Source organism: Monodelphis domestica, chromosome 2 (genome assembly GCF_027887165.1).
Source record: "Monodelphis domestica isolate mMonDom1 chromosome 2, mMonDom1.pri, whole genome shotgun sequence".
NCBI lineage: Eukaryota > Metazoa > Chordata > Mammalia > Didelphimorphia > Didelphidae > Monodelphis > Monodelphis domestica.
The window spans coordinates 103,457,032-103,582,737 of NC_077228.1; the positions used below are offsets into that span (position 1 = coordinate 103,457,032).

The window sequence follows — 125,706 nt, forward strand, 5'->3', positions numbered from 1 at the left end:
ATGGCCTAAACTGGTTCAATTTAATAAGTACTCAACTATTTGCTATGATTAATTCCCCTTTAGAGACATTGAAAAAGAAATTAAAAAAATTTTAAAACATTGATGTGACAGTAACCATTTTATGCTGGGATACATGCTCATTCTTTTCAAAGTTCTTTTGTATCCAACAACTCTAATGTTAACGAATGTATCTATGGTAAAAATCTAAATATTTTTTTGATACATTGTTATAATCTTGTTGGGATTTTGTTTCAAATGTTGAAATTGTATTTATTGCCAACATTGGTCTCTTGTTTTCTTTTTTTTACTTTCTCCTACCCTGGTTAGTGTATTAGGACTATGTCGGCCTCTTAAAAGAAGTTCAGTAGAGTGTGTTCTTCCTGATTTTTTCAAAAGAATAATTTGAATAGTAATTATTCTTTAAAAGTTTGTTCGTATTCTCTTGGAATCCTTCCCAGATTCCTATATCTCATTTAGATGGCAAACCTGAGAGGAAAGGCATTTGTGTTTTACATATAAGGATACTAAGGCAGAGAGAGGGAGAGTTGGAGAATGTCCAGAGGAGGGCAAATCTCAATTATGGATTTGGATCTAGTGATATCCTTAGTCTGTTGTTGGAGACCAATTTAGAAGGTCAAAGAATCCCAAAGGTTGACCTTTAAGTCATTGAAATTTTTGGTCATAGGAAAGCATGAAATAGTCTACTAAGGGATGGAGGTATTATAATCTGTGTTTGTGGACAGAGAAAGCATCCATTCTCGTGAGATCATGGCTCTTGAAAGTGCTTTGCTACTTAGTAACCTAGAGGATCAGGAGGGTGTTGGCTTCCTTGCAGTCCACAAGCAAAGTGACTGAACTACATTTCTTTCCTAGATGTCCAGTGGCATGAGCCAGTTGATTGGGCTGAAGGAAAAAGGTTTGCCTCACATTGCCCGCCTTCTCCAATCAAGCAACTCTGATGTCGTCAGGTCTGGAGCCTCCCTCCTGAGCAACATGTCCCGACATCCTGTGTTGCACAGGGCAATGGGTAAGAGGGGTTCTCCATGGGGCTTCCCCCTGCATCTCTTTTCAGCATAGGGCTCTCCAAAATTCCTGCTAAAAGGGTAGATAGGTAGATAGCCATCAGTTCTCAGGGGCAGGAATCTCTGGGGTCTGCAATGGTCTAGGTAATCATTTGGGGATAGAAATTCATTCAACAATCATTTATTAAGCACCTTCTATGCTTTTATGCATGTGTATTGCGGAATGAAATAACAAAGAGAATATAAGAGGAAAGGAAAGGTCCTCAGGATGTGGTGATAATGAGAAAGTTGGTCAGAGTGGTGAGTCCAAACTAGGAAATCAGTGTAGAGTAGACAGGGATTGGGACTGGAATGAAAGAGGGTGTTAGTGATAGATGTGGAGTTTGATGGATTCCAATGAAGTCTAATGGGAATGGGAAGAGATGTTAGAGACCTTCTAGTCTATCATTTTATAAATGAAAATATTAAGACCACAGAGGTTAAGTGACTTGCCTAAGGTCACACAAGTTTTAAGTGGCACAACTAAGACTCAAATATGGATCTTTTAGCTTTAAGTTGAGCCTCTTCCAAAGGAAGTACTGTGCTTCCTGATACCCTAAGTAATGGAAGACCAGGGCCTTACTGTTGAAGTTAAGATCTTATCCTGTCACTTGTCAATTTTCCTGGACCCTGAACTTGTCCTCCTTCTATTATAGGGAACCAAATATTCCCAGAGATGACCCGTCTCCTCTCCAGCCAGACGGGCAACACCAGCAACTCAGGGGACATCATGTCTTCTGCTTGCTACACCATGAGGAACCTGATGACTTCATTGCCCCAGATGGCAAAGCAGCACTTCACCAGCAGCATGCTGAACAATGTGGTCAACATGTGCAGGAGCGGGTAAGGGGGATGTGGGCAGGAAGAGGGGTAGGTCAGTCTCATGGAGCAGAAAGCAGGGAGATGTAAATGTGGCGATTTCATGCCTTTCCTCTAAGAAGAACAGACACTCATCAGTGATAGTTGAGAAGATACTGTTCTAGACTCTACTTCCCTCTCCCTGTGAGATCTTGCCACTTAAGGGGAATACTTCTGGATCAAGCTGTATCAGGGGGTTTGAGACTGAGCTAACATAGATTAGCAAAAGACAGTTAGATGGCAGAGTGGTCCTGGAATCAGGAAGACTTGAGTTCAGATCTGACCTCAGATACCTACTTGCCATGTGGCCCTGGACAAGTTACTTACCCTCTGTCTGCCTCAGTTTACTCATCTATAAAATGGAAAATATTGGCACCTCCAAACATTGCTGTGAGGATCAAATGAGACAATATTTATAAATACTTTGCAAACCTTAAAGTGCTATGTAAATGTTAGCTAGTATTAGAAAGCTTTTTTTTTTTTGGTAGAGAGGTTTGGATGAGAGAAAAATGAAGACTATTTTTTCTCTTCATGAATAAAGGATAGCCTGTGCTTGCCTGTTTCCTCTTCTGTAAAATGAACTGGAGGAGGAAATGGCAAATCATTCCAGTATCTTTGCCAAGAAAACCCCAAGTGAGGTCATGAAGAGTCAGACAGGGCTGGAATAACTGAACAATAAAAATGTGTCTGGCACCTATGTGTTAAGCATTGAGTATACAGAAAAAAATAAAAGCAAGATAGGCCCTGCTCTCAAGGAGCTCCCACATTAGTCTAATGGTGGAGGCAAAAGACAAATAACTATGTACAAACAAGATCTGGACAGGGAGAATAGGAGGCAATCTCCAAAGGAAGGCACCGGGGGGGGGGGGGAGTATGTCACATTTATTGTGGGCTTTTTCCAAGCATTATCTTATTCTATAACTAGCATTAAATAGGATGAGGAAGGGCCTCTTGAGGAAGGTGGAATTTGGTTTGAGACTTCAGGGAAGCCAGGAGGCAGAGATGAGAAGAGAAAGCTGGGCTGCTCATCTACTCCACTCTCTCTGCCAGCAAACCCCAAATGGGGGTCACGAAGTCAGATGTGACTGAAAAATGACTGAACAATGATTACTGAAAGGAGATGGAGCAACTTGCTTGAGGAATAGCAAGGGGGGTCACTCTCACTGGATCACAGCATACTTGGAGGGAAGTAAAGGAGAAGACTGGGAAGTTGGAGAGAGGCCAGGTTGTAAAGGACTTTAAAAGCCAAACAGATTTTATATTTGACCCTGGAGGTAATAGGGAGCCACTGAAGTTTACTAAAAAAAGCAGTGACAAGGCAAGAACTTCATTTTATGAAGATCACTTGAGTTGACAGGGTAGAGAATGACCTGGGATGGGGAAAGACTCAATACAGGGAAACCAGCCAGAAAGCTCCTATAGTGGTTCATGAAAGAGGCAATAAGGAGCTTTCCTAGAGTGGCATTTATATCTGAGGAAGAATGCAGATATGCATGAGAGATGTCAAAAAGGTAGAAATGATAGTACTTGACACCAGATTGGATATAAGGAGTGAGAAAGAGTGAGAAGTCTAGGATGACAACTAGGCTGACAAGCCTGGATGACCAACAGCATGATGTCATTCACTACAGTAATTGGGAAGTTAGAAAAAAGGGAGAAAGACCTGAGATTAGAGGTCAGCAGAGAGGTTAGAGCTGGAGAATAGATCTGGCAGTAATCCACATAGAGTTGACTATTGGATCGATGGGAGATAATGAGATCACCAAGGGAGATCATAGAGAGTGGGGATAAAGGAGAGGCACAAGCCAGACCTTTGGAGAATAACCACTGAGAGTGGGCATGACTTAGGTGAAGATACAGCAAAGGAGATTGAGAAGCATCAGTCAAACCAATACGAGGAGAACTAGGGAAAAAGAGAGAATCATGTACAGCCTTCAAAAGTCTAGGTCCACTATGGAGTTTGAGTACTTAAGAGAGAACACTAACCACTGTAAGAGCAATTGGTAAGGTAAAAACAAAACAGTGACAGATGACATCATGCACTACTATAAGGTTTGCAGAGCCTTTATATATACTCTCATTTGATCTTATCAGCAGTTGAAGATATTATATAAATATTTTATAGATGAGGACCAGTGAAGTTAAATGACTTGCCTAAGGTCACACAGCTAGTAAGTATTAGTTGGGTTATATAAACCTGAGTCTCTCCTGATGCTAATCCTGGTATGCTTTCTACTACAACTCACTGCCTCCCAGAAAGAATTGGGTAAATGTTTTGTTTCTTGGGATTTCCAAGCTTAGAAGTAGGAGCCTGCTGGGGTAACATGGAACACTGTTAGGAATGGAAAAACTATTTCCACTACCCAAGGTTGGGCATGTATGGATCTAAAAGGCTGGAATGCAGGGATTCTGCTAAATTTAGACTCATTAGTGGAATGGAAAATGTGCTGGTGACTCTCATTGTCAAAGCTTATTCTTTTGGCATACTTAAGAAACTCTTCAGGTTTTCTAGGACCAGCATCTGGGCTATTAATGTGTATTGGGGGAAAGGAAAGGAGAAAGGATGAATGTTCATTCCATGGCTCAATGGCTCGGTCCCTTCACTTCTTTTCTCCTCTGCCCAATAGTTCACCAAAAGCTGCAGAAGCTGCCCGACTCCTCCTCTCTGACATGTGGTCAAACAAGGAGCTACAGGGTGTCCTCAGACAGGTAAGGACAAGGTCATTAATCCCTTCTATGTTAATTACTTCAGGTTGAATGCCTCACCACTTTTAGCCATTATCATAGTCTATCTTGATCTCAGTAAAGTAATTGACAAAGTCTCTTGTGATACCTCTGTGGACAAGATAGAAGATAGACAGATTAAGATTCATAATATCCTGTGTACTGCGTCAGTGTAGACTAATGGATCTGTGCATTAATAGATCTTAAGTGGTATGCCGCTTGGGTCTGGTCTTTTGACTTTAAGTTAACTATATGAAACAACAAATCCAAAAAAGACAGATATCATGGGATGGATAACCAATACAGTGGATGAAAGAATTCAGAATGATTATTACAACAGGCAAAAATTATGGGCAGAAAGTAACTAAAATAAATGCAAAGTGTTTTGTACTTGGGATCAAGAAATCATCTGTACATTTCCAATCTTGTCTTTCCCCCTTTCATCCTAGATGCTTTGGGGCAATCCATCCCACTTATAGCCATTATCAGTCTATCTCTGCAAAGCAGGAAGATCTGTCTACTTAAATAATAGACTAAGCATTTTTAGAAAGAAGTCAGCAAATCTACTGAAGAAAGAAAGAATGCACTACATTCCAAAATCTGAATTAATACAATTAATTACAATTACACATACAATTAATACAAAAAATTCCATTGTATTTTTTATCTATACATTCATTTCCCTTATGTTATATGGAGAATAGAAAGTAAACTTTTCGCTTAATGCATATTAGGTCGGGGTAGCATTAATATCTGCAAAGCACCTTACCATTATTATCTCAATCACTCATAATGGCCCTGTAATATAGATTCTATATGTATTATCATTCCCATTATACAGATATAGAAGTTGAGGTTCAAGGGGTTAAAAGTAACTTGAAAGGTGTGTGGTAAAGTAGAAAGAATGGTAGATATAGAGTTATAGAACTGAGATTCAGATCCTGATTCTTTTACTTATTATCTTTCTGATCCTGGACAAGTCATTTACCCAATCTGGAGGGCTTCAGTTACTTCATCTATAAAAGGAGGAGGTTGGATGAGATAGATGAACCTTCTAAAATCCTCTTAGTTCTAAATCTATGACTTTTCCATGACCTAGCTAGTGAATGCCAGAGGTGGGTTTTGAATACAAGTCTTTCTGACTCCAAATTTTGCAAAGATAGCCCAAATTCAAGAGATGCATGGAACACTTTTTGTATCCCTCTCCCTGATGCTTTATAGATGTAGAGAGGTGAGGCTATTTATTTCTGTTGTAAAAGGGTTTTTAAATTATTAACTATTTATTATTAATAATAATTATCATATTATAAATATTCATGTTAAATGTTATCATTATATTATTACTATAACATAAGTATATTATAGTATTAACATAATATAAGTATATAATATTATAAATATTATTATTAATATTAACTATTTGCTAGCCTAAGGTCCTATGTCTTGGTGCTATAATTTAGGATGTACATGTGAAATCTAAACATATCTGGGGAAATTAAATATATCTTCATATATATATATATATACAATCATATATAAATGTACTATCTATTTGTTATTCCTGATACATATATATATCAGATTGGATATATGGAGTGAGAAGCCTAGGAAGAAAACCAAGTTGTCAGCCTGGATGACTGAAAGGATGATATTATTCACTACAGTAATAGGGTAGTTAGAAAGAAGGGAAATTTTAGGTTGGATGGGGAGAGAGATAATAAGTTCAGTTTTGGATATGTTGAGCTAGGATATCTATGGAACATTCCATATCTAAGTGCTAAAACCCTGATTAATCTCTCTCTCTCTCTCTCTCTCTCTCTCTCTCTCTCTCTCTCTCTCTCTCTCTCTCTCTCTCTCTCCCCTCTTTCCCTCCCTCCCCCATCTTTCCTCAGTCTCTCTTTTTCTTCTCTCCCTTTCTCTTTCTCTCTCTCTATTTTTTATATGTGTAAATAAACTAATCAGAATCAAAATCTTAAAGCAAATGACTCTTTGATTCTTGGTCCTAACCCACATCATCATAATAACCCATTTTAAATGGTACCTTTTCAGATTCTTCTGGTAGCTAGGGGGCCAGATGGGGTGCTTTTAGAGGTATAGAATTGGAAATGATCTCCCTAAAAAAAGTGAGACCTCTGACAAGATAGCTTGTCATGCTAGTACAAAGCCGTTGATCATCCATTCTCGGTGTTCCATCATGCTTTACATTCTTCATATTTCTTCCCCTGCAGCAAGGTTTCGATAGGAATATGCTGGGATCCTTAACTGGGACCAATGTCCTAAGGAACTTCAGCTCTCGGTTCTAAGAAGAGAACATCATCACATGTTCAACTTGCAGGTGAGAATCCTCTGATCCCTGGCTAAGAGGGACCCTTCTCTAGGAGATTATAATCATCCTTCTTTGTTCCAGTAGGGGTACTCAGCTGAATCATCCAGGAGAGGCTTTGAACTATCTAGCTTCAGGTTAAAGAATGAGAGACAGTCATTCCTGGAAGTGCCAAATGTCATAAACAATGGCCCTGCCAACTCAACCTTTACCCACAATTATGCACTTTCCCAATATGTAATATCTTTAATGTCACCAAGATGGTGGAATTCCTGGCACAGATTTCTTTAGGGCCCAGAGTATGTTCTGAGAAACTCAGATCAGGCTGAAATTAATTGGCCTCATTGCCAAATATGGGGCTCCAAGGTACTCCTTCACTGAGATGGATTGACAGGTTAAATTGAGCACCCACTGCCCTGCATGGAGGTTAGAGACTAGAGAATTGAAAGTAGAGAAAGGGGTGAAGACACAAAAAAATAAAAGCCTACATTTTTAAAAGTTTATAGTCTAATAAGGGCCTAGGACCCATAAAGACATAAGAACACATTTACAAAATGAACCTTTACTTGAGAAAGGGTATTGTGTATTTGGAAACTGAGAACTGAAGGACTGAGGACATTCAGCTTGCCACACCCAGAGCAAAGGAGCCGTCATGGTCAAGTAGGGGCTGATTGGGAAGACTGCCTAGAAGATGGGGTGCTGAGCAAAGCCTGGAAGGAAGTAAATTATCAGACAGAGGGGGAGTGGCTGTGTTCAAAGACTACTTATTCCCAAATTGATCTTGCTCTGGAATCAGTAAGACTTCAACCACTCCTTGCTTTTAGCTTGGCTTTAACAGAGAGAAGGAAAGGGATTGAGGATGCAATTACATTTAGTTCAGCATGTAGACCTTTTGAGTGTCTACAACACATCTAGAATTGTTTACATAGTAGAGGGGATGCAAGGAATTGTATGTGGTACTGCCTTGTCCCTAGGGAGCTTACTTTCTTGCTGGGGAGGCAATGAAATACCCACAGAATAGTAAAAGTGTTGAGTATGTGTGTGACAGACATAGAGAGACAGAGAAAGAGAAACCGAGGGAGGGAGGGAAAGAGGGGGAGAGAAAAGGGAAGGATGGAGGGAGAGGAAGAGATAGAGCTATAGAAAAAAAGAGAGAAATGGAAGGAAATATGGAGGGAGGGAGAAAGATGGAGAAATAAATAGAGATGGGGAAAGAGAAGTGGAAGGAGAGGGGAAAAGATGGAGGGAGACAGAAAGATAGAGAAAGAGAAAGCTGGAAGGGTAAAGAGAGAAATAGAGAGGGAGAAAGATGGAAGGAGGAAGAGAGAAATAGAGGGAGAGAAAGATGGAGGAAGAGGAAGAAATTTGAAGGGAGGGAGAAATGGAGAAGGAGAAAGATGAGAGACAGAGAGGGAAAGAAGAGACAGAGACAGAGAAGTCAAGAAACATTTAAGTGACTGCTACATGCCAGGAACAGTGCTAAGCAGTGGGCACACAATGGTCTGCTCTTAAGAGCTCATAGTCTAATGAGAGAGAAAACAAGCAAACTTCTATGCAAAGCAAAACACAGACAAGATAAATTGGAGTTAATCATAGAAGAAAGGCTTTTTGTAGAAGGTAAAACTTTCGCTGGGTCTTGAAGAAAACTAAGGAAGCCTGGAGGCAGAGATGAGAGAAAGAATACAAGGCATGGGAGTGGAAATGTCTGGAGTTGGGAAATAGAATGTTTTCTGTGAGAAATTACAAGGAGACTGGTATACTGGATCACAGATTATAGGGGGGAGAGTAAAGAGTTAGAAGACAGGGAGAATGTGTGTGCATGATCAAGTGAACACATGTACTAAAGTTAAAAAACAAACAAACTAAGGAACCCAGAATGATCCTATTGGGATGTGCGGTGGTGGGCAGGAAAGGAAGAGATCAGACTTGGTGGGGAGGGCAAGGAATTCTTGACTTTATAAATGCTCATTTTTGGACTTCTCTTTATCTTACAGAATTCAGTGACACAGCCAAGAAGACTGTAGATCTTGCCTGATGGCTTGGTCTGTCCACCCTTTGCAGTATTTGGAAAAGTTAAAACTCATTGAGAACAAAATTTGAAAACTGTGGACAATGGAGATATTTTTAAACAACTTTTTTCCCCCACCTTGGGATTATAGGCAAGGGGATTGTGGGGTGGGGTGGGGTAGAAGCGGGAGGGAACTTTCCTGAGTTAAAGGGGCTTTTATCTGATGTCAATAATTCCTTCTCCAAAAGATGGTATATATATATAAATATAAATATATATGTAATGTATGCTTGAATGTGTGCATGTGTGTGTGCATGTGGATGTATGCCTGAAAGTGTGAGCAGAAAGAGAAGATAGGTACCCATTTTTATTACTGTATGTAAAAGATGGTGGAAAGGATGCTTCTCTGTCTCTCACTTATAGACAGATATGCAATGTAATGCTTTTGTGTTAGCTGTCTGTTACCTTCTAAAATGCTTTAGTGTTGGGCAGAAAATTCATTCTACTTTTACCTGCCTCCATCATAATCAAGTCTGCAGGCCTCTGACGTGAGCTGTGGGGAGGAAAAGGAGATCCAGAGCAGAGTCCCATGTCTGGCCAGGCAATCCATTGCTTGATTTTGGCCCAGAAGGCTAAGCGAAGTTGGCTGCCACCTTGAGAGGACACTTTGAATGGAGGGAGTTTAGCATCAGCCATTATTATGAAAAAGACCAGACCGTGAACTATTTCCTGAAATTCTCTTTGCATGACATCCCCATGCCTTCTGTATTTTTCTGTTCTTTTCTGTTCTCCAAGGGCCAGCTTTCAACAGGCTGTGGGACTCTCTGTAACACTCACTAAGGGGATTGCTTTGGCTCATGTTGTTTGATGTTAGTGCTGGGGGTATCGGGAGCTGAAGAGATAGTTATTACCATCATCCTATGTATAGGGCTGGGCTAGGTTGGGTGTCATACAGAGAACAAAGCCAATGGATATGGTCCTTGTCTTTGAGAAGTTTGAAATCTATGAATTGCTGAATGGAGATGGAGAAAAATACTGCTAAAAGGTCAGACAAGATACTGATCAGGCAAGAGCAGGTTTTTTTTTTTTTTAATTTCCTCAGCAAAAGAAGTTCCAGCCTGAATGTCATAATAGGAGGCAGCTTTCCAAATAGAATGAGTGGGGAAAGGTAGGGGTGGCTCTCAACAGAACTTACGGCTGTCCAGATGAGTTGGGCTGTGAGAATGTTTGGGGTAAAGGCTTCATCGGCATAGCACTACTGACTCCAAGAGCCAGGAACCCTTGAAATGGTATTCCAAAAAGGAGGAAAAGGAGCCTGGCCATACTAGAAGAAAAGAACAATGCAGCCCAAAGGGCAAAGAATTCCAGCCCCGTTCAGAAGTCATTTCATCCACTTACTTCCAGTTAGCACTGAGCCCTCCATAAAGACTGGTATCTCATAAATTCTGAGAGCCAACTCACCTACCTGCCAAGGATGAATGTCTGCCAAGGAATCTCTTCCAAACACCTCTCTTTACCAGCCAATCTTTGTGTCCTATCCAAAAATGGACTGGACTCCCTTGGCAAATAGTGATTTCTCCATCACTGATGGTCTTCAGGCAGGAACTTCCCATTTGGGGAGGAATATGGTTCAAATGGGGAGGCGAACTAAACTTTGAAGTTCATCCTGAATTCTACATTTCTATGTCATAGATTTCCCAGGACAAATACCTTTGGTTAGGTGGTAGATCACGTGAAAGACCATTTCCTTCCTTCCTTTCCCTTTCTCTGAGGCCTTTCTCCCCAAGCAACCAGGGCCAGGTATTGGTTTCAGAGTATTGAATATTTGGGATGATCATAATAATCATTATTTCAGACTGATGAGATGTTGGGGAAAGACAATGAGGAGAATAAAACCAGACTTAGCCAATATAATTTTTTAAAAATTCTTACCTTCCATCTTAGAATCAATACTGATTCCAAGGCAGAAGAGCAGTAAGGTCTAGGCAATTGGCATTAAGTGACTTGCCCTGCGTCACACAGCTAGGAAGTGTCTGAGGTCAAATCTGAACCCAGGACCTTCCATCTCTAGGCCTGGCTCTCTATCCACTGAGCCACCCAGATGTCCCTCCCATATAATTTGGCATTGAATTTTCACATTAATTTGGTATCCTTTAGCACTAATCAATTACTAACCTGCAGATTAGTCTTCCTTGAGCACCCCCTCTTGTACCCCTCCTTAGTTACAATCCTGGCCTGGTGTGTTCTTAAATATAGATATCAGGATGACACCTTTTACACGCACTCAGGACCAAAATCAACGTCTTGTGCTGGGCAGTCGTGGGAGCATCTAAAGGAGAGCAAAGATGATTATTACCCTCATAAACCTCCCAGTCTGATAAAATGAAACATACACTCATATACACATACACAAACACGAACACAGATGCAGAGACTGAGAAATATAGGAACAATTTAAAATAAGCAGATTGTACATCTAAGACAGACATTTCCATCCTCTAGGGCCATGTTGGTGAACTGCACACATGCAGAGAAGGCTGATCCCTTCCCTCTCTCCACATGCCTCTGAAGACATTTCTCACATCACTGCCCCTCTGCCCAGTAGCCCAATGGGATCACTTCCTCCCTTCTTTGTTTGGAGTAAGGTGGGGGGCACCCATGAAGTGTAAGGGTTGCAATTTGGGCACTCGGTCTCTAAAAAGTTCACCATCACTGCTGTAGGAAGTTCTACTTTTCCTATCATTGCCCTGGGAGAAATAGCAACCACAAGGCCCATTTAGCTTTTCCCCGAGTTGAGAGTGTAGTATGATTTCTGGCTCCTTCTCCCTTTGTCCTGTTTAACATTGCCTCATATAAGACAAAAAAGAGTTTCTTCTCAGAAAGCAACTAGCACCTTTCCCTCTGATATATTATTGGCAATCCAGAGTGGACAATGGGTCAAAATCAAAATAGTTCCCCTGAGTTATTTTTCTTGTTGTTTGAGGGAGGGGAAAGAAAAAATGGCAGCCTAAAGAGGCCTGACTGTATGATGGCTGTCGCTTTGATTGAGAGCATATCTGGGGAAAGGAGCTCATAATGAGCTAGTCACTTGTCTTCTATGGGACTTGCTTTTCTCCTCTCTAAAATGGCAGCTATGGAGGAGTAGAATGGAGAAGTAAATGACAAGAATGGCCCAGTTCTAAATTATATGAGTTCAAGAGTTTCCAAAATTGCCTTCTAGAAAGGAATGTACCCAGTCTTTTCATTCTAGGTCTTTGGCATTTTGAGGTGAAATTATCCCCATATCTACGACACTTTTATTAAGCAAGATTTTCTAGATGATACTCTTTCTTTGAGGCAAGCTCTTGGATAGAAACCTTCATTAACTTCTCCTTCCCCACCTCTACACCTCCTGCCCAACTCCCACATTGGCATCCCTTGGGAATTTAGATTATAGCCTGGATGAGGGACTGATTCCATGCATGGGGCAGTGAGATTGCCTACATTTCCATTTTTCCCCATTAAAGACTTGATAAGTCAACAACACACTTCCTACTGTAGATGTGTGTAGTGATAGGAAGAAGGGATATATGTGACTGGAGGTATCCTTGGGTGTTCTGTGGGAAACTTTGAGGCAGCTTTTGTTCTCCTGCTTCTGGACATAGCTAGTTATGGCTGTCCCCTATTCCCAAAATAAACCATGTGAATTTCTTGTGTGAGGATCCTGTGGTTTCTCTGTATGGCGCTCTATGTATTTGCTTTTTTAAAAAATAGTAAATCAATAAACTGCTGGAGTTTCTTTGAACTTTTTTTGGAGAGGTGGATTATTTGGAGGGGGATGAATTTGTGTAGCATCAACAAAGGGACTACAGTCTCATTCTGGGAAAGATTTCTTCTTATCAGTCACTTGCAGGTAAGTAGGCACTAGAAGTTCTGTCCAAGGAAATAGAAGGCTCTAAATTTATGTTATGACAGACAATGTGAACATAAAGCCCCCTCTCCCAATATGCCCCAGCAACACCTGGTAGAACCCCAGGACTTTGTTCCTTAGCCTGTCCTGCATGGCTGAGCATCAGTCCCCACCCTCAAGAGACCAGGGCTCCCCACCCTCCTCAGGAACATCCAATGAAGTTAACCCAAGTAGCTCACCTTCCCCAGAGACAATGAATGAGATTAATCCAAGTTGCCTTTTTCCCTATGCCCCCTTCTTTCCCCAATCCTATAAGACCCTATATCTCCCCCATTCAAAGGGGGGTCTGTAGACATCTGCTGGCATTAGGTCCCCGCTTTCTGCTCCTTTCCTCTGTCCCACCTCCAGAGGACTCCGTAGCCATAATTAGTAAAAATAATAGCCCTTTTCAAGTATCCAAAGGATTGGCCTAGGAAGAGGAATTAAATTTGTTCTACTTGGTTATAGAGAAGAACAAGGAGCAATGGATAGGAGTTGAAAAGAGACAGGGTCAAATGGAATATAAAAGAAAATGTCTTAAGAATTAGAGCTTTACTTCCTAGCTGTGTGACCCTGGGCAAGTCACTTAACCCCTATTGTCTATCCCCTAGCACTTCTAAGACAGAAAGTAAGGGTTTGAAAATAAAAAAAGAATTAGAGCTCTACAGAAGTTAAATGTGTGGCCTCCTGAGTTGGACTGTTCCCCTCACTAGATTTTCAAACAGAAGCTGGACAATCTCTTGTCAGGCATGTTATTTGTAAGTGAAGGAAGGAGAAGAGAATCCTAGAGGAGATTCTTATTCAGATATAGTTTAGACTCTGGTCAGATCCCTTCTGACACTGATATTCTGAGATTCTTCATAATAAATAGCAATAAATTGTGGGAGGAGCTTCATTGTTCCCTGCTTTTCATCCTTATTAAGATTACTTTTTTCAAAGTAGGTTGACCTCTAAATTATACTGTGTACCATTTCCTCCTCCAATATTTGTATTCAAGTGAAATACAGTTAAAATTTTATTAGGGGGTGGCATCTGGGTAGCTCAGTGGATTGAGAGTCAGGTCTAGAGATGGGAGGTGAGGTCCTAGGTTCAAATTTGGCCTCAGACACTTCCCATCTGTGTGATCCTGGGCAAGTCACTTGACCCCCATTGCCAAGCCCTTACCACTCTTCTGCCTTGGAACCAATACACAGTATTGACTCCAAGATGGAAAGTAAATGTTTAAAAATTTTTTATTAGGCAAGCGTTTATTAATCATCTACTATATGTCAACTCCTGAGGTAGGTCCTGGGGTTACAAAAGCAAAGATGAAACTGACCTTGCCCTCAAGGAGCTTACATTCTAATGGAGAAGACAACATGTACACATACATAGATACAAAATATATACAAATAATTTCTGATGGAAGGATATGGGTCTAGCAACTGGAAAAACACAACACAAATTGTTGATTCCAAGACATAAGGTAAGGGTTTAAAAAAAATAACTGAATGAGGGATTACTAATAGCAAAAAAGGACTGGGAAGAATGAGATAAGGACATCAAAGGGATGTGACTGATATGGATGTGTATGAGCAATGAACTGGAGTTAGGAAAGCAAACCTAGGCAGTTTACAGTTCAGAATCATGGGGTCCCATGGGGCAATAGGTTGCCATGCCCTTTACAATAAAAAAAAGTAATGTTGATTTGATGTCTATAAATATAAAAGGGAAAAACAGGTGAGGTTGGATGATAAATGATCATAAACAGCTACTGAAAGGTAGAACTTTTAGAAGCATTTTTGCCAGATCTTGATCCCCTCCCCAAATTTTTCATAGTATTTATATGGTAAGAATAATATTCATATCATAATAGATTCAGAGCTAGAGGAGATGTTAAAGGTCATATATTGCAAATCCTTCATTTTGCAGATGAGGAAACTGAGGCATAGATGAGAAAATAACTCAAAGACCCACAAATAGTACATACGACTCTCCATGTGTGCATGCCCACATGTATCTTGTCTCTCCTACAATTTAGGCAAAGATCCTATTTCTCTTCCCTCTGCCAGTATTTGAACTTAAGTCTGTGATTCAAAGTTCAGTTCTCTTAGCTTGCCTGCTCTTGCCAGAGCTTGCCCAGTAAACTTTTCTGGTCTCCCAGGGCAGCCATTACATCATGCTCCAGGCACTGTCTCTGGCCACCAAGTTCATCTAATCCATGTTTATCACCTAATCAAGATTCTGGTAACTACTGTTCTTCCTTCCTCATTGAGTTCCTGGCTCAGTCTGTCCTCATTTCCTCTTACTAGGGAACTTCAAAATATGTAGTGATACTCTTGCTTTTTTTAAACCTTTACCTTCATCTTAGAATCAATACTGTATATTGGTTCCAAGGCAGAAGAGTGGTAAGGGCTAGGCAATGGGGGTTAAGTGACTTGCCCAGGGTCATATAGTAAGGATGTGTCTGAGGCCAGATTTGAACTCAGGATCTCCTGACTCAAGACCTGGATCTCAATCCACTGAGCCACCTGGCTTCCCCCATGATACTCTTTCAAACACTTAACCTCAACTTGTTCATTTCTTATGACCACCTCCTGCATAAGACCACTTCTTCCAATGACACAAAGATGGTCATACCCTTGATCTTGCCATCACCAACAAATGCATCACTTCTTTGTTCACAAACTTTGAAATTCTCTTATTTGTTCACAATCTGTTAAAATCACAAATCATAAAACAATGTTAATTAGATCAGCTACAAATTTATTTAACATCATTTCACCTGGGCCCTCACTCTTGTATGGTATTCTTTTTATACTTATTTGATGGACTCACCTTTCCATTTAACAAAGAGGCATTTCTAAACATTCTCTTTTTCTTTTTGGACATTTTCATCCCTATTCAAATTTCTCATATCTTTCCTGCCCTCTACTTCCTCACTTGACAGCCTTATCTCGTATAACTGAAAAAACTGAGGCCATTTCATTGAAGTGAATGATGAGACAATATAACCAAAATTTATGGGATAAGACCAAAGTAGTTCATGGGGGAATATTTATGTCTCTAAATATTTATATCAACAAATTAGAGAAAGAACAGATAAATGAATTAGGCATGCAATGAAAAAAAAGTTAGGAAAGGAAAAAAAACTGGGGGTAACTGAAAGGCTCAGTGGATTGAGAGCCAGGCCTAGAGACTACAGGTCCTAAATTAAAATCTGGCCTTAGAGATTTCCTAGCTGTTTGATCCTGGTCAAGTTGCTTAACCCCCATTGCCTAGCCCTTATCACTCTTCTGCCTTGGAAATCAATACACAGAATTGATTCTAAGATGAAAGGTAAGAGTTTAAAAATTTTTTTAACAAATTAAAATACCCAAGTAAATACCAAATTGAAAGTTTTGAAAATCAAACATAAGATTAGTAAAATTAAAAATAAAGAAAATTCTAGAACCAATAAATATAGCTAAATGCTGGTTTCATGGGTGGGAAACACACTAAAATAGATAAACCTGTGGTTAATTTGATTTATAAAAGGAAAGAAGAGAATCAAATTACCGATCTCAAAATACAAAAGGGTAAACTCACCACCAATGAAGAAAAAATGAAAGAAATTATTGTTTTACTTAATTATATGCCAATAAACTATACAATCCAAGTGAAATGGATGAATATTTACAAAAATGTAAACTGCCCAGATTAGCAATAGAGGAAATATGATACTTAAACAATCCCATTTTAGAAAAAGAAATTAAAGAATCAAAGAACTTCCCAAGAAAATTCCCAGGTCCAGATGGATTCACAAGTACATTCTACCAAACATTTATAGAATAATTATATATAAATTATTTGGAAAAATAGGAAAAGGAGTCCTACTGAATTCTTTTTATGACACAAATTTGGTGCTGATACCTAAACCAGGAAGAGCAAAAACAGGGAAAGAAAATTGGACCAATCTCCATAATGAATAATTGATGCAAAATTTTTAGATAAAATACTTAACAAGGATATTAAAGTGATATATCACCAAGATCATTTACTCTGACTAGGTGCGTTTTATACCAGGAATGCAGTGATGGTTCAATTTAGGAAAACTTTCAGTATGATTGACTATATCAATTACAAAACCAACAGAAATCATATCTCAATAGATGTAGGGAAATCTTTTAACAAAATGTAACAACCATTCTATTAAAAACACTAGGTAATATAGAAATAGTTTTCTTTAAAATGGTAAGTTGTGTCCTTCTAGCACCATCAATAGCAAGCATTGTCTCCAATGGGTATAAGCAACAAGCTTTTCCCAAAAGATCAGGAGTAAAGCAAGGATGCTCAATATTACCACTATTAATCAATATTGGCAGCTTTAGTAACTCAAAGAAAAGAAAATTGCCAAAATTAAAATAAGCAATAAAAAAAACAAAATTAGCATCCTTTGCAGATAATATGATGGTATAATTAGAGAACCACTTAAAATTTTACTTGAAATAATTAACAACTTTCTCAAAGTTGAAGGATATAAAAAGTGGAATAAAAGTGGATTTAGCACTTAACAACAAAATTGATCAGTAGAAAAGATTAGGTACACAGAAGTAATCAAACAATAGCTATTCTGGAAAACAATATGATTCTATATTTTCCAAACCATAAAACTGGACATACCTTTTGACCCAAGAGTAGCAGTATTATGAAGATAGTCCAAAGAAATAAGTAAAAGGCACATGTGAACAAAAATAAACATAGCAACTTTTTTTTATTTAGCATATAACTGGAAACATAATGAGTGTCTATTAATTGATGAGTGACTGAACAAATTATAGTAGTGGAATGACATGGAGTATTATTGTGCTATGAGTAATAACAAAAGGTTTTGGATTCAGCTAAACCTTAAATAACTTAGCTGAACTAATAGCAGAGTGAAGTGAGCAGAACCAGGAGGACAATTTGTATGATGTCAACATCATAAAAGAAAACAATTAAAGATTTAAGAACTGTACACATTCCAATGATGAATTATGGCTTCAGGAGCCTGATGCTAAAGCTTGCCTCCTACCTTTAAGTAGAAATGTGATGTGTGATAAGGGCACAATAAGGCACATGTTTTAAGACATAGTCTATATATATATACATTTGTTTTTCTTGACTGTGCTTACTTTTTAAAAAAACACTTCATTTTCTGTCTTAGAATTGATAGTAAGTATCAGTTCCAAGGTAGAAGAACCCTAAGGTCTAGAAAATTGGGGTTAAATGATTTGTCCATGGCCACACAGCAAGGAAGTGTCTGAGATCAGATTTGAACACAGGATCTCCTGTCTCAAGGCCTGGTTCATTATCCACTGGGTCACCTCACTGCCCCAACTGTGCTTACTTTTTTTAAAAAGGAAAATGGGGTGGAGGGAGAAATTTTGGATGGAATAGTGAAGGAGTGATTGTAATATTCTCCCAAAAAAAAGAAGAAAAGAAAGAAAGAAAAGATTGCTAATTAAACACTAAAAAATGCACAGAAGAGAGGTTAGAAGTTCAGATGAGGACACAGACAAGCAGGGAAGTGTTGGAATTATCATATTAAATGTAACATATATTCTTTTAAATATTTTTATTTTTAATTTTAAATATTTTAATTTAGAAATTTAAATGTTAAAAAACAAATTAAATATAATACAAATTCAAAGCATCATATACGTTTTTTCTATTCTTTGTACATGTTTGTTGAGTTAATATTTTTTAAACCTTTTTTAAGATTTTTTAAAAGGGTACTCAAGGTTTGTATATTTATTAAGGATCTGGGGGCTTGTTGCCTCCCATTCCAGGAAAATATCTACTTTTTCTCAGAAGAGCCCATTGGGTGTTCTTGGGCATTACGGGCTAAAAACCCCAGAAGATGGGTTAGAGGAGGAGGGTCCAAATTCAGGTGGAGATGTGTTTTTGAGATGACACATCATGGGTGAAATTGAGGATACCAAAAAAGTAAAAAGGAGCATGTGCAAGTTAGGGGAAGCATCCCCCTGTACTGCCAGAGCCCTTAGTGCCCATATCCCACGTTCCCTCCATTGTTCCACCTGCCATGATTTGTTAACGTGGGAGAGATCTTGCTACTCTTCCGGAATGCCTTCATCAAAGATGGGAACAGAGAGAGGTTATAATGTAGAAGACAACCACTATAGATAATTAGTAACACCTAATGGTTCAGAACTAAAGTAAATATAGAACAATATAAGCATTCAACAATACAGAACAGCACAAATCTGGTACCTAGAGATGATCAATATAGAGCCAATACGGGTGATTAATGATAAAAAGTGATTAACTGATTAATAATGTAGATTCTGCAATTTATGCTTGACTAATGCTAAAACTACAAATTTGGCAACTGATGCCTAACTAGTGCTAAGTGTTGAGAAACACCAGATTAAAGAATAGGCCCTGCTCATTGCCCACCTCCATCAATACTAGTGAAAGATGGGATCTGTTACCTAAAGGCAGCTATAGAAAAATAAGCACTGCCTTGACAAAGGTGGGGACAGAGTGAAGAAGAGAATTGATAGGTATCTTAGACATACAATAAACAGGTAAAAAACTTAAAGAAATTCTTTTGGAATAATCCAATATTACTTTAGCAGGCAATGATAAAGGATGATAACATGTGCACAATACAATAATTACTGAATATAATAAAAAATGATTTACTTCTGAATGTTGACTATGTAACAACTCAGAATCCAAATGTGAATCAAAAGGCTCTCCATGCGTAACATCTATATGAACTCAGCCCAAAATATTCCAACAAAAAAGGCATTAAAAGAATGGATGGGTTGTATGGATTTGTTTATGGAAATAGAACACTTCATGACAGCAATTCAGGACCAGATCATTGTCATCTGAAATTAAAAAGAATTATCCTTAAGGATCTTGGGCTTTGTGGTCAATGTAAATTATACAAATGATAATAAAAAGTAAGCAATACATTACTGTAGGCAATATTTAGCATCTACCAAATGCCTAGCAATAAAAATAACCAGGTGACTTGAATTATGTAACAGAAACTTGATGATGAAATACAGACCTCAAAATATCCTGGATATAATAGAATCAAACCATGCTTGCTGGCTCAACTTTGCCCACAATCACCCAGACATAATACTGATCCATAAAATCTCTAGAACAACATCATAAATAGATATCTTCACACCAGATACTCATTAGTTTCCAAGCCACTTGGAACAAAAAGCTTTCAAAATATAGAGGCATGACAGAGATCTCTTGTCCTAGTTGCTAGTGGAATTGCACCAAGGATACTACCACCAAATCTATAGAAGATGACCTTACATCTTAATACTTTTCTTCAGCTAGAACAAACCACCATTTTATCCATTTGTATAATACTCCATAGAATATTAAATATAAAAAGTTAGTAAGAGGATAGTGACTTGTCACAGTATCATTACTAACTAAACCCCCTAAAAAGAAGAGATCAAAAGAGTAATGATGCATTACATTTTTAATTTCTCAAAAGTGCTTTCACATATAATAACTTAGTTACTCCTTAAAACAACTCTGAGGAAAAAGGGGGAGATATTTCATTATTCCCATTTTATATATAGGGAAACTAAGACACAGAGAAATTAAATTTAAAGTGTTGAAGATCACAAAGGTCACAAGGAAAGTTAGTGGAATATCTGGAACTAGAACCCAAGTCGCTGCAGTATACTCATACATTGATCACCAATTTCATAGAAAAATAATAAAATATACTTTATACTAAAAGCACATTGATTTATCCTTTGGTGGCTTTGAATTCCAAAGGACCTTGAGGCTTCATAATGAGTATCAATTGCAGTTTTACTGTAGATGCAAAAAAATCAACTGAAGTTTTCTTTTGCCATGTCTGTATCTGGTTGCCTAGGGCCATGATGCTAATGAGGGCAAAGTACCTCCCATCTGCTAACTTGATATCCAAAGAAAAACTCTCCTACACCCATGGACTAGCCACTAGTCACAGTCAGACACTTTTCAAATGCAGGTCATTGGTCCAGATGAGAGTGTGAATGACGCAACCCAATCCATCACTCCTTCTTGAGCAATAATTCAAAGCAGATCCCCAAATAATTGATGGTGGGTCAGCAGTGTCATCTTACTAAATGAAGGACAATATTTACATACTTCCAGAACTCACATGCTTACAAACTTCATTCATCTTCAGTCTGTCATAAAAAGTCTCATGGTCAGTATGCTAATTGAACAAAGCTACTTTGTTGTTCATTACGTATATATCCAAATACCTGACTCTCTGGGCAATAAAATGCCAACTCTTTGGTGAGGCTGACATAACACTGAAGTACTATTCTCGAGGCTGACTACTTATGAATATTTTCCAGCCTTTGTCTACAGCTACAAGTTCTGGGAAACTCAGGTGCTCACATGTATTCTCTGAACCAGAAACTCAGTAAAGAAAACTGTCTGGAAGAAGATAAACACATAACTGAAAGACAGATGTTTATTGTGTTTCTAGTTCTCTGTGTCATTAGGAATAGAGTAAACATGGCTATTTTCAACTTGTCTCTTCCCCTGAGCTTCTTTCAAGTTCAACAACTCAATACCCATTATCACATCTTGCATATTCCTCTGAACTGTCTGCCTGGCAGAGCTTGAAGGCTAGGATGCCTACTTCTCGAGTTTTTTCTATCCCACTTTTCTTTTTTTTAAACCCTCACATTCTGTCCTAGAATCAATACTAAGTATTAGTTCCAAGGCAGATGAGAGATAAGAGCTAGGAAATTGTGGTTAAGTGACTTGCCCAGGGTCACACAGCTAGGAATTATCTGAAATGAGATTTGAACTCAGGACCTCCCATCTCCAGGCCTGGCTCTCTATCCACTGAATTACCTAGCTGTCCCTCTTCCCCATTTTTCAATTCAAATTCAACTCATAGTTACTAAGCACCTCCTGGTACAAGCCATTGTACTAGTTACTGGGACTATAACGACAAAAAATAAAGCATTCCTGCCCATCTCGTTTAATTTTTCTGTGATTTAGTTTCCTAATTCATAAAATGGAATTGTCTTCCCTCCTTACTTCAGAGAGTTGTCTTAAGAAGCAATTAAATAAATATATGTAAAAGGATTTTGAGAAATTAAAAATGTAAAACATCATTATTCTTTTCTCTTTGAGTCACTTACATTCTATTGAGGAGATAAAAGATATAGATAGATAAATAAAAGGTACAATGATGGGGAGGCTCAGGAAAGACTTCCTGTGGGGAAGTGGGTTATGAGCTGAGCGTAGAAGGAAGGTAAGGATTCTAAAGTGGGCAGTTGGATGGTACAGTGGATAGATTTGGGAAGATTCATCTTCCTGAGTTCAAATCTAACCTCATACACTTCCTAGCTATGTGATGCTAGGTAAATTGCTTAACCCTATTGGCCTTAGTTTCCTCATCTGAAAATGAGCTGGAGAAGGAAAATGGCAAACTACTGTAGGACCAAGAAAACCTCAAATGGTGTCACGAAGAACCAGACTCGACTGAAATAACTGAACAAGGGTTCTAAAAGGAAATGTGAGAAGAAAAAAGCATTCCTAGCATTGGGGCCAGTCTGTGCAAGGGCACCAAGATGGGAGATTGAATGCCATGTTAGAAGAGCAGCTAGAAGTAACTTTTGGCTAGAATGTAGACATAATGGAGGAAAATAAATGGGAAGAGCAAATTGAATCCAGATTGAGGAATATTTGAAATATAGACTGAAGAGTTAGTGTTTTATCATAGAGATGAGGGTGAACCACTGAAGAATTTTTGATCTTGGGAAAGGCATGGTCAGACGTATACTAAGAAAGATGACTTTGGCAGAAGTTTTGAGGATATATGGGAGAGGAGATAGACTGGAAGCAGGGGATCAAGCAGAAGGCTATTACAGTCAGTTACATTAGGCATTATGAGGCTCTGAACTAGAGGGGTGGACTTCTGGGGCTAGAGATGAATGATGTGAAAGATGTAATAGAGTCAGGTTGAGTTCAACAAACCAATGAGCATTTATTACTGACCTCTTCTGTATTGGACACTGTTTTAGGCACAAGGGACATATACAAAAAATGAAACAGAGGAATAAGTCAAGAGTGATTTGGAAGTTGAGAATGAGGATGACTCACAGAATGGTGGGATGTTCACAACAGAAACTGGATGTTTGGATGAGTGATAGTTTAAGAGGGGGTAAGAAAAACAATTCCTCTTTGGAAATGTTGAGTATAATAAGAGTCCAATGGGGCATCCACATGGATATAACCAGATGGCAATTATGATTGGAGGTTAGGACAGAGATTAAGGCTGATTTTTAACAGACCTATAATTTTATTAATGTAAAGAACTCCTGATGAGGAAAACTTTCTTTTCCAATGCAGATAAGCTCCTTCTCTGCAACTTGGAGAGTTGTTGAAGACCCTGGTAGGTTAAATGACTAGCACATAGCTAATATGTGTAAGAGGAAGGACTTGAAAGCAAATTTTCCTGGTTGAGGATGGCTCTCTCCCCCATTCCATATTACCTTTGAAAACTGAATAAACAGATTGTATTTAAAGAAAATACTCCTGAAAATTTTCTCATATCGTCCTTCTCCAACACTAATATAACCTTCTCTAGAAAACTTTCACAGACTAACAGAGACCTAAATGGCTCCCTTACTGCCCCCAAAAGGAATTCATAATTCCCTCCTCCATTACATGTGAAAGATTCATTTGGCACAAGAGAAGAGCATCTTCTATATACATGGGACCACCAGCTCTTTGGGCAGAAGACATAGATAAGAACTGACATTATGTGGATCTGGGGGTGGTGTAGACAAGGGGAGGACCTGGAGGTAGCAGACATAGATGGGGAGCGATATTCTGTAAACCTAGAGGCAGTGGCTAATTGAGATGAAGATGGGAACCAGTACCAGATAGGAATGGGATTGTCTAAATGCCCAAGGACTTCAGGAGAAACTTGTCATCAAAGTTTCTGATCCCTTGGAGAAAGAAAGCCTTGATGAGAGAAAGGAATAAGAAAGCAGTGCCTCAGGGAAAACAATATAGGTTAGAGTTGGAGGGGTGGAGAATGATAGAGAGAAGGTGAAGGAAGGAGGACGGAGGAGGAGGAGGGAAGAGGAAGGAGGAGCAAGGAGGAAGAAGGGAGGAAGGAGAAGAGAGGAGGGAGGAGGAGGGAGGAGGAGGAGAAAAAGAGGAAAGAAGAGGAAGGAAGAGGGAAGAGGGAGGAGGAAGGAGGAAGGAAAAGGGAGGAGGGGGAGGAAGGAGGAAGGGGAAGAGGAAGGAAGAAAGAGGATGGAGGAGGGAGGGAGGATGAGGAATGAGGAAGGAGGGAGGAGGAGGAGGAAGAGGAGGAGGAAGGAATAAGGGGGAGGAGGAGGAAGGAGGAAAAGGTAGAAAGAAATGTGAAAGACTCTTAAAATTTTGCCCAAGTCCATCACACTAGGTCCCAGGGTCCAAATGATAAATAGATTTAGGTATTTTTCTCATTTCATTCCCTCCCTGCCTCTTCAGATTATAATCTCTTTGAGTATGGGGTCTTCATATTAGATACGTTTGTACATAAATAAACAAATTCCTCCAAGGACAACTCAACAAACATTTGTTGTGTGCCCACTATGCAGAAGGCACTATACTAGGTGCTGAGAGGCACAGAGGTAGTATAGTGCATAGGGTGTGAGATAGAAGACTTGAGTTTGAATCCTGCCTCAGACCCTCACAAGCTGTGTAATCCTGGGCAAGTGTCTCTTCATCTGTAAAGTAGCACCTACCTCCCCAAGTTGTTGTGAGGATCAAATGAGATCACACACACTAACTTTAAAGCACATATCAATGCTAGCTTTATTATTATTAATACTAGGAAAGTGTGATGGGTCCTTAGCCCTCGAAAAGTCTATAATCCACAGATAGAAAATGAAGGAAATCTTTGTCTGGAGGGAGAACTCTGTGACTGTGGTGGTTTTTAGGTTCTCACTAGAGAGGCCACAATGATCTGCTTTCCCTGGAGCCCTGTAAGAGAGAAATTACCCATCCAGTACTCAGGATGATAAAAACTAGAACTTGCCTGGAGGTAGAGGATGAATGTAATAGCCAGAAGTCCTTAGGACTAGAAATGTCTTTTTCTTGGGAGCCTAGAATGGTCATTCCTTTCCCACCATCTCTCATTTGAATGAGGATGATGAGAGAATGTCTGGGTCCCAGTTCTCGAGCTGCCTGGAATAAAGAACCTCAGAGGCCCTGCACAAAGTACCATTCTTAGCCTCATGCCCAGTGGGCAGAGAGCATTGGGCAGATCTGCCAAATGGCACTGACTCAGTGGGGAGCTGTGGGTGCTGCTTGTGTCTAGTTATTATGGAAAAGTGTTTATCTTGATGGAGAGCTCCTTGGAGAAGGGCAGAAGACTATGAGCAAAGGTAAAAGAAGACAGACCTGGTCTTGGAAGAATCGGAAGAAACTGTGATTTGGACTTTCCAGGTTGTGCTCACACATCTGCTTGTTTTTTCAAGCTCATGGCTGTGGTTAGGTTATCCTTTTTCTCACCAGCCCTGGGAGACTTGCTGTCTCTCTCTCAAGACAATGAAGCTTAGAAAGGGTTAGAGGCCTGGGTAACATCACACAGCCAATGAGGGACTGGGCTGCATGACCTGTGGGAAGAGATCTCCGAAAGAAATATCTCAGCCCAACATGGCTTTCTCCTATTTCCCAACACGCTTACTCTTAGGCTCCCTGTCTTTCACCTTCACTGATCCAGGAAGGCAGACTCAATTTGAAAACCAGCCTGAGCCAAACCAAGTTTATTTGTATGTTTGTTTTGGCTTTAAGAAAAATGTTTCTGGGTGTTTGAGTTCAGGCCCTCCAGCTGGCATCATCAGTGTGCTAGGGAAGATCTCATCCTTCTGAGAGAATGTATGTAAAGTTCCTTTTAGCTGTGAACCACCGTGTAAATGCAGGATATTACTAGGAGTATTTTTTCTCCATCACTGGTCATGGGGTAGAGGTCACCTGAACTCCCAAAGGCTATGTGCATAGTCCCCAACAATACCTCCCAAGCTGGATATACTGAATAAGCTAAATACAATATAAATAGGTAATAATTAACAGAGTTTGGAAGGCAATGGTATTAAGAGAGGTCGGGGAAGACTTCCTATAGAAAGTGAGATTTTAGTTGGAACGTAAAGGAAGCTAGAAATGTCTATAATCAGAGCAGAAAAGAGATTGTTCCTAGCATGGAAGATGGTCAGAGAGAATACCCAGAGCAAAGAGAATGAGCATCTTGTTTATGAAGGGATATCCAGGAGGCCAGGGTCATTACACTGAAAAACAAGTGTCATGTATTTATAGAAGCTCTTTTTGAAGTGGTGAAGAATGGGACATTGAAGGGATGTCCATCAATTGGGGAATGGCTGGATAAATTGTGGTACAGGTTAGTAATGAATGCTATTGTGCTATAAGAAATGATAAACAAGGAGCAGCTGGGTGGCCCAGTGGATTGAGAGCCAGGCCCAGATATGAGTGGTCCTGGGTTCAAATTTGACCTCAGACACTTCCTAGCTGAGTGACCCTGAGCAAGTCACTTAACCCCCAGTGCCTAGCCCTTACTGCTCACTCTTCTGCTTTGGAACCAATGCACAGTCTAAGATGGAAGGTAAGGGTTTAGAAAAAAGAAAAGAAATGACAAATAAGATGATTTCAGAAAAGGTTGGATGAACCAATGCAGAGTGAAATGAGCAGAACTGGAAGAACATTGTACACAATAACAGCAATGTTGGACAATGATTATCTGCAAAAACTCAGCTACTCTCAGCAATCCTAGAGACTTACAATGGGGAATGCTATCCACCTCCAGAGAAAAAAAACTGTTGAAGTCAGATGGATGAGAATCAAGCAGACTCTTCTTCACATCCATGTATTTAAGGTTTTATCTGGAGATTTTGGTTATGTATGAGAGTGCTCGTACAACAATGGCCAATTTGGAAGTGATTACATGATAATAATTTTTTTTTAAAGAAAAGAATGTGTCAGGAAGTAAAATGTAAGAAGACTAGAAATTAGAAGGGGCCAGGTTATAAAGGCTTTGAACACCAAATGGAACATTTTGTATCTGATCTTGGAGGCAACAGGGAGCTATTGGAGTTTATTGACTAGGGGAATGATGTGGGCATACAAACACAGAGACAATCCTTGCTCTCAAGGAGTTTACATTCTAATAGGGGAAGACAATCCATTAAAGGGTACTGGAAAATGGAGGTGGGAGGAGTAATCCCCACCTCAAACTTCAATAAATGCCACAAGTAGCCTGGTTCCCAGATAGATGAGGCAAAAGGTTCATCTATGATGGAAAGGAGGGGTGATGAGAGGGAAGCTGGGAGTGCGAGTAGTTCCTTTGATCTGTACTGGACTCATTGATCCTTAAAGTGTTGAAATCTTCTTAATGATGTATTATTATTATTATTATTAGTGCTTCAGATAGCCCCCTTTCCCTGGAGAGCCTGAGACAGGCTTCTCTGGCATGGATAAGCTCCCTATTTTTCTCTCCTCTCCTCTCCTCTCCTCTCCTCTCCTCTCCTCTCCTCTCCTCTCCTCTCCTCTCCTCTCCTCTCCTCTCCTCTCCTCTCCTCTCCTCTCCTCTCCTCTCCTCTCCTCTCCTCTCCTCTCCTCTCCTCTCCTCTCCTCTCCTCTCCTCTCCTCTCCTCTCCTCTCCTCTCCTCTCCTCTCCTCTCCTCTCCTCTCCTCTTCTCTTCTCTCCTCTCCTCTCCTCTTCTCTTTCCCCCCTCCATCCTTTCCCCTTCTCTCTTATCCTCTTCTTTCTTTTTTTCCATTGCACAACCAAAGCACCATATGAGCCTACAGTTATTCTTTGCTGTGATTTCCAACAAGGAGATAAATGGATGATCTTGATAACTGAGGAGACTATGTGTGTCTGTGTTTGTAGGGGGTGAGGTAGGAGAGGGAAGATGATGATTTGTGGAAGCAATTCATCCTCAGACACTTCTTTGCCACCTAGTGAAGAGTCACAGAAGCCACTCAAAATAGATGCATCGTTATGGGAACAAGAATCCCTGGGTTCTAGTTCTGCCTCTTCAATTGAATTAGCTGTGCAACCCTCAACATGTCAATTTAGGCTCTTGGCTTCCTCATTTGTAAAATCACTAGACTTTGTCCTCAGTGGGGGCCCTAGGCCTGATTCCTGCCTCTGATACTACTTGTGTGACCCTGGGGAAGTCACCTAATATCTGAGTCTTAGTTTCCTTAAGGGTAAAAAGGGGATAAAAATCAATATAAATGTTTGTACCACTGTTTGAGAAAGCTCTTTGTAAACCTCAAATCAATATAAGTATGATTTGCTATTATTACTCTGATGATTCTCTAAATCTTCTTGCCCATAACCATTCATCAGCCACATATGTCTCCTTTTCCCTTGGGTGGGTACTTCCTAGGGCCACCATTTTGGGGAGGCAACCAAACTGGCCAAACTTCATTCTTTTCTTGGCTCTGCTTCTGACTTTTCCAGACTTTGATACTCTACTATACCCTGTCCTCTCTTTTGTCTTCCCCCCTTAGAATGTAAACCTCTTGAAGGCAAGGGCTATCTTTCTTTTGCCGGTATTTGTAGCCACAGAGCAGGCTTTCTCTCTCTTAAAAAACAAAACAAAACAAACTCTTAGCTTCTGTCTTGGAATGGATACTAAGTATTGGTTCCAAGGCAGAAGAGCAGTAGGAGCTAGGCAATGGGAATTAAGTGACTCATCCAGGGTCACACAGCTATGAAATGTCTAAGGGCAGATTTGAACCAGCACTCAGATTAGAACACAGTACTACCTAGCTGCCCCATAAGTTCCTAATGAATGCTTTTATCCGTGCCTTGCTTTGTATGTGCAGATCTCATACATGTGCCCGCCTCCATGTGTTCCCTGAACCTTGCACATCCCATTTCCACCAGCCAGAGAGTCTGCATTCCAGCATTCCTGCACCAGATTCTCCCACCCATCCTTGCTAAGTCTCCCCTAACCACACATAGCTGATGGGGATGGGGGAGAGGTGGGGAGCTGGTTAAAGGGGAGGAGAGTGACTCAGGCCATCAGAACTGGCCCAGCCGGTTCCATCCTCCCTCTAACGATAGTGTCAGCAAAAGGCTTGGTCAGGGTTTGTCTTGGAAAACATCACTAGTCACCTCCCCTCACACTCCAGGATGAGTTAGGCAAAAACATTTCCCCCATAAACCCAGACAGATTGTCAGATATGTCGATGTCTTGTCCCTCCCTCCTGTGGGGATCACACCTTCTTTTATAATGGTTTTCCCCCTGTCCCCATCCACCCTGCCCTCCCTCTGAGGAGCTTAGAACCTACCGGTCTCATGGGAAAGGGCCAGCCCTTCTCTCAGGAGACTGGTACCAGAGCCAAACTGGCAGACTAGGGGGAAACAAATGGATGTTTCCAACTAAAAGACCAAACCATCCCATTTTGCAGGAGAGAACAAGATGCAGGGCCTATTCCATGTGTCTAAGATGGAGCTGGTTCTTGCCCTGCAAACTTTTTTTGCAAACTTTGCCCTGCCCAAACAAACGTGATACTACTATAGTATCACGTCAGTCTGGACAGTGAAAGCCTGGGCTTATTTATTCTGCCTTACTTTTTTAGTGTTGACCAGTTGTATCTACCCCTTCATGACCCCACTTGGGGTTTTCTTGGCAAAGATACTGGAGTGGTTTGCCATTTCCTTCTCCAGCTCATTTGACAGAGGAGGAAACTGAGGCAAACAGGGTAAAGTGACTTAACCAGAGTCATACAACTAGAAAGTGGCTATGGTCATATTTGAACTAAGGTCCTCCCAATGAGAACTTGGGAATTCTCATTCCCATAACAACCCACCTTTTATGTGCTGGCTTCTATGAATGACTCTTTGCTAGCTGGCAAAGAAGTGTCTAAGGATGAATTGCTTCAAAAATAGGATAGCACTCTATCCACCATACCTCTTGGCTGCCCCCTATATATAGTTCATATAATTTCTGTGTGATCCTGGGGAAGTCACTTAACCCCATTTGCTTAGCCTTTACTGTTCTTCAGTCTTGGAACTGATATTTAGTACTAATTCTAAGAGTTTAATAAACAAATAAAACTTCTTTCTGGTAACTTTAGGATCACTTTATCCCTCCTGGCAAGTAAGCACAGGAGTAGTGAGTCAAGCAGCATTATGCCATGGTGAATTTGGAATCAAGAAGTCCTGGTTTCGAATCCCACCTCAGACCCTTACTACCTTCTGTGACCATGAGCAAATTGGGCAACCTCCCTGTGCCTCAGTTCCTCATCCACAAAATGAGTGGATTTAGCCTGATGACCTCTAAGTTCCTTTCTAGCTCTAACTACATGATCTTATGAGCCAGAAAAGGAATTGTAGTCCTAAGAAAAAGACACTGGGACTATAATCAGAACAAGTGGACTCACGTTGAAGCTCTGTTGCTTCTTTGTCAGTGGGAACCTAACTTCTCTGTGCCTTAGTTTCCTTATCTGTAAAATGAAAGTGTTAGACACACTCATGTCTAAGTTTAAATCCTGTGATTGCAAAAAGCTCAATGGACAATGAGAGAACCTCAGATAAAAGAGTTTTCTAGAATCGGTGATGGTAGCATAGAGAAATTATAATTATGGAGGGAACTGGCTGTGGCTCTATGGGATCAGAAGAGTCCTGAATCCAAGGTAAAGGTCCTCTTGGCATATGGTGACAGGCAGATTCCCAGATTGGCCTTGACTTGAGGAAGATGGCCATCCCATAGGGCATGTTGAACTGATGAGACACCTAGTGGGATATTTCTGAAGTTTCTTCTAATCTCGAGGCAGGTAGAGAAACTAATCTGTTGGCCAGTGGATCCTAAACTCCAGACCACCAATCAGAGTTGCTTCTGCAAGAGGTCTCCAAACAATATTGCACCAAACAGTGATATTTTCATTTTTATTTAACTCCAACAAAAGATATTCCATGCATAATAAAGTTTGTTTCCAACCAATAGAGGACTGGACTTGAAGTTGGGAAGACCTGAATTTTAATCCAGCCTCATACACTTATTAGTTTTGTGTCCCTGAATAAATAATTTAACTTCTCTGCCAAAGTTTTCCATTTTGGAATCTTAAAAAAACAAACAAATGAAAAAAAAAACCCTTACCTTCCATCTTAGACACAATACAGTGCATTGGCTCTAAGGCAGAAGAGTGGTAAGAGCTATGCAATGGGGGTTAAGTGACTTGCTTAGGGTCACACCACTAGGAAGTGTCTTAGGCCAGATTTAAACCTCCCATCTCAGGGCCTGGCTCTCAATCCACTGAGTCATCTAATTGCCCCCAGTTTGGCATCTTGATGACCATATCATCACCTACTTCTCAGGGTTATTGGGAGGATCAAAAAAAGCACTGTTCAAACCTTAAAGCGCTATGAAATGCTATTATTGTTATTGTTGTTGTTGTTGTTACTGATGCTTCATTTCTTAATGAGAAAAAAATATTAAGATGTTCTGAACAAAAAGTAGTGTCACATATATGTCTTGCTATTTTTGCATGTATGTAGATGCTCTTGGGATTAACAAAATACAAATTAATTTTACTGTTTCATTGAATTCATAGCAGATTGTTGCAATTTCTTTTTCATCAACAGATGCTGATAGCACAGCTTCAGTCAATAGAGTTGAGGAGGGTTTGTGTGTCAGTTTAACTGAGAGGGGGTCCAACCTGAGATGAATGAGGGTAGAGTGAAGTAATACAGCAAAACTTTATTTAGAGGAAAAGAGGGGGCAAAGGGGGATGGGAGATGGATGGCAATGGAAGTGGCAGTGGAGGTGGTGCAGTTGGGGGAGGAAGAGTTATTGAGGAGAAACCCTAAACCAGTGGATGGCTCTGGGTCTCCACCTGAGTGGAGAAGGGGGCAATCTCTTATCCGGTGGTTGTCTGTGATGAGGTAACCTGGATTGTCTCTGTTGGTCAAAGTGGGCTACTTGGGTGAAGTTCATTGGATGACCCTGAGGGGGTTGACTTTGGGAGTGGGGGCTTTTGGTTCCCATGCTTGTGCCCAGTGATGCAATACAGAAAAGGTTTTGGAGTTCTGCCAGGTGTTGCTATTGTGGCAGTTTATGTCCCAGGCTTGGACAGATGCTGTAGGGAAGGGGGCGGGGGGGACTTTGGCCACATGATTTATCATTGTAGAGTTCACTTGGCATTAAAAAGAGGCCATCAAGCTTGAAAAGAAGTCACATAGCATAGGTGTTAGAGAGCTGCCTTTATGGTCAGAAGCATCACAATGTAAGCCCCACTTGTATTGCAGACTGACTGTGTGATCCTGCACAAAAGATTAAACCTTGAAGTCTTCTGGCCAACTCTCTGAGATTATAAATTGCAGAAAAGGTGCTGACCTACCATGGTAGAAGGAGTTTCCAATCTTGGGAGTTCCCTATAAGAAGGAAATCATACATCTAGTCCCAAGCCAATTGTGCTCAAAAGGCTGGGAACCTGTAGATCATTCCAAAGCTGGGTTGCTGATCCTTCAATGGGTCTAATTCCATTTCCATTTAAGGATGATCATATCCCCACTAGCCCTCATTCTCTGCCCTACCCTTGTCAATCTGATACATAAATGAATAGCCTAATAGATCATGATGTTCTACATTTTTTAAGACATTGTGAATGAGTGGGTGGGTAAAGGTGAGCCAGATTGGAATGTCCTAGATGATCTGGGGTCATCTTTCTGGAAAAGAGAGTCTGAAAGAAGATAATAGAATGTAGAGGAAAGTACATGAGAAAAGAGAGAATTAAGAAATGGGAAGAGGAAAAAGGTTGAAGAATCATAGGATCATAGTTCTTTTCCTGGAAGGGACTCTAGAGATCATGAAATCCAATGCCCTCATTTTACAGATAAGGAAACTGAGGCTCAGAGATGTTAAATGACCTTCCAAGGATCACACACCTAATAAGTGTTTTTAAGCAGAATTTGAAGTCAGATCTTTTTTAAGAGTAGAAAGAGGAGATGAAAATAAAGGAAATCAGGACAGGGTGAGAGCTGTAGAGGTCCAGAAGACCAAAGTTTAGACTTGAAGTTGGCCAAAGAGAATCCAGAAGCCAGGGGGAAAGAAGGTGATGGCAAACAGATGACAAAGGCAAGAGCTAACAGTGCTTAAATTAAATGGGTTAAAAGTGATGCTGGTAAAGGCTCTAGACCACACCCAAAGTGAGCTCTAATCCATGAAAGGAAGGGGTGTGGAAACTTGGGGCTCAGCATATGTCTTACTCAAAAGAGATTTTAGCCATCCTTCCAGAGCCATTAAGGACTTCCCTGCTCAGCTGGTCTCTGGGAGTAGAGTCCTAGGGAGAGGGAGGGGAAAGAAGGGTGAGTAAAAAGGCTAGGTTGAGTCAGAGTCCTAGGACTATCTTCCCATGACTGACTAGGCAAAGGCTCTCTCATGGAGGAAGGTAGGAAGGAAGGAAGAAGGAAGGAGGAAGGAAGGAAGGAAGGAAGGAAGGAAGGAAGGAAGGAAGGAAGGAAGGAAGGAAGGAAGGAAGGAAGGAAGGAAGGAGGAAGGAAGGAAGGAAGGAAGGAAGAAGGAAGGAAGGAAGGAAGGAAGGAAGGAAGGAAGAGAAGGAAGAAGAAGGAAGAAGGAAGGAAGGAAGGAAGGAAGGAAGGAAGGAAGGAAGGAAGAAGGAAGGAAGGAAGAAGGAAGAGAAGGAGAAGGAAGGAAGAAGAAGAAGGGAAGAAGAAGGAAAGGAAAGAAAGAGAAAGAAAGAAAGAAAGAAAGAAAGAAAGAAAGAAAGAAAGAAAGAAAGAAGAAAGAAAGAAAGAAAGAGAAGAAAGAAAGAAAGAAAGAAAGAAGAAAGAAAGAAAGAAAGAAAGAAAGAAAGAAAGAAAGAAAGAAAGAAAGAAAAGAAAGAAAGAAGAAGAAAGAAAGAAAGAAAGAAAGAAAGAAAGAAAGAAAGAAAGAAAGAAAGAAAGAAAGAAAGAAAGAAGAAAGAAAGAAAGAAAGAAAGAAAGAAAGAAAGAAAGAAAGAAAGAAGAAAGAAGACTCTCAAGAGGGCACAGCCCCATGCCAAGGACACAGGAGGGGCAGGAGAACTGAAACTTCTAGGGAAAGAAATAGAAGACATGCCTCATCCTTGAGAGAGGGAAGAAACAGAGATAAAGACTAGGAAAGGAAGAAACAAGTGGAGCATATGGAAAGACAAAGGAACATTTTTCTCCCTTCCCCACCCCTGACCCAAACTCCTCTAGAGAATGAGGATCCCCAAAACTAAGATTCAAAAATTTAATTCTTTTACAGTTGAATCTTTCTCCACTACATGTCTCTCACCTGGTTGGCCATCGTATCATCTACAGAATTAAGTATTTTAGCCTAATTGTCCCATCTCCAACCCTAATTTCAGATCCAGGACAGGAAGCCTCCACCTTCAGCCCCCTCCCCTTCTCAGAGTCAACCAAAATAACCTTCATGATGGTCTAGTCCTTGGGTTTTTAAACTGGGATCCAAGGGCTCTCAAGGAATCTATGTGTAGATTTAAGGGGTCATTGAATTTGAATGGAAAAAAAAATTACATCATTACTTTCTCTAATCTTGAAGTGAAATGCAACAATTCCTCCATTTGCTTTACAAGTTTAAAAATGATTCTCAGAAGGGGCCCAAAAGTTTCATCAAACTGCCAAAGGGTCAAGAGTCTATGTTCTAACCCAATTTTAGAGGTAAGGGGGCAAAGAATATCAGAGATGTGGGGGATAAAGATGGGGTTTCTTCCTAGGTATTTGATGCCCAAATATTCCTTCTCCCACACTTCTTCTTAATTTCACATCAATCAAAATGTCAGACCCAGAACTGCTGTCATGAAATTTCCCCCAATAAATAAAGGATTCCTAATGATTTCCCCTAACATGTCTGATTTCTTTTATTCTTTAGGGATCTATCAAAGGATTTTCTTTTGGGCTTGGACTTGTTTACTCAAACATTCCTTCCAGCTTTAAATCTGTCATTCTATGATCCTATCATCTATGCTGATTTTGCATTCTCTGCCTCAACAAAGTTAGGCATTGCTCATACAGCTGAAAATAATTGGCTGTTAGCTTGCCTTTGTCTATTCCGAGATACTTTGGAAACTCTAAGTTTCTGAGTTTCCATTGTCTATAGAATAAGAATATTGTGTATAGATTCCTAAAGAAAATGCTATTTATCTTCCTAAGGCATAGGTCAGACAATGTCACCTATTCAATAAATACCAGTGCCTTCCCATTACCACTAGGATCAAATACAAAACCCACTGTTTGGTTTTTAAAGCCTATTATAACCCAAATCCTCATAATTTTCCAATCTTCTTACTCGTTCTTGTTGTTCAATCTTGTCAGTCATATCTGACTCTTCATGACCCCATTTAGAGTTTTCTTGGCAAATATACTAGAGTGATTTGCCATTTCCTTTTCTAGCTCATTTTACAGATGAAGAAAGTGAGGCAAACAGGTTTAGGTGACTTGTCCAGCCCTCCATGTACTCTGTGATCCAATAACATTGTCATCCTTGTTGTTCCTCTAACTAGACAGTCCATCTCCTGATTCTGGACATTTTCACTGGCTGTCCTTCAAGCCTGGAATTCCTCCTTCCTCATCTCTATCTTCTGACTCTCCTTGGTTCTTTCAAATTTCATCTAAAATTCTATCTTCTGCAAGAATTCTTTCCAGGGGGCAGCTGGGTGGCTCAATGGATTGAGAGCCAGGCCTAGAGATGGGAGGTCCTAGATTCAAATCTGGTCTCAGACACTTCCCAGCTGTGTGACCCTGGGCAAGTCACTTGACCCCCATTGCCTAGTCCTTACCACTCTTCTGCCTTGGAGCCTATTGACTCCAAGATGGAAAGTAAGGGCTTTAATAAAAAATTTAAAAAATATGTTTTTCCTAATCTTCCTTAATACTAATGCCTTCCCCAGACTATATCCAGTTTATCTTATATGTGCATTGTTTGTGCATACTTTTTAATGTCATCTCTCCCATTAGCCTGGGAGCTAGTATTATCTTTTGCCTGTCTTTGTATCTTTAGTGTTTAGCACAGTGCCTGGCACACAAAAACTTAATGCATGCTTATTTACTTGATCCAACTTTCTGTAGAATTACTGAGCTAGCAGTTCCCTGGAGGCCTGAATTTCCAAATTAAATGTCCTCAAGGTCACTGACTTTTCTCTTTTCAGACCACATATACAGGATTTAATTTTGATATAGCTTGTCCAATTCCCTTGAACAGACCAGCGCCATAACAAGGACTAATTTTACCTGGGGCAAAAACAATAGGGCAGAGAGACAGTGAGAGTGGTAGTGTGGAAGACTGTCTGATGTTGGTGATTGTAATCTTGAAGATCCAGATTTCCACTGGAATGCAAGCGATCCCCCCATCCCCACCAGATATCTACACCCAAGAGCAGAGTATTCCCACCCCCAAGCTAGTAATAGCTCTGGCACAGGCCTCAGGATTTGCTCAAGGAGTTCTTTTATATATAGTAGTCTCTCCGTGATCGAGAATGACAATTGTCTTTGTGCAGTTTCATCTACGGTGTACCCTCATGTGGCTTTGGAGTCCAAAGGCTGAGGCGCAGAGTTTGTGGCACATGGGGCCTGGGACTCCAGTTGTTACGGGAGGTGCGGTTGTGGACTGGTGTCGGCGTTCACGCGCAGCGGCGAGACGTCGATATCGCTCATCTTCAAAGATGGTGGCGGCATGGTGAATGTGGGTTCTCCAGCTGCTTCTGTCAGAGGCAGCGAGTTCTAGTTGCTTTGGTGTAATGCCAGCCCACTTCATGTTTGGCTTTAGCTGATCCTTGAATCTTCTCTTCGGCCGGCCTTGTTTCCTGAGTCCAGCTGACAGTTCACCATAGAATACCTGTCTTGGTATTCGCTGTGGGTCCATGCGGATGACGTGTCCAGACCATTGTAGCTGGGCTTTGAGGACCAGGACTTCGATGCTGGTGGAGTTGGCTCTGTCGAGGACTTCCTGATTGATGATTCGGTCCTGCCATCAGATCCTCATGATTGACCGGAGGGAGCGTTGGTGGAATTGCTCAAGCTGTTTCATGGGCTTCCAGTACAGTGTCCATGTCTCACAACCGTACAGGAGCGGCTGAGGACCACTGCGTTGTACACTTTGAGCTTCGTCGCAGTGCTTACACCGCTGTGTTGGAGGACTTTGGAGCACAACCACCCGAGTGCCTGGCTGGCCTTTTGGATCCTGGCATTGATCTCATGGTCTAGGGACCCGTCGTTGGCGATGGTGCTGCCCAGGAACTTGAAAGTGTTGATGTTAGAAAGCTGTGTGCCATCGATTGTAATGCACGGCTGGTTCGTTGGCCTCCCTGGTGCAGGTTGGAACAGCACTTCTGTTTTGCTGAGGCTGATAGTCAGGCCAAACAGTTTTGTTGCGGTGGAGAACCTGTCCACAATGGCTTGGAGATGATTTTCTTGGTGGGCCATGAGAGCACAGTCATCTGCAAAGAGAGCTTCCAGGATGAGTCTCTCTGTTGTCTTTGTTTTTGCAGTCAGGCGGCGAAGGTCGAATAGTGAGCCATCCAGTCCGTATTTGATGTAGACGCCCAGGTCTAGATCCATCACAGCATGTCGTAATACTTGGGTGAAAAATAGGTTGAATAGTACTGGAGCAAGGACACAGCCTTGTTTCACGCCATTGCAGATGTTGAAGCGATCGGAAGTCTCTCCACCAGATAGGACTTCCCCTGTCATGTCGACATGAAAGAGTTGGATCAGTTTGACAAATTTTGCTGGGCAACTGAGCTTGCTAAGGATCACCCACAATGCTTCCCTGTTCACTGTGTCAAACGCCTTTGTCAGGTCTATGAAGACAATGTAGAGACTCAGGTTCTGCTCAAGGCATTTTTCCTGCATTTGCCTCACCGTGAAGACCATGTCTATGGTGCTGCGATCTGGTCGGAAGCCACATTGTGATTCAGGCAGGTTCTGCTCTGAAACAGATGACAGGAGTCTGTTGAGTATAACACAGGCGAGGATCTTTCCAGCAGTGGAGAGTAATGAGATGCCTCTGTAGTTGTCACAGGCTGCTCGTGAGCCTTTGTTCTTGTATAGGGCTACGATGGAGGCATCTCTGAATTCTGGGGGCATATCTTCCTCTTCCCATATGCTGGTCAGCACTATGTGGAATGCCTGGAGTGCCTTTCCATTTAAGGCCTTGTACACCTCGGTTGGGATCTCGTCTTTACCAGGTGCCTTGCCTGCACTCATTTGTTTAATGGCTTTTTGGACTTCCTCTATTGAAGGAGGGCCATCAAGTTGTTCAATGGAGCGGTTTTGGGGGATCTGGTCAAGGGCGCTTTGGTCGACTGAAGAGGGTCAGTTGAGAAGCTGACTGAAGTGTTCTTTCCTCCTGTTACTGATGCCTTTTTTATCTTTTATGAGAGTGTCACCGTAAGAGGATAGCAAGGGAGTGGTGGTGGGTTTTGATGGCCCATAGACAGTCTTGAGAGCACTGAAAAATTGTTTGTAGTTTTTCGTATCAGCAAAGCGCTGGATTTCTTCTGCCTTTTTTTCCCACCATTGGTCTTGCATCTTCCTGATCTCACACTGCGCCGTGGCTTGGAGAGACTTGAATCTGTCCTTTTTAGGAGCAGAGTTTGGGTTATTTTGCCACTCCATAAAGGCTTTGTTCTTCTTGCTCAATAGGTCTTCAATAGCAGTGTTGTTCTCATCAAACCAGTCCTGGTGGTTGCGTTGTTTGGGGCCTAGGACTGCCTTTGATGTTTCCTTCACTGTGTCTCTGAACTGGTTCCATTTCTCAGTTGAGCTTCCAGTGAGTGGTCCCTTGGCAGACAGCTTGTTGTCCAGGCAGGACTGGAATGTTTGCAAATAAGATGGATCTCTAAGACGACTCATGTTGTAAAATGCGCAAACTGTCTGGGCGCGTTTTGGAGGGTGAGGTGCAATGCGTATTTGAAGAGTAGCTCTAACCAATTGGTGGTCTGTCCAGCATTCAGCTCCTCTCATGGCTCTGGTGATCTTTACATCCTGGATGTCTCGCCGGCGTACAATGATGTAGTCAATGAGATGCCACTGTTTTGATCGTGGGTGCATCCATGTTGTTTTATATTTGTTTGCCATCCTGAAAACAGTGTTTGTGATGGTGAGTTCGAACTCTGAGCATTTGCTGAGTAGCAGTAGGCCATTGTTGTTCATTTTGCCCATGTCGTGTTTGCCGAGCACTCCTTTCCATCTTTGAAAATTCATTTCCTTTATGCTCATTATTTTGGATCCTAGTACAAGTGTTGTACTTTGATCAATCAATCAATAAACATTTATTAAGGACTTACTATGTGCCAGGCACAGTGCTAAGTGTCCCCAGAATGAGAGTCAAGAAACTTGTATGAGATGCTGCTGCATCATTTTCAGAGTATGTTTGTGCTTCTTCAACAGAGGGGATGGCTTTGGACTATTTAGTTTAACAGATGTTCTGTTTTCTGACCCTCCTTGGGATCTGTTATGACAGAATCTACTGTGAGCAGATTTATTATGAGGGGATAGGTTGTTGTTCTTCCAGTGATAGCAGGAGGGTAATGTCTTGACTTGCTCAGGAATTGGATTTAAATAAGGCAGAATTACCTATAGTTATCATCAGCCTCACTCTCTCTTCCAGAATCCTCCAAGTCCAGTGGCAAGACAAAAGTCAGGATGACTAGCCACAGTCCAGGATGCAAAGGATGACCTGGAATCTTTGAGGTCTGACCAAACTCTAAGTGATCCATGCTTCAGCCACCTTCATGGCCATTGGAATAAATTGTTCTCATTCACGCATTCTGCTGGGGCAAGTCTTCCCATGCTTGGGGTTCAGAGTTACTGATAGGGGACAGATGAAGGCAGGAAGGAATTCATAGTTGCCCCCCCCCTATATTCTACCTTTCCCTGTCCCACATCTACCTGTTCTCTCAGGTTCCAGAGCTTGGTCCACTGGAATTCTCCTTTTCCCACCCTTACTAAGAACTTATTTCCCACATCATCCCCACATGGATATCTTCTCTACTCTAACAAGGGTAGAAAAATTCCTCTCCACAGTCAAAGCAAGTTAGAAATTTTCCAAAATGAGTATTATCTAAGGACAGGAGAGAACCCCACAAAAACAGAAATGAACGCAGAATACAGATTGCCAATCCTAATGTTTAACTAACCAACCATTTAGCTAATGAACCAACTAACATCTACTTAACAAGTAGCTTGACTAAAATGAAGAAAAGAAAAGAACCCCCCTTATATATCAGGATACAGAGAATGATCAGAGAACCCCTACTGGTCATATGTGGTGAAGGGCTGCCATGGGCCCAATAAAGTTCAGTTTTGAGAGAGCCAAGACAACAAGAGGCAAAAGAATGAGAGAACTCAGGAGGTAAAGAATCAGGGAGAGCTGTGTGTCTTGGTCCCTTCCTACTTGAGATTATCCCCTCATAAATGGTATCAGAAGTATGATTGTTGGCCCTTTTTTACCTGCATCTATTCTCTGAGAGTGGTTAAAAAAAAGTGGTAAAACAGACCAGCTCCAGATTATAGAGAGAGAAAGTGAAGTTGTGTCAGAAGGTATTGAAGGAAGTAAGGAGGAGAAAGTATGAATCTGGTACCTTCCTCACTTGGGTCATCCTCTCTCTTTTTTTAAACCCTTACCTTTGTCTTAGAATCAATACTAAAGGGTAGGCAGTGGGGTTAGAAGAGTGGTAAGGGGTAGGAAGTGGGGGTGAAGTGGCTTTCCCAAAGTCGCAGAGATAGGAAGTGGGAGAGAGAAGAATGAGATGAAATTAGAACTGGCTGCAGTTATGAGGCTGTGCCCCTTTGATTCCATCAGCATGATTCCACATCTTACTAGGTTGACCACAGAGAACCCAGGAAGGAAAACTACTCTCTCTTGAAGTAAAGAAAGGTGGTATGTTAAGAACTAGGCTCAGAGTTATTGCTTTCCTTTGTATAAAAGGGACCGTAGTCTTAAGTCTCTTGAATTCCTTGGTCTTATATATAAAGCATTATATAATGAAAAAGCAAATGTAACACCAACTAAATTGGAAATAACTAATGTTTAGATGACCAAATCCCATATATGATCATCTGATTAGATAATGATGTCCAAACATTCTTCTCTAATGTACAAATTACTCCAAAGAACCAGCTCCCATTTGTTTGCTCACACATTTGCTTTGGTGGGCAAAATTTTTTCCAAAATGAAAATGTTGCAAAACTTGTGACCAAAAAATATGGTAAAAAAAATCATATTATGCATCTTACTATGGTGAAGGCTGAAGAGCACACTAATCATAGAAAACAGTTTGTAGAATGTCCAGGTAAAAGGAACCCCAGAGATCATCTAGGCTGGTAGTTCTAAAAATGTGGTCCAGATGGAAGAACTCTGACTTGGAGTTGGACTGGAGGACAGACAACTTGAGGAGGGACTGGAAGAACTCAACCCTGGAGGAGCTTGGGAAGGAGACCTCAGATTGCTTTCCTTTTAGGCGGTCACTGTTGAATTTGGGTGCTGGGGTGGAGTCAAGATAGAGGCTTAGAGGCAGAGAAAAGTTTAGATCTCTGAAAACCCTTCCTTACTGATTACAAACTAAATGCTCCTAGGGGACTGAAAATCAAACCTAAAAACAAGACAGAGCCAAGGAACCCTCCTGCTGGACTCAATTTAAAAGGTACACCCCCAAAAGCTGGAATTTGAGAATACTCCAGTTTAAGGGGAAGGAAGAAGGAAGGTCCTGGGACCCCTCCCCCACCTAGCGCACTAAGCCAAAGGAGCTGGTCTGGTGGGAGTACCTTGCGGGCAAAGCTGTGCCAGGCTCAAAGTGTCCAACACAGGCAGTAGGAAAGTAGTTAGAGAAGAAATGCAGAGCACAAAGTGGAAGGCATAGTTGCACCAGTGGAGACACTCCATATTGCTCCCCCCAGGTTTTGGCCTCAGGGCACACTCAGCATCCGAGCTGGACTTAATCCCATCAAAGCCTCCAGAGGGCAGGGAAGCTCAGGCTCCAACACCCCTCCCCTACAGACTGCTGGACTTAATCTCATCAAAGCCTCTAGAGGGCAGGGAAGACTGCACTGAGAGATTTACTGATAAACTTCAAGGGTAAAGGCGAAAAGAAAATCCTAAACCCACAAAAAATGAGAGGAGCAAGAGCTAAGGCAATAGCAGGTAGTAAAGAAGGGGTAAATATGAGCAAACAACAGAAAAAGAAAAAAATAAATTACAATTGACAACTTCTATACAGACAATGAGCAAAGAACAAATGGAACAGAGAAGGATGAGGGAACTCCAAGCAAAAAGCAGAAACCCCAGTGAATTGGATACGAGGGTTATTCACTATGATCAGGTGGGATTCATGCCAAGAATGCAAGGATGGTTCAATATTAGGAAAACCATCCACATAATTGACCATATTAACAAGCAAACTGACAAAAATTACATGATTATCTCAATAGATGCAGAAAAAGCCTTTGACAAAATACAACACTCATTCTTATTTAAAACAGTAGAAAGCATAGGAATAGAAGGGCCTTTCCTAAAAATAATAAATAGTATATATCTAAAACCATCAGCAAACATCATCTGCAATGGGAACAAATTAGAAGCCTTCCCAATAAGATCAGGAGTGAAACAAGGATGCCCATTATCACCTCTATTATTTAACATTGTACTAGAAACACTAGCAGTAGCAATTAGAGAAGAAAAAGAAATTAAAGATATTAAAATAGGCAGTGAGGAGACCAAGCTAACACTCTTTGAAGATGATATGATGGTCTACTTAAAGAACCCCAGAGAATCAAAGTCAAAATAATCAACAACTTTAGCAAAGTCGTAGGATACAAAATAAACCCACATAAGTCATCAGCATTTCTATATATTTCCAACCCATCTCAGCAGCAAGAATTAGAAAGAGAAATTTCATTTAGAATCATCCTAGTCAATATAAAATACTTAGGAATCTATCTGCCGAGACAAACACAGAAACTATATAAACACAACTACAAAACATTCTCCACACAATTAAAATTAGATATAATCAATTAGAAAAACATCAACTACTCATGGGGAGGATGAACTAACATAATAAAAATGACAATCCTACCCAAATTAATTAACTTAGTTAGTGCCATACCCATTGAACTACCAAAAAACTTCTTTACTGAATTAGAAAAAAACCATAACAAAGTTCATTTGGAAGAACAACATATCAAGGATATCCAGGGAAATCATGAAAAAAATGCAAAGGAAAGAGGCCTTGCAGTCCCAGATCTCAAACTATACTATAAAGCAGCGGTCATCAAAACAATTTAGTACTGGCTAAGAGACAGAGAGGAGGATCAGTGGAATAGACTTGGGGTAAGTGACCTCAGCAAGACAGTCTATGATAAACCCAAAGATCCCAGTTTTGGGGACCAAAACCCACTATTTGATAAAAACTGCTGGGAAAATTGGAAAACAATAGGGGATAAATTAGGTTTGGATCAATATCTCACACCCTACACCACGATAAACTCAGAATGGGTGAATGACTTGAATATAAAGAAGGAAACTATAAGCAAATTAGGTGAACACAGAATAGTATACACGTCAGATCTTTGGGAAATGAAAGACTTTAAAACCAAGCAAGAGCTAGAAAAAAAAATCACAAAATGTAAAATCAATAATTTTGATTACATCAAACTAAAAAGTTTTTGTACAACTAATACCAGTGCAACCAAAATTAGAAGGAAGCAACAAATTGGGAAACAATCTTCATAACAAAAACCTCTGAAAAAGGTCTAATTACTAAAATTTATAAAGAGCTAAACCAATTTTACAAAAAATCAAGTCATTCTCCAAATGACAAATGGGCAAGGGACATGAACAGGCAATTTTCAGTTAAAGAAATAAAAACTATTAATAAGCACATGAAAAAGTGTTCTAAATTTCTTATAATCAGAGAGATGCAAATCTAAACAACTCTGAGGTATCACCTCACACCTAGCAGATTGGCTAACATAACAGCAAAGGAAAATAATGAATGCTGGAGGGGATGTGGCAAAGTAGGGACATTAATGTATTGCTGGTGGAGTTGTGAACTGATCCGACCATTCTGGAGGGCAATTTGGAACTATGCCCAAAGGGTGATAAAAAACTGTCTGCCCTTTAATTCAACCATAGCACTGCTGGGTTTGTACCCCCAAAGAGATAATAAGCAAAAATACAGAGTCATGGCTGTGCTCTTTGTGGTGGCAAAAAATTGGAAAATGAGGGGATGCCCTTCAATTGGGGAATGGCTGAACAAATTGTAGTATATGTTGGAGACAGAATACTATTATGCTCAAAGAAATAATGAATTAGAAGAATTCCATGGGAACTGGAACAACCTCCAGGAATTGATGCAGTGAGAGGAGCAGAACCAGGAGAATGTTGTACACAGAGACTGATACATGTGGTAGAATCTAATGTAATGGACTTCTCCATTAGTGGCAATGCAGTGACCCTGAACAACTTGGAGGGATCTATAAGAAAGAACACTATCCACATTCAGAGGAAAAACTGTGGGAGCAGAAACACAGAAGAAAAACAACTGCTTGAATACATGGGTTGAGGGGATATGATTGGGGATGTAGACTCTAAATGAATATCCTAATGCAAACACCAACAACATGGAAATGGGATTTGATCAAGAACACATGTAATACCCAATGAAACTGCAAGTCAGCTGTGGGAAGGGGGGAGGGGAGGGAGGGAAATAATGTAACTCTTGTGACCAAGGAATAATGTTCTAAATTGACTAAATAAATTAATTTAAAAAAATAAAAATATGATCCAATGACCTCTAGGAGTCCCGGGGAGCCATTCAGGGGATCTGCAAGATCAAAATTATTCACATAATAATAGCATGATATTTTAACTTTTAATATGGTAAATACCAATTGACATAACCCACATAAACAAAAGCTCTTTTCGGGGTCCTCAATCTTTTTTGTTTTTAATCCTTACCATCTTAGGATCATTACTAAGTATTGGTTCCAAGGCAGAAAAGCACTAAGGACTAGACAATTGAGGTTGTGACTTGCCCAAAGTCAAACAGGTAGGAAGTGTCTGAGGTTAGATTTGAACCCAGAATCTCTCATCTCCAGGCCTGATTTTCTATGTACAATGAGCTCCCTTAATCATTTTAAAGATTGTTAAGGGGTCCTGAGGACAAAAAGTTTGAGAATTACTAATTTACTTGAACCTCTTCTTTTTCTAGGTAAGGAGTTTTACCCATATTCCCACAACTAAGTTAAAGGTAGTGGGTGTTCTTTCAAGCTTTCTATGACCCCATGGACCATAGCCATCAATAGACATTTTTTGGCAAGGATACTGGGGTGGTTTGTCATGTCCTTCCCCAGGGAATCCAGGGGATCCTCTTATGAAGCAATCAGAAGTTAGGTGATTGGGGTCAACTGGGTAGATCAGTAGATTGAGAGCCAGGCCTGGAGAAGGGAGGTCCTGGGTTCAAATTTGACCTCAGATACTTCCCAGCTGTGTGACCCTGAGCAAGTCACTTAATCTCCATTGCCTAGCCCTTACCACTCTTCTACCTTGCAACCAATACACAGTATTGATTCTAAGACAGAAGGTAAGGGTAAAAAAAAAAAGTTAGGTTATTTTTCTACCTTCACACATCTAGAAAGTGCCTGAGGCTAGATCTGAACAGCTTTCAGCATTTACTAGCTGTGTGGCTCTGGGTAAGTAACTTAACCTCCATCTGTCTCAGTTTCCCCATCTGTAAAATGGAGATTACAGTAGACCTACCTCCTAGGGCTGTTGTGAGGATCAAAGGAGATAATATTTGTAAAATACTTTGCAAGCTTTAAAATAGTATTTAAATGCTAGTGGGGGGTGGCGAGGGGGCAGATTTGACCTGTGCACAAATAACTAAGACTAAATAATATATGATAAATAAGCAAGGGGGTGAAGGGCTCTGTGAGGCCGCAGAGGGAGAAATGGCATTCGTGATGTCAGGAAAAGCTTCCTGGAGGAAATTATCTTTGATTTATTTTCTTTCTTTCTTTTATTTTATTTTAAAAACAAATTCCATATACGTTTTCCATAGTTTTATGATTCATATTGTCTCCCTCCCTTCTTCCCGCCCCACTCCCAGAACTGACAAGCAATTCCATCTGGGATGTACATGTATTAGCAAGGAAAACATGGAAATGATATTTTAACTTGTAGCCTACATATAAGGAAGAAGAGGAACGGGAAGAAGAAAGCAAGAACCCAAGAATTCCTTTCAGCTCGAGCCTAGACAACTTCCAGTGGAGAAGGATGAGCTGGTTCTAGACTTACAGAGTGCTGCCACATAGTGGCGAGACCAGCTAAGATGCGAGTGCCAGCTGGAGGCAAGGATCCTCCGCCATCTATCTGTGGCCCATTGGGAATGTACTTGCCTCCCTCTTGGGTCCTCCTCTCCCTCCCTTCACCCACGGCAGTTGGCCGGTCCCCTCTGCCCATCTGCTGCACTCTCCGCTCCTTCTGGGAAACAGCAGGGTGTGGACCGGGCGAGGCTGCTGATCCTGCCTTGTCATTCTGCTCACCAAGCACAAATGCTGGCCAGGGAGAGCTGAGAAGAATCTCAGGCTCTCCCCAGAGCCCTGACTTGCTCTGCTGCTCTCCTAAAATACAGGATCCAGATCAAACCCCTCCTTGCCTGAACTTTTGCTGCTCAGCATCCTCCCAGTCTTAGCTTTATGGGGAAAATGCTCTGGGACCAGAGATGTGCTAGGGGTATAGTTTCTGTGGCTGAGAGATTACCTCTGGGTCTAGGTACCTGGAGATGTGTAGGAGAGGTTGTTTGAGTCTTCAAAGTGCAAGTAATTTAAGTACCAACAATCCTTCATCACTCTTGAGCTCAAAAATTTAGAACCGTAAGGAACCTTAGAGATAATTTAGCCCAAGATTCCCATTTTACAGATGAAGGAACTGAGGCTCTGGAAAGAAAAGGGATGAGTTAGTGTCAGCCAGATGACAAATAGCAGGGCTGGGATTCAAGCCCAGGTTGAGGGAAGGCTCCAAATTCCACACTTTTTCCCCAATGTTCCCCCTTTTCTCTTATTGCTATGGAGTCCAAAGAGTTTTTCCCAGCATAACTCTGTAAAATTTATGAAATACCTACTATGTGCCAGGCATTGTTCTAAGTGCTAGAGACAGAAAAAGAAGCCCACAGAACACTTCACCTCCCATATTTATTCATCATGTATTATTTAGTTATTAATTATTTGTGTAACTGTCAGATCTTTTTAAGGAGCTTACAATAATGGGAGAGTCATCATGTAGACAAATATGTCTAAAACAAGCTATGTACAGGATAAATAGAAAATAATTAATAGAAAGAAGACACTGGGGAAGGCTTTCTGTAGGAAGTGGGATTTTAGTTAAGATTTAAAGGAAGTCAGGGAAGTCAAGAGATGACTAGAAGTGTCAGATAATAGTAATAATAAGAATAAAAATAGCATTAGATGATGCTTTGATGTTTACAACAGGCTTTACATGTTATCTTATTTGAGCCTTACAACAACCCTGTGAGGGAGATGCTATTTTTATTATGCTTCATTTTACAGTTGAGGAAACTGAGGCAAACAGTTAAATACTATTTCCAGGGACATACCTGCCCCCCACTCCATGATTTCTAACATATCTCCCAGCTCTAATTCCTATAATCCTGTGTTACAGGTAGGGGGATGGAGTGGGGGGGAAGAGTACTTTTGGAGTCAGAGGATTCAGGTTCAAATCTTGCCTTTATTATTCCCTCTGTGACACTGAGTAAGCTATTAAACCTTCTGGCCCTGAGTTTTCTCATCTGTTCACTGAAGGGTTTGGACAAGATCATCTTTAAAGTCCTGTTATGCTGTTTCTTAACTCCTTGGGGGTAGAGGATTAGAACCTGGGATATCCAAGGAGTTGGGAGAGAGAGTACCACAATTCAGGAGAAAGGATAGCACTCACGTGAATTCCAAAGGTCAGTTTTCTGTGTGAGAATTGAAATTCTTCCTTAAAAGCTCAACAATTACCTATAAGACTGGATAGAACCCTTGGAGGACAGGAACCTCGTTTCTTACCTAATAATCAGTAAAGAGTGTTTGAGCAACCACTATAGCTAAGGGGTACAGTGGACAGAGCAATGGGCTTGGAATGAGGAAAACTCATCTTCGTGAGTTCAAATCTGGTCTCAGATACTTCCTGGCTGGGTGACCCTGGACAAGTCACACTGTTTGCCTCTGTTTCCTCATGAAATGGCAAACTACACTAGTGTCTCTGCCAAGAAAACCCCACATAAAATCACCAAGTGTCAGATATGACTGACACAACTCAACAACAAAATAGGGACTATGGTAGGCAATATGGAAGTCACAGAGAATTGCATACTCGGGCATCTTGATCTTAAGGACTCTGTCCAACATACATGGTTATATTTTAGAAAGAGTGTTCTCCATGAAGTCAAGAGGGACCTGGATCCACTGCCCCTTCTGAACTTCATGAACAGGGGCAAATAATTTCATTTTTCTCAGACTCAGTTTCCTTATCAGTAAAATCAGTAAAAAATGACTCAAAAATGATCTCTAAGAAAACTTCTGTCTCTAAATCTATGATCCAATGTTCCCTCTGAGCCTCAAGTTCCTCATCTCTAAAATGGAGATAGTAATACCTACCTCATAGGGTTGTTATGAAAATAAATGAGATAATGTATTTTGTAGACCTGAAAGTACAATGTATATGTCAGTACATGCCCCTGTAACAAATGTTATATCTTCTCATGCTTTTCTGTTATTCAACATATTCATTGTTTCTTACAGAACCTTAATATGCTGTTACATGTATGTACCATAACTTGTTTAGCCATTCCCCAATCTATGGGCATCTACTTTGCTGCCAGTTCTTTACTACTATAAGAAATGTCCCTATAAATATCATGGGATACTTAGGAATTTTCTTTTTATCAATGATCTCCTTGGGATGTAGAACTAGCAACAAGATACCTGGGTCAAAACATATAACCATTTAAATCATTTTCTTAACATAATTTTAAGTGATTCCCTGGAATAGTTTGACCAAATTACAGTTCCATTGACAAAGCATTAGTGTGCCTATCTTTCCTCAACCTCTCCAGCAATGACTATTCCCATTTTTGGTCACCTTTTATAATGTCGAGTGTGTGTGTGTGTGTGTGTGTGTGTGTGTGTGTTTTGAAACTTCAGAGTTGTTTTGATTGGCATTTTCCTTAATATCAATGATTTAGAAGTTTCTTTCATATGACTGTTAATTTTCAATTCTGCTTTTGAAAAATTTTTGTTCACAACTGGGTTGTTTTTTTGTTTGTTTGCTTAAACCCTTACCTTCTCTTTTAGAACTGATATTAAGTATTATTCCAAGGCAGAAGAGTGGTAAGGGCTAGGCAATTGGAGTTAAGTGACTATCTCAGGGTCACACAACTAGGAAGGGTCCGAAGTCAAATCCTGATGATTCTGGACCTGGCTCTCTATCCACTAAGTCACCCAGCTGCCCTGTTCACATCCTTTCGATGATTTGATTGAGGAGTGCCTTTTCATCATATATATTTCTTAGTTTCATATGTCTTGAATGTCATACCCTATAGAGATATTTACCTTAAAGACTTTTCCCCTTGACTGACTGTTTTTCCTCATCCCAATGGTTAATTTTGTTTGTGCAAAAGCTTTTCAACTTTATCCTTGGTTATCTGTATTAACTTTTGTGGTCACCTTTGTCTCAAGTTTGGTTAAGATCTTACTTCCTACGGGCAGCTAGGTAGCACAGTGTATAGAGAGAGTACCAGTCTGGAGTCAGGAGGTCCTAGGTTCAAATCTGGCCTCAGATAAATTTTAGCTATGTGATGTTGGGCAAGTCACTTAACCCCAAATGTCTAGCCCTTGCCACTCTTCTGTCTTAGAATTGATACAAGAACACAAAGTAAGGATTTTAAAAAAAGAAGAAGAACTTATCTCCTTACCATAACTGTGAAAGGTTCTTGATCTGGTTCTAATCTAATTTTTAAAAGATGATATGGCTTTTAATATTCAAGTCCCATGTCCATTTTGAGCTCATTATGGTATCAAATAGAAAATGTTGCTCTAAGGGGCAGTTGGGTGATTCAGTGGATGGAGAGCCAGGCCTAGAGATGAGAGGTCCTGGGTTCAAATCTGACCTCAGACACTTCCTAGCTGTGTGACCCTGGGCAAGTCACTTGACCCCCACTGTCTAGCCCTTCCAGCTCTTCTGCCTTGGAATCAATACACAGTATTGATTCTAAGACAGAAGGTGAGGGTTTAAAAAAAGAAAAAGAAAATCATAGATTCTGAGCCTACAGAAGGCAAAGAGGATGCAAATACCAAAATGAAACCCCTGACCTCTGGGAGTTTATACTTGCTTGTGAGTGCTACCACCTATATACAAATTTTTAGAGTCACAATATCGAGAAATGGGTATGTGATGGGAGCTAGTATGGAGGTGGAGCCAAGAGGAAAGTGTATTAGTATAAGAAAGACATATGAAAAGAGAAAAGGAGATTTCGTTTGCCTCCAGTGCAACCATCATTATAGTGGCAATTATTCCTCTGCATTTATTTTTGGTCTTTTCTTCCCTTCCTTGATCATCCTTCTTCATGACAGGGCTGGCAGGGATCCATAGAGAAGGGCTGATTTTCAAGGGGGAGATTAAGAAACTCAATGGGGTTGAGTGGTTTGTCCATGGTTGCACCTAGCATGGAGGTACTCCGTGCCTAGAACACAGTGCCTGGCACTTAGTAGGCACTTAACGAACAGATGGATTCATTCAACAGGCAACCTTAGAAGCAGTCAGAACAGCCCCCATCTCCCTCACAGAGCAAGCACATCCAGCATGCATACCATCCCCATACACATGCCCCACACGTATACAGACGTGCCTAGTTCCCCCAGGGAGGGCCTCCCTATGCCTTCGTTCCCAAAACAAAGCTGCAAGGGGAGGGAAAGAGCTCGGAACTTTTGCCCTAGGCAGACCCAGGGCAGGAATGGGGAGGAGAAGATCTTAGAAAAATTGCTGTTAAAAAAACCATAGCCTTTGGTAGGTTGTTTTTTGTTTGTAACCCTTACCTTCTGTCATAGACTCAATACTGTGTATTGGTTCCAAGGCAGAAGAGTGGTAAGGGCTAGGCAGTGGGGGTTAAGGGACTTGCCCAGGGTCACACAGCTGGGAAATCTTTGAGGTCAGATTTGCACCCAGGACCTCCTGTCTCCAGGCCTGGCTCCCTGTGCACTGAGCTATCTAGTTGCCCTACTTTGGTAGGTTTGGGGATTCAGCTTGCAGGATGGCAAACATTAAGCACAAAGAATTTCCGATCTGGCTTGTGCTTTCCTCTACCCATTCCAGGGTCTGGGTTAGGTCTTTCTCTTCTCCCCATGATGCCAATGTCAGACTAGGAAGGGAGTCACTATCTCCCCTAGAGTGGCCAGAACAGTGTGGCAGGCAGAGTTCCCCACTCCCTGGGATACCCCAACATACAGAGCAGCCAAGTGAGGGAGTGGGCTAGATCCTAACCAAGAGACTGTCTCCTGGGGCCCTGGGACAGACAAAAGGGGAGAGCTGGGAAAGAATAGGGGAAGTTGAGGGAATGTGGGCAGAATCCGAGACTGAGAGCTGAAAGGGATCTCTGAGTTCATCTGATCCACTCCCATCGTTTTACAAATAAGAAAACCAGCCCAAAGAGGTTGTGATAGTATCTGGGACAGGATTTGAAGCCAGCTCTTCCTCCTTGACTCCGAGATCAGATCTGAGATAAAGCTACAATACAGTAACAGCAATTCTTTTGCAATTTAGAGTTTTAGAGGATTTTCCTGGGACCACTGAGAGAGGAGAGATGACTTGTCCAGGGTCACACAGCTAGGATGTGGCAGAGGCCAGGCTTGATCCCAAATCTTCCTGTGGCTAGGTAGTTGCTATTCTATATTATAGTAGATAACTACAGTGCTCTTCTTCTGTAAATGTACGTGTAGGTGGTGGGGGGGGACATGCATAATGAAGATAATTTGTATCCTGTATTTGTATTTCTGGAAACACTTCTCTGAGTAGTAGTGAACCTTTGTATTAGGATATGTTTGCAGATGAATCTACTGAATTTGGAGTGGTAATGGGTGTAGCTAGGTGCCTCCATGGACTGAGAGTCAGGCCCAGAGGCAGGACATTCTGGGTTCAAATCTGGCCTCAGACACTTCCTAGCTGAGTGACCCTGGGCAAGTCACTTGACCCCCAATGTCTAGCCCTTACTGCTCTTCTGCCTTAGAACCAATGCACGATATTGATTCCAAGATGGAAAGTAAGGGTTTAAAAAAATAAAATAAAAAATAAATTTGGAGTAGTAAGACCTGGGTTCCATTGGTGATGTTACCACTTGGGTAAGTCACTTCTTTCCAACCCTCAATTTCTTCACCACTAAACTGGGGGTAGTGAGGCAGCTTATTAGAGTAAAAAGAATACTGGTCTTACAGTTGGGAGAGTTTGGGGCTCAAGCCTTACCTCTAATAACTACTTTATGACTATGAGTCAAGCCACATCACTTCTCTGAAGCTCAGTCTTAAAACCTGAAAAATGGGGATAATGAGATAACCTGGCATAGTGAGGAAAGGGTCGGACTTTAGGGCAAGAAGGACCTGCTTTCTTTCCACTGCAAACACTCCTTGACTATGTGACATTATGGTTTCAGTTAACCTGTCTGTTTTCTCATCTGTAAAATGGGCATGATAATACTGGGAGTATCTACCCTCTGGGGGCTGTTGTAAGGATCAGTTATGATAATGTAGAAAGCTATTTGTGAAATACTCTAGAAATTCATTATATAAACATTCACTAAGTTCACTATATAAACATCTTCTGATGGGGGCAGCGATGTGGCTCAGTGGATTGAGAGTCAGGCTTAGAGACTGGAGGTCCTGGATTCAAATCTGGTCTCAGACATTTCCTAGCTATTGTTATAATTAAAAATCTCTGGAGACTGTATATTCCTTCATAATTATTTATTACAAAGTAAAAGCTGGTTGGAGAGAGAGAGAGAGAGAGAGAGAGAGAGAGAGAGAGAGAGAGAGAGAGAGAAAAGCAGTGACATGGCTGTGAGTTTGCCCACTCACCTGGTATCTCCATTAGCTAGCCACGAGAGACTGAGGCAGGAGAAGACAAAAGAGCCAGGTGCTGCTTCCTTGCCAAAGTTCCCATCACCCCCACCCTGCATGCCAGACGAAGCACCGGGTGCAAAAAAAAAAAAGACCAAAAAGACCCTGCTGCTTCCTCAGTTCCCTCTTTTATAATCCCAGTGACTTCGCTCCTTCTGGATCTCCCTGGTTGGACAGGCTTGACTTCAGTCTGGATCACAGGTCAGTCTTCTGGAACACAGGAGTCACCAGGAACAAGATACTTCCAAGACACTCAGGAGCCATGAAGACTCTGGTGTCCTCCCATTGTCTGCAGGCTGGAATCCCCTCAAAAGGAAGGGGCTGAGACCTGAGACCTGAGACCTGAGACCCAGATTGGGTTTTCAAAACTTTCCTTTTTTAAAAGAAAATGGAGGCACAATTTACATTCAATTCACACACTAGGTGACCCTGGGCAAGTCACTTACCCCCACAGCTTTGCCATTATCGCTCTTCTGCCTTGGAATCAACACACAGTATTGATTCTAGGATGGAAGACAAGGGCTTGAAAAACAAATCTACTGAGAGGCAACTGGGGCTTGCGGATAGAAGCAGGAAGACTTAGGATCAAGTCTTCACTCTGCTACCTCCTAGCTGTATGACCCTGGATAAGTCATCTAACCTCTCTCGGTGTCCCTAGGAAATTCTCTAAACCTCTAATTGCAAAGAAGTTGCTGTTCTATATTGATATCAGGCATTTTCCGGCCAGTCTAGGTCTTCCAGGAGAATAATATTAACTACAATCTTGCTTGAATGGAAGAAAGTACCCAGCACATAGTAGGAGATATAGAAAGGTGATGGTAATGATGATGATGATACTATGGTGAAGACTCAAATTCTACCTCTGTTACTTGCCACCTGTGTGACCTTGGGCAAGTCATTTCCCCTTTCTGAGCCTCAATTTTTTCTCTCCATAAAACTATGGGCTTTGGTCTAGGTGGTCTCTAGCATCCCTTCTCTTTCTAGATCTTGAATACTATTGCCCTAAATCCCAGCTCTCCACTTAACAGCCATGTGATTATGGGCAAATCACAGAGGTTCCCCGACTTCAGTTTCCTACTCCATTAAATGGATATAATAATAATAGCTTCCCCTACCTTGTTGGGTTATAAGGAGAATGTTCTATCAGCCTCAAAACAGTATGTAAATTTATTTCCTAGCTGTGTGACCTTGGGCAAGTCCTTTAACACCTATCGCCTAACCCTTACCACTATTCTGCCTTGGATCCAATACATAGTAGTGATTCTAAGATGGAAGGTAAAGGTTGAAAAAAAACATACACTTTGTAAATTTGTAGGAAACTAGTGATTTGTTAGATAGGGAGGATCTGAGTTCAAATCTGGTCTCAGATTTGATACCTCATAGATATGAGATCCTGGGCAAGTCACTTAACCCCCATTTGTCTACCCCTTGCCTGTCTGTCTTAGAGTTGTTACTAAAATAGAAAGTAAGGATTTAAAAAAAATACTATGTCAATTTGAGTCATTATTATTATTACATCATTTGGTTATGCTAAGAAAAGCCTTTGTCATGTACAAAGTGCTTTATTAATGTGAGAGCACTATGGGAGACAGCTTTGGGTGTCTCAGTTTGGGTACATGTTGTACACGTGTCTCAGCATTTCCATGTATGTGTGTGTGTGTACACATAAAGTACCTACACACATTCTCATCTTCCTTTCTTTTCCCAGAGATACTCTGCACAGGGCTATGGAATTAGTTTGCCAATTGGGCTTCTAGCCAGTGTACCTGGATGCTACCTTCAGACCCGAACTGGTCTTATTTGTTGTTTCACTGGACCTTGGGCAGAGGGAGCAGCCGGGGCTCCTCACCTCTCTGTAGATGGCTCAGCTGTTTCTCCTGTCCTAGATCCACCCCCTTTCTCCCAGTCTCCCCACCCCTAGCAAACAAAACTTCACTTTTTGGCTCTTTCTACTGCTGGAAGATGTATTAATAAGTGGGATGAGACAGGACCTGCCTCCCCAGACTCAGTTATCTACAAATGTTCCTGCACAGGCAGGTGCCTGAGCAAGCTAGTGGGGAAACACCCAATTTAACCCTTGCTGTTCCTACTGCATGACTGCCTCCTGAGCCAAGGCCAAGCACTCTGCTTAGGAACCCTGAAGCCAAAACAAGATGGAGTTTTCCTGGGTGTCATGGCTAGGGAGCTTAAACTATTCCTATGCCTGCCTTGACTCATGGGGTAGAGGCTAAGCACCAGAGAGATGATGAAATCAGAGGGTAATAGAATAGGTAGGATCCTACTTACAGAAGGGCAGAGGAAGGATTTTGAAAGTCTAGAACCATGTTGGTGAACCTATGGTATGTGTGCCAGAGGAGGCTGTTCCCTTCCCCCTCTTCACCATGCCTTAGGACATTTGTTCACATTATCCACCCTCTCTGCCCAATAGCCCAATGGGAGCACTTCCTCCCTCCCCTGACTTGGGTAAGGTGGGGCAGCTCACATGTGGTGTGAAAGTGCAGTTTGGGCACTTTGTCTCTAAAAGGTTTGCTATCAATGGCCTAGAATAAGAAAGTGAAGGGTATTGCAGAACTTCCTTGGATACTTTAAAGAAGAGGGCAGATAGAAGCTCCTATGTTAGAGACACAGGAATGGATAATATGTTAACCTCTGGGGTAGGAGTGGGGAGAGAAGCAAGAGGAGATAGGATCTGGGGTAACTAGGTGGCTCAGTGGATAGAGTACCAGGTCTGAAGTTGGGAGATCCTGGGTTCAAATATGGTCTCAGACACTTCCTAGATGTGTTACCCTGGACAAGTCACTTAACCTCAACTGCCTAGCCCTTACCATTCCTCTGCCTTAGAACCCATGCTTGTATGGTTTATAAGACAGAAGATAAAGGTAAAAAAAAAAAGGAGATAGGATCCCAGCCCATGCTACCATGCTAAGAAAGATAACTTAATTAAACTTGACTGTTACAGTTATCAGTCTGAAAACTAAAGCACAAGTGTTGGGTAGAGACAAATGTCTTCGTCTTACTCTTGGCCTTTTTATTCTTCCTACTGGACTTCCCCACTTTCTCCTACCTCAGTTTATACAGTGTGAAGGGAGAACTATAACTGCTCAGGGTGTTTAACAAGGACTGAGAAGAGGAAGAAGGGGGGCAAGGAAGGAAGCTGCCCATCATGGGAAGAAGGCACTTTGAGCTGACTCAGCTGTTCCATCCAGGCTAGGGCAGGGCTGGGGAAGGGCCAGGGTGGTGCAAAGGAAAGCTGACAGGTGAATACAGAGACAATGCTGGGAGCTACTTGGGGCTGGGCTCTGGAAAATATGCCCAAGGTGGGGGCTGGGGAGAGCAGGGAACGTATGCCTTACACTGGGTCAGGTCATTGATGGGAAGAGAGAGACCCTGCTTTTGATCCTCTTGGGACTGCCATCCAGAGGTCTAGCTAACCTCCAAGGACTCCTCACACTCTCCCCCCATCAATCATCCTTGGGATCCTGTTGAATGAATATACTTTAAACAGAAAATAGGCAACCTCTTCCCCACCATCATTATTTACAGCAAGATGAAATGGAGTCAGGAGGTCTAGGCTTTAGGTTTTACTCTTGGTTCTATTAACCAGCTGCTTGCCCTTATGTAAGTCATTCCCCCTCCTTTGGGCCTCAGTTCCCTCTTCTTTAAGGTGAGAGGGTTGGATAAGATGATTTCTCACACCTCTTTTGGCTTCAACACCAACGGTTCCTAGTAGAGGAAACTGGTGGACAGCTTTTCTTCTCCAAACAATCTTGCTATCTCCTTGGTACGCTACCACAGCCATCACCCTTCTGTGCCCTTCTCTTCGACTCCTTACCTGATCTCCCTTTCCATTGACTTCATTCATCCTAAGAAACTGTCCTATTTACCCTCTTCAGCCCAAAGATTCCAGGGCTTCCGACCAAGCAGAAGAAGTAGGGAATGGAGAGCAAATGAGAAACCCCAGAGAACTTTCTACACACAGGAATTAAGCTTGTCTGGTAAAATGAACTCTCTTTCTCCTCCCCTACCAGCTTACCCAGAGATTGCTGACTCTTAGTAAGCAGCCCTTGAATAGGAATGAAAACAAAGCATGATGCTAAGGAAGCCCTCCATTGTTCACCTCTCATGACTCACTGCTGAGAAAATCCACAGTCCCCAATTTACAATCTCCTTCCATAGAGTTGGCTACCCTTGGTGACTCACAAGAGCCTAAAATCATAATCCCCTGCAGCTGAATTTGTTATTCCTTAGCTTCTCTGCCCTGGGTGGGAAGGATATCTGATTAGATCACCTTCCAGAATGGAGAAAACATACTTCATTTTCCTTGAGGGCCTATGTTGGCCTTGGATGTGTTATGTATGGAATAAAGGATAGTAGAGAAGGAAGGAAAGAATGGAGAGAGAGAGGGAGAGAGGGAGAAAGGAAAGAAGGAAGGAAGGAAGGAAGGAAGGAAGGAAGGAAGGAAGGAAGGAAGGAAGGAAGGAAGGAAGGAAGGAAGGAAGGAAGGAAGGAAGGAAGGAAGGAAGGAAGGAAGGAAGGAAGGAAGAAAAGAAGGAAGGAAGAAAAGAAGGAAGGAAGGAAGGAAGGAAGAAAAGAAGGAAGGAAGAAGGAGGGAGGAAGGAAGGAAGGAAGGAAGAAGGAAGGAAGGAAGGAAGGAAGGAAGGAAGGAAGGAAGGAAGGAAGGAAGGAAGGAAGGAAGGAAGGAAGGAAGGAAGGAAGGAAGGAAGGAAGGAAGGAAGGAAGGGGAGGCAAAGGATCCCTGGAAACTGATAATGTATTTTTCTAGTTCTAAACATTTTCCCACATGCCAGGCCTGGGTGCTTCCTGCCTACTAGACATTTCCCCTTGAATGTCTCTCCAAGACCTCAAGTTCAGTAGTTCAAGTCCAAAATAAAATTCATGGCCCAATATTACCTTGTATTTATTTAATGTATATATAGCATCTATTCACGTGTTCACATTCTCTCCCCTTATGGAATATGAACTCTTTGAGAGTAGAGTGTTTTGTTTTTGTCTTTGTGTTGCCAAAGCCTAGAGCATTGCCAGGTACAGAGTGCTTTAAAAAGTGCATAATAAATGCCTGTTGATTGATTCTTCCCTACGCCTTCTTCTTTCTCCGTAGTTACTCTCCCCATTTCCATCATTGGCCTCACTATCTTCCCAGGTATACATACGGGCTTGAAATCTTGGTGAAATCTTTCACTTTTCCAAAACTCCATGATTATTGAATCAGCTTCCTTTCCACTACAGTTGCCATCTGGCCCTATTTCACTAATTCTGGTCTGGACTCTTGTCTTAATTTGGTTCTCAACGGTATTTCCCCTCTCTGAACTATCTTTTTTTTTGTCTGTTTGTTTGTTTCTTTGTATCCCCAGCACTTAGCACAAAGCCTGGAACATAGCAGGCACTTCATAAAGGCTTCTTTAACTTGACCACACAGCTGCCAAAGCAAATTTACATGGATCTGACGATGTCACTGAAAACTTTTAGTGTCTTTCCTCTTGTCTATAGAATCAGATTTGACTCTTTAGTCTAAAACTTAAGACCTTTTATCATCTGACTCCAACCTAATTTGCCATTTAGATTTCCCTTTACATCCCATAGTCAGTGTTCCAGGCAACTAGATTATTAGCTGTGATATTTCCAATTCTCACCCTATCCTTCTCTGTGCATTTCTGCAAATCCAACCCCATGGCCAACTCTCTGTCTGTTGAAATCCTCCTCTGCCTTCAAACCTCAACTTCATGCCTCATTCTTCTTGATCCTACTAGCCAAAGGTGATTTTTGCCTCCCAAAGGTATTCAGAGCATTCTGTCTAAACCCTTCCTACTTAGATCCCCTCGAATTCGATCCAGCATCCCGTTTATTTGGGTACATCTTGTTTATGACCTTCAATTAGATTGCAAGTTCCTCGAGGACAGACTCTATCATTCTTCATCTTTGTCACCCTTGCCTGGACCTGGTACAGTGCTGAGTCTTGCATTTTTTTTTTGTCCACACCTGTGATTTCATCAGTAAAGGGAAATGCCTGCTAAGGAAATTCTATCCACTGATGGATTGACAAATGCTCTGCAATTATTTATAGTCTTAGAGAGTTGCTTGGGGACAGTAAGACATTGTGACCTGTTTGGGATTCCAGAATTCAATGAGGGAGAGGCAGAACTCAAACTCATATCCTCCTTACTTTAGAGCTAGTTCTCTATCTCTGAAACCTTCCTCAAAAATAGTAGCTGTCAAACATTTGCTGAATTGAATTTGAGGGTCTGAACTAACTTGATTTTCTGTGTCAGAATTGTAGAGAATGAGCTTTTGTATTTGATTTTTTTTCCTTGTGAAACAGAAGTGACCAGGATGCCGTTTAGTCTGTGTTGACTTTTATTAGAGGCATTGTGTGTGTGTGTGTGTGTGTGTGTGTGTGTGTGTGTGTGTGTGTGTGTCTGGGGAAGGGGGAAAAAGCCACCCACTTGGGCTAGCTCTATGCATTCAGGTTCAACGTTTTCTTTGGTCTCCAGAGAGGACCAAAAGAGTCAGGGACACAATGGGGCAATGACACCACAGAGGAGTAGAGAAACATTTAGCAGGTTGATCCAACGGTGAAGAAGCCTGGGGCCCTTCGAGCCCTTGTAACCTCTCCGCCAAGGAGGTAGCCCTGCCTCTCCTCTATTTCCAGCGCCCAGTGACTTTGGCTTTCCCTCGGGTCTTGGAGCTGCAAGGAAGAAAGGAAGAGTCAGCCATAAAGGGAACTTGAATAAGTCTCATCAGGTTTAGGGGTTTGGGGAGAAAGCAGAGGAAGGGGACTGATCCTAAGGACAGGGGAATAAGGGGTAGAGAGGTTGCATTGAGGGTAAAGGGGGAGAAGGGTGAAGAACCAGGAAGAGCTCTGTAGAGGCGAAGAAAAAAGAAAAGAGCGTTGACCAAGAGGAAGGGACAAAGGAGAAGGGTGGCCAGGGAAAGCAGTGGACACTTACACTTTCTGGTTATCATTGATCCTATTCCGGAGAACATTGATCTGCAAGAGAAATAGGAACAGATGAGCAGAGACTGAGCCCAAAGGGTAGAGCCATGAGACCAGGAAAGTCCAGAAATAGCACAGAGCTTGGCACAGGAAGAGAGAATCAGCAAAATGAGCCCAAAGGCCCATATCTTCATTGCTTGTATTTTCTCCTAATTAAAGTTTAACTTCCTCTGCCTGGCATTCAAGAGCATCCTCTGTTTGGTATTAGCCTACTTTGGGGACCTAATTTCATATTCTTTCCCCAAACACACTCTGTACTTCATCAAATCAAATGATCCTCTGGACCCTAGACAGCCTTCATTATCCTTCACTATCAAAACATTTGCTTACTTGAAACCAATACACAATATTGATTCTAAGACAGGAGGTAAAGGATTAAAAAAAAAGTTTGCTTGGTCTGTTCAGAAGGTCAGAAAGCATCTGTGATCTCTTTGAAGTAGGAATTCCCTTTCCCAATGAAGAATATCCCTGACAGTCTTAAAGAATTGCCTGAGGATGGGAGGGGTTAAGTGACTTGTCCAGGGTCATACAACTGTCCTAGGCCCAATGATTTATTTTGCTCCGCTCCCAATTGAATGGAAGCTCCTTGAAGTCAGGGACCATTTCATTTATTCTTTGTTTTTATATCCCCAGCAACTACTAGTACAAGTTATGAAAACTGGCTGAATTAAACTGAATGACCACAATAGCTTTTATAAATATTATTTTATGTGTGTATATATATACTACTCTATGTGTATGTGTGTATATTATATATCATATATGTGTATGTATGTATATATGTGTATACTATTTTTAAGTGTCAGATGAATTTTAAGCTGGTTTGTTTTGGCAAACTTACGAGAGGATGTGAACAGAATTCCTAGAGTTTCAACCACAACCTTCCTTGCTGGAAGGGATCCCCATTATCTAAGAGATCCCAGAGCAATTAGGGGCAAGGGCAGCTTTTCCACACATTACCTGATTTCCTTTTCACGACATATTATTTGATACCACAGGCCAGAGTGGAACCTCCTTCTTCACCTTTACCCATTGAACTATTACCCCGCTTTCAAATGCCCATTTAAATGCCACCCCCTCTTTCCCTCAGACCTACATAGCCTTGGTTTTGTAACCATGGAATAATACGTTTACCATGTGATTTTTTGAATCATGACCATCTGAGTTGGTGTCTAAGTCCCCCCCACACACACTAGACTTTAAGTTCCTTGAGGGCAGGAGCCATGTCTTGAATGAACTTTGTTTCTCCCTCAATAAAAATTACACAGTAAGTCTGCATACAGTAGGCATTTACTAAGTGCTCAGTTAAGCTTTAAGAGTTCAACAGGGACTACCCTTTGACCCAGCCATAGCACTGCTGGGTCTGTACCCCAAAGAGACAATGGACAAAAAGAATTGTACAAAAATATTCATAGCTGCGCTCTTTGTGGTGGCCAAAAACTGGAAAACAAGGGGATGCCCTTCAATTGGGGAATGGCTGAACAAATTGTGGTATATGTTGGTGATGGAATACTATTGTGCTAAAAGGAATAATAAAGTGGAGGAATTCCATGTGAACTGGAATGACCTCCAGGAAGTGATGCAGAGTGAAAGGAGCAGAACCAGGAAAACATTGTACGCAGAGATTGATACACTGTGGTACAATCGAATGTAATGGACTTCTCCATTAGGGGCCCTGAACAATCTGCAGGGACATAGGAGAAAAAACGCTATTCATAAGCAGAGGAGAAACTGAGGGAGTAGAAACACCGAGGAAAAGCAATTGCATGACTACAGCGGTTGAGGGGACATGACAGAGGAGAGACTCTAAACGAAACTCTAATGCAAATATTAACAACATGGCAATGGGTTCGAATCAAGAACACATGTGATACCCAGTGGAATCACGCATCGGCTATGGGGGGTGGGGGGGAGGAAAAGAAAATGATCTTTGTCTTTAACAAATAATGCTTGGAAATGATCAAATAAAATATTATAAATTTTTTTTTTAAAAAGAGTTCAACAGGGACTTGTACAAAAGATAGGATTCTGGGGCCACCCTAGAGGTGCAGGGAAGAGTGTTCAGGTTTTTTTTTCCCATCTTCATACTCCAGAAATACAGGATAACATCAGTCTCAAAACTAGGGTTTTAATGATGATGTTATAATGAGCTTGGAGTCAGGAAGACCTGAGTTCAAAGATTGCCTCAAACACTTACTAGCTATGTGACCCTGGGCAAGTCACTTAACCCTACTGGCCTCAGTTTCATCATCTGTAAAATGACCTGGAGAAGGAAATAGCAAACCACTCCAGTGTCTTTGTCAAAAAACACCCAAATAGGGGCACGAAGAGTCAGGCACTACTGAAACAACTGAACAATTGTACCAGGGAACACTGGTAAATGTTTAACTGGCTCTCTGTTTAAAACAAATTACATATATGATCAACTTTTAAGTTGAATCTACTAAATTAACATTTTATCTATCACTTTCTTGTGTAGATAATCAACACAACAATAAGTCAAGCCCAGATTTGTAGTGTTTGACCATTTACAAAGTGTAAATGTTCACACTGAAAATTTAGCAATGGAAACTACAGTTGGCTGGTTTCATCACGCCATTGTGCCCACAGAATTTGCTTGATGGGGAAGCTTTTTCTGAAAAAACTCACCTAAAATCAATACTGTGTACTGGTTCCAAGGCAGTATGGTGGTAAGGGCTAGACAATTAACGTTAAGTGACTTGCCCAGGATCACACAGCTAGGAAGTGTCTGAGGTCAGTCTTGAACCCAGGACGTCCTGTCTCTAGACATTCCAAGGAGCCACCTAGCTGCTCCCTGGAAAGCTTCTAAGTGTCTGAACACAAAGTTCAGAGTAGGTAGGAATATGGGGCGGATAGTACAAAAATGGCGTCCAGGGTGATCTCATCCAGAGAACTCAAAACCTGACTCAGGTGTCTGGGGAAACTTCTTCAGATCAGCAGCACTAAGTCTGGTCTTCACTTTCATTTCTGCCTTCTACCTAAAGTCTTTCCTGATCCTCCAATCTACTAGAGGTCTTCCCTGACCAAAAAAAAAAAAGTATTAAATTTACTTTGTATGTACTTATGTGTGTGTTTTTGTTGTAACTTTTCTGTCTTTTCTGTTATATCCCACTTTTCTTCTTGTACAGAGTAGACCTTTGTTCATTTGTTGATTGATAGGACCAGTGCAACCAGCTTGGTGCATTCAGGTCCCTCACCAGCATCCCAGGGAACAGACATTAACAAAGTGACCTGAGGAGCCATCTAATCCAATTCTCTCATTTTAGAAAGGGGGAAACTGAGGCCAAGGGGGGAGGAACTGAGCGTGGGTTGCTCCCATTGCCTATGGAGATCAGAAATACTCCCAAGGCCATAGCCAGAAGGAATCTCCAAGCCCTTGAGTGGTTAGTAGAAGTGACTCCCATCAACATGTATTTGTCTTCACCCCCATTTGAGGGATCCCTCTTCTGGCCATTCTTCACTGTCTGTCCTGCTGTGTAGATATTCAGAAGTCACATATCTACACACATGTGCCTGTCAGTGTAAGTCCCAACTGAAGAGAACAGTGGCCCCATTTACTGAATTCTTCCTGGGCATCACCCAGCGGCATCCCAGGAAATAATTATGCATTTAATCAAGATTTTGGGAAGAAAAGAATAACACTAATATCTTATATTTATATAGTACTTTGGAGTTTACAAATCCTTTATGTACTCTGACCTAACTTGATCCTTACAAAAATCCTAGGATTTAGAAAGGACTAAGATAATTTCTCCCATTTTACAGATAATAAAACTGAGATTCAAAGAGGTGAACAGCAGGTAGTAGAGTTGGGTGCAAACATAAATTTCCTGACTTCCAGGTGAATGGTCTTTTCACTATGTCACCCTTGTTAATGATAGCAAGGAGTGACTAGGAGACTGAAGGACCTTGGACGGACTTCCTTCCAAGGCAAAGACTGGAGGGCTAGACTGTGGTAATTAGGGGTCACCAGGCAGAGAGATGTTGAGCAGCAACCAAAGGAACCAAGGCATGTTGGAATTCAGAGGACTAGTCAAGATAGCAGAAGAGATGACAAGAAAAGGGAGGAATGAGATTCTCTTACTTCATACTTCTGTTGCTTGAATCGCTCCTGTAGGTCAAATTTCTCTGCCTCTAGATTGTAGATAGTTTGCCATAGATCCTTCGCCTTCTCCCTGTGGTGGAAGAAAGTAGGAGGGGAGGTGGGAGAGGTAGGAGAGAGGCCAGTCAGAGCAATGGAGTCACTAAGCCCACTCCCAAGGACTCTAATATTACCAAAGTACCAGGTCACCCTCATCACAACCCTCAAACCAATTGCAGTTTTGATCTCAGGTACCCCAACTACTCTTTCCCATCCCTAGAGACATCGGGAATTTCTCCAGTCCATATTAAGGATCCATTGTTCACAGAGTGGAGTCAATGATCCAGTGCTTCCTAGAAAGTCATAGAAGGCTGAGGGGAAGAAGGTCTAAAGGGATACTCATTAAAGAATCTAATAATCGAATCTCATGGCTTCCACTATTCCCAGGTTTGTGTTAATTCTAAAATGTCTCTTAGAGACCGCTAGTAGGGGGCGGGGGGGAGGCAGCTGGGTAGTTCAGTGGATTGAGAGCCAGGCCTAGAGATGGAAGGTCCTAGGTTCAAATCTGGCCTCAGACAATTCCCAACTGTGTGACCCTAGGCAAGTCACTTAACCCCCGTTGCCTGGCCCTTACCACTCTTCTGCCTTGGAGCCAATACATAGTATTGACTCCAAGACAGAAGGTAAGGGTTAATAAAAAATAAATTAAAAAAATAAGAGACCACTAGGAAGAAGGCAGAATAATTGGAGAAGGTGTCTAGGAAGACATATGACATAAGCTGGTGACTTATGGTGACCAGTGGTTCCTTAGGGAGGCTGGAACCTAGAAAAGATTTCTCAACTCATAGTCATCCTATTCACTGTCTGCAGGGGTCAGCCCCTTCACTTCAAGGGATCGATGGATGCCCAAATGGACTATCAAATTGGGCACTCCGCAGATTACACTCTTGTTCACTGTTCAGCCCCAACAAGAGCCATGCATGGGATGCTGCTGTCCCCTGGTGGTATTTGTTGAAAAAGGCATTTCTCCTGCTAAATTTGCCCAGCCTTGGACTCCCTGTATCCCTCACCTCAGCTGATCTTCATTCAGGTGGTCAATAGACAAGACCTTCCTCCTCTCTGCCAAGATCTTCTTTTTCTTCTCCCTCTCTGTCTGCCTTTTGCCAGTCTTTCGCTCTGTCTGGTGTGAAGGAAAGGGAGACAAAGGGAAGAATTAGGGAATGGAGAAACTTGTCCCCTGCCTCTCCACTACCATTTATTTGTCCCATAAAAGGGCTAAGGATTGCCCCTTCGAAATGCCCTTCTTAAGTCCTGGGCCCTCACTGACACCTGTAGTCCTTGGAGAAGCTTAGACTCTCTGAAAAGTTACTACATCTCTGGAACTCAGTTTCCTCAACTTTATAATGAGGAGGTTAAATTAGATGACTCCTGAGATCCCTTCCAGCTCTTAATCTGTTGTGATATTACAACAGCTTCCCTCCTGAGCTCAGATTTCTCCCTACTCCTGCCTATATTTGCTCCCCACTCCCCCACTAACTCTGGATCTTTTCCTTCTAATAACCCACTAGCAGTGGAACCCTTAAATCATATAATATTAGGACTTAAAATGGCCTCAGAGATTTCCTAATCCAGCCTATACCTAAACAAGGGTCTCCTCTACCCTATCCATGACAACAGCCATTCAGTCCCTGCTTGAATAATTCTATTGATGGGGAAAGTCATTGCCTCCAGAGAAAGGGTCCTCAGGGGTCATCTAATGTAATCCCAAACTAAAGCATAGATCCCTTGATTGTATCCCTGATCCTGTCTGTCTTTATCCTTTTGTGGTCTTTCGGCAGTCGCCTCCTCTTCCAGGGAGACTTCCCAGATTTATGAAGGGACTTCAAATGTTGATACCTACCTGAGCTTGCTAGACCAGGAAACCATGAGAAAAAGGCCAAGAGATATAAAGACAAACATATAAACAGAGACCCAAAGGAGATGTGAGAGAAGGAGGGGAGAAACAGAGAAAGAGAACACAAAGGGAAGGAGAGATGGAAGGGAAAAAGCAGCAAATGTTAACTGTTGTCTGTCTATTATGATAGAAGCCTCTGGAAGACAGGAGCAGGGATTCTCTGTACCAGAGAGAATGAGTGGAAATATATTCTGGGCATGGGGAACAGGATGGTGTTAACCATAGAGGTTGCAGGCTTTGGAAATTTGCAAGACAATTTCCCACCTCCCTGCACCTTTCATTGCATTGTGGAAAACAGGTAGCTGCCTCTCCCACCCCTAGATATATGGGTTGGAATATTGGAACAAGCTCCAGGCCATTAGGGCCTTGGGATGAAGACATGCCATGATCCCTGGGATACCTAAACATAGCCCGATAGCAGATATTACTAGATATGAGTAAAAAAGTGAGCAAAAGTCAGGATCCGTTGGGTGGCAGTGCCTTTAGGTGCCTCTTACTATCACTCTCCATCCCACCAGTATTGGGGTCGGGGAATCTGAGGGCAGTGGGGAAGGCTTGGCTTGCCATTACTGGCCAGGGAGAAGTGTCCCAGGAGATGCCAGAGGTAGTTTCTAAGGGAATCGGGAAGAGTGGGCATACTGCGGGGTTGAGAAAAGGACCTCTAGCTTAGCGGATGTCTCAAACCTTGAAAGCCTTGAAGGGGTGAAGATTATAACCAGAAAATGGTTATAATATTCTACCTGGGTGGGGGGCCAACGTAAATCTTTTCTGGTCTAATAGAAACTTCTTTCCTCATGGATACCACTGACCTACCCTTGCTTATTACTGATGCCTTCCTCAAGGACTGGGACCCTAAATCCATAGCAAGCTCTTCCTACCTTCTGAATGTAACCACCAAAGTGCATCATGTTAGAGAGGGCTTTCTTTTTCCGAGCATCATCTTCAGCCTTCCGCCGGTTCTCTTCTTCCTCTCGTCTGGCTTTTTCTTCCTGTTTGTTGTTGCCGAATGAAAGAGAATGGATTGGGATAAGGACTTAAAGAGAGAATTCAGGGAGAAGGAACCAGCTGTTGTCCTTAAGGGAAATATTTATCATGGAGTAGGAGGATAGATAGTCTGTAGAAGACAATAGTTGGTTTAGGGGAAATTCTGGAAAATGATTTTTGAACATTATTACAAATTTGTTTTAATTAAACCACTGGCCTAATGTCAATTGGCTAGAGAGGGACTCAAGGTTCCTTCTTCCGACTCCAATCCCAGTAATCTTCCCAACCCTGCAAGTGGAAAGGGTTTTGTTATCCTACCATGTTCACCCCTTATCCCCGAAACTTAATTTCCAATTGAATCATTTTACCCAAACATATATGTGTGTGTGTGTTCATAAATATAAATATAGCTATCTATACAATATCTATCTATCTGTCTATGTGTCTGTCTGTCTGTCTGTCTATCTATCTAATCTATCCACCATCCATCTATTTATTTGCCTATCTGCCTCTCTATCTCTGTCTATGTGTCTATCTATCGAATTTATCCACCATCCATCCATGTCTCAGTCTAGCTAGCTAGCTAGCTATGTGTCTGCCTCTAACTCTGTCTATCTGTCTGTCTACTTGTCTGTCTATCTCTCTATCTTTCTGTCTCTTTGTCTGTCTGTCTGTCTGTCTGTCTGTCTATATCTATCTGTCTGTCTTTCTATTTCTATATTTATCTATCTCTTGCATATAGCTGGTTGGTACATAATGTCTCCCCCATTAGAATGTGAGCTCTGTTAAGAGTAGGGAAGATCTGTTGCCTTTTATGTAGGCCCAGCATAATGCTTGCATAGAAAATGTTTAATAATAAATATTGTTTGCTTGATTGACTAACTTCTAGTGAGATATAGTAGAAATACTGCTCGATGTACAGTGAGGAGACCTGGGTTCTAGTTCCAGCTCTGTTACTAAATATGTGACCTTGAGTAAGTCATTATGACTACCAAAGCCCTTTCCTGCTCTGTGATCTATGAAGCATCATTTCTTTCCCCAAACCTTAATGAATCAAGAATAATTGGCTCGCCCTATATCTGGGGTCTGGAGGGAGCTTGGACAGCAGGGTTTCTGTATTGAGGAGTACAGTCTGGTCAGAAAATATATATATTAGGGGCACGCCTTCTGTTGTTGCTGTGAGATGGGCAGCAGTAGAATGGGAATGGCGATATGTGGTAGGAACACCATGGATGAAGGGACTATCCGTCACTCACCGCCAACCGGTTCTGGCGCTCCTTTTCCCGTTCACTCCGGATACGCTGTTGTTCTGCTCGCTCAGCCCTTCTATTCTCCTGCAAGGAAAAGAATTATGACAATGTGAAAAGAGGGGAAAAAGGGGGGGGGAAGGAGACACCACTCCTTTAGTAGGTCATCAAGCAGCAACCAAGCATAGGAAGAATGGAATCAGAACAGGTCCAATTAGTTCTGTCTGACCTCACTTTCAGTCATCTTTCAGATCAAACCTTGAGCTAACTGCTTAATAACTAATCTTTATGTTCTTATCACATCACTCCTCTGTTTTAAACCCTTTAATATTCACTATTGCCTATGAAATCCAAAGTCATTAGCCTTGAATTCAAATCCTGCCACAGGCTAGTGGCATTTTCCCAGATTTACCTCATATTACTCTCCTCCATATTCACTCCACTCCAGCCAACCTAGACAACCCATTGTCTCTCATACATGTTAAAAATACACTGGAAAAAAATTTAAAATACACTGGATTTGGACTCAGACGACATGAGTTCAAATCCCAGCTTTGCCACTAGGGTTCAAATATTCATGTAAATTTGGGCACATATTCTATGAGTCTCAGTTTCCTTATTTGTAAAGTGAAAGGGTTGGACTAGATGATTTCAGCAGTCCTTTCTAACTCTAGATATATGATTGTGCATATCCCATACATTTGTTGTCTTTTCTCTCAATGTTCCCCAAGTCTAGAATGTCCTCACCCACCATCTATAGTTGTTCAAACTTTGTCTCTCCTTTAAAGCCCATCTTAAATCCCATCTCCTACAAGAAACCTTCCCAGATCCCTTTAGTCAACTTGTTGTTATTGTTCAGTTGCTTCAGCTGTGTTTGGCTCCTGATGACCCCATTTGGGGTTTTCTTGGCAAAGATGATAGAGTGGTTTGCCATTTCCTTTTCCAGCTCATTTGACAGATAAGAAAAGTAAGGCAAATAGAATAAGTGACTTGGCAGGGACCATCCAATGAGTAGTGTCTGATGTTGGATTTGAACTCAGGAGGATGAGTCTTTCTGACTCCAGGCCCAGCTCTCTATCCTCTGTGCCACCTAACTGGCCCCAATCAATAATGATCCTTCTCATCTTAGGTCTCACCTAACACTTGGTTTGTACTTCTCTCATTCACTTTCCTTCCCATGTTCCATTTTGCATGATAATTATTGATAGAAACATCATCTCTTCTTTTCTGGATTGTATGAGCCATGAGTAGATACTGCAACCTATTTAACTTTTCTGTATCCACCAATCCTAAGCATAAGGTTCTGTATATAACAGGCACTTAATAAATTCTTATTGAAATTGTTGAAGATTTTTCCCAGATTCCCAAGCCCTGACTTCATAATTGACTTTAGAAACAATAGCTGCACAGCACAAACTACGCTGTGGACCTTCTAGTCAAAGACATGGATAGGGCTATTCCCAAGCAGACTTCTATGCAGTAAATAATCATAGAAGAATTGACATGATTAAAAAATGATAGTTTTGAAATTAGGAGGGCTTAAGTTCGAATTGTGACTCAGAACTACCTGGGTAATATGAGCAAGGTTATTTAATCTCATCAGGACTCACTTCCCTCACCTGGAAAATGAGAGAATTGAACTAGATAACCTCTGAGGTCTTTTCTTCTCTAGATCTATGATCCTAAGAGTATTGATTCCATAAGTACAGACAACATGTGTATATATGTTTGTGTGTAAAATAACCAAGTTGTATGTTTTCTATACAACAGAGGAAAGTAGACAGAATGGGCTTTTGAGTCAAGAAGGCCTGGATCCAATATTGTTTCTGACTTATACTGCCTTCTGTAGTCCTGGGATAGGTACTGGATCTCTCTGTGCCCCAGGAAGCTAAGACTAAAAGATACAGAATAGTGGTAAGCTATACTAGGAGCAGGAATTTCCTCACCAGGAGTTCCCTGGGTCAATGAATTATAGATATAGTAAAACCAAACCAAACCAAATCAACCAAACAAAAAGCCTGTCCTCTATACATCATGACTAAGTTATGGCTGCTCTTTCTATCAGTCTGAGAAGGTATCCTGGAGGAGGCTCCAGAACTGACTCATTGGGAGAATGAGATTGAGGAATGCAGAGGGGTTTGAGTTAGGGGGATGGGAATGCCTAGAAAGAATAATGTTGCTAATAATTAGATAGCAATGTAAGGTTTGCAAAATGGTTACCACTGGATCTGAGTACAAAATACACCAGATTTAAGAATCAAAAAGAGGGTTATTCAAACCCTGCCCTCCATCACTAATTAGCAACTGGGTGGTATAATAGATAGAGTGGTAGACCTGGAGTCAAGAAAGCCTAGGTTCGAATCCCCTCTCACTTGTTTATTATCTGTGGATCTCCACTTTACAACCCATAATGGGCTCTCTCTCTCTCTCTCTCTCTCTCTCTCTCGTTTACTAAGAAATTCTTTCCTTATCCATAGATCTAACAGGTAAACTCAGTTAGCTTATGATATATATATATATATATATATATATATATATATATATATATATATATATATATGGTGGGAGGTGCTGGTCTATCTCTAGTTTCTGCCAAATGGCTTTCCAGTTTTCCCAGAAGTTTTTGTCAGAGAAATTTCTTGTCCCCAAAGTTAAGATCTTTGCATTTCTCAAAACAATGTCACTGTGGTTGTTGCCAGCTATGTATCTCCAGGCAAGTTACTTAAGATTTCCCTATCCGCAAGTCACTTAAGTTTCCTTATTTGTAAAATGGAGCTCATGATAGCACCAAAATCTTTCTCTGCCTCAGCCTCCCCATATGTACAATTGGCATCTTCCTCACAAGATTGTTATAAGGATCAAAGGCAATAATATATCATATATACACACATGTATCCCATATCATATTATATATACTTATATAATACCTATGTTATCTATAATGTGACATATACATATTACATATGTATAAATTTATTACTCATATAATACATTGAAAACCTTTCAAGCTCTCTGTAAATGTAATCTCTTATGAGTAGTTGTACACAAGTCCCCTGATCTCTAAGCCAGCTTCTTTAGCCATCTAATGGCAATAGCAATCTTTACACTACCTACTTCTTAGGGTTATTTTGGGGAAAGTATTTTGTAAACCATAAAGAGCTTTATAAACCTGATCCATTATTGCTAATACTAGGTTGGAGGCCATTACAGGGGGCAAGACTCAGAAGAGTCCCAAACTCGAACACATTTCCTAGAAGAAGAAGCCTCCAGCCCCCAGGTCCAGCCTTGCAGGGTTCTGGATGAGAAGGCTGGAGATTTTCTACTTACAATCCTATCCTTCAGGGAGATGAGCTCCTCCTCTTCCTTCTTCCGATTCTCAAAGTGAGCCTCGATCAGCGTCTGCAGTTCATTCAGGTCCTTCTCCATGCGCTTCCGGTGGATGTCCTGACAGAGAGGATCATATGCTCGTAGCATATGATTTAGAATCAGGAGGGAACTTGGAGGTCATCAAATCTAACCCCTCAGGGAGATGAGGTCAATAGAGGCTAAATGACTTGTTCAGGGTCACACAACTGGGAAATATTTGAGACAGGATTTGAACTCAGGTCTTCCAGCAACCTATATCCATTCCACCAAATAGTTGACATGTAAATTAGGATTCCCAAGTGTGGAATAGAGACAGGACAGGGGAAAGGAGGAAGACAACTCCTAATGGGATAGTCAGACATGATGGTGGCCTAGAGAGGAGCCTGACTTTTTCCAGAACAGTACAAAGAAGCTGATGGCCAGGGTCCCTGGCATTCAGTGGTCTGGGCCTGGGTCTGCCTATTCTGGAGGTGGGAGTTCATCCCACCCAGACCAACTCCAACCCACATGGAGCTCCTTCCTTTACTTCTCTGCAGACTCCATACTTACATCGAAATCCACTCTCTCCCCATCAGGGATCTTCGGTGGTATCAGGTTGGGCATGAATGGCCTGTAGAGAAGAGAGAGACGGAGTTCATGAAGATCACCCTCATCCAGACCAGAGGGTTTGTAGCTGAATGAATGGAGGCATTCAAGCCTCCATGTAGCAGCTGAGAAAACAGAGGCCAGAAGAGGGGAGGAGCAACTGGTTCAAAGACCCAAGAAGGCAAACCTGCAGCCCAGAAGACTGGCTTCCTTTCTCCAAAGCCCAGGCCTTTCCCACAGCCAACACTCAGCTAACCTCAAGGCAGTTATCCAGGTTGTGGCTTCTTGAACTCCAGGCTTCAACACATTTTTCTGCTTGTTTGGAGGACGGGGACAAAGAGATCAGGGAAATGCATGGCTGGCCCACGTGCTCACAGGCTCATAGACTTAGAGCTGGAAAGGTTCCCTTCAGAGTACGAGCTCTTTGAGGGCAGGGACTGTCTTTTGCATTGATTCTTTTGGGTCTTCCCAGCAATGCCGGGCACATAGTAGGTACTTAAAAAAAACTTTGGATTGACTGGCCTGGCATCACCCAATTGAATCCTCTCATTTTCTAGACAAGTTCTTTGTGAACAGCTCTGATAAAGTGTCAGAAATGAACTGTGAGGGGGCAACTGGGTGGATTGAGAGCCACCTAGAGACGGGAGGTCCTGGGTTCAAATATGACTGCAGATACTTTTGAACCATGTGACCTAGCTGGGCAAGCCACTTACCCCTCATTGCCTAGCCCTCACTGCTCTTCTGCCTTGGAACCAATTCATAGTATTGGTTCTAACAGAGAAGGCAGGGGTTTAAAAAAGATGACAAACGTGATGAATAGAAAGAAACATGAAAAGATGTTCATGAACGGATGCAGAGTGAAATAAACAGTCAAGAAGTCAATAGTATACAATGACGACAATGATGTCAAAGAAAAGAATAGCCACCACAAAACAAGTGTTGCAAAATTACAAAACACAAGCTGGTCCCAAAGGAAAGACATGAGAAAAGCCATCGTCTCTCTCTCGCTCTCTCTCTTTGTGCCGAAATCTGTTTGTGAGTAAGGGACTGGTGAGGGAATGTGGTATGGAATATCATATGTATTGCCAATTTTTTATGGTGTATTGATTTGTTTTTCTGACTTTATTCTTCTAAAAAATTATTTCCTATATGAGGTGACTCTCTGGGAAGGAGGAGAGGAAGGATATAGGGGATTATTTAGGCATATGTAAAAAATAAAATAAATCAATAAAATCCATTTTAAAATAGAAAATCCTAGGGGGCAATTAGTTAGCATAGTGGATAGAGTACCAGCCCTTGAGATGGGGGTTCTGGGTCCAAACCTGGCTTTAGACACTTCCTAGCTATGTGATCCTGGGCAAGTCACTTAACCCCAATTGCCTGGCATTTACCACTCTTCTGCCTTAGAATGGATACTTCATTTTGATTGTAAGACAGAAGGCAAGGGTTTTTTTTTTTTTAAGAAAAAAAAATACTAGTTGGATTTTACCCAAGTGCCTCCATTTCCTTATTCCAGCCTCAGCTGCAGGAGAAGTCTCTGATTGAACTTTCCCTTGGGATAGGAAAGGACTATCTATCCTTTCCCTCCTCGTATTCTGGTCTCCCCAGTCATAAATTGTCTACATTTTCTCTCCTCTGATCTTTGGAGAAGGACCTTAAATCTTCTACCTTGTATAATCCAAAGGATTTAATACTCACTTGGGCTTGGGTTTAGACTCCTCCACTGGGCCATCTAGAGAGAGAGAGAGACAAAAGATTCATGAGTGAGAAGCCCTGGGTTCCAGTCCTGGTCTGCCCCTGCCCCTTGCTACCTGTGTGATCATTGGCGAGTTGCTTAAACTCTCTAAGTCAAGCTCAAGAGTTATCAACTGTGATAACTGAGTAAGCAACATCATCTCCCTGGGGCTCAGCTGCCTCCATTGTAAAAAGAAAGGATGAGAGGGCAGCTACTAGCTCAGTGGATAGAGAGCCAGGTCCAGAGGTGAGAAGTACTGGGTTCAAATCTTCCTACCTGGGTGGCTCTGGGCAAGTCATTAAACCCCAAACTAGTCCTTTCCACTCTTCTGCTTTGGAACCAATACACAGTATTCTGATTTTAATTCTAATTCCGATTGTAAGATGGAATGTAAGGGGGGTAAAAAAAATGAGAGGTTCAGGCCAGTTTGTCTGTTTCCTTTCATCCCTGGCATTCTCTGCTTCTTTAACAAATGCCATCCAGTTACTTTATCCTTTTTCAGTGATGAGGGCGCTCACATGGGCACAAATGTTGGCACTCACATCCGCCTCAGCCATTGTGTATAAACTCCACTCAACAGTAGAGGGCACTAAGGAACAATGCCAAACTCTCTGGATCTCGGAGTAGGTGATCTTTATCCCCTAGATCCCCTCCTTTTATGGGGGTGGAGGGGCACTGCTTATCCTGTTGGTCTCTGGATGTGGTCTTATCCAATTGCTGTCTTGATTTGGCTCAGCTTACACCCACTGGGAGAACTCTGCCCTCCTACCTTTGAGTTGTGTAGGCATTGGAGTCTCCTCATATGAGCCCTGCATCGTGGAGTTTATCACATAGATATTGTTTAACTGCGTGCTGTCTTTACTTACAACCATAGAATCAAACGGATAAAATTAAAATTGAAATACATTAGAGTGCATCTGCACCTTTACTTATGCCCAGACCACTGCAGGCTACGAGGCAGCAACATGGCACAGGAGATAGAGGGTCAGGAAGACATGAGTTCAAGTTTTACCCTGGGCAAATCATTTCATCTTTCTGCAACCTCAGTTTCCTCGTCTGTAAAATGGGGATAAAAGCACCTACCCCACGTGATAATTGTAAAGATAATATGATGTCATACTGCAAAGGGCTTTGCAAACCTTAAAGCACTATGTATAACTATAACTGCTATTTTAAACACACCTCAAGTCCAAGAGTTTCTTGACACAGTTCAGGGGCTTAAACCCAATGTATACGTCTAACCCTTGTGGTGGTTTTAAGAAAGGAATACTCCTACTATTGTGCTAAAAGGAATAATAAAGTGGAGAAGTTCCATGGAGACTGGAACAACCTCCAGGAAGTGATGCAGAGCGAGAGGAGCAGAACCAGGAGAACATTGTACACAGAGACAAACACACTGTGGTATCATCGAACGTAATGGACTTCTCCATTAGTGGTGGTGTAATGTCCCTGAACAACTTGCAGGGATCCAGGAGAAAAAAAAAAACACCATTCATAAGCAAAGGATAAACTATGGGAGTGGAAACACCGAGAAAAAGCAACTGCCTGAATACAAAGATTGAGGCGACATGACAGAGGATAGACTCTAAATGAACACTCTAATGCAAATACTATCAACAAAGCAATGGGTTCAAATCAAGAAAACATCTAATGCCCAGTGGACTTACGCGTCGGCTATGGGGGGTTGGGGGGGGGAGGAAAAGAAAATGATCTATGTCTTTAACGAATAATGCTTGGAAATGACCAAATAAAATATATTTAAAAAAAAAAAAAAGAAAAAAAGAAATGTGAAACTGAAAAAAAAAAAAAAAAAAAAAGAAAGGAATACTCCTGGGCTACCTCCACTCACTAAGGATTTCAAGTCCTTTGATCTCTTTCTTCTCTAATCAATTAGAATGTTCCTGGAGGATGAGGAGTTGTGACAAGTTAGGTCCCCTGTCTCCGTCTCCTTCATTTCTCTCTCATACCCAAGAGGGAAGGAAGGCCATGGTTCTCTTATGAAACACTATGGGTAGGTTGGGATTGAGGGTTCAGAGCTAAAGAAAAAACCTCAGAGGTCATCTAGGCAATGGAGCTCTTAGTCGTTTTTGTATCATCAACTGATCCCTTGGGCAGCCTCCAGGAAAGCTAGGATCTCTTCTCATAAAACGCTTTTAGGTAATTGAAGGCAAGGCTAAATTTCAGTTAGAGATTAGTGAAAATCAGGGTTTTTTCCCTTTCCAAGTTCATAGAACCTCTGAAATCTGTCCATGCGCTTGTGGAGAAAGAAGGAATCTGTGGATTCTAGGTTAAGAACAACTTCTGATCTAGTTCAACACCCTCATATTACAAATTGGGAAACTGAGACCTAGAAAAGAAAAATGACTTTCTCAAGGTCCCAGAGCTAGTCAGTAGCAAGACCAGGATTTGAACCAGGAGTCTTCTCAATCCCAATCCAGTGTCCTTTCTCCTATATTATATTACATTTATTTGAAACTAAGATCCCCAAACTCCCAGGCAGATATAGCTTTGCACATAACTCCATACCCCCACCCTTGAGTGAGAGAGATCTTTGATAAAGTCTTCCAAAGCTGCTACCCCAGAAAATTCCTCCCCTCCCACATCCCCCAACCTCTCAGATTACTCCCCCTAGAGTCTCTGCAAGCCCATGAGGGTGAGTCACCCAAAGGCAGGGCAGCTGGTGTTGGTGTTTCAAGCCCACAGTAAGCCTCTGGGCTCCTTTCCTTCCAAATCATCCTTATCACCTGCTTTTTCTACTAACCCATTCTCCACTATTGTATACGCCTAAGGACCACTGAAATGGGCATTGAAGCCAAGAAGCCTCCCTTTGACTCTAGATTATATATAGTGGGTCAGCTGCTTCTCCCATTCTAAAAAGTACAAAGTAGTTTGAGTGATTTAGCTTCAAGAAATATGAATCCAGAAACACTGTCTCCTCAGCCCTCCCACCACCATCCAAATCGTCTTGTGTATCAAAGCTGCAGAGCCATTATCAGCTCTTTGGGGTCATCAGCTTTTGGGGATTGTCTATACCAAAAAGTATCAAAAAACAAGGGGTGAGTGTCTACTGGGGAGAAATCTCTTCCCTTGCATTTACCTCCATCCTTTTTCTATCCTCAGGCAAGTGGCCAAATGGTTTAAGTGCCATGATGCGAAGTCTACAATATGGTATTTGGAGCACTACATGGGGTCTTTTTTTTTTTGCATGAAGTCTTTTTATCTCCCCCAGATTTGATCTATATATGTTAAACATCTGCAAATTGTTAGAGATTTGGGAGATGCAAACACTGAGATTTTGGAAGCCCAAACAAATGGCTACCAGGGCAAGTTTGGTCCTCTCTACTCTGGTATGTCTTTCTCTCTGACTGCAATCATCCCCACTACAGAGCCTAGAGCATCTCCACTACAAAGAGAAATACCAGTAAACTTCTCCCTCCCCTTCTTTCTCCAACTGTGAGAAATCTCATTTGGGATCCCTGAGTCCTATCTCTCCCAAGGCCCAGTTCTCCTCCACCCAGACTGATAACATCTCAGAATTACCTTCCACTTCTTTAACTTCTTCTTCTTCTTCTTGTTCTGCCTCTAAAGAACAAAATAGAAAACAGGTAAAAAGGATACAGTCTTGAGCTCCAAGAGTCCCACGTGAATATAGCCCTTCTCTTGGTACTGATCTGACTGTCACTGACAAAGAGACCCAGCCTGTTGCCTGGACTAGCTCAAGGGAAGGTGGTTTTGAATGAAAGCTAGAAGGAGCAGCTCCATTCACTCTGATCCCAAGGGCCATATTCCATGGTGGAATTCGTTTGGATCATTCTCCACTTCATCTTCTCCATGAATTTTTCTCTTGTCTTGTTTCACAACCCAGCAAATAGGGAAATATGTATTATATGACATCATATGTACAACAAGGGAGGGAGAAAAAAGGGGGGGGGGAAGAATGAAACAGATTTTCAGATATACCTAATATGAGAAAGTATTTCTCTTGTATAAGCACATTTATTATAATTTGCTACACATTTATAACAAACCATTTGTGTTATTGTTGTGTTGCATGTTATACTATGGTATATGTAAAAAATAAAAATAAATGGCAACTCAAAACATCAAACAAAGTAAGTAGGGAATTTCCAAAACTATTTAAGTTATTAAAAGAGAAAAACCTTTTTAGATGCATCTAGGTATCTAAATTTTACTCCCCTCACCATGATAAATTCCACATATCCCTGTGTCATTGTCTTACCTTCTACCTTGGACTCCTCGGCCTCTGGCTCAGCCTCCTCCTCTTCAGCAGCCTGCTCTTGCTCTGAAGAGGGGAAAAGGATAATGAACCCCTGGATTTCTACTTTCCTTGATAACACAGATTCTAGGGTAGACAATAGGACTAAGGACAGAGAAAGCACCTTGGAAATAGTCAGAGAGGTACATAGTATAGTTACAATCAGGACACAGACTGAAATGGAGAACCTGCTCTGGAGAAAAAGAGCTGCCCATGCATAGCTTCCCCTAAAACAGCAAATAACCAGGAATTTGAGGAGGAACATTATGAAGTGGATTTTCATTTCATTCATTATGTTCTGTTCCAGGAACCCCAATTTAGGAGGTTGGGGGATAAAGGCATTAACACAGATAGCACAGGAGAGAATCCAACGAGGGCAATCGTGATGGGAAAGAGAATGCTATAGAAAGATCTAGCAAAGAAAGAGCAGGTGTTAACTTGAGAGAGGGAGGGAAGGCAAGGCAAGGCAGGGGAAGGGGAGGGGAGGGAAGAAGGGGAAAGGAAAAGGGAAATCAAAAGCCCAAGGATAAATTATTGCTGACTGAAGCATGTGAAGAGCTATCAGGTAGAAGAGGGATTTAACTTCAACTTCATGGAACTAAAGGAGAGTCGATGAGTAGGAGTTACAAAGAGGGAAATGTTGGTTTCAAGTAAGGAAAATCTTCCAGGTCCATTCCAAAGTGTAATGGGCTATTTCAAAAGGCAGTGGGCTTCCTGTTAGTTTAGGCCTTTAAGTGGAGACTGGGTAACTACTTATCAGAGAGGTTGAGAGGAGATTTCTGCTCTAGTATGATTTGGGCTAGTTCCAGTTTGATTCAACTGAACAAACATTTATTAATGCTAACTGCAAAGCATTTTACTAGACAACAAGGATGCAATTACTAAATGAAAGATTCCCTGCCCCCAAGGAGCTTGCATTCTAATGATGTTCCTTCCAACTCTGAGATTCCATGACTTTAGTATGTTGGGAGGAGAAGGTGAAATTGGAACTTTGTGAGTTGGTGGTGGGGAACAGGGAACATTGGTCCCCAGTAAGACTTTTCTAAAAGTACACAATAGGGGGCAGCTGGTTGGCTCAGTGGATTGAGGGCCAGGCCTAGAGATGGGAGGTCCTGTGTTCAAATCTGGCCTTAGATACTTCCTAGTTATGTGACCCTGGACAAGTCACTTGACCCCCATTGTCTAGCCCTTGCCATTCTTCTGCCTTAGAACAAATACACAGTATTGATTCCAAGATGGAAGGTAGGGTTTTTTTTAATAAATAAATAAAATAAAAGTACACAATAACTGGAACAGAAAGGTAGTCTGGTCAACACCACAGAAGAATGATATATTGTAAGAGAATGGAGAGAGATGATCCCAATATCTCCAATGAGATGGGTTGAACTTGACCTTCCTTCCTCCTCCATCCTCTTCCTCAGCAGCAGCATAAAAAAATGTGACCAGTAAAATATAAATTCCCTGAGGGCAGTTCTGCTTCTATTTTACCTTAATATTCCTAAGGATTAGTGAAGTCCTTGAACACAGTAGATAATTAATAAGTGTTTCTAACATTAAATTGACCAATCCTCTGAATTCTTGTCATAAAAATTCAACCCACTGACTTGATGTCATCTGAGACTATGCCTTAAGTGCATTTAGTCCAAAGCTTCATTTTATAGATGAGGAAACTGAGGCCCAGGGAAGTAAAATGATGAGTCCATAGTCAGACAGCTCATTAGTGGTAAAACTCAGGTCTCTTGACTTCCAATATAGTATTCTTTACAGTGTATCATTCTGAAGATATAACCCAGTATTTTTAGGAGCTTCTAACTTCTATAACTTCCTCTGAGCATGGAGAAAGTTTCTCCCATGGCAATAAAGAGGAAGGCAAGCTTCTTCTCCAGGGCTATGTCTGCCTCTAGCAGTAGATTGATGGAGAAAGGGTGGAGGCTAAAGACCAGTCAACAGGGAGTTGGATGAAAGTGGAACAGCAAAGAAGTGAAGAGTTTGGCAGGATTCCAGCCATCCGGGCCCCAGGAGAAAGAATGTGAGATAAAACAGAAGAGTAGATGGCCTTAAAGAAGGCAGAATTCAGAGGCCACGGAAGGGCTGACAAAAAAAGATAGTAACAGAAACACAGGAACACTCTGATCAAGCCCTCTCCTCCCCATTGCAGGTAACATATACAATTATCTCCCCAACAAAAAGTCTGGGATGTATCACTGTGGCAAGTTGTAGGAAGGGTAATAAAATGAAATAGTGTACTACCGTCCTCGTCCTCTAGCCAATCTTCCTCTTCTGAGACCCAAGGAGTGGCAGCACCAAAGGGGAAAAGCAAGAATGGTTAGTTTGGCAGCAGAAAGCCAAGGACAATAGGGCATATTGTTCTCTTAGTTTCCAGGATCTCCTCTATCAGCCAGATGCCCAAACTCACTATTGTTCCACCCCATTTCAGGGCATAACCATTAATAGAGCTATAGAATATTTGTTAGGCCATTTAAGAGGCAGCTTATATGATGAAGTAGAAAAAATCTTGGACTTGGAATCTGGTACTCAACCATCCATGCAACCAGGGGAAAATGATTTTGTTTTTTTCTGAGCCTTAGTTTGTTTATCTATAAAAATGGCCATAATAGTATACAGAATCATAACTGTTTCAACTGTAATGTATGTTTAAGAATACCTTGAGACCATTGATTTGGAGCTGGACAGAACCGCAGAGATAATTTAGTACAACTCCTTATTTTTCAGGTGAGGAAACTGAGGTCCAGGAAAGATTAAGTGATTTGCCAAAGGGACTAGATTTTGAACCTGGTACTCTTTATTGTAGCAGGCAATCATCTTAGGATCATAGATTTATTGTTATAAGACTTTAGAAGTCATCTAATCTAACTCCTCTGTTTTATAGAGTAAAAAACTCACGCCTAACAAGAATTTGCTCCAGGACACACAGCTAATAAATGACAGAGTCAGCAAATCTTCAAACTCTAAATCCAAAGTTGTTTTCCTTATACCATTTTGTCTCTTTACTTGTACTGCCTATCCCATAAGTGTGCTTGGGGATAAAAAATTAAACTTGTATAAATGATAATGTGAACTCTTCCTAAATTCATAGGTTAGCATGTCTGCCCCCAAATAAGGTGAAGAAGTAATGTGCAAAAGCAGATGGCGGCTGGCCTTGGGAATTCCTTATACCAAAGGGATTATAGATCCAGATTAAAAATAAAAAATACAGTGATCTTGAGTAACTTATCATGCAAGAGGAAAAATAGATATTCTTTGGATTATGCATTCTGTAGGTTAGTTTGGAAATCCCTCCATGGCCAACATAGCAACATAGCTGCTAAGAGAGTCCATTAAATCACACTGCTCTTTGATGCTTCTTCAAGCTCAAGATGCCACCAAACAGGGAAATAATGAAAGCCAAACCCCAATACAAACAGCAGACACACTGATCCCAAAGCCAAGAAACCTAGGCTGCACCCAAGATCCTGTTGTTAAAAGTTGGCACATCTCCCAGGAAACAACAAGCTCAAAGGGTGGCCCACCATACACAGACTCTTCCTGGAAAACCAGTGCAGGTCTGAGTCTAGCTATGTTGATGTAAGAAATACTGGAAACTGCTTCCAGAGTATTTGCCAGTCTTCAAAATGACCCTTTCCCTCTTCCCCTCCCTCCCCTATTCTTCTTTCCTTTATTCTCCTCAATTTGGTTTCTTCCATAAGGAGAGATCTAGATTATGCCAAAAAAAAATTTGACCTGCACAAGGGAATAGGTTATGCATTTGGAAAGGAAGGACATTTGCTGATTTTCACTTGTAACTCACACCTAGTTTCATCACACAGGTAATGACCAAACCCTGAAAAATCCTTCCTCCAGGAGTGACTAGGTAGCCCAGTGGATAGGGATCCAGATCAGAAGCTGGGGGGGGGGGATCTGGGTTCAAATCTGATCTCAGATACTTCCTGCTTGTGTGGTCTTGGGCAAGTCACTTAACCCCAACTGCTAAACTCTTACTGCTCTTCTATTTAGAATCAATATCAATTCTAAGATAAAAGCTAGGGATTTGGGGTTTTTTTAAGTCCTCTCTCCATAGAAGTTTAATTCCCTGACCTTAGAAGTCACATCTAGTGGCTTGATCAAAGAATTAGCTTGTCCTATAAAAGGAGAATGGTCCAACTTGGATTTTGAGTACCAAAGAAATGCTTTTTTTCAGACATTCTGATGCCTTGAGGTCCTGACTGTCATTTGGGGTATGTGGTAGAACAAAGGCATCTTATCCACTAATGATTTCTCTCATGTTAAGGAACTTTTTAAGGAAACTGAAATGTTAAATCCTGTGGTCATTCAATAAGTCATGGGTACATCCATTCACACTCTCTAGTTTTTGTAGTTCCAATTTCCCCCATGTTTTCCCCCATTATAATGGGAACCTCTTAAAGGTTGGATCCATGTTTTTGCCTTTCTTTGTATGCCCTGAACTTGGCATGATGCCTTGGTATACAGTAAGTGCTTAATAAGTGCTTGCTGACCACTGTCTCACTGAAAGAGCTGAAAAGAGACTAGTTAATGAATTTGGGAGTGGGTATGGGAAAATAGTGGAAAGAAATGGGTAATTTCTTTCTTTAAACAAAAGGAGAGACACTGGAACATTTTATCTAGGTTCCTGGGGGAAGATAACTCTCTAAAATTTAGAACAGGAAGTTTCCTCCCTAGGAGGAACCTGAGAGTTCTAATATCATTGAAATCACAGGTCCAGTCTCTAAACTCTATGGCATGGGAGAAGAAGGCTTTTGATTGGTCTGATAAAAAATGACAACTGGGGATGGCACAGTGGATAGAACACCAGGATGGTAACTGAGAGAACCTATGTTCAAAGTTGGCTTCAGACACTTCCTGGGCAAGTCACTTAACCTCAAGGATCTAGCCCTTACTGTTTTGGAACTGATACTTTGGTATTTACTCTAAGAGAGAAGGTAAGAGTTAAAAAAAAAAGAATGATCATCAATTCTGGTGGCAAAAATTAAAGTGGAGAATCCAATGATTCAAAGATTACAATCTGTCCTCAATTGCATGGACTCATCTCCCTTCTCCCCATTACATGCACTGAAACAACCCTTGACACTTACCTTCCTCAGCCTCTTCTATGTGGAAGAGAAAAAGAGAAGAGAAAAAAAGGAGAGATGAGTGAGTTTCAAGGCAGAACTTCTTCTAATCCAAATGATGACAAAGCTCCTGCTCTTACCTTCCTGCTCCCTGAAAAGAAAAATGAAATGGAATTCCATGGTAAGCCAACAGATAAGCCTTCATTTTTTATTACTAGAGACCCACACAAAAGACACACAGACACACAACACATGTGCAAAAGCACATGCACATAAATTCATGCCCTACCTGAGCTTTCCATATGATTGACTTTGGGGAAGTCCTCTATTTTTCCAACATTGAGTCCAAACTCCTTAATTTGCCATTCGAGTCCCTTCACAATCTGATTCCAGCCTGGTTTTGCCATGTTATCTCCCACTATTTCCCAAATGCATTTTCTCCCCTGGCTAGATTTTCCTCAGGAACACTATGCTCATTCCCATCCTTGTGATATTTCATTCATATAATTTCCCACCTATGTTCTACCCCTACCCTCCAGCTATGAATATGTCTTTCTTCTCTTCCCCTATCCACATCCTGAATGTCCTTCAGGGCCCACCTTAAGTCCTATTGCCTCCATAAAGTCTTCCATGTTGACCTCTTCTACTCCTATAGAATTTTTAAAAAAACCCTTACCTTCTGTCCTAGAACTGATTAATACTACATATTGAGGGGGCAGCTAGGTGGCTCAATGGATTGAGAGCCAGGCCTAGAGACAGGAGGTCCTAGGTTCAAATCTAGCCTCAGACATTTCTCAGCTGTGTGACCCTGGGCAAGTCACTTGACCCCCATTGCCTAGCCCTTACCACTCTTCTGTCTTAGAGCCAATACATAGTATTGACTCCAAGATGGAAGGTAAGGGTTTAAAAATTTTTTTTTAATTAAAAGAAAATATTAAGGATTGGTTCCAAGACAGAGGAGCAGTAAAGGCTAAGTCATTGGGGTTAAGTGACTTGCCCAGGGTCACATAGCTAGATTGTATAGGGTTAGATTTGAACCCAGGACCTTCCATCTCCAGGTCTGGCTCTCTATTCACTGAACCACCTAGCTGCTCCTCTCCTATAATATTTATGACTCATTTTTCTCATCTGTAAAATTGGAATAATTATAGCACCCAGCTCCCAGAATTGTAATAATAAAATGAGATGATATTTGTAAAGTGCTCCACAGTGATATGTGATCTATACATGTAGCAATTATTTTAGTTGTTGTTATTGTTGTTATAGTCAGGGCCAGATAATTTGTAACTTAATAGTATTCTGGCTCACATTACTCTCTGCATGAGCCAGATTGTGAGCTCCTTGAAGGCAGGGACCATCTCCTATTTATTTCCCCCCAAATACTAAATATGCTGTAGATGTTTAGTTAAGATTTGATTGATTTGTACAACTGATGTGTCATTAATATTGAAGAGTTAAGAAATTAATAATAACATTACAATAGCTCAGTGAATCCTTGGACCTGTTTATATCCCTCAGTTGTTTTTCAGTCATTTCAGACTCTTCAGGACCCCATTTGGGGTTTTCTTGTCAAAGATACTAGCATGGTTTGCCATTTCCTTCTCCATTTGCCAGGTGAGGACATTGAGACAAAAAGGGTTAAGTGACTTGTCCAGGGTCACCTAGCTAGTAAGTGTGTAAGGTCAGATTTGAACTCAGGAATATAGACTTCCTGGCTCCAGACCCAGCACTCTATGCACCATGGTACCATCTAGCTGCCCTGCTATATCCCAATACTCTTGTCTAATTATAAGCCATTTTATCCACTTGCATAATGGTTCATTAAACATCAGAGCAGAGACTGTCTTGTTTTTATTGGTATTCGTAATCTGTAGCACACTACTTGCACATAGTAGGTGCTTAATATATGATTCCCCCCCCCGACATTAAATATGAAAGAATAATAACCGACTAGTGATGTGTCCTGGGATCATTTCTATCAGAACACAATAAAAAAAAGAGATCAGTGCCATGGTAACACATTTTGCAACATTTTCAGGTTGACAAAGTGCTTTCCTGTTGAAAAGGGGTTTTCTCCTCTGCCTAGTGATTTTATCTGTGTTGGAACACCTTGTGAAGATGCTCTCTCTTTCCCTAAGAGGCAGCAAGGTGCTACAGTCCACAGATCGATGGACCTGGAGCCAGGATAGACCTGAATTCAAATATAGCCCTAGATATTTATTAACCATGTGACCATGAACAAGCCACTTCACCTCAATTTCCTCTCCTGTAAAATGAAGGTAATAATGACACCTACCTCCCAGGATTATTATAAGGATCAAATAAGATCATTCTCTTATCCATACTAAGACAACTAAATGAGATAATATTTGTAAAGTGCTTAATAAAGTGCCTGGTACATAGTAGGTGCTTAATTAACACTTCTTTCCTTCTCTTTCCTCAGGTAAATCAGGGATTCAGTTATAATTTATTGCCACTGAGGACAGCCAGGGGCACTAAAGTCAGGTATTCCTGTATCATATTTCTATCCATTAAACTAAGCTTTTTCTTTTTATTCAAAAATATTTATTTTCCCAATTACACATAATAATCATTTTTAACATTCATTTTCCAAAATTATAAGATCCAAACTGTCTCCTTCCCTCTCTTCCTCTTCTCAGAGATGGTAAGCAATGTGATCTGGGCCATATGTGTATTATCACACAAAACACCCCTACATATTGGCCATTGTTGTAAGAGCACACTCATACAAAACCCCAAACCCCACAAACCATAAATACACTGATGTGAAAGAGTCTGCTTTGATTGGCATCTGACTCCACCAGTTCTTTCTCTGGAGGTTGGACGCATTCCTCATCCTAAATCCTTCAGAATTGGCTCAGATCATTGCATTTCTGAGAGTAAACTAAGCCTTTTGTTGTTGAAGAGGGTCTAGAGACTAAATTGGCAATCTAGGCTCTTTAGGGGGGACCTATGGACCCTAAGGTGGCCCATTTAACCTTTCCAAGACTCCGTTCTCAGCAGAATGAATTTGCCACATGACTCGGTTCCTTGGATCATTCATCAGCCTCTGGCACAGGTAGAATACTCGTATGCTTCCCACCCCACCCCATCCAACCCTGCCATGACCTTGAAATCTCATCCCGCCAAACTCCCAAGTTCCTCTGCTCCCAAAGTGATGGCTGTAATCTGAATCCCTATAGACAGTGTCAAAATGAGAATGGCCACCCCCATGGGGCCTGGGAATGAAAGACAAAGAACATGGTGGACCAGGGAGCCATGGGGAGGGGAGGGAGAGGGAGTGGGGTGGCCTCCTACTTACTCTTCATACTCCTCCACAACTTCTTCTGTGTCCGACATGGCGTCTGCTCCCCCTCCAAAGAGAAAGAAAAGTCAGTAGCTGCAAAAGAATCCAACACAATTCTCCTTTCTTAGCTCTGTGAGAACAACAGTGGTGGTTGATGAGGTTTGGAAAGGGACAAAGGCAGAGCCTTTTGAGTGTTCTCTTGGGAGACTCATATTGGGCTTCTCTTGATTCGTCAGCTCTGGTCATTGTAGCTATCCAAGTCAAACACTCTTGGGAGCACTGCCCTTTGACAAGTTCTATTCATGGCACTAGGAGGCTAATGCTCTGGGTTGTATTCTGCTTCTTCCAGTAATTTGCTGTGTATTTTTGTGAAAGGAACTGGATTTTGAGTCAGAGAAACAGGCTTCAGATCCTAAGTAGTTTTGCCACTTACACCCTCTGTAGTAAGTATAAGCCACTTAACCTCTCCAGGCCTCAGTTTCCCCATCTGTAAAATGAGGAAATTGGCCTGGACGAATGAATTAAAAAATGAACAAAGATGTTTTTATTAAGTAGATGCCAGTACCAGGCACTGTGCTAAGCCCTGATGCTACAAATACAAAAATAGAGATAGTCCCTGCCCTCAAGGAGCTTACATTCAAATGGAAGACGTTTACATATATGGGGGGTGTTAGCTAGGAAAGGGTAACTTTGTAAGAGAAATCACAAGGAAGGTGAGTGGAGTCCTAAAGCAATTGGTTGACATGTCCCTTCCAAGAATGGTCTCTAAGGCTTCATTCAGGTCTAAATCCAAGAGGACAAACATGCCAGATGGGATCACCTTTGGACTTTTTCCTTCCTTCTCCCTGGGAGAGGGAACTCACTTCCCCTAACTTCAGGCAGCCTCAAACTAAGAAATGGTAAATATATGAGAGATGGTAAAATACAATTAGGCCACTGATATCAAAATGGCAGTGGTGGCAGCATCAACAGCAGGTTATAGTTTCCAAAGCTTCTCAACTCTCTATAGACCTCAATTTCCTCACCTATAAGATGGATGGAAGGAGATGGATTAGATGATCACAAGGGTCACTTCCAACACTAATAATCTGAGTCTCATCAAAGCAGCATTTCAAGAGTTTTCAGGAGTAATGTCCCTCAGTTAAGTGGGAAATGTCCTTTCTTTCTCTCCAGTTAGGTGATGTGGTAGATAAGGGTGTTGGGCTTGGAAACAGCTCTGTGGCTCCATGGATAGAGGGCCACACCTACAAAGAGGAGGTCCTTCATTTCTGGCCACACACACACTTCCTAGCTGTGTGACCCTGGGCAAGTAACTTAGCCCTTACTTGCTTAGCCCTTACCACTCTTCTTCCTTGGAACCCATACACAGTATTGATTCGAAGGTGGAAGGTAAAGGTATAAAGAAACAAAACAAAACGAAAAAGGGTATTAGATTTGGAGTCAAGAAGAACTGAATTTGAAACCCGCCTTAGACACTTACTAGCTGTATGACCCTGGACAAATCACTTAACTTCAATCTGCATCAGTTTCCTCACCTATAAAATAGGATTCATACAAGGTTTGTTATGAGAATCAAATGAGATAATATTTATGAATCACTTAACACACACGCTGGGTACTTAAAAATTGCTTGTTTTCTCCCAATCTCTCTCTCTCTCTCTCTCTCTCTCTCTCTCTCTCTCTCTCTCTCTCTCTCTCTCTCTCTCTCTCTCTCTCTCTCTGTCTCTCTGTCTCTCTCTCTCTCTCTCTCTGTCTCTCTGTCTCTCTGTCTCTCTCTCTTCCCACCCCCTCCCCATCTGTCTCTGTCTGTCTCTCTCTCACTCTCTGTCTCTCTGTCTCTGTCTTTCTCTCCCTCTGTGTGTGTCTCTCTCTGTCTCTGCCTACCCACCCCCTTCCCATCTGTCTCTGTCTGTCTTTCTCTAACTCTCTCTCTCTCTCTCTCTCTCTCTCTCTCTCTCTCTCTCTCTCTCTCTCTCTCTCTCTCTCTCTCTCTCTCTGTCTCTCTCTCCCTCTCTGTCTCTCTCTCTCCCTCTCTGTCTCTGTCTCTCCCTCTCCCTCTCCCCTTCTATCTCCATTTGTTTCTGTTGCTGTCTCTGTCTTTTTCTGTGTGTGTGTGTGCCTCTCTTTGTGTCTTTCTGTCTCTCTGTCTCTCTCTCTGTCCCTGTGTCCTCTCTCCCCCACCTTCCCTTCCCCCTCTTCTCTTTGTCTCTATAGCATTTTCTCTGTCTGTCTGCTTCTCTTTGTCTAGAAATCTTACTTGGACAACGACAACAACATACTCTTGAAATCTGGACCAAGGCTGGGAGCTACCTGGGTGATCCTAAAAGAATCTCCATGAGTCACATATGGAGACCCACTGGTTTAGGACGTCTGTTTCTGTGGCAGATTCACTTGGTCCAAAGTAGCTCCAAGAGAGACTGATTCAGAATGGACCACACTTGTGGGTGGAACTCAGGCACTTGCCTGGTTGAGGTTCCTCTGCTGTGTGTGTGTGGCGTGTGTACTTGTGTGCAGGTCTAGAGTTCCACGGGTTCTGAGGAAGTTCAAGAATGTTCTGTTCCCTCCCTTTGCTTCCAAGCTTCCTAGATTCCTTCAAGACTCAACTCAAATGTCCCATTCTGTGCACAGCCTCTCTTGGATAGCCCAGCTGCCAGTGTCTTCCCCTCTCAGATTACCTTTCATCTACTATGAATATACTTAATAAATTACATAGACCTGCTCTCTCCCGCATTTGAAGATAAGCTCTTTGCAGGCCAGTACAGTTTTTGCTTTGTATGTATGCCCAAGGCTTAGCACAGTGCTTGGCACATAGTAAGTGCTTAAGAAATTCTTACTGACTACCTGCCTGGTCACTCTGAGGTCTACACATCTATGGCACTATAGATGGGGACCAGGTATCAGACAGCAACAATAACAACTCATCTTTCTATAACATTTTGTTCTTTATGCAATTTTATTGACCCTCACAAATGCTCTGAGAAGAAGATGCTATTACCTTTTTTAAAACTCTTAATTTCCATCTTAGAATCAATACTGTGTATCGGTTCCAAGGGAGAAGAGCAGTCAGGGCTAGGCATTGGGGGTTAAGTGACTTGCCCAAAGTCACATAGCTAATTAGTATCTGAGGCCTGATTGGCTAGTATTATTATCCTTATTTTACAAATGATAAAGTGAGACTGAGGACAGTTTCATGACCTGTCCAAGACATATGGGCAGTAATTGGCAGAGGCATAGTTTGAATTCAAGACTTTTGACTCTAGAGGCAGTGATCTTTCCACTGCTTTTAAACATTGGAGAATATTTCCTAGCAAAGATGAATCCTGGTCTAAATTGGCTTCTTCACATCAACAAAATCAGCATCTAAAGCCCTTTGAGGATCCAGAATTAATCTTTCTCTCACAATTTTCAATGTCAGAAGGTGGCCAATCCCCCAGGGCTTGAGGATTTTACTAACAAAAGCAGCCCTCATCATAGGGGAACCCTAACCCCACCCAAAGGAGCCTATAGCAGCATCGAGGTGGCTCAGTGGATGAAGTGCCAGGCTTAGAGTCAAGAGGTCCTGGTTTCAAATGTGACCTTAATACTTCTTAGCTGTGTGACTCTGGGCAAATCACTTAATCCCAGTTGCCTAGCCTTTAGTACTGCTCTGCCTTGGAACTGATGCTTTGTAGCAATTCTAAGATAGAAGGTAGGGGTTTTTCTTTTTTTTTTTTATGAGCCTACTGTTGTGAATTTAGTGAGCTAAATATATCTTTACATCTCTGGGAATTTGGTCCTGTAAGGGCTCATCCCTATAATATAGTCTATGCACCAGCCAACCTCCAGCCAGGTTGAAAAGAAATAATTTGTCCAGGAAAATTGAGCTTGGTTTGGATCCCCTGAAATTGTCTCCTAAGTCAACACGCTCCCCGCCCCAGTCCCATATGCCATCATGTTCCCTCAGCTCTGTCTCTATATCCCCCATAAAGGCTTTAAACATGAGGGCTGTGGGACAGATAAGGGTAAATCAGACCCTTCTTCATGTACCCTGGCACCACCATCCATCTCCAGAAATAGCAGGCAGGATGTGAAGTGGGTGATGGGGTTCTGACAGTCCAGAGATCACAGCCAAGCTAATCTCACACAGAGGAACAAGACTAAAGGGAGGGGAGTAGGGTTAGCAGTCCCCAGGAGCTGGTAGTCTGACCTCCTGGTGGATTAGATAAGGGCCCAGTAGATGCAAACCATGAATATCCTAAATCTCTTATATTCCTAGCACTCAAGCTGCTATCTTCTTCTATAGATTCCTTCTATGGTTACTAAAGGTCATTCCAAACTTAAATCCTCTCATCAATCAAGAGAAAGAAAGAAAGAAAGAAAGAAAGAAAGAAAGAAAGAAAGAAAGAAAGAAAGAAAGAAAGAAAGAAAGAAAGAAAGAAAGGGAGGGAGGGAGGAAGGCAGGAAGGGAGGCAGGTAGGGAAGGAAGGAGGCAGGTAGGGAAGGAGGGAGGCAGGTAGGGAAGGAGGGAGGGAGGGAGGGAGGGAAGGAGGGAAGGAGGAAGGCAGGCAGGCAGGCAGGCAGGCAGGAAGGAAGGAAGGAAGGAAGGAAGGAAGGAAGGGAGGGAGGGAGGAAGGAAGGAAGGAAGGGAGGGAGGGAGGGAGGAAGGGAGGGAGGAAGGAAGGAAGGGAGGGAGGGAGGAAGGGAGGGAGGAAAAAAGAGAGAGAGAGAAGAGAAAGAAAAAGAGAGAGGAAGGAAGGAAGGATAAACAGAGGGAAGAACACCTACTATGTGCCAAAGAAGCAAGGACTATAGTTGACATCATTAGTAATTGCTCAAGTATTATTATCCTCATTTTACAGACAGAACTTGAGACTCATCTATGGTAATGAAGCCAGTCAGAGTAGGACTCGAATCCACTTATCCTAGTATACATTCTTCTCCAGATTATTGGCAGCTGAACTCCTCATTGGGAGGGGTGGGAACAGTGAATTAGTGTTAATCCCAGGATTAGAACTCACTTCTCATGACTCTTAATCCAATAGTTTTTCCCCTGCTCAAAGCAGCCTCTAAAGTCTATGTACTGCTATTTTTAAAATTGTTTATAACTCAGAATTTTTAAAAATGAATGAGAAAATTTGATTTTACATGTAATTGAGTAAAATTAAATATTTTTAAGTTGCTCATAAAATAATTGATGAGGACAACCCAACAGGGGGTGGTTATGGGGAGTTCTTTGAAGGAACCTAGAAGAGGAATCATAATGTGACCAAAAAATGCTATTTATGTGACCTTGGACAAGTTGATGTCCATTTCTAGGTCTCAGTTTCTTCCTCTGTGAACTGAGGTTGTTCAAACCAGTTGATCTTTAAACTCCTAGCTGTAAAACTGTCTAGTTCCAAGAGGAACTAACATCAGAAAAAAACATAAGCCTCTTTTTCTATCTCATTCTTTGCTCTCTGGTTCCTGCTTTGTCAAGGCAAAAAGCATTTAAGTGCCTTCTATGTGGCAAGATAGAAAGGGAAAAATAGTTCCTGCCCCCTCTCTGAGTCCACAAGCTATTTTAAAATTTAAAAATAAAAAACCTCTTAATATTTATAGAGGGCTTTAAGGTAGGCAAAATGCTTTACATTTGTTATCAATTTTTTATAACAAATAGATTATCATCCCCATTTTATCACTGAGTAAACCTAGGCTGAGACAGGTCGAGTGACTTAAAGGTCTTAGGCTGAATTTGGACTCAGATTTTCCTAACTGAGTTCAACACTACCTACCCCACCTTGACTCTCATAAACCTATTGTTGCCCTTCCATCTTACCCTCTATGAGCTTGGGGTGGGAGAGAGGGGGCAAGGATCAGAGTCGAAGCTTAGCTTCAAACCTTTTCAATACTTTGATCCTCTCTGTTTCTGTCTCTGATTTTTCTACAGATTAATGGTCCTGTGAAAAGAAGGATAGCCAGCAAGGTCAAAGAACTTCCCAGAAATCATGAAAGATGGAGTTATCTTGAGATGTTGGGACCCCTCCCCCCCAAGAGAAGAAGAAATAGATACACTTATAGTGCCTGGCAAGTAGGCATTTAAGAGGACCCTGTGAATAGGTTGATTGAAATAAGCAGAAGCTAACTGACCATTTTCCTAGGATGTTGTAGAGAAAATTCCTATATGGCTATGGGCTTGGTCTAGATAATTCAGAGAACTCAGCCCTTTGAAGACCCTGCTGTCACTAACATTCTGAATCCTTTACACTCCTCAAACCCCAAAAATGTTGCATCAGCCTTCCAAGGAATTCTGAAGGAGGCGGGGAAAGCCACTTGTCGAAAGGAGTCATCCTGAAGAATAGAGTAGGGATGGGTCTCACAACTGCCATGACAGCACAGACATCAGAAAATATTCGTAGGGACGGCGGCTGAACTCAGTGTTAACCCCTTCCAATGACTGAGAGAGGATCAGACCTCAAAAATACATTGAAAGGTCTCCCCAGTCTCTCTCCTCACCCACTAAGCTCATTCTGTCAGCATGGATTTTTCTCTTTCTTGAGTCCCCATGACATTTCCCAGGTCCCTAAGAAAGATGTTTGGCACCCTGGGAGGAAGAAGAGAAATCTCAGTGCTGAGATTTAAGCTTTTAGAATTTAAATTTCCCTCCAGTCCCTTTCTCCCCTCAGGACCTGAAAAGATCGATCTATAGCCTTGCTTAGTGGTAGGGAGATGGACCAGATGATTCCTGGTGGTTTCTCCCCCAAAGTCCAGATCTATTGGTTCTAAAACAGAAGAATTGTATGGGTCACACAGCTAGAAGTGTCTAAGGCCAAATTTGAACCCATCTCTAGGCCTGGCTCTCAATCCACTGAGCATCCCAGGGGCCCCCTCAACCCTCCTTTTAGAGCTTAGGCTCATGGTTTCTCTCTCAAATGCGGTGACCTTGACTCTGGTAAGTCCCTCAGATCGACTATTCAAATGTCCCCGTAGCAAGACCCAGCAAAGGTGTCAAGCGCTTCCCTCCTCTTCTGCAATAGATGGTCCTGCCTTCTGCCTTTCCCTTTCTAGACTAGGGCTGGAGGCTTACCTTGGGCTCGACTCAGCAGAGATGCTGGCTAGTGTCTGCTCGTTGCGAACTAGCTGTCGCCGGGGGGAAGGACAAGGTTTTAAGCGAGTGGAGCGTGAGGGACCCTGGGCTCAGGAGCCAAGTCCCGCAGTGAGAGGAATGTGCCGACACAGGCAGCGGGGCGGGGGATGGCTGGCTGCTATTTTGGCAGGTGCTGAGGACCGAGCTGCAGGAATTTGTCCCCCACGCCTTATATGCTCAAGCTATTGTCCAGCTGCTGAGAAGGGCTATTTTAAACTAGGACAGATATGGGGGGACCTAGGGGGGAGGTGGGTGGAGGCGAGAGGGATGTGACACAAGCCAGCTGTCTCTCTTAAGAAGTCTGATAAGCAGATGCGGAGGGGTGGGGCCCCAGGATTTGGGAGGGGCGGGATGGGAGCAGGGCAGGGGGATGGAGAGATTTCAACCTTCCTGAAACCTCCGTCACTGCCCCTGCAATTGTGGACGACGTGGCTGGCTCCGGCGCCTGCCCTTTGTTGGGGGGAGGGGTGTCCGCAAGGTGACATTCCCGAGGTCTGTATCATACTTGAAATGATATTATTCTGTCGTCTGGTACTCTCGGCTCCCCCATAACTGACCATGTGACCTTGAGCATTCTGCTTACTTTCTGGGTCTTGGCTTCTAGGAGTGAGAACCCTTGGCTACCGGATGGATTAAAAGGGTCCTCAGAGAGGGATCTGCTCTTTCGACATCGTGTTCACAGAGGAGGCAACTGAGTTTTTCCATTTGTAAAGAGGGATTATACAGTCTGACTCTTCTCCTGAGATCTGTGATGTGGTGGGAAGGAGTGGGGTCCCCAGGGAAGAGAAGAGTGGGTCGGGAGTGGATCCTGATGAAAGGAATCGGGGTTTTGGACACAGGGCAGAATTTCTGAAGAGTGGAAGCAATTAGGCGTCAGGCAGAACAGACAGCTGGGATGGGAAGGGGCGTGGTTTGAGCACCTGTTTCCCTGAAGGGCTCTACAGAGAAAGATACTTAGGATTGTGGCTGTCAAAAATCGTGAGGGTTGCCTTGATGGGGCTGAACAAGAAGTCTTCTGCGGAGAGAGGCAAGGACAGGTGGCTTTAGAATGAGGGGCTGTTGGAACACAGCTTTCTGCGTCCTGGCCCATCTCCCTCCCTGATCTCTGTCACGCCCAGAATGCCACATGAAACAATTGCAACTGGCCTCCCAGATCCTACTTTCCTCTCTAGCTGGCATCAAAGGTACCCAGCTCAAAGGTAATCAGGGATATATAATGTGGAGCCAGAAACAATTTTATTTCAGCACTGAAAAGACACTCTAAGAGGAATTCTGGGATGCCTAGAAGGAACAGGGCAGTTTCCATCAAAGTCTGCCAAGTGAGGGCCAAGAAGGATGCAGAACAGAATGCTTAGGGATCATGAGACCAGCTCAAGCTTGAAGTCCACTTCAAATACCATCTCCTCCACAAAAACTTCCCTGATCTCCCAATTGAAAAAGGTCTCTTTCCTCTTACTTCAGGGCACTTTGTAGTCCTCTTACACAGTTATCATATTCTAATTTTCTTTATATTTATATGTGTACATGCCTTACCTCCTCCTCTTAGAGGAAAGGCTCTTTGAGGGCAGGAGCAGATCTTATCTGTCTTTGTAAGTGTTCCCATTCCTAGCTCAGGGCTCTGTGCACTTGTGTCAATAGGTCAGAGACCTGTGAACATCTAACCTGGGCCTTGGAAGCCAGCTGAAGGCCGGAACTTTCACCACATTGCAATATGGTGCAATGGAATGAGGATGCTGGGTTTGGGGAAGTCACAGTCTCTTTGGTTCATTTTCCATATCTACAAAATGAGGGAGTTAGGGACTAGGTGACTGCTAAGGTCCTGTCTAGTTCTAAATAGAGGTTCTCTGATCTCCCTCAAGTCCCTAGCTGCATCCTGACTTGAGGCGGGGAGAGTTCAGAAGGTCCCCACTATTCCAGGTCCATTCTGAGGCTGAAGTAGAGAAATAATCCAGTCAGACAGGAACCCCTCTAGGTCTAAATAAACTCCCTTCTCCCACACCACAGACAGTGCTGGCATACAATGAGCACTAAAGAAATATCTACTGGTACACCGAGTGATTGAAGGTGGCTCAGTTCTCCCCCTGCTTACCACAATCTCTGTCACATAGTTAATAATGTTCCTCCAGGTCTCTGAGCCACTCCCAAGAGTCACATAGGATCCTGGCCAGTTATCTGAACCCAGAGTGAACACTGTGCCAATACAGCCACCCTCAAGGCATACAACAGTCATTAGTTAACTCTTGATTTTCCACAGAGAGAAAGGAACATGAACATGAATAATCTAAAATAATGGATAAACCGAAGAATGTGGAATGTGCCATGGATTGGTAGAAAACTGTAAAGTGGCAGTTGAAATGAGACTTCTAAACATTTTTTCATTCCTTGAGCACACAGGGGTTAATTATCAGGTTAAAGGGAGTTGGTTGGTTGGCAGTGAACACCAACCCTAGTGAATCTACCATGTGGACAAGCATCACTAAGGTCATAGGGCCTTGACATTAAATAACATCCACTTTGTATTTTCATCAGGCATGGGTGACCTTCCAGGATGACTCTGGCCTCTAAGGGACCCAGCCAACATTTGACTAAAAAGAGAACTGGAAATGGGTGCCAATTTCTTTCTTTCTCCCTTCCTTCCTTCCTTCCTTCCTTCCTTCCTTCCTTCCTTCCTTCCTTCCTTCCTTCCTTCCTTCCTTCATTCCTTCCTTCCTTCCTTCCTTCCTTCCTTCCTTCCTTCCTTCCTCCCTCTCTCCCTCCTTTCTTTTTATCTTTCTCTTTCTCTTTTTTCTTTTTCCTTTAAAAAATAAAACCCCTTACCTTCTGTCTTAGAATCAGTACTGTGTATTGGTTGCAAGGGAAAACACTGGTAAGGGCTAGGCAATGGAGGCTAAGCAACTTGCCCAAGATAACACAGCTAGGAAATGTCTGAGGTCACATTTGTACCCAGAATCTCCCACCCCTAAGCCTAGTTCTCAATCTACCAAGTCACCTGCATGCCCCCAAATGGTGACATTATCAAGGGTACTGATAAGGATTCCACCCCTGGTTTCATCATCATAGTTTAAGGCTTTGGAACTATTTAAAACCAAAGAGTTTAAGTTGTTATCAGTCTGTTATAGCTTCATATAATGTTATTTATCATGTCCTTTCCTAAAAATAGATTTGGGTAGGGGAGATTAGAGAAAGAGCCGAAGGAGAGTGGCCACCTTAAAAGGGAGCTGAAGGTCTAGGCATATCAAAGACAACATTTCCCTGCTTGCCATTTGGTCCTGGGTAGATAAAAGTGAACAAAATGTCTGGTCTTTGGAGCCAGTGAGGGAAAAGGGGAGGGTCATTGATGGGGACTATGGGTAGGGAAAAACATCAGAGGTGAGAGGCAATATCGAGGATTCAATCCTTGTAGGGGGAGAACCCTGCTAGGTACATTAGTGATGAGCCAGGACTGAGAGAATCATTTTAAGACAGAATTCTAAAGATGCCACAATTCATCTAATCCCTGTTAGGACTGTTCTGGCTATTATCTAGTCCCTCCAAGGGGCCCCCACAATGAACAGGATTCAATCCCTGCTCCTTGCTAAGCTGAAAGAGGTTTGAGTGGAGTGACAGAGCCTTTGGTGCCTGTCCAGAGTCCTCAATGGTAGGAGAGTGCCTATAGTAAGATGTAAAGATGCCAAGGTATTCCTGGGACCGATGGTTTCAGCAAAGAAGGATCTGGGTGAAGTTCAGCAGGAGTGCCCAGCTCTTTCTCCCTTTTCACCCCTTTTGACAGTGATATTTCTCTCTGGTGTTCTTAGGTGCTCCATGGTCTGAGGCCCAGTCAGTCCCAGCTTTCAGGGGCTAGAAGGGAAACTTCACAGAGGAGCAGTGAGAAGTAAGAACAGCATTGACCAAACACCCAGGCCTGTCATGTAGGCTGCAGATCCAGCCCTTCCCATCTGGGTACGTCTTGTCATACCTGTGGGGACAAAAGCATTAGAGCATTAGAAATCTGGAAGGGAAGGCTTAGAAGAAAAATCAGTTAGTCCTGCTGTAGTGGTGATGGGGTGGGGGAGACCCCTGAACTTCAGGACTAGAAGGAGGTGCCCACTACACTTCCAACTCATTACCAAAAGCCTTGGTAGCCAAGAACCAAAGTGTCTGCTAGGAAAATGTGAAGATGAATTATGCGGAACCAGCTGAGGCTGGGAACAGTGAGGAACTCAACTAACCATTTCTCTCTGCTGACCCAATTCAACCAGACATAGCAAGAGAGGGAAGACTTCTGAATTTCATATACTGTATTATATTATATGCAAATAAACATAATGGAAGAAAGTAGTGGTAATAATAGCTAACATAGTGCTTTAAGGTTGCGAATTCTTTGCATATATTAATTCATTTGACCCTTACAACAACCCTATGAAGTAGGTACTATTATTATTTCAATTTTAGAATTGAATAGAATTTTATTGAATTTTGAAATATTGAAAATAGAATTGAATAGAAATTTAGAAGAGGAAATTGAGGCAGAAAAAGCCCAGGGTCGCACAAATAGTATGTATCTAAGCCAGGATCACACTCAGGATGTCCTGACTCCAAGTCCAACCCTCTATCCATTATCCTGAGCTCCCTCTTGGCAATTTTACAATACAGAAACAGATATACATATACTCTTGCTACTTCGCTACTGAGAAAGGGAAAGGAGGAAGACCTAGGCAGGCACCTGCTTCCTAAGAAGACATCCAGACAAAGAAGAAATCTCCAGCTGAAGAGTCAGAGAGATTCCAAATTCAAGTGGTCTTGGGAACCCTTCCTGCTTCCCCTTACCTAGGAATCTGTGGGAGAGGTGGCTTGCTTTCCCCACGAGGTCCTCTTAGTAGATGTTGCCTCCTTCCTTACGTCCTGATGAGAGAACAGTGACTGAGAGAAGGGAAAGGATTCTGGACCTGGCCCAGACCCTGTCTTCCCAATGTGTGGCTGGGCTTCAGGATTCCCAGACCCAACCTCTTGCTGCTTGGCCTGGTCTCACTGGGGACAACCCCACTCCCTCTAACCCAAAACCCATCCCATTCACCCCACTGAATTCTGAACCTGTGCTTCAGTCACCTCTAGTTAGCTATTAACAGAACTCCAAGGCACTGGCTTGGCCTTTCCTTGGGTCAGTCCATACTCTGTAGATTAACAGGAAGGAGTCTAGTACCTGGGAGTCCTGGTCTCCTCCAGCATCCTGGCTTCTGCTGATCCATAGGTTGAGCCGTGAGGTCACCACCCCTGAGAGTCTCAGGTCCTCCTAGAAAGGGAAAGAGAGAATGAGACTGAACTGACTTCTAGGTCACAGGGCAACAAAGAGGCTGAAATTTAGGGATTCTGGAGACAACATATCCAGATTTTCAAAAGAAAGCCAGAATGCTATAGGTTCTGCCTCTTCCTCCTGCACACCTGAGACAGGGTTCTCTTTTTCCCTCTGGCCCAGGCCCAGGTCACACCTGCAAATCTAAGGAAAGAAAGGCTTACTCCTTGTCAAGGACCTTGTAGCGTGAATTGATACATGAAGTAAACATGGCCTTTCCCCACTCTCAAATCTCACATAATACTTGGTTCTGTCCTCCAATAAACCTGTATGATACTATATGTTACTGCTATTTGTTTTGCTAATAGACATAAGATTTCTGAAGGCAGAGATAATGTCTCATCTAAATTTCCTATCTTGACCCTGGACCTAAGGTAAGTGTTTAATTGGTTTTTTATTGTAGTTTTCTAAAACCCTTACCGACTATTTTAAAATCAATTCCATGCATTGTTTCTAAGCCAGAAGAACTGTAAGCACTAGGCAGGTGGGGTAAGTGACTTGCCCAGGGTCACACAGCTAGGAAATATCTAAAACTGGAATTGAATTCAGGTCTTCCTGACCCAAGTCTATTCATTGCACCACTTAGTTGTCCTTGTTTTCTTCAAAGCTCAGCTAAAGACTGCTTTCTACATAAAGCCCTTCTTGACTCCTGCCCTCAGTAAGTTGCTAGCACCTTCTACCTGAATTTACCTCTATTTGTCTTACATGCTTTTACATGTGTACATTTTGTTTCTCATGTTTCCCATGCTAGACTTAGCCCCTGAAGGCAGGGACTTCTCAATTCTTCTCACTGGCTGGCACACAGTAGGCACTTCAAAAACTGTGATTGCTTTAATGATATCTGAATTTAAAGATAATGATAATGAAGGACCCTTCAACTCTGATATTTAGAAGTTCTATAACCTGTCACTTGGACTCTGGAGGACTCAGGGCAAGAACAATGAGAACCCTGTTTCATTGTCATCTGCAAACATGGTGATTTGGACAGAGAGGAATTCCAGGTGCTCCTATCTGCAGATGATATTATGCTCATTGGATCAAGTCCTGGAACACTGTAAAGCTTCCCAAGGGAGATTCATGATCACTCAAAATAGTTTGGCCTCTTTATACAAACAGGAAAAATCAAATAGTTAAATAATGCCTCTTGTGGAGATAAGTAGTTAATTAGTCAATATACATTTACTAAGCACCTACTTGGGCAGCTAGGTGGCTTGGCAGATAGAATGTGGGAGCTAGAGCCAGGAAGACTCATCTTCTTGGGTTCAAATCTATTCTTAGATACTTACTAGCTGTGTGACCTTGAGCAATTCAATTAACTCTGCCTCAGTTTCCTCATCTGTAAAATGAACTGGAAATGGCAAACTGCTGTAGTATCTCTGCCAAGAAAGCCCTAAATAGGGTTATCAAGAGTTCGACTGAATGGTCTGAATAGCCCATTAAGCTGGCCCATCAATAGATAAAAGTTCAGACAGATAATATAGATGGAGAAGCTGAGCCCAGACCTAAACAGGAAGAGATCAGGCTGATTCACCCTTTGAGAACTTAGGCAGAACTTTTAATAACTACTAAACTCCTCTCTAAAACAAAGACCCATCATTTTTTAAATAACCTTTAACTTCTGTCTTAGAATCAATGCAAATTCAGTTCTTAGGCAGAAGAGCAATAAGGGTGAGACAACTGGAGTTAGGTGACTTGCCCAGGGTCACACAGCTGGAAAGTGTCTGAGTCTAGATTTGAGCCTGGGTCCTCCTAATTTCAGATCTGTCTCTCTACTCACTGAGCCACCTAGCTGTCTTTCCTATATTTTTAAGTATTAATATTCTTCCTGAATATTTGAGTTGTCTTCCTGTGCTGATACATGATTAAGAATCTTGGAGCAGCAGTCTCAGAAAAATTAAATTCACCTAACTGGCCCAGTGACATCCTGGCTTGATATCTTGACTTGTGAGTAAATTGCGTTGAAGTGAGGCAGAGTTGCAGAAAGTCATCAGTCTCACTCTCTCTTCCATAGTCATCCAAGTCCAGTGGCAAGACAAGAGTCAGGACAACTGGTGATGGCACAGGATGCAGTGGATGACCTTGGCATCTTGAATGTCTAGCTAAATTCTAAGTGCTCTATAGCACCTGCTTCAGCCACCTCCATGGCTGTTGGAACAAATTTTTCTTAAGCACTCATTCCACCAGGGGAAGTCTTCATATCTTCACATACTTGGGATAGATACTTCCCTAATTCACCAATGGGTTGGGGGCCTGTTGGTTACCCTCAACTTGGTTTATCCTATCTGCCAAGATGATTCAGCAGACTGTGGCCACTAGACATGCTACAGCTTCTTAGAGCCACAGATAATTTAACTGAAATGAATTAGATTAAATTAACAGGTAAGAGTTAAGTGATGGGTAGAAACCAAAGGTGGCTGAACAGTCCTGGATAGGACTCAGCAAATCCTCACACCAGGGGTGTTATTCTTCCCTAAACACTTTATACACCCTAATAGGAGATGTAGAGTTAAGGAGAAACTAGAAAAGGGAGTAAGCTAATTTTTTTAAAGCCAATAACATGGAAATTTCTACGTGAATTTAAGAATAGTGAAACTAGCAGAACCAAGAGAACATTTTGTACAGCAACAGAAATATTGTTTGAAGAATGACTTGTGGATGTCCACCTCCAGAGGAAGAATTGATAAGTAGAAATAAGTAAGAAAAAGTTGTATAAAATGCATATGTCTTTTTGTCAAATGATGCTGTCTTTCATATGGGGGAAGGGAGAAAGGGAGATATCTGGGAATATTATTGTAATAAATGAATTAATTAATTTTTAAAGAAGGAGATGGGAAAATCAGAATCAAAGGAGTCTAGATTTATAGCTAGAAGGCAATGGAGATAATAGAGCTTGGAGATAATGGAATCCAACTTCATCATATTATGGATGAGGAAAATGAGAACCAAAGTGACTTGCCTGAGGTTTTGTGGCTAGTGTTAAGGGTTCATTTTGGTAGGAGTTTGACAAAGGTGAGAGAACAGTTTGATAAAACACTTAGTTTATTTTGAGAGGAAGTACAGAGAAAATAGAAAGAAGGAAAGAGAGATTATTACTCTAATATCTTATAACTATATTTAAATTCCTAATCCTCACCTAAAATTTCTAAAACACCCTACTCTTACTGTCTTTGAAGATAGGTTCTTCTTGCCTGGCATATATCAGGCCTAAACTATGTACACTGTCTATCTAAAGTTATTCTCTAAATAACTACCTATGCTAATAAACAGCTACCATCAATGTATGTCCTTAAATCCATTTTTCTATCCCAACTGTCATTAGTAAAAACTGCCAGTTGCAGACAAAGACAGACTGACGTCCTGCTCTCTAGGGTTCCCGAGAGAAAAAGAGTCCCAACTCTCAATTGTCTCCTTCTTTATATATCTTGTCTCCTCGGTAATGGAATCTTCAGGTATGGCTCACTCTAAAAGAAACCCATCAGTTATGTTGCTCTTACTTAGAAATCTTTCTGCTCTTAAAAAGACAGAGGGAGATTAAAAAAATCCTTTCAACAAATCTCCCCTGAGATCCTTTGGGTGACCAGTCTCCCCAATGGATCTTTCAAACAAAAACTATCTTATACTCTATATTAGAAATAGGGAGAAGTAAAGAGAGAAAGAAACAAAGCAAAACAAACCCTGCAACATGCAAGTCTCAAATTATATACAATGACAAATATTTACAGTGACAGAATAACACAATCCTGACTATACAGAAATAAAAACCTAAAGATATTAATCCAAATTCATCTCATAGTTACTTTGTATAAAAAAATTAGAACATTATATAAATACAATATCCCCCCCCTGAGGTGGGTATAATATCCCTCCTGAGGGATTGACCAACACTTATAAATAAATAAAAAACACAAGTGTTGACCAACACTTATAAATACTTTGTAGCATTTTATGATTTATATATCATTCAGTTATTTTAACTTTTTCTATAATCCTATAAAAGTATCTTAATAATAATCATTTTAAATAGAAATCACTATAACAGAATAAATTATACACTTACCTATTGGGTATTACTCATTCTATTTCAAAATCAAACCTTTAAGTACAAGAAAATAAAACTTTTTATTGAAAAGCAAACTATAAGTTTAGGAGTACAATGTCATTGAAAATAGTGTCCAGTTATAGTAGTCCAATTTGTAGTCTTATCCTTGATGTATGCAGTCAGTCATTTTCGATAGAAGGCACTCTTTTCAAATGAGAGCAATGAATCCATGATATCTTTTCTCCTATTTTGATTGCTGTAGAGGTTGTTAAAAGTACTTGGGATGGCCCTTCCCAGGCTGGCTGAGTTGTTCCAGCACATTGGAAGTTCTTTACATACACTACATCTCCTGGATTTAAATCATTTAGAGAAGTCTATAAGTCCAGTTTGTACCATGGTTCCTGATTCTTGAAGTTCTTTTATCTTGATTTGCAGATCTCATATATATGTGGCAATAGTAGTATCTCCTCCTAACAATGATGTATATCCAGGGTTAAAGAGTTTTGCATGAATTGGTGGATGACCAAACAGCACCTCAAATGGTGAGATGTGTAGATCTCCCCTTAGCCTGCTTTGAAGGTAGAATAACACTACAGGTAGCACTTTAGGCCATTTCAAATGAGTCTTAGTACATAATTTTCCAATCATGGTCTTCAGTTGTCTGTTCATTCTTTCTACTTGCCCTGAGCTCTGTGAGTGGTATGGTACATGAAATTTTAGTGTTATTCCTAAACATGATTATATTTGAGATAAAGCCAAATCTGTAACTGAGTTGACCTGTCCAAATAAATCCTTTCTGGTAAACCAAAAAAAAAGTATTTTGGCAACAAACACCTCTATTTTTACTCACTGGAAATGCCTCTGGACATCTGGTTAGCTGGTCTACTATAACTAAGCAAAATTTATAATGTCCAACTTTTGGCATTGTTATGAAATCAATTTGGAGATGTTCAAATGGTGTGTAGGCTAAAGGACATCCACCAAAAACTTTTCTGCAAAAGATATGCTGGTTATATGCTTGGCAAGTCAGACAGCCTGCACATAGTTTAGAGGCAATGTTGGTTATGCCAATGGGTATCCATACTTTCTTTACAGAAGTTACAATGCCTTGGATTCCAAAATGAACATTTTTATGGATGAATTGGCAGATTTGATGATAAAATGTTCTAGGAAGTATTGGTTTTCCTTCAGATGTAACCCATACACCATTAACTTGTTTTGTCTTAAAGCTTTATTTCCATGTTTTAACCTCTTTTTCATTATATGCAAGGGATAAAACTGATTCATTGATAATTGCCAAATTTAAGATCAATTCAGGGCCTTCTATAGCAACAAGTTTTGCAGCAACATCTGATCAGTGGTTTCCTTTCAAAACAGGGTGAGTTCCACCTGTATGGTCAGAGCAATGTACAACAGCCAGGGTTTCAGGTAGTTGGAGAGCTGAAAGAACCTCATTGATAATTTTAGCATTTGCAATAGTTTTGCCAGCTGATGTTAAAAATCCCATTTGAAGCCAAAGAGTACCAATAGGGTGACATATTCTAAATGTATATTTCAAATCAGTGTATATTGTTGCTTTCTTGTCTCTTGTGACTACACAGGCTTGCTTTAATGTTGTTAATTCTGTACCTTGAGCACTTATATTTGATGATAGTGAAGCTGACCACAGAGTGACAAATTCTGTGACTACAGCTGCTCCAGTGTAACATATACCATTTCTCATGAAGGAAGAACCATCTATAAACAAAACTAGATCTGCATTTTCTAAAGGAGTGTCCAGGAGATTTTCACAAGGTTTTTCTGCCACAGATACTAATGATTCGCAACTATGCAATGGTTCTCGGGTGACTGGTAAATCTAGAAGCAAGGTAGCAAGATTGAGTGTGGTGCAGCATTTTAAAATTATGTTTTTATTGCCTAATAAAGTTATTTCATATCTTATAAGTCTTTGGTCTGAAAATGCCAGTGTTCTATGCCTTAGTAATAATGCTGCTACTTTATGAGGACACATTATCATTAGTAGGCATCTCAGTACTAAATCACAGATTTTGTTACTAGCAAAGCTGTTGCTGCTACACCTCTAAGACATGGTGGTGCTCCGGAAGCTAATGGGTCTAGTTGAGCTGAATAATGTGCAGTTGGACATTGAACAGGTCCCAAAGATTGTGTTAAAACACCTAAAGCTTCTCCTTTTCCTTCATGCACATGCAGAGTGGATGGTTTTTTATAATCTGGAATGCCTAGAGCAGGGACGGACAGGATAGCCTGTTTCAATTTATTAAGCACTGCTAAGTGTTCTGCATCCAACTTAAATGGTTCCATGACTGTACCTTTTGTTAGTGCTATAAGGGGTTTAGTGATTTCCCCATGGCAAGGAATTCATAGCCTGCAAGATCCTGTTGTCCCCAAAATTACTCTCAATTGTCTTTTAGTGGATGAGGCACTCAATTTTTAGATATCTTCAATACACTTAGGAGAAATGAAACAGGCACCTTCAGCTAAAACAAATCCTAAATAGTCCTCTTTTGGGAGACACCAAGAGCAAAACACCCACAAAGTCTATTAAATTGTTCTCCTTAAACTCAACATTTGCCAAATCTTGTGTCAAATTTTGAGAAAATAAAGTTGGACTTTCTATGTAATCTTGATGACACCAAGTATATTGAGAACCTTTCCAGGTGAGTGCAAATATGTTTCAGGAATCTTCATGGATGGGTAGTGAAAAAAGGATGAAACACAAATCTACTACTGTGAAATATTTAGTGGTGCTAGGAATAGAGGAAATAATAGTTGATGGAATTGGAATAATAGGTTGTCTTTTGATGACATGATTATTAATAGCCCTTAAATCTTGAACAAATCAATAAGCAGATTTTTCCATTTTCATCTAATTTTTATTTTTTTAATAGGCAAGACAGGTCTATTATATTCTGATTTGCATAGGATTATTATTTTCTGATTAATTAAAAAATTTATCACTTGGTTAATTACCTCAAATGCTTCTTTTGATAATGGATATTGAGGAATAGATGGACGTGGGCCCTTCTCATTCTAATTTGGACCAGAACAGCTGATTTAGGCAGGCTTACATTGGTAGAAGATGTAGCCCAGAGAGATTCTCATATATCTGTTGGTATTTTAAAGATTGGAGTTTTATTCATCTCCTAACTATCTAGAAAGAGTACAGGGAACAAATTCAGAGATTCTTCAGGTAGTTCTAATGTAATATCGCCATCTTGAGTACATATTATCATGGCTACTAATTTACACAAAAGATACCTCCCTAGTAGGAAAGAATGTTCCACAGATAAAAGTCCCACAGACACCATTCATGGTGAAAACTTTTGGATTTCCAAATGTGTTTTAGATACCCTGACAATACTAATAGAGCCAACAGAATTACAATTAGAATCAGGTGTACTCATCAGCACAGATCTTGATGCCGCAGTATCTAGTAGACAATTGTATAACATATTTCCTACTTTCAATGTCACATGTGCTTCATTGCTATTTGGGGGAGAATGGACTGGGATGACTGATGTAATTATATCAGTATCTGAAAAAACAAATGTTTCAATCTCTGATTCTAGAGTCCTTTCTCCCCTCTCAAACCTTCATAAAAGTCCATGTGCACTTCTCTGAGATTCCTCTCATTGAGGAGGATTTACATTTTGGCTATTACATGGATGTTCCCCATTTCTGATATATTGTAATGTCATTTGCCTAATTTTGGTTATTGGTTCTATCATTCCCATAATTTCCATAATTGTTATTTCTGAAATTGTTTCTGTTGTTATTATTTCTAAAATAGTTGTTGTTCCTAGAATAGTTATTCCTAAAGTCCCCACCATTATTTCTAAAATTATTGAATATTTGATTTTTGGAATCTGCAATTTATCGTCAGGTGTCCCCTTTTTCTACATAAGTAACATGTTGGTCTTTGTTTTATATATTCTCACACAGGAGCCATACCTACCCTAAATTTTGTATCTCTTTTTTTCAAGTTTTCCCTTTAATACTTTTATCTCCTTTCTTAATGCTTCCACTAAATCACTATCATCATTATCTTTCCATTCATGTCCATTATACATATACTGCAACTCTTCTTAATTCATCAATGTCCATATTCATACAGTTAGGACAACTGGTTTTAAAGTAGCCTGTGACCACCCTGCAACAATTTTCCACAAACTGCCTTCTCAACTTTCTAATATAACCTTTCTGTGGTCAAATCTAGGTCTATATATATTCCTCCCAGTTCTACAAGTCAGTCCATGAACTGTGAAGGAGTTTCTCCAATCTATTGTTTTAGTTGCTCAAATTTTGTCCAGGTACTCAGTCTGTTGGACCATATTCTCATTGACATAAGTACTGTCTCTCTATCTTGACACAATCTCGCATAGTCCCCTTCATCATTAAAATCCCAATGAGGGTAAAATGCCAGTGAACTGGATCCAAAACCGCATGAATAAACCTGATAATCTCATCCTTTTCCCTTTCTGTTAATTCATCTAGCAAATGCTCAAAATCAATCCATGTTGGATCAAATTTTTGGCATATGGTTTCCAGCTCTTTGATAACAGCTATGGGCTCCTCCTCAAAAGAAGGGAGCTCCACTTAAATCCCTCAATATCCTGAGGGGTAAATGGTCTTTGTTGTCTAATGGTAACTAGCTCTTTGAGGGTATTAAAGGTTGGTACTTCTCTTAAGGGGAGTAAGATTGTATCTTTTTTCTCTTGGGTTTTTGCTTTAGTTGCCTTGGTGGAAAATGTATAAACAATAGGAAAGGCAGATTGGGTAACGTGAGAGATAGTTTTATTCAGGCGAGAAATAGTGTTGGTCAATTGAAAAATGCACTCTTCAAGGCACACAGCTCTAGAAATAGTTTCATTCTGTTGAGAAATAGTTTTGGCCATTTAAGAGATGGGGTCTTCAAGATATACAACTTTAGTCTCCATTAAGCTATCTTTCAGCTATTTCCTTTTCTTAGAAAAGATTAGACCAAATATTTCATAAATTTGGCATCCCTGAAGTAATCCTGTCAGAACAAATACTCCCACAAACAGTAATAACCAGAGACAACCTAAAACTATGAGGTGTAAGATCTCAGTAAAGTTCCCCAGTAGTGGGAGTTGCTTGAGATAAAGTGGAACCTCTTTCTTCACTACCTGTACCATGATATCTAGCACCATGATTACTTGACTAAATTTGAAAAAGAACAGAAGATTAACAGATTACTCAAACTCCTACCTGGTTTTCCAGGCTGTTAAGGGTTAATTTTGGTAGGAGTTTGACAAAGGTGAGAAGAACAGTTTGATAAAACACTTAGTTTATTTCGAGAGGAAGTACAGCTAAGAAAATACAAAGGAGGAAAGAAACATTATTAATCTTATAACTACACTTGAATTCCTAATCCTACCTAAAATTTCTAAAAAACCCTACTCTGTCTTTGAGGACAGGATCTTCTTGCCTGGCAAATACCAGGCCTAAACTACAAACACTGTCTATCTTAAAGTTATTCTCTAACTAACTTCCTATGCTAATAAATAAACAGCTACCACCTACAAATCCTTAAATCTGTTTTTCTATCCCGACTGTCATTAGTAAAAACTTCCAGTTGCAAAGACAAACTAACCTCCTGCTCTCTAGGGTTCCAGAGAGAAAAGTGTCCCAATTCTCAACTGTCTCCTTCTTTATTTTATTTTTTTTATAGGCAATGGGAGTTAAGTGACTTGCTCAAGGTCACACAGCTACGAAGTGTCTGAGGTCAAATTGGAACCCAGGACCTCCCATCTCTGGGCCTGACTCTCAATCCACTAAGCCACCTAGCTGTCCCCTGTCTCCTAATTTCTAGATCTCATCTCCTAGGTAACAGAATCTTCAGGTCTGGCTCACTCTAAAAGAAACCTGTCAGTTATGCTGCTCTTACTTAGAAATCCTTCTACTCTTAAAGAGACAGAGGGAGATTAAGAAAGTCCCTTCAATACTAGTAAATATCTCATCAGAATTCAAATCCAGCTCTTCTTGCCTCCCAGTCTAATCCTCTATCCACTATAGTTTGCCTGGAATTTAGCAGACACTTAATAAATGTTAGTTGGCTGACTGACTATAGTATGCTGGCCCTATAATGTGGCAAGAGTGAGGAATAACTTGTCCTTACTGGGACTCATACAGATGTTTCCATCTGGGCAAGCCATGATGTTGACAAGGTTCTAGGTGTTGAAAATAGTGTGTCTGGGTAGTGTCAGAAGGGGGGCTATATGTTTACAGTGATAATATTTCATGTAGCAGTGGTTGGAACACATGGTCTAAAATGTCCCTCTTCCCACTACACCTGCCTTGGAATCAGGACTGTTCCAGAATATGCATGAGATACAGTTACCATAAGCAACTACACCACTTCTGGGGTTGTGGGAAGAAGAGGAGCCCAAAGAAAGTATATCTTCCCTTGGTTCCCCACTCCAAGAAGGAGCCTAGATAGAGGAGAAATCCAGACAGAGAGACGCCCAGCATGAATCTTCCTTACCTTTCTGCTCAGAGGAGGCTCAGCCCTACTGTTCCTGACTTGCTCTTTCTCAAAGAGGCTCCGCTTACTGGCCACCCCAACAGGAGCCACAAAGAACTCAGTCCTGGAAGAGCCTGGACACTTAACAGATTCTGACCTCTGGGAACAGAGAAAACAGAAACCCTCAGTTACTCTGAAGCAATGATGGAGTAGTATATGGATTCAGGGGTAGGAAGGGATGGAAGGGAGAAGGAAAAAGAAGGTAAGTCCCATAGTGTCAGGGACTTTGGCATAAAGGAGGCCAGGTCCCACTTACTCCCATTTTTTTTCTTCTACGTATCCACCTGGATTACTCCTGGGCTCTTCCCTTCCCACCCACATTTGGGCCTGTTTCCATCTACTCACCTGTATAGCTGTGTGGTATCTCTCCAACTTCTCCCCTAATTTGACTGTATTGCTTGGGAGCCTCACACTGGCACTGGGATGAAAAGCAAGAGGAGGAAGGAAAGGTAGGAGAAAAGAGTTGGTTAGAAGTTCCACCAAGACCAAGTCTCTGTCCAGAGCCCCTGGGAATGTGGGGTGGGCGTGGGAGTGGAAAACAACTTTCTGCATCAAGTAATCGCTCCCCTTCTCCCCTCCCCAGAGAGCTGGGATCATTAAGAGGGCAGTTGTGCTCCCAGCCTGCCACCTGGTGCCAGAGATAGGCACTTCAATAGTTCTGTTGATTTGTACTCCACCCTACCTCCATCTGGAGATGATATATTGCTCAGCTTCTCCTGGTTGGTAGTCCCTCTGCCCAAGCAACCTACTCTGAGAACAATGATTACATAGGAAAAAAGATTGAGGACAAGGGACATTCTTGGAATGGGAGGCCCCTTAGTGTAAAGTATGCTGCGCTCAGTAGGTTGGAGAGGAATCTGTTCCATTTGTCCTTTAGGAGTGGGGGAGAGGAAGGAATAAAGAGAACAATATGTCTTTAGCTTTTTCTTTAATGTATGTGCCCATCAGATTGGGAACTCCTTGAAAGGGGTGGGACTGTATTTCCATCCCCACACAGAGAGCTTCTTAAGGACAGGAGGAGGGCATCCTCCACCAGAGAGGGAATTTTCCAAGAACAAAGGTCATATTTCCCCCTTATTTTGCATCCACCATTTTTTCCATGTCTTAACTCAAGATATAAGCAATGTAGTAGAGTGACAGACACTGGTCTGTCCCCACCAAAAATCCCAAATCCCATAGTAGACCAGGAAACTTCTCCTTGGGCCAGAGGGCACAAGCTATAAATGAATAAGCCTTTGGCAGAATCCAAGGATTCTATCTAAGGGTTTTTTCTTAGCTGTCCCTGGGGCATGACAAGCCTTCCAAGTTTCCTGCTTCATTCCTTCCTAGCTCTCCTCAAAATCCTCTTTTATGTAACAAGCTTTCTCCTTTTTCCATTTCTGTCTAGCCTCCCTTGAAATTTCCTTTTAGGTTGATCTCCCTATTAATCAGATATATACATATATATATACACAACCTTCCCAATCTTCTCCCATCCACCAGTCCTAGGGAACACTGGGCAGCCCACCTATATTTCTCAAGACAGAACTATACCCCCAACCTTCAATCATAACTTGTCAAACCCTTCACTAAAGAAGGGAGGAAGAATTCTATTCTGAATAGGACAGGAAGGGCTCTAAGTGAAGAACTTCAAGGCTAGGGAACAAAAGGAAATACCCTTTTCAGACTATGGCAATAAACTCTGAGAATCCATTGGGTTAAGAAGTCCATCAGGTGGCATAGACATATAAATAGATTAGTTTTACTCATTCATAGATCTATGATTGTGTTGCTCCTCTGCTCAAAAACCTTTAATGGTTCTCACTTTCCAATGGAAGTATAGAGGAGAGAACCCCATGGAGTCTAAAGCCTAGGCTTGCTAGAGCATTGGCTCTAGCAAGTTAACATAACATCTCTCATCCTCAGTTTTGATAACTGTAAAATGAGGATGACAATAATGGCATACTCCATGGCTCATGGAATTGTGAGAAATCATGTGTAAACTATGAAGTTAGTACTTCATATATATATATATATCATATATATACTATTATTATAATTATATTTATATTTTTATATATAATATATATAATATAATTATTATAAATGGACAGCTAGGTGGCGCTGATAGAGTGCTAGATTCATCTTCCTGAGTTCAAATACGGCCTTAGACAAGTACCAGTTGTGTGACCCTGGATTCTTTTTTGCCTCAGTTTCCTCATCTGTAAAATGAGCTGTAGAAGGAAATGGTAAACCACACTGGTATCTTTGCCAATTAAACCCCAAAGAGGATTACAAAGAGTAGGGCATGACTGAAACCACTGAACAACAAAATTATTATAAAGTCAAAATTTCTTTCAGGCCTTCTATAAGCTGCCACCACCTTACTTTTCCAGTCTTGTTTCATGTATTTCCCAACCTTCTGTGGGGGAGCATCCAGGTCAGAGGTCCTCTTAACTATTACACAATCCTGAATTCATACATTTGCTTTTGTTTCTTCTCTATTTCTGGAATGTCCTTTTCACCCCACATTCCTACCCATTCTCTGAAGTCCAGTTCAAATAGTATCTCTGAATATTCTCCTCCTCTGAAGCCAATAATGATTATAGGATCAAAGATTTGGAGGCTCTCTGGAAAACTGAATCCAAGTGAAGCTCTGTGACTTCTAGACTGTAAGCCTTGTGAGGGCAGGTACAGTGCTTTGGTTAATCTTTCATCCCTTTTAAGTTCTAGCACAGTGCTCTTGCTGCAGGAGTCTAATGAGTGTTTATTGACATTGCTGGAGTTAATTCCAAAAGAATTCCACTGAATTCATTAAAGAGAGAATCAGAGAGAGTGCCTAAGAAATGTATTTTTTCTTCAAAGTGATATTAGAGAGAACAAACAGACCCTCCCCCTGCATACCTATGAACAACAGAATCCTGGTCTGAATGAACTAGATCCAGTAGTGATTATTCTTGTGCCTCATGATGTTCTTGAGGAACCATCATTTCCCTCCTCTCCTATGATTATTGGTGTCCCTATCTGGGCTGTTCTCATCCTTCTTAAATCTTAATCAGTCTTCAAGACCCAGTTCAAGTTCCATTCCTTCCCAAGAAGTCTTCCCAGAGTATCCCAGCCTACACTGACTTCTTGTCTTCTGTAACTCCCTTTAAGGCTTATTCTCGGAATCATTTCTTTCATCACTGTGAGCTTTGTCTCTCTAGATTCACTGTGTGGACCCTGAGTATAGGGTTTATCTCTTGAATTTCTCTCATAATCTCATACAGAATTAGGCACAGAAGAAGAGTTTAGTAGATAGATACTTATTGAATCAAACTGAATAAAAGAGGGCAGACCCTCTCAAAACCCTTACCTACGAGTAAACGTTGTCTCTGGGTTTTCTTTCCTAGGGCTCATCTGGAAAGAGAAATAAATTTTGTTGGTGAGGAAAGAATTCACCTTAAGGGAGTGAGTCTCAAACATGTCTATTACTATTTGTCTATCTCTTATTCTCATACCTATGTAGATTACCTCTTTGTTTAAAAGAAAAACCTGACTAAATATTCATAAGACTCAGTGGGAAAAGTGGCTTTCATTGCCTATCCCAAATGCTGATCTAATTAGAGTAAGGCTAAAGGCGGTGTTGAGAAAAGAATGTTGTTGCTCTTACTCCTAACCTTCTTCTGGGCTGGGGAAAGTTCTGTGGGAGTTTTTTTGTGTGAGGGGTGGGGCGGGAGAAGCTCTGTGGTAGGGGGTTAAAAGATGGGAAGGCTTAAGGATTTAGAGCTCTTCTGGGAAGTATAAGTTATAGGGTTAGAGTTTACAATGACTAAAAATGAATTAAAGTATTAATAATCCAATTAGAGATTGAGTTGTTGAGCATGATTATAAATTATAACATAGTACTTTGCTAAACAATAAAAATTATTCATTATAATACTTGACATTCATATGCTACTTTTGGGTTTACAAAGCATATTATATAATCTCAGGAATGCCCCTCAATAAATCAGTGAGGTAAGTACTAGAAGAATGATTTTGCAGATGAGAAAACTGAGTCTTAAAGAAATTAAGTAACCTCAAGATCACACAGTTGGAAGGCACTATAGGTAGCATTTGAACCTGAGTCTCCCCTGATTTCAATTCTAACACTCTTTGTGCTACCATACACTTTCTCATAAGGTACAAGTTGAGAAATATATGGTAATAGGCATGAGTTATATGATGAGGTTTATATAGTATGGGGAGAGAGGGAGTCATGACATAGGAATTAGGATTGTACGGTGCAGGTTGGGAATTTTGTTATGTAGTGAGGATGGGAATTGTGTGGTAGGAGTGTGGTTGTTTTTCAGTCATATCCAACCTTTCATGACCCCATTTGGGATTTTCTTGGCAAAGATATTGGAATGGTTTGCCATTTCCTTCTCCAGCTCATTTGACAGATGAGAAACTGAGGCAAACAGGGCGAAGTAAATTGCCCAGAGTTACCCAACTGGCAAGTGTATGAGGCCAGATTCAAACCCACAAAGATAAATAAATTGTTCTTACTCTAAGTTCTCTGTCCACTGTGCCACTTAGCTGCCCTGGTGCCCTGGTAAGAGTACCCTAGAAGAATGGTTCCTAGAACAATAGAATCATAGATTTAGACTCGAAAGGGACCTTGAAGAGCATCCAACTCAACTCCCTAGAAGAGGAAACAGGTTCTGAGAAGTTAACTGACTTACTCAAGCTCATACAGGCAGTGAGTTTCAGAGATGAAATTTGGACCCAAGTTTTCCTGACTCGGAAGCATTTTACTATACCAAGGTGCCTGGTATGTGGGGCACTTATGTGGCACAGAGTGGAAATTGGGGATCGGGATATGGGACTATAGATTTAGAAGCCATCTGGAAATTCTACAAAGTGGGGAATTATAAGATATGGGGGGTGAGGGTAGAGTTGGTGAGAGGTAGAAGTTGCATAATAAAGGATGAACTAGGCATATCCCCAAAGCAGCCACCCCCAAATATATGATTTGCCTAGCACCTCCAGCCTTTCTCACCAGGTGTGGCTGCCTATATTGGCAACACACTGTACTTATCAACTTGGCCATTTAGGACCTTTGAGAGCAACTAATTGCTCATTTCTAGTTATTTTCATTATAAAGGGATTCTAGTCCTTTTAGCAATTGTCTATCTACCAACTCCCTACCCATCAGGAAGATCTTTTCTGAGTCTAACCTAACTCCCTTATACTATTAAAAGCATCCATTTTATCCAACTTTGTCTGCCATGAATATAGAGACAAATGGTCTATAATTCTGTGGTACAGAGACCTTCTTCTCTCTTCTGATCCTTACCCGAAAGGAGATGGTCCTGGGGCTGGAGCGTCTGAGGGAACTGCTGTAGGAGATTTGGGTTGGAGAGGCCAATTCTGTTTCTGCCTCTTTGCTTGGAATCTTTACCTGAAGGAGAGAACAAGAAGATCATCTCGTCCTGGAACACTACTGTGCACCAGTCACAGTTTTTTGGAGTCTTCTGTGTATGCTACAGAGGACCCCTGTAGGGACCCTAGACTGACTTGAATTCCTATCTGGGGAAGAAAAAAAGGAATCTTATTTTCTTATTTATGGAGCTGGAGGGAAACTTAGAGATTATTCCCTTTTGGTTTCCTTTGGTTATTGTTGCTATTCAGTCATTCAGTCATGTCTAACTCTGCATGAGCCCATGGGCCATGACTATTCAAGGGGTTTTCTTAACAAGAGTCCTGGAGTGGTCTACCATTTCCTTCTCCATTGGATCCTTTGGTTAGGCAACCAGAGGTTAAGTGACTTGCTCAGGGTCACAAAGCTAGGATGTATCTAAGGCCAGATTTGAGCTGGAATCTTCCTGACTCCAGGCCCAGCACACTATCCACTGAGCCACCCAGATGCATCCTTGGCATATAGGGCTTAAGTGACTTGTCCAAGGTCGCACAGCTAAGAAATATCTGTGGCTAGATTTGAACTCAGGTCTTCCTGACTCCAGACCCACTGGATCCACATCTTTCTGATTTCCTAGTTAAACACTAAAAGGGAGGAGTTTCTGGTAGCATCTGGGTACCTCAGTGGATAGAAGGCAGAACCATCATTTCCATCTGATACTGAACTGTATCAAAATCAAAACTGGACTTCCTAGCTGTGTGACCCAGGGCAAGTCACTTAACCTCCATTGCCTATCCCTTACCCATCTTCTGGTAGGAGGTCCATGGTACAGGGTACTCCTACTTCTCCCTTGCCCAATGCTCCTCTGAAAGGACAGTGAACTACTGCAGGATGACCAGCCTCCAGGGCATGGGCAAATTCCAATAATATTAGGCCATTAGGAAGAACTTTAGGGGAAAAATCTTCTAGGTCAGAAGGTACGGAGTCAGTGGAGAATGGAGACAGAGTCAATGGAGAAAGGGAGAAAGGGGAAGTAGCAAATGTTGAATTAAGTCCTACTCTACAAGCAGCCCCCAGCTCCAAAATTATATTGTGTCTCTTTCACATGGGAATATTCTTGGTGTGTAATGATCCCTGTAATCCTCATATTAATTTTGTTTAAAACATAAGGTAATCTATGTTTATTATTATTGTTCAGTATTTCCCAATCTGCATTTTAATCTAATCTGGGGGCTGAACTCAGTGTGTTTAATGCTTTTCACCTAAGAAATTTGGAAGGGAAAGAGTTCTCTAAGGCCAGACTCAGTCATTGATGACTGAAAAGTCTTTCAATAATTCTACTGGCCTCTGAGGGAAGATGAATGAATGAATGAATGAATGAATGAATGAATGAATGAATGAAAAAGCAATTATTTAGAGTTCTCTATGTGCAAAGCATAGTAATACTGATTGAAGTGGACACAGGACAGGAAGTAATGGGATGATGGCAGAGGGTGAAGAATGAAAGCAAAGCCAAAGGTACTACCCACCTGAAGAGTGAAGGGCCTGAAGCGAGAAGCCACTACCTGAGGTTCTGACTTCTTCTCCTCTCCAGGTCCCTCCGAGGAGGGTGACTTCTTTGAGGTCTCCTTTATTTGTGGTTCCTTTTTTTCTGGCACACCTTTCTCAGAGTCCTTCTGCTCTTGAGCCTGAACTGGGGCCTGTTCCAGGCTCAGCTTCTTTGAAGCTGTTGCTTTTACCTGAGCTGAATTCTTCTCTAAGGTCAGTACTTTTTCCCGAGTCGATCCCTTTTCCCCCTTCTCTGGGTTCAGTGTTTTCTCCTGAGCTGATGCCCTCTCAAAAGCCAGTGCCCTCTCCCGAGCTGACACCTTCTTTGGGGTCAAGGATTCCTCAGAAGCAGATACCTTTTCTAAAACTAATGCCTTCTCTTGGCCTGATGTCTTCACTGAAATCATCGGCTTTTCCCCAGCTAATGACTTCTTTGGGGCCAATGTTTCCTCAGGGGTCAATGTCTTTTCTAGGACTGATACCTTCTCAGAAGCTGGTGTCTTCCCTAAAGCTAATTTCTTCTCTGGGACTGTCTGATCCTGGACTGGTGTCTTCTCTGAAGCTAATTTCTTCTCTGGGACTGTCTGATCCTGGACTGGTGTCTTCTCTGAAGCTAATTTCTTCTCTGGGACTGTCTGATCCTGGACTGGTGTCTTCTCTGAAGCTATTTTTTTCTCTGAGGCTGACTGATCCTGGACTGGTGTCCTTTCTGGGGCTGAAACTGTCCTTTGATCCAGTGTCTTCTCCTCCTTTGTCTCTCTTCCCTCCAGACTCTTCTCATCTCTGGCCCAGGGTCCTCTCTGCTTCTGGCTTAATCTTCGTCTAGGTGGAGGAACTATCTCCTTCTGGGGCACTGGGGGCTGCTGTGTGACCCACACTGCACCCTGGCTCTCTTTTTTCTCTTCTACTTCTAACTGTTCCTTGATGGGGGACTGGGAAGTCTCCAAGGCCTGTCGCCGCAGCCTCCGTTCCTGTCTCGTTCTTAGAACTGCCTGGAAATTCTCATCCTCTTCATCTTTGACAGAGGAATGAAGCTTGGGGGCCTCAGCTTCCTCCAGGCTTGGGAGCCTGTAAGACAGGAGGTGGGGATGTTACAGACAGCCTGGTCTTCTCTCTTTCCCTTTACATGAACATGAATTCATCTTTTGCCTATATGCCCTTGTTCCCCATGCCTGGAAAGCTCATCCTCCACTTCTGTACCTAACTGAATGCTTAGCTTTATCTGAAGCACAAAATTACTTCGTATTTACTCAGTAGATATTTTGTTTATATACATATCTGTGAATATATTTCTCCCTAGTAGAATGTAAGCTCCTTGAAGGTAGGAACTGTTACTTTGTTCCCTTTTGTATCCCAAGAATACCAAGTACAGTGTTAGTTCACCTAACCTAGTTAGAGCATAAATTCCTGAATTTAATAAAGTGGTTGAGGGTAGGACTTATATGGGGTAGGTAGGAGTTATATGGTCCCATAGGAGACTTACCACTGGGAGGGACCTCAAAGAGCATGAAATACAGATAAAATTATGGAACTAAGAATAGGCCCAGAAAGTGACTTGTCCAAAGTTGCATAGTGACAGAGCCATGCCTTAGAATTCCAGGCTCCTAATCCTCACCCCTATAGTCTTTCCACTATCCTGAGATTTTTGTTGTTGTTCAGTGGTTTTCAGTTGCATCTAACTTTATGGCCCCATTGGGTTTTCTTGGCAAAGATACTGGAACGGTGTGTCATTTCCTTCTCCAGCTTCTTTTACATAGGAAGAAACTGAGACAAATAAAATGAAGAGATTTATCTAGGGTCACACAGCTACTGAATTCTGACTCCTAGATTGGCATTCTATCCACTGTGCCACCTAGTTGCCCCAACACTGAGATGCTTTTTGGTTTTATCCTTCATTTTCATTTGTGTTAGAGAAAGCAGTTTTGACTCAGAAGGTCTATGAAGAGCCTTGGGGCACATTTTCATTGCATCAGTCTCATTCCTGTTTCTGTCCCTCCTCCCCCAGCTAGACCATAGATTCATAAGCTTATAGAGCTAGAGACAGAAGGGACCTCAGAAGGCATTTAGGGCAACCTGCTCTTTCTAAGATGAAGAAACTGAGGATTGGAGAGGGCAGTTGTCCTAGATCATATAGTCAATGTCAGAGAGGGATTTGAACCCAAGTCTTTGGACTTCAAAGTCAGTCATCTTACCACTATGATTCACAGGGAAACTGATTCCCTGCCCTTTTCCCTTCCTCCCCCAACTCCATTCACGTGAGTGGAAATGGGTACATACCTTTCCACTGCTGGCTGGTCTCCATTGTGGGTTACTTTGGGGGCTTCATCATCTGTAGTAGAACTCAGGTTTCGGTGCCTCCGACGTCGTTCTCGCTCCTGCTCCTCTTCATCCTCTAATGTCCTTTGCATTGCCAAGCTGCAATTAGGAAAAGAGAACCAAGGGACATGAAAGAGAACCACATGAGATGCTGGAGCCATAAGTAGAAGACCCAATAATAACATTAATTCACATATAACAACTGAAGGTTTGGAAAACACTTTAAGCACACTTTCTCATTTCATCTGGAGCCAGAAGGGAACTTTTAGCCCAAACCCTAAGTTGACAGATGAAGAAAGTGAGGCTCATATATGTTAAAGACTTTTCAAGGAAAAAGGCATAGTTGCAGAACCTAATTTGATCCCAGATCCTTCTGATTCCAAAGTCAGGGATTTTTTTTACTTGAGCCTCCCATTGATGCTAAGAGGAAAATATTATTATTCCATTTTACATATGAGGAAATTGAGGCTAGAGAGGCTAAGTGATTTGCCTAGGATCATATAGTTAGCGAATATTTGAAGAAGGATAAGGAGCTAGGTCTTGCTGGCTCCAAGACAACTAGTAGATAGCAGCAAGGCAATGATCCAGGACAATTCTGAGGGACTTATGAGAAAGAACACTATCCACATCCAGAGAAAGAACTGTGGGAGCAGAAACACAGAAGAAAAACAACTGCTTGATCACAAGGATCAAGGGGGATATGATTGGGGATGTAGATTCTAAATGATACCCCTAGTGCAAACAACATAGAAGTAGGTTCTGACCAAAGACACATGTAAAACCCAGTGGAATTGCATGTTGGCTATGGGAGAGGGGGATGGGAGGGAAAGGACATGAATCATGTAACCATGGGAAAATATTCTAAAATAAATAAGTAAATGATTTTTTTTTGAAGACCACTAGTAGATCCTCTAACCCCACCACATTTCAAGTAATCTGTGGCTACATTTATTGATTCTAGGATGGTGAACAAAGGAAAAAATGCTCTTTAGGCTTTCTACCTAGGAGAGACCAATATTGCAGTTGCAGTAAAGAGACTTAGGTCAGCATTTTCTTAGAAAGAGTATCATTATTTAGCAGGGTTTTTCTGAAAATCATAGAATCCCAGAATTAGAAGAAATCTCAGAGATAATCTAGACTAACCATTATGCAAAGTAGGAGAAACTAGTCTAACAGTCCAGAAAAATAATCCTCAAGTCTCCATAGGAAGTCTCCAAAAACAAGGACATCACTAACTCCCAAGGTGGTAATCCATTCTACTTTTAGACAGCTCTCACCATCAGGAGGTTTGTCTTCTATTCTCTCAAAGTCTCATTTTCCTATAATTTGCACCAGTTACCCCAAAAGATGTACTCTCTTGGGACAAGCACAAGTCTAATCCTTCCTTATGATAACTTTCCTTCCTTCCTTCCTTCCTTCCTTCCTTCCTTCCTTCTTTCCTTCCTTCCTTCCTTCCTTCCTTCCTTCCTTCCTTCCTTCCTTCCTTCCTTCCTTCTTTCCTTCCTTCCTTCCTTCCTTCCTTCCTTCCTTCCTTCCTTCCTTCCTTCCTTCCTTCCTTCCTTCTTTCCTTCCTTCTTTCCTTCCTTCTTTCCTTCCTTCCTTCCTTCCTTCCTTCCTTCCTTCCTTCCTTCCTTCCTTCCTTCCTTCCTTCCTTCCTTCCTTCCTTCCTTCCTTCCTTCTTTCCTTCTTTCCTTCCTTCCTTCCTTCCTTCCTTCCTTCCTTCCTTCCTTCCTTCCTTCCTTCCTTCCTTCCTTCCTTCCTTCCTTCCTTCCTTCCTTCCTTCCTTCCTTCCTTCCTTCCTTCCTTCCTTCCTTTTTTTTTCCAATAATGTTTGATTTTATTTTTCCCAATTACATGAAGAAATGATTTTTAAAATTTCTTTCTTGACACTTTGCAATCAAAATAATCTCCTTCCTTCCCTCCCCTCCCCTCTCCCTGAGACAATAAGCAATTTGATAGAGGCTAAACATGTGCTATCATGAAATATATATCTCCATATTTGTCATGTTATGAAAGAATATATGTATCACACATAGAAGAAAAAACTCATGAAGAAAACTGAATGGAAAATGGTATGCTTCAACCTGCATTCAGACACCATGAGTTCTTTCTCTGGTAATGGAGAGCATTTTTCTTTATGACTCCTTTGGAGTTAACTTGAATCATTGCATTGCAGATAAATGCTAAGTCGTTCACAATTGACCTAATGACAATCCTTCAAATATTCTCATGTACCCCCAACATAAATCTTCTCTTCTCCAACCTAACATCCTCAGATCCTTGTAAATGGTTAAGAGTATTTCAAGATTGCCAAGATGACTCAGTGGATAGACAGTCAGGTCTGGAGACAGGAAATCCTAAATTCAAATCTGGCCTCAGACACTTTCCAGCTGTGTGACCCTGGGCAAGTCACTTAACCCTCTCCCCCACCCCCACCCCATTGCCAAGCACTTACCACTCTTCTGCCTTGGAACTGATACTTAGTAGAAACTGATCCTTAATAGAAACTTAGTACAATGGATACTTCTAAGATAGAAGGTAAGAGTTATTTTTTTAAGTCATTCAGAAGGCTCTGTGTATAAGTGCGAGTGAGCATGAGTGTGTCTGGAGGGCTAGAATATGAAATAATTTAATGCCATTTATACTTATATGTCACTTTAGAGATTACAAAGTGCTTTTCTTACAATAATGTGCAATAGCCCTGTAAGTGAAGTAGTTTAAGTGTCATTATCTCTATTTGATAGATGAAGGAACTAAGGCTCAAAGAAGTTAAATATATTGTCCAGAATCACATAGCTGATAAGTAGTAGATCTAGGATTCAGCCTATCAAGGAGCATTTAGTAGGTGCTTATCATGTGCCAGACACTGTACTAAGAACAAGAAGTACAAATAAGGACAAAAAGTTGATCCCTTCCCTTCCCTCAAAGAACTCACCTTCTATTGTGGGAGGCTATGTAAAACACATACAGAGTAGGTAGAAGATAATCTGAAAAAGAAAGCACTGGGAGCTTGTTCTGATTCTGATCCCTGGGCTTCTTTTTTCTTAACCCTGTGGTAGATCTCTAGTGGACTTCTTTTACTCTGTGATTTTACAATAATCATCTCTAGTAGAGGAGATAACAGGCCTCTTTGGTACATCAGGGAGGAGTTTCCTCTGGAGGAAAAGTCTCTTCGGAGAGAATGCTATCCAATTCCCCTGGGAGAATTTTCACTACGATATGTCTAGAGTCCTGAATTTTGTGAAGTTCATTTTGATAATCAAAGTTTGGAACTTTCTATTCATTCCTATGAATTAAATCCCACCTGAATCACCTTATTGTTAGAGCTCCTCAAGATCTTTTTGTAACCTGACTCAGTCATTGAGCATGTTAGTTTTTTGTTATCTAAAAACTGAACAAGTGTGCCAGGTATACCTTTATTCAAGTTATTGATAAAAATGTTAAACAGCATGAGTCCTGGAACACAACATTGAAGACATCCCTCCAAGCTGGCATTGGCCCATTGGTGATTCCTTGTTAAAACCTGGCACCAAAGCAATTCTAAACCCACCTGACTTACTACAATCTAACCCAGAACATTACATCTTGCCCACTAGGACATCCTAAAAGGTTTTGTCAGATGTTTTGCCAAAATCTAAGTAATTCAGCTTAGAGAATCCCCCTCTTTTACCAGTCCAGTAACCCTATCCCCAAAAGGAGAAATTGGCATGGTTTGACATGGCCTGTTCTTAACTAAATCTATTGGGTTTTAGTGATCACCATTTCCTCTTTCATTTTAAAATTTTATTTTTATTAACTTTAACACTAAATCAAATGAGCATTTCCAAATAAAACAGAATAGAAGAAAACATAGGAGAAGAGAAAAAGAGGGCTGTATGTGAAAACCACAGATCTCTCTTATGTATAGTTTACTTTTCAAGTATCTAAGTTCAACTTCTAGTTTCCAAAGCTATCTATGCTTCTCTCTGGCTTTCCTTCTGTTCTCTTTTCTGCATTTTTAAAAGCCCCTACCTTCTGTCGTAGAGCTGAGACTAATATATTTAGTATTGATTCTATATAAGTAAATATACTTAGTATCAATTCTAGGACAGAAGGTAGGGTTGTTTTTTCAAAGAGAGAGACAGAAAGATAGATAGATAGATAGATAGATAGATAGATAGATAGATAGATAGATAGATAGATAGATAGATAGATAGATAGATAGATAGGAAGGCAGGTAGGTAGATATAGAGGGAGGGAGGTAGATTAAGGGAGAAGTCAAGATGTATATGGGGGGAAGACCTAAAAGGAGGCTATTGCTTGTATCCAGGTGGGCAGTATTATGTATAAAGCTGGAAGAGAGGGGCTAGAGAAGAAGGTGCAAATGTAAGAAGTATGTCTAAACTAGAATTGACAAGGCTTACTCTGTGATGCTGGATATGAGAGGAGAAGAGGAAAGAAAGAAAATTAAAACTTGGAGTATCTACAGAATAAGGTGACAAGGACTTAATGGGTAGATTGTGTCATATGATGATCAACTGAAGGAAAGGAGAGTGTTTAGCCTAGAAAAATCAAAGATTTAGGGGTGGGATTAGGATCGGGGCTTGATAATTATTACTAGAATTTATTAGTAGTGAATGAGAGAAGTGAATTCCCCTTGGAGTCAGGGAATTCTGTGTTCAAATTTTCTTCAGATATTTGCTAGCTATATGACTCTGGGCAGGTCTCTTAACAGCCATCTGCCTCAGTTTCTCTATTTATAAAACAGGGACAATAATGTTACCCATTTCCCGAAGTCATTATGAGAAAAAGATAAAATAAAATTTGTAAAATAAGTTAAATTGCTATATAAATGCTAGTCCAGGAACACACAGCTAATGTATCTGAAGCAAAATTTCAATTTAGTTCTTCCTTACTCCAAGTTCCACATTCGAGTCAATATATTCCATAACTACCCTGCTAATTGTCATCCATCTACTAAGTCAGAAGCCAGATTGGAGTTTTTCTATGTGCCTCCAGAGGGCAGTACAGGGAACAATAGGCAGAATTTCAGAATCAGATTTTTGTCTTTGTATGAGGAAAACCTTTCTAAGAATCATCATTTTCCAAAAGCTGAAGGGCTTGCTGCTTTAAGTGTAAGGGACCCCACAGCTCTTCACTCTATCCACAATTCTAAGAGTCTGAGTCAAAAGTATTCCCTGTATATAAGCATTTCTCTGATTATTAATCTAATTCATGTTAAAAAATAAAAAGGAAATAGGGTGATTCTGACATGACCTGTCCTTGGTAAAGTCAACTAGGCTTTTATACTGATAGCTCCCCCTTCTAAATGCTCACAAACCACCCTTTAATAAGGTATTCTGGAATTTTGCCAGGATTTACTACAGCTCTCCAAGCACTGACTTCATGACATTATTGAGGCTGAGGTAGGAAGGATTCCTCTCCACGTTGGCCCAAGTCACTTCTGAAGGTGTCCAAGTTCCTGCTTTACAACAATCCAATGTTTAAGATCATGGGATAATGGATGAAGGCTTGCTCATGTGTTCAAAAGTCACAGACTCAGGGGGTTGCTAAGTGGCTCAGTGGATTGAGAGCCAGGCCCAGAGATGGGAGGTCCTGGGTTCAAATCTAGCCTCAGACACTTCCTAGCTATGTAACCCTGGGCAAGTCACTTAACCCTCACCACTCCTCTGCCTTAGAACTAATACACAGTATCAATTCTAAGATGAAAGGTAAAAAAACAAACAAAAATCACAGACTCAAACTGTGATTTCAAAAGAAAGAGCAGGTTTGGGGGGAGTAAAAATAATAACCTCATTCAAGGATCTGGTGAGTTTGTGGAGCTGATGAAACATCTCAGTAAAGGTGTCTTTCTTGTAGCAAAATCTGGATATATGTCTAGAGTTTAGAACAGAGATGAAGATCTGTGACTTAATTTGGAAGTCATCTGCATAGGGACTGATAGTTGAAATCCTGGGAGTGAATGGAATTCTCCAAGGAAGAGTGTAAAGATAAGAGAAGGGAAGAGGGGCAAGGACACATCTTGAAAGAATACCTCTAAGCTCTTACAGCTAGTTGGCTCAGTGGATAGAGAGCCAGACAGAGACAGGAGTTCAAATGTAACCTCAGATGCTTCCTAGCTATATGATCCTGGGCAGATCACTTTAAAAAGTTTTCTTTTGGTGCCTATCCCTTACCACTCATTTGTCTTGGAACTGATATTTAGTATTCGTTCTAATTCTCCAATCTCCCTCTCCCTCCCCCTGTCCAATTTTAAGATAGAAGGTAAGAGTTGTGTTTTTTTAAAGGAATATCTGCATTTAAGGCTTGGGAAGAGGGTGAGGAAGCAAAGAAATAGTTATCAGCAGGAAAATATGGTGCTTTTGAAGCTGGGGGAGAGAGGCAATTACTAACAGGGATGGTCAGTGGTGTTAAAAGTTGGAGAGAAGTTAAGGAAGATGTAGACTTGGGAGGGGGGGTCTTTGGAAATGGCAATTAGGTCATCATGGAATAGGAGCCAGATTTCAAGAGGTTGTTATTAGGGAGATAAAAACAACAAAAGAAAACTTTTAAAGAAGTTAAGGGGGGCAGCTGGGTGGCTCAGTGAATTGAGAGCCAGGTTCAGAGAGGGGAGGTGCTGGGTTCAGATCTTACACTATCTAACCACTTCCACTAATCTAACCACTTCCCAGCTGTGTGACCCTGGCAAGTCCT

At 41.4% G+C, this 125,706-nt stretch overlaps 3 protein-coding genes across 4 annotated transcripts in view; 1 reads left to right on the forward strand and 2 right to left on the reverse strand.

The window, feature by feature from the left end:
• PKP1 (plakophilin 1) overlaps nucleotides 1–12,758 on the forward strand; it is a 95,165-nt gene extending 82,407 nt beyond the window's left edge. Inside the window, exons 10-14 of the mRNA XM_001368167.5 lie at nucleotides 874–1,027; nucleotides 1,718–1,904; nucleotides 4,547–4,628; nucleotides 6,872–6,978; nucleotides 8,961–12,758. Coding sequence (XP_001368204.2) covers nucleotides 874–1,027; nucleotides 1,718–1,904; nucleotides 4,547–4,628; nucleotides 6,872–6,946 — 498 coding nt within the window. The 3' untranslated portion in view covers nucleotides 6,947–6,978; nucleotides 8,961–12,758. The remainder of the gene's footprint in view (nucleotides 1–873; nucleotides 1,028–1,717; nucleotides 1,905–4,546; nucleotides 4,629–6,871; nucleotides 6,979–8,960) is intronic.
• Nucleotides 12,759–59,451: 46,693 nt separating this feature from the next.
• TNNT2 (troponin T2, cardiac type) lies at nucleotides 59,452–86,805 on the reverse strand. Its single transcript, XM_056814617.1, has 15 exons — nucleotides 86,768–86,805; nucleotides 86,564–86,684; nucleotides 83,470–83,551; nucleotides 80,609–80,638; nucleotides 78,323–78,385; nucleotides 77,623–77,664; nucleotides 74,046–74,079; nucleotides 72,312–72,372; nucleotides 71,724–71,840; nucleotides 68,406–68,483; nucleotides 67,044–67,154; nucleotides 65,282–65,391; nucleotides 64,215–64,305; nucleotides 60,063–60,103; nucleotides 59,452–59,800 (listed from the first exon to the last, which is right to left on the reverse strand). Exons 1-15 carry the CDS (start codon nucleotides 86,803–86,805, stop codon nucleotides 59,755–59,757), a joined length of 1,065 nt encoding a protein of 354 aa, XP_056670595.1. The 3' UTR covers nucleotides 59,452–59,754.
• Nucleotides 86,806–95,071: 8,266 nt separating this feature from the next.
• LAD1 (ladinin 1) lies at nucleotides 95,072–119,189 on the reverse strand. 2 transcript variants are annotated; one of them, XM_056815715.1, is made up of 9 exons: nucleotides 118,975–119,189; nucleotides 116,679–117,765; nucleotides 115,087–115,191; nucleotides 113,122–113,165; nucleotides 110,133–110,205; nucleotides 109,749–109,886; nucleotides 99,034–99,123; nucleotides 98,661–98,735; nucleotides 95,072–97,809 (listed from the first exon to the last, which is right to left on the reverse strand). In XM_056815715.1, exons 1-8 carry the CDS (start codon nucleotides 119,172–119,174, stop codon nucleotides 98,661–98,663), a joined length of 1,812 nt encoding a protein of 603 aa, XP_056671693.1. In that variant the 5' UTR covers nucleotides 119,175–119,189; the 3' UTR covers nucleotides 95,072–97,809. The 2 variants fall into 2 exon arrangements, with proteins under 2 accessions (XP_056671693.1, XP_056671694.1); XM_056815716.1 differs by lacking the exons at nucleotides 95,072–97,809; nucleotides 98,661–98,735; nucleotides 99,034–99,123 and adding an exon at nucleotides 104,044–105,079.
• Between the last annotated feature and the right edge of the window lie 6,517 nt (nucleotides 119,190–125,706).

What these genes read in the sequence shown, in the direction of transcription:
- TNNT2 (XM_056814617.1), bottom strand. Translation starts at nt 86,805, where the DNA reads ATGTCGGACACAGAAGAAGTTGTGGAGGAGTATGAAGA. An exon ending in AGAAGTTAAAGAAGTGGAAG is followed by an intron (nt 74,080 to 77,622) that starts GTAATTCTGAGA and finishes CTCTCTCTCTAG; the next exon opens with ATGGCCCAGTGGAGGAGTCT. An exon ending in ATCAATGATAACCAGAAAGT is followed by an intron (nt 59,801 to 60,062) that starts GTAAGTGTCCAC and finishes TCTTCCTTGCAG; the next exon opens with CTCCAAGACCCGAGGGAAAG.
- LAD1 (XM_056815715.1), bottom strand. Translation starts at nt 119,174, where the DNA reads ATGGCTCCAGCATCTCATGTGGTTCTCTTTCATGTCCCTTGGTTCTCT. An exon ending in TCAGGCCCTTCACTCTTCAG is followed by an intron (nt 115,192 to 116,678) that starts GTGGGTAGTACC and finishes TCTCTCCTTCAG; the next exon opens with GTAAAGATTCCAAGCAAAGA. An exon ending in AGCCTCCTCTGAGCAGAAAG is followed by an intron (nt 99,124 to 109,748) that starts GTAAGGAAGATT and finishes TTCCCTTTCTAG; the next exon opens with GAGGACCTGAGACTCTCAGG.